The sequence below is a fragment of the Nicotiana tabacum genome, chromosome 13 (genome assembly GCF_000715075.1).
Source record: "Nicotiana tabacum cultivar K326 chromosome 13, ASM71507v2, whole genome shotgun sequence".
Lineage (NCBI taxonomy): Eukaryota > Viridiplantae > Streptophyta > Magnoliopsida > Solanales > Solanaceae > Nicotiana > Nicotiana tabacum.
Genome location: NC_134092.1, coordinates 19972825 through 20117003, shown reverse-complemented (window position 1 = coordinate 20117003; position 144179 = coordinate 19972825). Strand labels below are relative to the sequence as shown.

General features: G+C 39.4%; 6 protein-coding genes and 1 non-coding gene across 9 annotated transcripts; 4 read left to right on the top strand and 3 right to left on the bottom strand.

Moving 5' to 3' along the window:
- Window positions 1–46808: 46808 nt before the first annotated feature.
- On the bottom strand, window positions 46809–49045 carry LOC107797759 (uncharacterized). Of its 2 annotated transcripts, none has more exons than XM_016620683.2 (2): window positions 48907–49045; window positions 46809–47982 (listed from the first exon to the last, which is right to left on the bottom strand). In XM_016620683.2, the coding sequence occupies exon 2, from the start codon at window positions 47945–47947 to the stop codon at window positions 47135–47137; it is 813 nt and encodes a 270-aa protein (XP_016476169.2). In that variant the 5' UTR covers window positions 47948–47982; window positions 48907–49045; the 3' UTR covers window positions 46809–47134. The 2 variants fall into 2 exon arrangements, with proteins under 2 accessions (XP_016476169.2, XP_016476170.2); XM_016620684.2 differs by lacking the exon at window positions 48907–49045 and adding an exon at window positions 48093–48880.
- Window positions 49046–61836: 12791 nt separating this feature from the next.
- Window positions 61837–64171, top strand: LOC107797760 (KIN17-like protein). Its single transcript, XM_075227785.1, has 2 exons — window positions 61837–61973; window positions 62775–64171. The coding sequence occupies exon 2, from the start codon at window positions 62831–62833 to the stop codon at window positions 64031–64033; it is 1203 nt and encodes a 400-aa protein (XP_075083886.1). The 5' UTR covers window positions 61837–61973; window positions 62775–62830; the 3' UTR covers window positions 64034–64171.
- Window positions 64172–69300: 5129 nt separating this feature from the next.
- Window positions 69301–79718, top strand: LOC142161594 (very-long-chain enoyl-CoA reductase-like). The gene is made up of 4 exons (XM_075227784.1): window positions 69301–69570; window positions 69753–69792; window positions 77957–78711; window positions 79369–79718. The coding sequence occupies exons 1-4, from the start codon at window positions 69502–69504 to the stop codon at window positions 79435–79437; spliced, it is 933 nt and encodes a 310-aa protein (XP_075083885.1). The 5' UTR covers window positions 69301–69501; the 3' UTR covers window positions 79438–79718.
- A 5429-nt stretch (window positions 79719–85147) lies between these two features.
- LOC107796649 (actin-97) lies at window positions 85148–87966 on the top strand. The gene is made up of 5 exons (XM_016619439.2): window positions 85148–85273; window positions 85810–85882; window positions 86140–86533; window positions 86966–87579; window positions 87683–87966. The coding sequence occupies exons 2-5, from the start codon at window positions 85823–85825 to the stop codon at window positions 87746–87748; spliced, it is 1134 nt and encodes a 377-aa protein (XP_016474925.1). The 5' UTR covers window positions 85148–85273; window positions 85810–85822; the 3' UTR covers window positions 87749–87966.
- A 1765-nt stretch (window positions 87967–89731) lies between these two features.
- On the bottom strand, window positions 89732–112448 carry LOC107762997 (uncharacterized). Its single transcript, XM_075227782.1, has 10 exons — window positions 112146–112448; window positions 111992–112040; window positions 103365–103471; window positions 102446–102491; window positions 101385–101519; window positions 101170–101259; window positions 100925–101056; window positions 100735–100818; window positions 100552–100616; window positions 89732–90449 (listed from the first exon to the last, which is right to left on the bottom strand). Exons 1-10 carry the CDS (start codon window positions 112256–112258, stop codon window positions 90263–90265), a joined length of 1008 nt encoding a protein of 335 aa, XP_075083883.1. The 5' UTR covers window positions 112259–112448; the 3' UTR covers window positions 89732–90262.
- On the bottom strand, window positions 95658–100541 carry LOC107762998 (uncharacterized). Of its 2 annotated transcripts, XM_075227781.1 has the most exons (4): window positions 97376–100541; window positions 96578–97272; window positions 96372–96490; window positions 95658–96285 (listed from the first exon to the last, which is right to left on the bottom strand). In XM_075227781.1, exons 2-4 carry the CDS (start codon window positions 96960–96962, stop codon window positions 95869–95871), a joined length of 921 nt encoding a protein of 306 aa, XP_075083882.1. In that variant the 5' UTR covers window positions 96963–97272; window positions 97376–100541; the 3' UTR covers window positions 95658–95868. The 2 variants fall into 2 exon arrangements, with proteins under 2 accessions (XP_075083882.1, XP_016436890.2); XM_016581404.2 differs by lacking the exons at window positions 95658–96285; window positions 96372–96490 and having other exon boundaries at window positions 96811–97272.
- A 21848-nt stretch (window positions 112449–134296) lies between the features above and the next one.
- TRNAK-CUU (transfer RNA lysine (anticodon CUU)) lies at window positions 134297–134369 on the top strand. Its single transcript has one exon. It is a non-coding gene; the product is annotated as a tRNA-Lys (tRNA).
- The last annotated feature ends 9810 nt before the right edge of the window (window positions 134370–144179 follow it).

Below are 144179 nucleotides of genomic sequence, written 5' to 3'. Positions count from 1 at the left end.
TATAAAGAATACAATTTACACAAGTAATTCATGCTTTGAGTCCTAAACTACCCGGACTTTAGCATTAATAGTAGCTACGCACGGACTCTCGTCACCTCGTGTGTACGTAGCCCCCGCAATTAGCAATAATTGTTTAATTTAATCACCTATGGGGTAAATTTCTCCCTCACAAGATTAGACAAGAGACTTACCTCAATTTGCTCCAATTTAATCCACTAAAAGGCCCTTTCCTCAATTATCCAACTTTGATTGGCTTGAATCTAACCATAAATAATTCTATACGATCACTAAAATTTATAGGAATCAATTCTATAAGAAATACTACATTTTCAATAAAAATCCCGAAATTAATTAAAATTCGCCAGTGGGGCCCACATCTCGGAATCTAGTGAAAGTTATGAAATCCGACAACCCATTCAATTACGAGTCCAACCATACCAGTTTCACTCAAATCCGACTCCGAATCGATATCGAAATCTCAAAAAATCGTTTCTATGAGATTTCTAAAATTTTCCAAATTTCAATCTCAAAACACTAAATAAATGGTGAAAACAATGATATATTTGTGTATATAGACCAAATCCGAGTTGGAATCACTTACCCCAAATGTCTTTCCTTGAAATTTTGTCAAAAGTCACCTCTGCTCAAGCTCAAGTTTGTCAAAAATGGCAAATGGGTCGAATGCCTCTGTTTTTATAACTTACAGATCTGTCCAATCCGATCAGGGAGCTCGATCTTGGGAGCTTGATCTTGGGAGCTCGATCTTGGGAGCTCGATCATGGGAGCGCGATCTTGGGAGCTCGATCATGGAAGCTCGATCCTGGGAGCTTGATTTTGGGCCTCGATTTTGGGCCTCGATCTTGGGCTCGATCACAGCCCAGAGTTTCCAGCAGAAGAGAAAAATTGCAGCTGCTGTTTAAGTCCAATTTGTTTCTGTTAACCATCCGAAACTCACCTGAGGCCCTCGGGACCTCAACCAAATATATCAAAAAGTCCTAAAACATCATACGAACTTAGTCGAACCTCTAAAACACATCAAACAACGCTAAAACCACGAATCATACCCCAATTCAAGCTTAATGAAAATAAGAATTTTTAACTTCTACATTCGATGCCAGAACCTATCAAATCAAGTCTGATTGGCCTCAAATTTTGCGCATAAGTCATAAATGACATAACGGAGCTGTGAAAATTTTCAAAACTAAATTTTGACCCCGATATCAAAAAGTCAACTCCCCGGTCAAACTTCCAAACTTTAAATTCCTATTTTAGCCATTTCAAGCCTAATTTCATTACGAACTTCCAAATAAAATTCCGATCACGCTCCTAAGTCTAAAATCAACATACGAAGCTGTTGGAATCATCAAAATTCTATTATGGGGTCGTTTGCATATAATTCGACATCCGGTCACTATTTGAACTTAAACTTTTAATTTTTCATCAAAATTCTATATCTCGGGCTAGGGACCGCGGAATTTGATTCCGGGCATACGCCCAAGTCCCAAATCACGATACGGACCTACCGGAACTGTTGAAATACTAATCCGAGTCTATTTGCTCAAAATGTTGACCAAAGTTAACTCCGTTGAGTTTTAAAGCTCTAATACACATTTTAATCCGTTTTTCACATAAAAAATTTCCATAAAATTTTACGGACTGCACACGCAAGTCGAGGAATGATAAATAGTGCTTTTTGAGGTCTTAGAACATATAATTAATTATTAAATTTAAGAAAAATATTTTGGGTCATCACATTCTCCACCTCTAAAACAAACGTTCGTCTTCGAACGGGTTTAGAATTATATCTAAAGTGATGAATAAGTGTGGATATCTGCTTCGCATGTTTTCCTCGGCCTCCCAAGTTGCTTCCTCGACTGGTTGGCCCCTCCACTGGACTTTAACTGCAGAAATCCTCTTGGACCTCAACTGGCGAACCTGTTTATCAATAATGGCAACTGGCTCCTCTTCATAACCCAAGCTATTATCTAGCTGAACTGTGCTGAAGTCTAACACATGTGATAGGTCGGCATGATACTTCCGGAGCATAGATACATGGAAAATCGGATGAACTCCCGATAGGCTGGGAGGCAATGCAAACTCATAAGCAACCTCCCCAACTCGTTTTAACACCTCAGATGGGCCTATAAACCTTGGGCTCGATTTTCCCTTTTTCCCAAATCTCATGACTCCCTTCATCGGCGAAACTTTCAAGAGAACTTTTTCACCCATCATAAAGGATAAATCGCGCGCTTTCTGATTTACATAACCCTTCTGTTTGGATTGTGCTGTACGAAGTCGCTCCTAAATCAACTTTACCTTTTCCAAGGTATCTTTCACCAAATCAGTACCATATAACTTAGACTCACCGGGCTCAAACCACCCGATGGGCGAACGACATCGTCGACCATACAAAGCCTCAAATGGAACCATCTCGATGCTGGATTGGTAACTGTTGTTATAAGCAAACTCGTCCAAAGGCAAGAAATGATCCCACTGACCTCCAAAGTCAATCACACATGCCCTGAGCATATCCTCTAATATATGAATTGTCCGCTCTGACTTCTGACTGCCCGTCGGTATGCGGATGAAAAGTCGTGCTGAGCTCTACACGGTTCCCCAACTCACTTTGTACTGCTCTCCAGAAATGTGAAGTAAACTGAGGACCTCTATCTGATATGATGAAAATTGGCACACCGTGCAACCGAACTATCTCCTGAATATAAATTTGGGCCAACATCTCTGAAGTATACGTAGTCATAACCGGAATGAAATGTGCTGACTTGGTCAACCTGTCGACAATGACCCAAACTGCATCAAACTTCCGCAAGGTCCGCGGCAACCCAACTACAAAGTCCATAGTGATGCATTCCCATTTCCACTCCGGTATTTGTCATCTGCTGAAGTAGGCCACTAGCCTCTGGTGCTCATATTTAACTTGCTGACAATTTAGACACCTAGCTACATGCTCAACAATGTCCTTTTTCATTCGTCGCCACCAATAATGTTGCCTCAGGTCACGATACATCTTCGTAGCACCTGGATGAATAGAATACCGAGAACTGTGTGCCTCCTCTATGATCTTTTTCCTCAGTCCATCCACATTAGGAACACATAGACGACCCTAGAGGCGCAGAACACCATTCGCACCAATAGTAACTTCCTTGGCACCACCTCGTAGTACCTTTTCACGAAGAACCATCAAGTGTGGATCATCATACTGGCGAGCCTTGATCTGCTCAAATAGTGAAGATTGGGCCATAACACATGCAAGAACTCGACTGGGCTCTGCAATATCCAGCCTCACAAGTCTGTTAGCCAAGGACTGAATATCCGAGGCTAATGGCCTTTCCTTTGCTGAAATGACAGCCAAACTACTCATACTCTCCGCCTTTCTGCTCAAGGTATCTGCAACCACATTTGATTTGCCTGGATGATACAAGATAGTAATATCATAATCTTTTAGTAACTCCAGGCATCTGCGCTGCCCCAAATTTAGGTCCCTCTGCTTGAATAAATGCTGCAAACTATGATGATCAGTGTAAACTTCACAAGACACCCCATAAAGATAATGCCTCCAAATCTTAAGAGCCTGAACAATCGCAGCTAACTCCAAATCATGTATCGGATAATTCTTTTCGTGGGGCTTCAACTAACGTGAGGAATATGCAATAACTTGCCTTTCTTGCATCAATACACAACTCAAGCCGACGCATGAAGCATCATAATACACTGTATACATCCTCGAACCGGAAGGCAACACTAACACTGGTGCTGTAGTCAATGCTGTCTTGAGCTTCTGAAAGCTCACCTCACAATCATCGGACCATCGGAACGGATCACCCTTCTGGGTTAATTTGGTCAAAGGTGCTGCAATAGATGAAAAACCTTCCACGAACCGACGATAATAACCTGCCAAACCCAAAAAACTCCTGATCTCAGTCGCCGAAGTGGGACGATGCCAATTCTGAACTGCCTCAATCTTTTTGGGATCAACTTTAATACCCTCGCCTGATACAATATGTCCCAAAAATGCTACAGACTCAAGCCAGAACTCACATTTAGATAAATTAACATATAGCTTTTGTTCCCGCAATGTCTGAAGCACTACTCTCATATGCTGCTCATGCTCCTCTTTACTGCGCGAGTAGATCAAGATGTCATCAATGAAGACGATGACAAACGAATCAATATATGGCCTGAATACCCTATTCATAAAAATCCATAAACGCTGCCGGGGCGTTAGTTAAACTGAAGGACATCACCAGAAACTCATAATGACCATATCTAGTCCGAAAAGCAGTCTTTGGAACATCTGAATCCCGAATCTTCAACTGATGGTACCCCGACCTCAAGTCGATCTTAGAGAACTCCCTAGCACCCTGCAACTGGTCAAATAGATCATCAATACGCGGCAACGGGTACTTGTTCTTAATAGTGACTTTGTTCAATTGGCGATAATCAATACACATCCGCATTGTTCCATCCTTCTTTTTCAAAAATAATACCGGTGCACCCCAAGGCGATACACTCGGTCTGACGAACCCTTTGGCTAGTAACTTTTCAAGTTGTTCTTTCAATTCTTTCGGAGCCATGCGATATGGTGGGATAGATATAGGCTGGGTATCTAGAGCCAAGTCAATACAGAAATCAATATCACGATCATGTGGCATACCTGGAAGATCTTAAGGAAATACATCGGAGAACTCCCGAACTACAGGCACTAAATCAATAGCCGGAGTCTCTGTAGTAGTATCCCGAACATAGGCTAGATAAGCCAAACAACCCTTCTCAATCATGTGTTGAGCCTTTATAAAAGAAATAACTCGATTAAATGAACTAACAGACGAACCCTTCCACTCCAGCTTAGGCAATGCTGGAATAGCCAAGGTAACAATCTTGGCATGGCAATCTAGAATAGCATGATATAGAGATAACAGTCCATGCCACAGGATATGGAGATATCAGTCATCTCAAGAAATAGGAGATCTGCTCTAGTTTCATAACCACAGAATGTAATAATACAGGACCGGGAGATCCGGTTCACAATAACATAATCGCCCACAGGAGTGGACACATAAATAGGAGTACTCAAGGACTCACAAGAAACACCCAGGAATGGAGCAAATAGATATGACACATATGAATACGTAGATCCTGGATCGAATAATACCGTGGCATCTTTGCCGAAAACATAAATAATACCTGTAACCACGGCATCTGAGGCCTCTACATCTGGTCTGGACGAAAAAGCATAGAATCGAGCTGGAGCGCCAACTGGCTAACCTCTACCTCTAGGACGATCCCTACCCACCTGTCCTCCACCTCTAGGTGGTCGGATGACTGGTGGAGCAACCGGTCCGGTAATCATAGGTTGCTGACCCTGTTGTACTAGTTTACCCTGAAGCCTAGGGAAAAATCTTCGTATGTGACTGGGATCCCCGCACTTGTAATAACTCTGTGGTGCAATAATCCGCTGACCAAAGATCTGGCCCTGGGGACCTGAATACCCACTGGAAGAGCCCTGAATAGCTGGTGGGCAATAAGAACTCTCTGGTAGAGCACGGAAATAAGGTCGTACTGTAGCACCCCAAGGAGGCGGTGGTGCTGGATATGAGGGCCTACTAGACTGCCCTCTCACGAACTAACCTCTGCCCCCATACGGAGCACCTCTGAACTCTCCAAAACACCTGAACCGCTTATCTCTCATACCCTACTCTCGGCTCCGCTGACGTACACCCTTAATCCTGCGGGCTATCTCCACGACTAGCTCATAAAAAGTACCCATCTCAACCTCTCGAGCCATAGTGGCCTGAATGCCAGTATGTAAACCAGCAACAAACCTCTGCACTCTCTTCGCCTCAGTAGGGAGTATCATAAGTGCATGGCAAGATAACTCAGAAAACCTCGCCTCATAATCGGTCACTGACATCTGACCCATTTGGAGCTGCTCAAAATGAAACCTCAACTCTTCCCTCTGGTAGGGTGGAATATACCTGTCCAGGAAGATACAGGTGATCAGTCCCAAGTTATGGGAGGAGAATCTGTTGGTCTGCCAAGAACATAAGACTGCCACCATCTACGGGCTCTGCCCTCTAGCTGAAAAGTAGCAAAGTCTACCCCATGAGACTCCAATATCCTCATGTTGTACAGTCTATCCTTGCACCGATCAATGAAATCCTGGGGATCCTCATGTCGCTCACCCCCAAAGACAGGAGGATATAGTCTAGTCTATCTGTCCAATAGTTTTTAAGGATCAGCGGCTACAGCTGGCCTGGGCTCAGGTGTAGCTGCTGCCACTGGCTGGGCTCCACCCACCAGTAGTGCACCCTGGGTCTGATATACAGTAGTTGCCTATCCATGGGCCTGTGCGGTAGTGGTCTGTGCTCCCCCGCCCGCCTGAGATGTGGCTGGGTCTGCCAGAAATAAATTGGCCTAAGTCATATTGTTCATGAACTGCAACATACGACCCATGACTTCCTGAAATGCTGGTGCAGATGTGAAATCCACCAGAGCTGGATCTGCTACAGGCACCTCACCATGTTCCTCAATAATGGGATTCTCTGCTGGACCCACTGGTGACATAACTGGAACAGTCCAGGGACGTCCTCTCCCTCTACCATGGGCTGGAGCCCTCCCTCGGCCTCTGTCTCGGCCTCTAGCAACTGGGGGAGTAGCTCTTCCCTGGTTTGGAACCTCATTAGAGTGCATTCTCACCATCTGTGAGAGAATAAAAGAAGGGTATTTAGTATTACATTAATTGCACGATGGAATATAAAGAAGGTAGTTTCCTAACACCCTATAGCCTCTCGAAGATAAGTATAGACGTCTCCGTACCGATCCACAAGACTCTATTAGGTCTGCTCATAACTTGTGAGACCTACGTGAACCTAGTGCTCTGATACCATGTTGTCACGACCCAATTTCACCTATAGGTCGTGATGGCGCCCAACACTACAGCTAGGCAAGCTAACTAATAAATTAAACGTATATTGATTAAACTTTTAATCCAAGAAAATAATAAAATACCAAAGTCTACCAATGTGTGTGTCAAGACCTGGTGTCACAAGTGTATGAGCATCTAGTAGATTATACAAAACGTCAAATACTGTCTGAAATAAAAATAGACAGAATGAAAAAAATCAAATACAAGGAGAGACACGGGTAGCTACAAAATGGCTCAGAAAGGTAGCTCACCACTATGCCCCTGGATAACGTGGGTGTAAGATGGTAGGTCCCCCATTAGTACTTGCCTCAAGTCCTACACAAAAAGTGCAGCAAGTATAGTATGAGTACGTAAACAACGTGTACCCAGTAAGTATCAAGCCTAATCTCGAAGTGGTAGAGACGAGATGGCCGACTTTGACACTCACTACGGGTCAATATTAAATATTGAAATAAAACTAGAATATATAATTCAGCATAATTCACAGAATATAACAATAATTTATTTAACCAGCAGAAATAATTAAATTCCTTCAAATGCAACAATTCTCAGTATATTAACTAAATTCCTTCAATTCCAATAAATTTCCAGTTTATCAGTTAATCTCATTTACAGGAATAACAATAATTCCTTAGCTAACAGGGATAATAATCCTTAAATTCCAAAGATTTCCAAATTTATCGATTAGCTTCACAAACTACAATTAACTATCAAAGTATCGTGTAATTATTATTATTAAGTATGATTTCTGCCGAGGTCGTTCGGCCCGATCTAGAATATTGTGTACACTGCCGAGGAACGTGTGGCACGATCCATAGATGCATCTATCCTGCCGAGGCGTTCGGCTCGATCCATAAGAAAGGAGGACATTTTCTTATTCGAGAGGATAACAATTTATTTCAAAAATTAATTAATCTAAACAAAAGTTAAGCATATGAAAATTTCATATTTTTCTACCTTTAATAAAAATTCACAATATATACATCAAATATTTTAATTTATAAAGAATATAATTTACACAAGTAATTCATGGTTTGAGTCCTAAACTACCCGGACTTTAGCATTAATAGTAGCTTCGCACGGACTCTCGTCACCTCGTGCGTACGTAGCCCCCGCATTTAGCAATAATTATTTAATTTAATCACCTGTGGGGTAAATTCCCCCCTCACAAGATTAGATAAGAGACTTACCTCAATTTGCTCCAATTTAATCCACTAAAATGCCCTTTCCTCGATTATCCAACTTTGATTGGCTTGAATCTAATCATAAATAATTCGATACAATCACTAAAAGTTATAGGAATCAATTCTATAAGAAATACTACATTTTCAATAAAAAAATCCCGAAATTAATTTAAATTCATCTATGGGGCCCACATCTTGGAATCCAGTGAATGTTATGAAATCTGACAACTCATTCAATTACGAGTCCAACCATACCAGTTTCACTCAAATCCAACTTCGAATCAATATCGAAATCTCAAAAATTTGTTTCTATGAGATTTCTAAAATTTTCCAAATTTCAATCTCAAAACACTAATTAAATGGTGAAAACAATGATATATTTGTGTATATAGACCAAATCCGAGTTGGAATCACTTACCCCAAATGTCTTTCCTTGAATATCTGTCAAAAGTCGCCTCTGCTCAAGCTCAAGTTTTTCAAAAATGGCAAATGGGTTGAATGCCTCTGTTTTTATAACTTACAGATCTGTCCAGTCCGATCAGGGAGCTCGATCAGGGGAGCTCGATCAGGGGAGCTCGATCAGGGGAGCTCGATCTTGGGAGCTCGATCTCGGGAGCTCGATCATGGGAGCTCGATCATGGGAGCTCGATCTTGGGAGCTCGATCTTGGGAGCTCAATTTTGGGCCTCGATTTTGGGCCTCAATCTTGGGCTCGATCACAGCCCAGAGTTTCCAGCAGAAGAGAAAAATTACAGCAGTTGTTTAAGTCTAATTTTTGATCCATTATACATCTGAAACTCACCTGAGGCCCTCGGGACCTCAACCAAATATACCAACAAGTCCTTAATCATCATACGAACTTAGTTGAACCTCTAAATCACATCAAACAACGCTAAAACCACGAATCATACCCCAATTCAAGCTTAATGAAACTAAGAATTTTCAACTTCTACATTCGATGCCGGAACCTATCAAATCAAGTCCGATTGACCTCAAACTTTGCACACAAGTCATAAATGACATAATGGAGCTATGAAAAATTTCAGAACTGGATTCCTACCCCGATATAAAAAAGTCAACTCCCCGGTCAAACTTTCAAACTTTAAATTCCTATTTTAGCCATTTCAAGCCTAATTTTACTACGAACTTTCAAATAAAATTCCGATCACGTTCCTAAGTCCAAAATCAACATACGAAGCTGTTGGAATCATCAAAATTCTATTCTGGGGTCGTTTACACATAATTCGATATTCGGTCACTATTTGAACTTAAACGTTTAATTTTTTATCAAAATTCTATATCTCGGGCTAGGGACCTCGGAATTTGATTCCGGACATACGCCCAAGTTCCAAATCATGATACGGACCTACTGGAACTATCAAAATACTAATCCGAGTCTGTTTTCTCAAAATATTGACCAAAGTCAACTCCGTTGAGTTTTAAAGCTCTAATTCACATTTTAATCCATTTTTCACATAAAAACTTTCCAGAAAATTTTACGAACTGTGCATGCAAGTCGAGGAATGATAAATAGTGCTTTTCGAGGTCTTAAAACACAGAATTAATTATTAAATTTAAAAATAATATTTTGGGTCATCACAACGGTATTGCCAAGAGCTCGTCGTGAGTGGATGCACTTACGGCTACGAGATTATAAGATTATAAGTGAATATAATTCTGCTGTATATAGGATAATTTCCCAACTAAAATTATGTGGGGAACCTATGAATGATGAGGAGATGCTGGAAAAGACTCTTTCCACTTTTCATACCTCAAATATGGAGCAGCAATACCGTGAAAAGGGCTTTAAGAAATATTCTGAGTTAATTTCATGCCTTTTGGTGGCTGAACAGCATTATTCTATTTTAATGAAAAATCATGAAGCCTGCCGCACTGGATCAGCTCCATTTCCAGAAGCGAATTTGGGAACGATAGATCCAAAGTCTGAAAAAAGACAAAATAATTATCATGGCCGTATAAATATACGTGGGCGTGGCAAGGGGCGAAATAATAATCTCCATGGTGGTGGTCGTTATAAACAAGAGAACAATAAGGGTTCTCAGAATAATCCTTCAAAAGGCAAAGGTAATGTTTGCCACCGATGTGGTATGAAAAATCATTGGGCACGAATTTGTTGTTGTAACGACCCGGCCGGTCATTTTGAGGGTTAGAGCCCCGAACCCCTGTTAACTGCTTTCCTCATATCTATTTCTGCTATTGTGACTTGCCGGGATAATTGGTTTTGAGTTTCTGAGTGTTTTGGAAGCCTTAGGATTTGGACCATCGTCGGAACTGTGCGAAGATGACTCTGGAATCGAATTTTGTCGGTTTCGTCAGCTCCGTTAGATGAATTTGGGTTTAGGGGCATGTCCAGATTGTGTTTTGGAGGTCCGTAGCTCATTTGGGCTTGAAATGGCGAAAGTCAAATTTTTGGAGTTTTGGGTCGATAGTGGAAATTTTTGATATCAGGGTCGTTTTCTGATTCTGTAAGTTGGAGTAGGTCCATAATATTGATTATGACTTGTGCACAAAATTTGAGGTCAATCGGACGTGATTTGATAGGTTTCGTCATCGATTGTAGAATTTTGAAGTTTCAAGTTCTTTAAGTTTGAATTAGAGGGCGATTTGTGATTTTAGCATTGTTTGATGTGATTTGAGAGCTCGACTCAGTTCGTATGGTGTTTTAGGATTGGTTGGTATGTTTGGTCGAGGTCCCGAGGGCCTCGGGTGTATTTCGGATGCTCAACGGGTCATTTTTGGACTTAGAGAAGTAGCAAATTTCTGGTGTTTTATTGCAGAGAAATCCTTTATCGCGTTCACGAGAGGTGCCTCGCGATCACGTCGAGCATCTGGGAAAGGCAGCTAAGTTGTTCTTCGCATTCGCGATGTTGTTCCCGTGTTCGCGAAGGTGTGGGACCTTAAGCCTATGCGTTTGCGATATGGTCCTCGCGTTCGCGTAGAGGAACGGGGCAGAGGAAGCTTCGGGAATTAAGCCTACGCGTTCGCTAAGAGGTCCTCGCGTTCGTGAAGGGGCCCGTCAGTGGAAGGTACGCGTTCGCGAGAGTACCCTGGCATTCGTGAAGGAGGAATTTTGTGCCAGTGGAAGATTGTTCATCGCGTTCACGACCGTGGTGTTGCGTTCGCAAAGAAGAACGCACCTGGGCAAAATTTAAGGTTCAAAAATGATGGTTGAGTTCATAACACAAAAATTTGATTGAGAGCTCGGTAGAAGGCAAAATTTGGAGAGATTTTCGGAGGAAGTTTTTGGGTAATGATTCCTAACTCCTTTATGGTTATATTCCACTAATCTATGGTTGATTTCATCATTTAATTTCGGATTTTGGGGTTGAAATTGGGAAAAATTTGGAAGAACTTCTTCAACAAAGATTTCGAGTTTTGAAAGGGGATTTGTGGTAGGATTTGAGAAATTTTTATATGGTTAGACTCGTGAGTGAATGGGTGTTCGTATTTTATGACTGTTACCCAATTCCGAGATGTGGGCCCCACGAACGTTATTTTGAGTTAAATTTCGGAATTTTCATTAATTGTTGATTTCGTTAATTAGATGAGTCTATTATTGTTGTATTTATGATACGTAATTCCTTTTGGCTAGATTTGTGCCATTCAGAGCCGGATATTCGTGGGAAAGGCATTGTGACCGATTAGTTGAGCTTGACTCGAGGTAAGTGGCTTGCCTAACCTTGTGTTGGGGACTTTTCCCTTAAGGTGTTTGATATTAATTTATGTGTGGGCGCCGTGTACGTGAGGTGATGAGTACGTACACGGGCTATTATTGCAAAAATCCCGTTTTTCCTTTCTAAATCATAAACTGTTTTTCCTTATTAAATTGCACTAATATGTTTAATTGTTAAACTTAGACTAGAGAAGCATGCTTATGTGTTTTAACTGCCTAATTGATATTCTGTGCGCCATGCTTAGTTAAGTCCCTATTTTCCTTATCTGTGTCCGGTATAAACTGTATAACTCGATGCCATACCTGCCATTTTATCTTGCGCTGCATATTTACTTTGGGACTACGGACGTATTTCGGGAGATCCCCTTGTACTGCATATTTACTTTGGGACTACGGACGTATTCCGGGAGATCCCTCTTGTACTGCATATTTACTTTGGGACTACGGACGTATTCCTTGAGATCCCCCAGCACTACATATTTACTTTGGGACTAGGGACATATTCCGGGAGATCCCCCTGTACTGCATATTCATTTGGAACTACGGGACGGTATACCGGGAGGTTCCCCACTATGTTTACCTTGTTCTGAGCCAAGGGCTCCCTTAACTGTTAAATTTTCGAGAATTTCTTTAACTGTGTTACCGTAAATTTTACTTATATCTTTTACTGTTTAATTTATTATATTTACTCCAGTAGGGCCTTGACCTGACCTCGTCACTACTCGACCGAGGTTAGGCTTGGCACTTACTGGGTACCATTGTGGTGTACTCATGCCCTTTCCTGCACATGTTTTCGTGTGCAGATCTAGTGCGAGCTATCGGCCTCGGGGTTAGTGCATGCTGCTGATTTTAGGAGACTTCAAGGTACTACTGCTTGCGTCCGCAGATCTTTGGAGTCCCCTTCTACTCCCTCGCCTAGAGACTTTCTTTATTATCTTCAGACTTTTGTATAGAACTACATAGATTATAGCAGCTTGTGACTTAGTCATATTCTGGGTCTTGGGAAATTATTTTGTATATGCCGAGTGCTACTACTCTTGGCTATTCACAATATGCTGTTGATCTTTAAGAATGTTGCGTTTTCTTTATATTTTTCGTAATATTAGGCTTACCTAGTCGTAAAGACTAGGTGCCATCACGACACCTTACGGAGGGTTAATTTGGGTCGTGACAGTCGTACACTTGAACATTTTGTCAAACTTTATCAAGCATCTATAAAAGGGAAACAAAATAAAGTTGAGACTCACTTGACTTTTCAAAATGATGTTGAGGCGGGCCCTATGAATAATCATGATAAAGTTGAAGCAAACCTTGCCTATAAAGATGATATTTTTGAAGGCCTTGCAGATATTACTCATTTAGAAGCTGGAGACTTCTTTGAGCATCATAACTGAAGACTTATAAACTGTTTTTCCTTTCTAAATCATAAACTGTTTTTCCTTATTAAATTGCACTAATATGTTTATTTGTTAAACTTAGACCAGAGAAGCATGCTTATGTGTTTTAACTGCCTAATTGACATTCTGTGCGCCATGCTTAGTTAAGTCCCTATTTTTCTTATCTGTGTCCGGTATAAACTGTATAACTCGATGCCATACCTGCCATTTTATCTTGCACTGCATATTTACTTTGGGACTACGGACGTATTCCGGGAGATCCCCTTGTACTGCATATTTACTTTGGGAATACGGACGTATTTCGGGAGATCCCCCAGCACTGCATATTTACTTTGGGACTACAGACGTATTCCGGGAGATCCCCCTGTACTGCATATTCATTTGGAACTACGGGACGGTATCCCGGGAGGTTCCCCACTTTGTTTACCTTATTCTGAGCCGAGGGCTCCCTTAACTGTTAAATTTTCGAGAATTTCTTTAACTGTGTTACCGTAAATTTTACTTATATCTTTTACTGTTTAATTTATTATATTTACTCCGGTAAGGCCTTGACCTGACCTCGTCACTACTCGACCGAGGTTAGGCTTGGCACTTACTGGGTACCATTGTGGTGTACTCTTGCCCTTCTCTGCACATGTTTTCGTGTGCAGATCCAGGTGCGAGCTATCAGCCTCGGGGTTAGTGCGTGCTGCTGATTTTAGGAGACTTCAAGGTACTACTACTTGCGTCCGTAGATCTTCGGAGTCCCCTTCTACTCCCTCGCCTAGAGACTTTCTTTATTATCTTCAGACTTTTGTATAGAACTACATAGATTATAGCAGCTTGTGACTTAGTCATATTCTGGGTCTTGGGAAATTATTTTGTATATGCCGAGTGGTACTACTCTTGGTTATTCACAATATGCTGTTGATCTATAAGAATGTTGTGTTTTCTTGATATTTTTTGTAATATTAGGCTTACCTAGTCATAAAGACTAGGTGCCATCACGACACCTTACGGAGGGTTAATTTGGGTCGTGACAAGTTGGTATTAGGGCACTAGGTTCATAGGAGTCGCGAGTCACAAGCCGGTTTATTAGAGTCTCGCAGATCGGTGCGGTGACGTCCGTACTTATCTTCGGGAGGCTATGTAACTGTTAAAAACAATCATACTTCTTTGATTTCCTTGTCGTGCGAGTTATTGACATCAAAAATTCTAAGATTCTATTCTATTCTTTCTCACAGATGGTAAGGAGTCGTACAGGGAGGACCGACGATCAGGCACCCGAACCCCCTATCAGAGCCGCCAGAGGCCGGGGTCGGGGTAGAGGATGACCACGCGGTGCATCCCTAGCACTTACGAGAGCTGCGTCAGAGGAGCCCCCAGCAGCTCCAACTGGAGGGCCAGCACCAGAGATCCCTATTGCTACTCCAGCCCTCCAAGAGACTTTAGCTTAGTTCATGAGAATGTTCAGCACTCTGGCTTAGGCTGGACTATTTCCGATAGATCCCGCTACATCTCAGGCTGGGGGAGGGGCACAGACTCCCACAGCCCGCACTCCTGAGCAGAGGATCTAGGTTGATTAGGCCCCAGAGTATATTCCTATGCCCCCAGTGGCTCTGGTTCAGCATGAGATCAGGGTAGCTGCTTCTGAGGCAGAGCAGCTCAGACTTGAGAGGTACAAGAAGTACCACCCACCTACTTTCAGCGGACTAGCTTCATATGATGCTCTGGGTTTTCTTGAGGAGTGTCATCATATTCTCCGCACTATGGGCATTGTGGAGACGAGTGGGGTTTCTTTCACCGCTTTCCAGCTGAGGGGAGCGGCATATCAGTAGTGGCGTGCCTATGAGCTAAGTAGTCCGGATGAGGCAGCCTCACTCACTTGGACTCAGTTTTCAGAGATGTTCTTGTGTGAGTATGTTCCCCAGATCCTCAGGGATGCTTGGCGCGCAGAGTTTGAGCAGTTGTGTCAGGGTGCTATGACTATGTCGGAGTATGCATTCAGTTTCAGTGAGTTCGCTCGCCATGCACCGGCTCTGGTTGCTACAGTCAGAGAGAGGGTTCGTTGATTCATTGAGGGACTCCACCCCAGTATTCGGACCAGTATGGCCAGGGAGTTAGAGATGGACATCACTTATCAGTAGGCAGTGAGCATTGCCAGGAGAGCGGAGGGCATGTTCGCCCGGGACAGAGAAGAGAGAGAGGCCAAGAGGTCTCGAGAGACTGGTCATTATTCAGGAGCTCGTGCGCCAGCAGCACGCTATGGTAGGGGTTTTGTGAGTCTCCCTATTCATTCAGCTCTTCCAGCAGCCAGCGGTGTTCCAGCTCCTCCTAGACCTCAGGAGCCCTATTATGCACCGCCAGTATCCAGTATGCCTCCTACTCGAGGTGTTATTACCGACCAGTCCAACAGGCCAGGTCCAAGTCAATCTCAGTCGTCACGTCCTCCGAGGGGTCTTTTTGAGTGTGGTGACACCCGTCACATGGTTAGAGATTTCCCCAGAGCCGGGAGGGTTGCACCTCCACAGACTTATCAGCCTCCAGTGCTCCATCAGGCCCTCCCGCCATTCTTCCCGCCCCAGCTGCCACCCCACCTTCTCAGGCAGCTCGAGGCAGAGGTCGGGGAGGTAGAGGTCGCCCTAGAAGGGGAGGCCAGGCCAGGTACTATGCCCTTCCAGTCCGTTCAGAGGCTGTTGCTTCAGATTTAGTCATCACAGGTATCGTCCATGTCTGTCATAGGGGGGCATCGGTATTATTTGACCCAGGCTCTACGTATTCATATGTGTCATCTTATTTTGCTCCACATTTGGGGATATCTCAGGATTCTTTGAGTTCCCCTGTTTATGTATCTACTCCCGTGGGAGATTCTCTCATTGTGGACCGCGTATATCAGTCATGTTTGATTGCTCTTAGTGGTTTTGAGACCAGAGCTGATTTGTTATTACTCAGTATAGTAGATTTTGATGTTATCTTGGGGATGGATTGGTTGTCTCCCCATTATGCTATTCTTGATTGTCACACTAAGACCGTGACGCTTGCTATGCCATGCTTGCCGAGATTAGAGTAGAGAGGTACCTTAGAGTATACTCCCCGCAGGGTCATTTCATTCCTTTAGGCTCAGCGAATGGTTGAGAAGGGGTGTGATGCGTATTTAGCCTATGTGAGAGATGTCAGTATTGATACCCCTACAGTTGAGTCAGTCACAGTAGTGAGGGAATTTCCTGATGTGTTTCCAGCAGATCTTCCAGGTATGCCGCCCGATAGAGATATTGATTTCGGCATTGATTTATTGCCGGGCACTCAGCCTATTTCTATTCCTCCCTACCGTATGGCTCCTCCTGAGTTAAAGGAGTAGAAGGATCAGTTGCAAGAGTTGCTTGATAAGGGTTTCATCAGGCCAAGTGTATCACCTTGGGGTGCTCCGGTCTTATTTATGAAGAAGAAGGATGGTTCTATGCGTATGTGTATTGATTATCGGCAGTTGAACAAGGTTACAGTGAAGAACAGGCATCTTTTGCCTCACATCGATGATTTATTTGATCACTTACAGGGTGCCAGGGTATTTTCCAAGATTGACTTGCATTCTGGATATCATCAGTTGAAGATTCGGGAGCCAGACATCCCGAAGACTGCTTTCAGGACCAGATATGGTCACTATGAGTTTCTTGTCATGTCATTTGGGCTGACCGATGCCCCAGCAGCCTTTATGCATTTGATGCACAGTGTGTTCCGGCCTTATCTTGATTCATTCGTCATTGTGTTTATTCACAACATCCTGGTATATTCCCGGTCTCGGGAAGATCATGAGCAGCACCTGAGGACCGTGCTTCAGACTTTAAGGGAGAAGAAATTATATGCAAAATTTTCTAAGTATGAATTTTGGCTTGATTCAGTGGCATTCTTGGGCCACGTAGTGTCTTGTGATGGGATCAAGGTGGATCCGAAGAAGGTGGAGGTAGTGTAGAGTTGGCCCAGACCGTCCTCAGCTACGGAGATCCGTAGTTTCCTTGGTTTGGCTGGGTATTACCGTCACTTTGTTGGGGGATTTTCATCCATTGCATCACCTATGACCAGGCTGACCCAGAAGGGTGCTCCGTTCAGGTGGATCGAGGAGTACGAGGAGAGCTTTCAGAAGCTCAAGACAGCTTTGACTACTGCCCTAGTATTAGTATTTCCTACAGGTTCGGGGTCCTACACTGTCTATTGTGATGCCTCGAGGATTGGCCTTGGAGCGGTATTGATGCAGGACAATAGGGTGATTGCCTACACGTCTAGATAGTTGAAGGTACATGAGAATAATTATCCGGTTCATGATCTCGAGTTAGCAGCTATTGTTCACGCCCTGAAGATCTGGCGTCATTATTTGTACGGTGTTCCCTGTGAGATTTACACTGATCACCGAAGTTTGCAGCACTTGTTCAGGCAGAAGGACCTTAATTTGCGTCAGCGGAGGTGGTTGGAGCTACTTAAAGACTATGATATCACTATATTGTACCACCCGGGGAAGGCCAATGTAGTGGCCAACGCCTTGAGTCGCTGGGCAGAGAGTTTGGGGAGTTTGGCATATCTTGGTAGCTGAGAGGCCCTTAGCCTTGGATGTTCAGGCCTTAGCTAGTCAGTTCGTGAGATTGGATATTTCAGAGCCTAGCCGGGTATTAGCTTGTGTGATTGCTTGGTCTTCTCTTTATGACTGTATCAGGGAGCGCCAGTATGATGATCATCATCTTCTAGTTCTTCGGGACAGGGTTCGGCGAGGTGATGCCAGAGATGTGACTATTGGTGATGATGGTATGATGAGGATGCAGGGCCGGATCTGTGTGCCCAATGTAGATAGGCATCGGGAGTTAATTCTCGAGGAGGCCCACAGTTCGCGGTACTCCATTCATCCCGGTGCTGCAAAGATGTACCAGGATTTGAGACAACACTACTGGTAGAGGAGGATGAAGAAGGATATAGTTGGGTTTGTGGCCAAGTGTCTCAACTGTCAGCAGGTCAAATATGAGCACCAGAGGCCGGGTGGATTACTTCAGAGGTTAGAGATCCCAGAGTGGAAGTGGGAGCGGATCACCATGGACTTTGTAGTTGGACTTCCACGGACTTTGAGAAGGTTCGATGCTATTTGGGTGATCGTGGATCGGTTGACCAAGTCAGCTCATTGTATTCCAGTGTTGACCACTTATTCTTCTGAGAGGTTGGCTGAGATTTATATCAGAGAGATTGTCCGCCTTCATGGTATTCCAGTATCCATCATTTCAGACAGAGGTACACAGTTCACATCACGGTTTTGGAGAGCCCTACAGCAGGAGTTGGGTACTAGGGTGGAATTGAGCACAACCTTTCACCCTCAGACGGACGGGCAGTCCGAGCGCACGATTCATATTCTTGAGGATATGCTCTGTGCCTGTGTGATGGAGTTTGGAGGGTCATGGGACCAATAATTGCCATTTGTAGAGTTCATTTACAACAATAGTTACCAGTCCAGTATTCAGATGGCACCGTACGAGGCTTTGTATGGTAGGCGGTATCGGTCCCCAGTGGGATGGTTTGAACCGGGCGAGGCCCGATTGTTGGGTACAGATTTAGTCGAGGATGACCTGGACAAGGTGAAGGTGATTCAGGAGAGACTTCGCACAGCCCAGTCCAGGAAGAAGAGTTATGCGGACGGGAAGGTTCATGACTTGGCATTTATGGTTGGTGAGCGGGTCTTGCTTCGGGTATCGCCTATGAAGGGCATCATGAGGTTTAGGAAGAAGGGTAAGCTGAGCCCGAGGTTCATTGGTCCTTTTGAGATATTGCGGCGAGTTGGGGAGGTTGCTTATGAGCTTGACTTGCCTAGCAGGAGTCCACCCAGTATTCCACGTGTCTATGCTCCAGAAGTATCACGGTGATCCGACTTATGTATTGGATTTCAGCTCAGTCCAGTTGGACAAGGATCTATCTTATGTTGAAGAGCCAGTAGACATTTTGGACAGGCAGGTCAGAAAGCTAAGGTCAAAGTAAATTGCTTCAGTAAAGGTCCAGTGGAGGGGTCAGCCGGTCGAGGAGGCAACTTGGGAGACCGAGCAGGATATGCGCAGCCAGTACCCTCATCTTTTCACGGTTTCAGATATGAATTTATACTCATTCGAGGACGAACGATTATTTTAAGAGGGGGAGGATGTAACGACCTGGCCGGTCATTTTGAGAGTTAGAGCCCCGAACCCCTGTTAACTTATTTTCTCATATCTATTTCTGCTATTGTGACTTGTCGGGATGATTGGTTTTGAGTTTCTGAGTGTTTTGGGACACTTAATCCCTAAATGAGAGCTTAAGCCTTAGGATTTGGACTGTAGTCGGAACTGTGTGAAGATGACTCTGGAATGGAATTTTGTCGGTTTCGTTAGCTCCGTTAGGTGAATTTTGGTTTAGGGGCGTGTCCAGATTGTGTTTTGGAGGTCCGTAGCTCATTTAGGCTTGAAATGGCGAAAGTCGAATTTTTGGAGTTTTGGGTCGGTAGTGGAATTTTTTGATATCGGGGTTGTTATCCGATTCTGGAAGTTGGAGTAGGTTCGTAATGTTTATTATGACTTGTGCGCAAAATTTGAGGTCAATCGGACGTGATTTGATAAGTTTCAGCATCGGTTGTAGAATTTTGAAGTTTCAAGTTCATTAAGTTTGAATTGGAGGGCGATTTGTGATTTTAGCATTGTTTGATGTGATTTGAGAGTTCAACTAAGTTTGTATGGTGTTTTAGGATTGGTTGGTATGTTTGGTCGAGGTCCCGGGGGCCTCGGGTGTGTTTCGGATGCTCAACGGGTCATTTTTGGACTTAGAGAAGTAGAGAATTTCTGGTGTTTTATGGCAGAGAAATCCTTCATCGCGTTCGCGAGAGGTGCCTCGCGATCGCGTAGAGCATCTGGGAAAGGCAGCTAAGTTGTTCTTCGCGTTCGCGATGTTGTTCCTGCATTCTCGAAGGTGTGGGATCGTAAGCCTACGCGTTCGTGATATAGTCCTCACGTTCGCATAGAGGAACGGGGAAGAGGAAGCTTCGGGAATTAAGCCTACGCGTTCGCTAAGAGGTTCCCGCGTTCGCGAAGGGGCCCGTCAGTGGAAGGTACGCATTTGCAAGAGTACTCTCGCATTTGCGAAGGAGGAATTTTGGGCTAGTGGAAGATTGTTCATCGCGTTCGCGACCGTGGTGTCGCGTTCGCGAAGAAGAACGCACCTGGGCAAAATTTAAGGTTCAAAAACGAGGGTTGAGTTCATAACACAAAAATTTGATTGAGAGCTCGATAGAAGGCGAAATTTGGAGAGATTTGCGGAGGAAGTTTTTGGGTAATGATTCCTAACTCCTTTATGGTTATATTCCACTAATCTATGGTTGATTTCATCATTTTATTTCGGATTTTGGGGATGAAATTGGGAAAACTTTGGAAGAACTTCTTCAACAAAGATTTCGAGTTTTGAAAGGGGATTTGTGGTCGGATTTGAGAAATTTTTATATGGTTAGACTCATGAGTGAATGGGTGTTCGTATTTTGTGACTGTTACCCGATTTCGAGAGGTGGGTCCCACGGGCGTTATTTTGCGTTAAATTTTGGAATTTTCGTTAAATGTTGATTTCGTTAATTAGATGAGTCTATTATTGATGTATTTATGATACGTAATTCCTTTAGGCTAGATTTGGGCCATTCAGAGTTGGATATTCATGTCACGACCCAAAATTTCCCACCGACGGGACCGTGATGGCGCCTAACATTTCACTTGCCAGGCAAGCCAACGTTAAAGAATCATTAAACCAATTCCTTATTTCCGTTCAGTAAATAACAATAATTAACTAAAATAAAATATAATAAGTGCGGAATATCATAAAACTGTAATAATTACTACCACCCGGATCTGGAGTCACAATTTATGAGCATTCTAGAATTTACTACAAGTAATAGTCTGAAAGAAATACAACTGTCTGGATAAAAGAAAACAGTAGGACATAAAAGATAGACGGGGACTTCAAGGTCTGTGAATGCCGACAGATCTACCTTGACTCTCCGGACAGCGGACCAGTAGCAAATCTCGATCAACCTGAGCCGGTATCAAAATCTGCACAAAAAGTGCAGAGTGCAGCATCAGTACAACCGACCCCATGTACTGGTAAGTGTCGAGCCTAACCTCGACGAAGTAGTGACGAGGCTAGGACAAGACTCCCACATATTGTTTGAACAGTATAATCATGCTAGTGGCAACAACAGTAAGTAAAGCAATACCATAGAAATAATGGGAAGGGGACATACAGTGGGGGAATACAATATAAAGAGTGAGAATAATGAAAATACAGAATTAAACAGAAAATCCGTAAACGAATTGAGCAATTAAAACAGCAAAGGAAAACTAAACGGTATCACCCTTCGTGCTTTTACTCTCAATCTCACCAAATAAATAAATAAAACGGCAGGGCATCACCCTTCGTGCTTTTACTCTCTTCCTCACAATATAAATAATTCATGCACGGCATCACCCTTCGTGCTTTACACTCTTCCTCACAATATAATTAAATTATGTACGGCATCACCCTTCGTGCCTTACACTCTTCCTCACAATATAATTAAATTATGCACGACATCACCCTTCGTGCTTTACACTCTTCCTCACAATTCACAGAATCAATAACAACGGATAGAGAGAAGTTTCACAAGAAATCAATATTTCATCAATGATTACCTTCACAATTTAACATCTCAACCTCGAATCAATATTCACAATCTTATCGACCTTGGTGGAACCGGATACAAGTCTCCCAACATTTCAACAACAACAATAAGCATGGATAACAAGATTTAAGACTACAATTTGCAAGAAATGGAATTTCACTCGCATGATATGACTCGACCATAACGTATAGATACTCGTCACCTCAACTATACGTCGTATTCAACAACAAAACACGTAGCAAATACTCACACAATACCTATTCCCTCAAGCCAAAGTTAGACACAACACTTACCTCTCTCCGAAGGCCACTTAATTCTCAATCACACCTTTTCCTTTAGAATTCACCTCTAAACCACTCGTATCTATTCAAAAATGACTCATTAATATCAAATATGGCCAAAGGAATCAATTATATTTCATAAATTAAATTTCCAAAATTTTCCTCCAAAAAGTCAAAAAAATCGACCCCGCGACCGCTTAGTCAAAACCCGAGGTTCGGACCAAAATCCTTTTACCCATTCATCCTCAAGCCCGAATATGTAATTAGTTTTGGAATCCGACCTCAAATCGAGGTCTAAATCCCCAAATTCCCAAAATTCCTAGTTTCTACCCTAACTCCTAATTCTACCATGAAAACTCTAGATTTTAGGTTGAATTCTAGTAAAATGAAGTAAAAGATTGAAAGAAACGAGTTAAGGAACACTTACCTATGATTTGGGGAAGAAACTGTCTTTGAAAAATCGCCATAGGCCTCCTATCCTTTTGAAAACGAGAAGAAAATGGCTGGAGTCCGAATTAAATGAACTCTCTGCCCAGCGACCTTCACACATGCGCATCCGCATGTGCGGACAGGATGTGCGCTTCTGCGGAAAAGGACTGGGCCAACTGGGGCCGCACCTGCGGACAGGGTTCCGCTTCTGCGATCCCGCTCCTGCGGAGAAAAGTCCGCATCTGCGAAAAGAAGAAGTCCAGGCCTGGGTCGCATCTGTAGGGCTATCGCTCGCACCTGCGAGCTCGCACCTGAGACCAAAGGCTCGCAGGTGTGGGTACACCAGATTTGGTGCACCAGCAGCTTTGTTGAGGTTTGAACTCAACTCGCGCATCGCCCGAATGGCACCCGAGTCCTCGGGGCTCCAAACCAAACATGCACGCAAGTCTTAAAATATCATACGGACCTGCTCGCATGATCAAATCGCCAAAATAACACCTAGAACTCTAAATCTAGCACCAAATCAAATGAAATTCTCAAGAACACTTTAAAATTTCTATTTTTTCAACTGGACGTCCGAATCACGTCAAATCAACTCCGTTTCTCACCAAATTTCACAGATATGTCTTAAATATCATAATGAACCTGTACCGGGCTCCGGAACCAAAATACGGACCCGATACTAACAATGCCAAATATCAATCAATTCTTAAAATCAAATAATTTCCAAACTTTTAATTTTCATCAAAAATTCATAACTCAAGCTAGGGACCTCCGAATTCGATTCCGGGGATACGCCTAGGTCCCATAATTCGATACGGACCTACCGGGACCGTCAAAGCACGGATCTGGGCCCGTTTACCAAAAATATTGACCAAAGTCAATTAAAATCAACTTTTAAGGTAAAAATTCTTCTTTTCATTAGTTTTCAACATAAAAGCTTTCCGGAAACCTGTCCGGACTGTGCACGCAAATCGAAGAGGGTAAAAATGAGATTTTTAAGGCTTAAGAGCGCATATTCGAGTTCTAAAACATAAGATGACCTTTTGGGTCATCACATTCTCCACCTCTAAAACAACAGTTCGTCCTCGAACAGACATAGAAAAGTACCTGGGCTGGTGAAAAGGTGGGGATATCTACTCCGTATATCGGACTCAGACTCCCAAGTAGCTTCCTCAATAGGCTAACCGCTCCACTGCACTCGAACTGAAGGGTAACTCTTTGATCTCAATTGGCGAACTTGCCGGGCTAGAATTGCCACCGACTCCTCCTCGTAAGTCAAATCCTTGTCCAATTGGACAGAGTTGAAATCTAATACATGGGACGGATCACCGTGATACTTTCGAAGCATGGACACATAGAATACCGGATGAACAGCTGCTAAACTAGGTGGCAACGCAAGCCTGTAAGCCACCTCTCCCACTCTCTCCAGAATCTCAAAAGGTCCGATATACCTAGGGCTCAACTTGCCCTTCTTTCCAAACCTCATTACACCCTTCATGGGTGATACCCGAAGCAACACTCTCTCTCCAACCATGAGTGCAACATCACGAACTCTACGACCGGCATAACTCTTCTGCCTGGACTGAGCTGTGCGAAGTCGATCCTAAATAATCTTGACCTTATCCAATGCATCCTGTACTAAATCTGTACCTAATAACCGAGCCTCCCCCAGCTCAAACCACCCAACTGGCGACCTACACCGTCTACCATATAATGCCTCATAGGGAGCCATCTGAATGCTCGACTGGTAGCTGTTATTGTAGGCAAACTCCGCTAACGGCAAAAACTGATCCCAAGAACCTCCAAAGTCAATAACACAGGTGCGGAGCATATCCTCCAAGATCTGAATAGTATGCTCGGACTGTCCGTCCGTCTGAGGATGAAATGTTGTGCTCCACTCAACCCGCGTACCCAACTCATGCTAAACTGCCCTCCAAAAGTGCGAGGTAAATTGCGTACCTCGATCAGAAATGATAGACACGGGTACACCGTGAAGACGGACGATCTCACGAATATAAATCTATGCTAACCGCTCCGAAGAATAGGTAACTGCCACAGGAATGAAATGCGCTGACTTAGTCAGCCTGTCCACAATGACCCAAACTACATCAAACTTCCTTTGAGTCTCTGGGAGTCCAACAACAAAGTCCATAGTGATATGCTCCCACTTCCACTCAGTAATATCTAACCTCTGAAGTAAACCACCAGGTCTCTGATGCTCACACTTTACCTGCTGGAAAATTAGGCACCAAGCTACATAGGCAACTATGTCCTTCTTCATTCGCCTCCACCAATAATGCTGCCTTAAGTCCTGATACATCTTGGTGGCGCCCAGATGAATAGAATACCGGGAACTGTGGGACTCCTCAAGGATCAACTCATGAAGTCCATCCACATTAGGCACACAAATACGACTCTGCATCCTCAAAACTCCATCATCTCCAACATTAACCTGCTTGGCACCATTGTGCCGCACTGTGTCTCTAAGGACAAGTAAATAAGGATCGTCATCCTATCAATCTCTGATGCGCTCAAATAAAGAAAACCGAGCAACTGTACAAGCTAGAACACGGCTAGGCTCAGAAACATCTAACCTCACGAACTGGTTGGCCAAGGCCTGAACATCTAATACAGGCGGTCTCTCACCGACAGGAATATATGCAAGGCTACCCATACTAACTGACTTTCTATTCAAAGCATCGGCCACCACATTGGCCTTCCCGGGATGATATAATATGGTGATATCATAGTCTTTCAATAGCTCCAAACACCTCTTCTGCCTCAAATTGAGTTACTTCTGCTTGAACAAATACTGCAAACTCCGATGATCAGTGAATACCTCACATGGCACGTCGTAAAGATAGTGCCTCCAAATCTTCAGCGCGTGAACAATGGCTGCCAGCTCTAGGTCATGAACAGGGTAATTCTTCTCGTGAACCTTCAGCTAACGCGAAGTATATGCAATAACCTTGCCACTCTGCATCAATACAGCACCTAGACCAATACGAGATGCGTCACAATAAACTGTATAAGATCCTGAACCTTTGGGTAACACCAACACCGGTGTCATAGTCAAAGCAGTCTTGAGCTTCTGAAAGCTCGCTTCACACTCGTCTGACCACCTGAACGGGGCACCCTTCTGGGTCAATCTGGTCAACGGGGCTGCTATGGATGAAAACCCCTCCACAAATCGACGATAATAGCCCGCCAAACCCAGGAAACTACGGATCTCTGTAGCTGATGTGGGTCTAGGCCAGTCCTGAACTGCCTCAATCTTCTTAGGATCCACCTGAATACCCTCTGCTGATACAACGTGACCTAAGAAAGCAACTGAACTCAACCAAAACTCACATTTTGAGAACTTAGCATATAACTGGCTGTCTTTCAGAGTCTGAAGAACGATCCAAAGGTGCTGCTCATGCTCCTCTCGACTGTGGGAGTAGATCAAGATATCATCAATAAACATAACCACAAAGGAATCCAGGTAGGGTTTGAACACCCGGTTCATCAAATCCATGAATGTTGCTGGGGTATTTGTCATCCCAAACGACATCACTAGAAACTCATAATGCCCAAACCAAGTCCAAAAATCTGTCTTAGGAACATCGGATGTCCTAATCCTCAATTGATGGTATCCAGATCTCAAATCAATCTTTGAAAACACCTTGGCACCCTGAAGCTGATCAAATAAATCAACAATCATCGGCAATGGATACTTGTTCTTGACGGTGACTTTGTTCAACTGCCGATAATCTATACACATCCTCATCGATCCATATTTCTTCTTCACAAACAACACAGGTGCACCCCAGGGCGAGACACTAGGTCTAATGAAGCCTTTATCAATCAAATCTTGCAACTGCTCCTTCAATTCTTTCAACTCTGGCGGGGCCATGCGATATGGCGAAATGGAAATGGGCTGAGTGCCCGGAGCCAAATCAATGTAGAAATCAATATCCTGTCGGGTGGCATCCCCGGCAGGTCTGCATGAAACACCTCAGGAAACTCACGAACAACCGGCACCGAATCTATGGAAGGAACCTCCGCACTAGAATCGCGGACATAAGCTAAATAAGCTAGACACCCCTTCTCGACCATATGTCGAGCCTTCACATAAGAGATAACCCTGCTGGCAGAATGGCCAAGATTCCCTCTCCACTCTATTCGAGGCAACCCCTGCAAGGCTAAGGTCACCGTCTTGGCGTGACAATCTAATATAGCATGATAAGGTGACAGCCAATCCATACCCAGTATGACATCAAAATCAACCATGTCGAGAAGTAGAAGATCTACACGAGTCTCAAGACTCCCAATGGTGACCACACACGAACGATAAACACGATCTATAACAATAGCATCTCCCACTGGTGTGGACACATACACAGGAGCACTCAAAGAATCACGGGGCACAACCAAATAGGAAGAAAAATAGGAAGACACATAGGAGTAAGGAGATCCCGGATCAAATATAACTGAAACATCTCTACTGGAAACTGAAATAGTACCTATGATAACAGCGTCAAATGGCTCAGCCTCAGGCCTGGTTGGGAAAGCATAACACCGGGGCTGGACCCCACCACCCTGAACTACGTCCCTGGGACGGCCTCTAGCTGGCTGGTCTCCACCTCTAACGGCTGACCTCCACCTCTAACTGTCTGGCCTCTACTTCTGGCTTGCTGAGCAGGTGGTGCAGCAACTGGTGCCGGAACCATGGCACGAGAACTCTGATGTTGTGAGTTGCCCGTTGCCTGAGGAAAAAATCTAGCAATGTGCCTCGGATCACTACAAGTATAACAAAACTTCGACTGTTGTGACTGCTGACCCTGAAACTTACCCTGTCGACCTGAATAACCACCCTGATAACTCTGGAGTGGAGGTTCACTAATAGGAGCCGGTGGTGCACTGTAGGCTAGCTGGTCGGAATAATGCATCTGAGGCCCACGACCACCTGAGGCACCGTGGGATTCCTGGAGAGCTGAATGAAATGGCCTGAGAGGATGGCATCTACGAAAAGTACTCCTGCCTCTAGATGAGGCACCGCTGAACTCACCGGAATGACGAGGTCTCTTATCAGACCCCTGACCTCCCTGAGTAAGAACCAGTTCGACTCGTCTGGCGACATTAGTAGCCGCCTGAAAAGAAATTTCACTCCCAGTCTCCTTAGCCATCTGCAATCTGATAGTCTGAGCAAGTCCATCAATAAAACTCCTCACCCTCTCTCTCTCTCTCTCGGTGGGAAGAAGAAGAATAGCATGACGGGCCAAATCCATAAAACGAGTCTCATACTGAGTAACAATCATACTGCCCTACTGGAGTCGCTCAAACTGACGGCGACACTCCTCTCTCAATATGATAGGCAGAAATTTCTTTATGAAGAGCTGAGAGAACTGGTCCCAAGTAAGAGCAGGCGACCCAGCTGGTCTGGTCAACAAGTAATCTCTCCACCATTTCTTGGCGGTACCAGTCATCTGAAATGCAGCAAAATCGACCCCATTGGTCTCCACTATACCCATGTTCCGTAAAACCTCATGACAGCTGTCAAGATACTCCAGGGGATCCTTTTAAGGAGCACCGCTGAAGTGAACATGAAAGAGCTTGATAAAACTATCCAATCTCCATAAAGCCTCAGAAGATATAGCTGGCCCATCTCCGATTTGTGCCGCAATAACCGGCTGAACTAATCCGACTGGCTGAGCTGCTGGAGCCTGATACTGGGGAGCTATCTGCTCCAGAGCGGGAGTGGTAGGAGTCTGGGCTCCTCCTCCAGCATGAGAGACTGCTGGTGCCATGGGAAATGCTCCAGTCTGGGCCACACTCTCCATAAGGCCCACCAAACAGACCAAAGCGTCCTAAAGTACTGGGGTAGCAATGAACCCTTCCAGAACCTGAGCTGGTCCGGTAGGAACAGTCTGGGCTGGAACCTCCTCGTCAAGCTCTATCTGAGGCTCCACTGCTGGGGTTGCTGCTCGGGCCCTAGGCTGAGCCCTGCCCCTACCTCGGCCTCGATCTTTGCCCCGCATAAGAGCTGTCACTGGAGGCTCTGGCTGCTTCTCAGCTGAGGAAGCGGTACGTGTTCTCGCCATCTACGAGAGAATAAGAGTAGAAGAGTTCAATCAGTATTGAGAAAGCAAAATCGCACGACAGAAAAATAATAGAAGTGAAAATTGTTCCTAAACTTCATAGCCACTAGAAGATAAGCACAGACGTCTCTGTACCGATCCACCATACTCTACTAAGCTTGCTCGTGAATAGTGAGGCCTAGGCAACCTAGTGCTCTGATACCAATTGTCACGACCCAAAATTTCCCACTGACGGGACCGTGATGGTGCCTAACATTTCACTTTCCAATGTTAGAGAATCATTAAACCAATTCCTTATTTCCGTTCAGTAAATAACAATAATTAACTAAAATAAAATATAATAAGTACGGAATATCATAAAATTGTAATAATTACTACCACCCGGATCTGGAGTCACAATTCACGAGCATTCTAGAATTTACTACAAGTAATAGTCTTAAAGAAATACAATTGTCTGAATGAAAGAAAATAGTAGGACATAAAAGATAGACGGGGACTTCAAGGTCTGTGAACGCCGACAGATCTACCTAGAGTCTCCGGACAGCGGACCAGTAGCAAATCTCAATCAACTTGAGCCGGTATCAAAATCTGCACAAAAAGTACAGAGTGCAGCATCAGTACAACCGACCCTATGTACTGGTAAGTGTCGAGCCTAACCTCGGCGAAGTAGTGACGAGGCTAGGACAAAACTCCCACATATAACCTGAACAGTATAATCATGCTAGTGGCAACAACAGTAAGTAAAGCAATATCGCAGAAATAATGGGAAGGGGACATACAGTGGGGGAATACAACATAAAAAGTTAGAATAATGAAAAGACAGAATTAAACAGAAAATTCGTAAACAAATTGAGCAATTAAAACAGCAAAGGAAAACTGCACGGCATCACCCTTCGTGTTTTTACTCTCAATCTCACCAAATAAATAAATAGAATGGCACGGCATCACCATTCGTGCTTTTAAACTCTTCCTCACAATATAAATAATTCATGTACGACATCACCCTTCGGGCTTTACACTCTTCCTTACAATATAATTAATTTATGCACGGCATCACCCTTCGTGCTTTACACTCCTCCTCACAATATAATTAAATTATGCACGGCATCACCCTTCGTGCCTTACACTCTTCCTCACAATATAATTAAATTATGCATGGCATCACCCTTCGTGCTTTACACTCTTTCTCACAATTCACAGAATCAATAACAACGGATAGAGAGAAGTTTCACAAGAAATCAATATTTCATCAATGATTACCTTCACAATTTAACATCTCAAACTCGAATCAATATTCACATTCTTATCGACCTTGGTGGAACCGGATACAAGTCTCTCAACATTTCAACAACAACAATAAGCATGGATAACCAGATTTAAGACTACAATTTTCAAGAAATGGAATTTCACTCGCATGTTATGACTAGACCACAACGTATAGATACTCGTCACCTCAACTATATGTCGTATTCAACAACAAAACACGTAGCAAATACTCACACAATACCTATTCCCTCAAGCCAAAGTTAGACACAACATTTACCTCGCTCCGAAAGCCACTTAATTCTCAATCACAACTTTTCCTTTGGAATTCACCTCTAAACCACTCGTGTCTATTCAAAAATGACTCATTAATATCAAATATTGCTAAAGGAATCAATTATATTTCATAAATTAAATTTTCAAAATTTTCCTCCAAAAAGTCAAAAAAATCGACCCCGGACCCGCTTGGTCAAAACCCGAGGTTCGGACCAAAATCCTTTTACCCATTCACCCCTGAGCCCGAATATGTAATTAGTTTTGGAATCCGACCTCAAATCGAGGTCTAAATCCCCAAATTCTCGAAATTCCTAGTTTCTACCCTAACCCCTAATTCTACAATGAAAACTCTAGATTTTAGGTTGAATTCTAGTAAAATGAAGTAAAAGATTGAAAGAAACGAGTTAAGGAACACTTACTTATGATTTGGGGAAGAAAATGTCTTTGAAAAATTGCCCTAGCCCTCCTATTCTTTTGAAAATGAGAAGAAAATGGCTGAAGACCGAATTAAATGAACTCTCTGCCCAGCGACCTTCGCACCTGCGGTGCTTTGGTCGCACTTGCGCATCCGCATGTGCGGACAGGATGTGCGCTTCTGCGGAAAAGGACAGGGCCAACTGGGGCAGCACCTGCGGACAGGGTTCCACTTCTACGGTCCCGCTCTTGCGAAGAAAAGTCCGCATCTGCGGAAAAATGAAGTCCAGGCCTGGGTCGCATCTACAGGGCTATCGCTTGCACCTTCGACCAAAGGCTCGCAGGTGTGGGTACACCAGATTTGGTGCACCAGCAGCCTTGTTGAGGTTTGAACTCAACTCGCGCATCGCCCGAATGGCACCCGAGCCCCCGGGGCTCCAAACCAAACATGCACGCAAGTCTAAAAATATCATACGGACCTGCTCGCGCGATCAAATCGCCAAAATAAAATCTAGAACTCTAAATTTAGTATCAAATCAAATGAAATTCTCAAGAACACTTTAAAATATCTATTTTTTGAACTGGACGTCTGAATCACGTCAAATCAACTCTGTTTCTCACCAAATTTCACAAACATGTCTTAAATATCATAATGAACCTGTACCGGGCTCCGGAACCAAAATACGGACCCGATACTAACAATGCCAAATATCAATCAATTCTTAAAATAAAATAATTTCCAAAATTTTAATTTTCATCAAAAATTCATAACTCAAGCTAGGGACCTCCGAATTTGATTCCGGGCATACGCCCAGGTCCCATAATTCGATACGGACCTACTGGGACCGTCAAAGCACAGATCCGGGCCTGTTTACTAAAAATGTTGACCGAAGTCAACTAAAATCAACTCTTAAGGCAATAATTCTTATTTTCATTAGTTTTCAACATAAAAGCTTTTCAGAAACTTGCCTGGACTGTGCATGCATATCGAGGAGGGTAAAAATAAGATTTTTAAGGCTTAAGAGCGCAGATTCGAGTTTAAAAACATAAGATGACCTCTTGGGTCATCATAATTCGTGGGAAAGGCATTGTGACCGATTAGTTGAGCTTGACTCGAGGTAAGTGGCTTGCCTAACCTTGTGTTGGGGACTTTTACCTTAAGGTGTTTGATATTAATTGATGTGTGGGCTCCGTGTACGTGAGGTGACGAGTACGTACACGGGCTATTATTGCAAAAATCCTGTTTTTCCTTTCTAAATCATAAACTATTTTTCCTTATTAAATTGCACTAATATGTTTAATTGTTAAACTTAATCTAGACAAGCATGCTTATGTGTTTTTACTGCCTAATTGACATTCTGTGTGCCATGCTTAGTTAAGTCCCTATTTTTCTTATCTGTGTCCGGTATAAACTATATAACTCGATGCCACACCTGTCATTTTATCTTGCGCTGCATATTTACTTTGGGACTACGGACGTATTCCGGGAGATCCCCCTTGTACTGCATATTTACTTTGGAACTACGGACGTATTCCTGGAGATCCCCCAGCACTGCATATTTACTTTAGGACTACGGACGTATTTCGGGAGATCCCCATGTACTGCATATTCATTTGGAACTACGGGACGGTATCCCGGGAGGTTCCCCACTATGTTTACCTTGTTCTGAGCTGAGGGCTCCCTTAACTGTTAAACTTTCGAGAATTTCTTTAACTGTGTTACCGTAAATTTTACTTATATCTTTTACTGTTTAATTTATTATATTTACTCCGGTAGGGCCTTGACCTGACCTCGTCACTACTCGACCGAGGTTAGGCTTGGCACTTACTGGGTACCATTGTGGTGTACTCATGCCCTTCCCTACAGATGTTTTCGTGTGCAGATCCAGGTGCGAGCTATCGGCCTCGGGGTTAGTGCGTGCTGCTGATTTTAGAAGACTTCAAGGTACTACTGCTTGCGTCCGCAGATCTTCGGAATCCCCTTCTACTCCCTTGCCTAGAGACTTTCTTTATTATCTTCAGACTTTTGTATAGAACTACATAGATTATAGCAGCTTATAACTTAGTCATATTTCGGGTCTTGGGAAATTATTTTGTATATGCCGAGTGGTACTACTCATGGCTGTTCACAATATGTTGTTGATCTTTAAGAATGTTGTGTTTTCTTTATATTTTTCATAATATTAGGCTTACCTAGTCGTAAAGATTAGGTGTTATCACGACACCTTACGGAGGGTTAATTTGGGTCGTGACAGTCGTACACTTGAACATTTTGTCAAACTTTATCAAGCATCTATAAAAGGGAAACAAAATAAAGTTGAGACTCACTTGACTTTTCAAAATGATGTTGAGGCGGGCCCTATGAATAATCATGATAAAGTTGAAGCAAACCTTGCCTATAAAGATGATATTTTTGTAGGCCTTGCAGATATTACTCATTTAGAAGCTGGAGACTTCTTTGAGCATCATAACTGAAGACTTATTATTGGGAAAAATTATAAGAATGAATTTATTTCTTTTTATGAAGTTCATATTTTGAATAAAACTTTTTATGTTGTCAGTATTTAATTTCATAAATGTAGTTTCTTTTGTTCTTAAATTTTTCAATATTACTTATGATGTATTTCTTTTTCTTCTTGAGGATTATGAAAACTTCCCAATCTTCAGTTGTCCATATGAATAATAAAGAAGAAATATGTCTTATGGATAGTGCTACAACGCACACCATATTAAAAGATAAGAGATATTTTTCTTATTTAATTATGAAAGAAGCCAATATCATAACAATATCTGGTAGTACAAAATTAATTGAGGGCTCTGGAAGAGCGACTGTATTACTACCAGGAGGAACTATATTGGCTGTTAATGATGCATTATATTGTAGTAGGTCTCAAAGAAACTTCTTGAATTTTAAAGATATTCGCCAAAATAGCTATCATATTGAGACCACCAATGAAGGAAAGGTTGAATACCTTTATATTATTAAAATAAAAGCGAAAAAGAAGTATGTGCTTGAAAAGCTTTCCGTATTTTTCTCCGGATTATACTACACTAATATTAGTGTAGTTGAATCACATGCCATAGTAAACAAGGAGTTTACTAATGATTTTATTATTTGGCATGACCGGTTAGGCCATCCCGATTATAATATGATGCGCAAAATAATTGATAATTCACATGGTCATTCATTGAAGAACCAGAAGATTCTTCAAACTAAAGAATTCTCTTGTGCTGCATGTTCTCAAGGAAAACTGATTATTAGACCATCAGTAATTAAAGTTGGAGTTGAATCTCCTGCATTTTTGGAACGTATATAGGGTGATATATGTAGGCACATACACCCTCCATGTGGACCATTCAAATATTATATGGTTTTGATAGATGCATCTATAAGATGGTCACATGTGTGCTTGTTATCAACTCGCAATTTGGCCTTTGCGAGGTTACTAGCTCAATTAATAAGATTAAGAGCACAGTTTCCAGATTATGCAATTAAGACACTTCGTCTTGATAATTCTGGTGAATTTACGTCACAGGCCTTTAATGATTATTGTATATCAACTCGGATAACAATTGAGCATCCAGTTGCTCATGTTCATACTCAAAATGGTCTAGCGGAATCATTGATCAAACGCCTCCAATTAATTGCTAGACCAATGCTTATGAGAACAAAACTTCCCATTTCAGCATGGGGCCATGCTATTTTGCATGCAGCAGCTCTTGTGCAGAGCAGACCCACAAGTTATCATAAAGTCTCCCCAATACAATTGGCTTTTGTTTAGGAGCCAAATATTTTCCATCTTAGAATATTTGGATGTGCAATATATGTTCCAATTGCTCCACCACAACGCACAAAGATGGGACCCCAAAGAAGATTGGGGATATATGTTGGGTATGAATCTCCTTCTATTATAAAATATTTGGAACCTATAACTGGAGATTTATTTACGGCAAGATTTGCTGATTGTCATTTTGATGAATCAGTATACCCAATATTAGGAGGAGAAAATAAGCAACTACAAAAGGAGATAGATTGGAATGCATTATCACTATGTCATTTAGATCCTCGAACAAATCAATGTGAACACGAGGTTCAAAAGATAATTTATTTGCAAAATATTACAAATCAACTACCTGATGAATTTACTAACCTACCAAGGGTGACTATGTCACATATTCCAGCTGCTAATGCTCCTATTCGAATTGATGTCCCGGTTGGACAATCTATAAATGCATATGAGTCTAAGCCACGCTTGAAACGTGGTAGACCAATAGGTTACAAAGATAAAAATCCTCGAAAGCGAAAAGGAGCAAATAATCTAGGAGATCATAATATGGAAGTAATTGCTCAAAAAGAGCCCTGTGACATAACAAATGATAAGACCTCAGGTCTAGGTACCTGAAAATAATAAGAATGAAGAGATCTCAATAAGTTATGTCTCTACGGCAAAAAGGTGGAACTGAAACAATATTATTATCGACAATATTTTTGCATATAATATTGTTGTTGAAATAATACAACAAGATGAGGATCTTGAACCAAGATCTGTCGATGAATGTAGACAGAGAAATAATTGGCAAAAATGAAAAGACGCTATCCAGGCAGAATTAGCGTCACTTGAAAAACGTGAAGTATTCGGATGTATAGTCCGAATACCTGAAGGAATAAAGCCAGTGGGATGCAAATGGGTTTTTGTGCGAAAATGAAATGATAAAAATGAAGTCGTTAGATATAAAGCACGACTTATGGCACAAGGATTTTCGCAAAGACCTGGCATTGATTATATGGAGACATATTCTCCTGTGGTGGATGCAATCATTTTCAGGTATCTTATAAATTTGGCAGTCCATGAAAAACTTGATATGCGTCTAATGGATGTTGTCACAGCCTATTTGTATCGCACATTAGACAACGAAATTTATATGAAAACCCCTGAAGGGCTCAAAGTTCCTGAAACTAATAAAAGTTTTCAGAAAGCTTGTTCAATAAAGCTTCAAAAATCCTTATAGAGATTGAAACAATCAGGGCGAATGTGGTATAATCGCCTGAGTGAGTATCTGCTGAAAGAAGGGTATAAGAATGATCCAATTTGTCCTTGTGTATTTATAAAAAGGTATGGATCTGAATTTATTATAATCGATGTGTATGTTGATGATCTAAATATCATTGGAACTACAGGGGAACTTCCAAAAGTAGTAGACTGATTGAAGAAAGAGTTTGAAATAAAAGATTTTGGAAAGACAATTTTGTCTTGGTCTACAAACTGAGCATATGAAAGATAGAATTTTTGTCCATCAATCAACTTATACCGAAAAGATCCTAAAGCATTTTTATATGGATAAAGCACATCCATTGAGTACCCTGATGGTTGTGAGATCATTGATATAAATAAAAATCCATTTCGACCTCATGAAAATGATGGAGAGCTTCTTGGTGATGAAACTCTATATCTTAGTGCAATTGAGGCACTAATGTATCTTGCAAATAATACTTGACCATATATAACTTTTGCAGTAAGTTTATTAGCAAGATTTAGTTCCTTTCCAACAACAAAACACTGGAATGGGTGTTAAGCTTATTTTTAGATACCTCTGAGGGACTATTGATATGGGATTATTTTATTCTTATGAATCTGATTCACTGTTGATTGGTTATGCAGATGCAGGTTATTTGTCTGACCCACATAAAGCCTAATCTCAAAAGGCTATCTATTTACTTGTGGGGGTACATCTATTTCATGGCGTTCAACAAAACAAACTTTAGCTGCTACATCTTCCAATCATGCAGAGATAATAGCTATTCATGAAGCTAGTCGAGAATGTGTATGGTTGAGATCAGTGACTCAACATATTCAACAATTGTGTGGTCTTTCTTTAAAAATGAAGATTCCAACGATATTATATGAAGACAATGCTTCTTGCATATCTCAACTTAAAGGAGGATATATCAAAGGAGACAAAACAAAGCATATTTCACCAAAGTTCTTTTTCACACACGATCTTCAGCAAAATGGTGAGATAGATGTTCAACAAATCCGTTCAAGTGACAATCTAGCAGATTTATTCACTAAGGCATTGCCAACATCAACATTTGAGCAGCTGAGACATAAGATTGGAATACGTCGTCTCCGAGATATCAAATAAAGCTTTCATCAGGGGGAGTATAATACGCACTGTAATCTTTTTTCCTTAACCAAGGTTTTGTCCCAATTGGATTTTCCTAGTAAGGTTTTGTCACGACCCGAAATTTCCACCTTCGGACCGTGATGGCGCCTAACATTTCACTTGCTAGGCAAGCCAACGTTAGAATAATATTATCAATTTTAAAAAATAATTTTTAAATTTATTAATAACAAAGAACAATTGCGGAAGTAAATTCTGAAATATAGTGAATAATCCAAAAAACAACGGTGTTTAAATACCATCCCAGAATTGGTGCCACAAGTGCACGAGCTTCTAGAATAAATACAAATAAAGATCTGAATAAATTAAAGCTGTTTGGAAACAAACACACAGCTAAAGTAAAATAGACAGGGACTTCAGAACTGCGGACGCTGTGCAGTTATACCTCAAGTCTCCTCCGAGTAGCTAAAATCCGAGCAAGTCTATGGCACGCAGCTGGGACCAACTCCTAAATCTGCACAAGAAGTGCAGAGTGTAGTATAAGTACAACCGACCCCATGTACTAGTAAGTGCTGAGCCTAACCTCGACGAAGTAGTGACGAGGCTAAGGCAGGTCACTTACATTAACTTGTATGCAATATTAGTAACAACAACAGATAATAGAATTAAATCAGGTAACTCATTTATAATAATTGAAGCCAACTCAGCAGTCATAACCAATTATCATTTCCATCAATTCCCGTTGCAGCGTGCAACCCGCTCTCACAATATATTCACATTCAATTCTGTTGCAACGTGCAATCCGCTTCCACAATATATTCATTTTCAATTCTCTCATATAATTATTTTTAATCAAGTATATATATTGACTTTTAAATAAGTCTATTGTGGCGTGCAATCCGATCCCCCAAATATTGACTTTTAATAAGTCTATTGCGGCGTGCAATCTGATCCCACAAATATTGACTTTTAATAAGTCTATTGCGGCGTGCAATCCGATCCTCCAAATATTGACTTTTAATAAGTCTGTTGCGGCGTGCAACCCGATCCTCCAATATGGACTTTTTAAAAAGTCTGTTGCGGCGTGCAGCTCGATCCTCCAATATATCCATTTCAATCAATTCTGTTGCGGCGTGCAACCCAATCCTCCAATATATCCATTTACCAATTCTTATAGAAAATATTTTCCCAATAAATGCAATAATTAATATAAAATTATAAGACAACAAGCATACAATAATTATGATTTAATTATGAAACAAACAATGACAAATAGTAAATTATTATGAAAATCAGGGAGAAAATAGGAAGTTTAATATTTAATATGCTAAATGTCAAATAATAATTAAGACACATAATTCAAATAGCATGTGACAATTAATGAAGGAATTCAAGAATTAATATTTGACAAAGAATAGAAGAGAAATAATTATTATAATGATTAATTCATGATTTAAAACGATTTATGATTTTTCAAGTAATTATGCAAATAATTAGTTTTGACGACGTATAGACACTCGTCACCTCGCCTATACATCGTTCACATGCATTTCACATAACAAATAGTTTAAGGGTTCTATTCCCTCAAGTCAGGGTTAACCACGACACTTACCTCGCTTTACAAATTCCAATCAATTACTCGACCACAGCTTTTCCTTTTAAATTTGTCTCCAAAAGCTTCAAATCTATTCACAAACAATTCGATATACTCAATACGAATCATAGGAATTAATTCCATATGAATTTACTAATTTTCCGGATAAAAATCCAAAATTAATTTATGGGACCCACGTATCAAATCTCAAAAAAACAAACTTACGAAATTCGAATACCCATTCCGAGACGAGTCCAACCATACAAAAATTATCCAATTCTGATGTCAAATGGACCTTCAAATCTTAAATTTTAGTTTTTGAAAGATTTTGTAAAAATCTGATTTTTCTCCCAAAATTTTACGGATTCATGATATAAAAGAGTATGGAATCATGAAATATAATCAATATAGGATAAGGAACACTTACCCCAATGTTTTCCCGTGAAAATCACTCAAGAATCGCCTTACCCGAGCTCAAAAATGGAAAAGGGTTGAAAATGGGACGAATCTCATTTTCCAGAACTTAAGTTCTGTTTCTAGGATTTTTACCCTTCACAAACGCGGTCAGTGCCTCGCGTTCGTGAAGCACATTTTTGTGCTGCCAAAACTTTGCTCTTCGCGAACGTGAAGGCAATGTCGCGAACGCGAAGCCTTGCCAAATTTGGCCTTCACGAACGAGAAGCTTTATCGCTTGGTGCCGGGCCAGTCCTCGCCTTCTATGCGAACGCGAACACTTCCACGCGTTCGCGATGAACACTGCCCTCTTCCCTTCGCAAATGCGGCCCCCTCTTGGTGAATGCGAAGAGTAATTTTCATCTGCCTCCAGTTTCTTCTTCACGAACGCGAGCCCCCTCTCGCGAACGCGAAGAAGGATACCAGAAGCAGATTTCTGCAGTTTTTCCCATGTCCAAAAATGGTCCGTTAATTACTCGAAACCAACCCGAGCCCTCGGGGCTCCAAGCCAAACATGCACCCAAGTCCTAAAACATCATACGAACTTGCTCGCGTGATCAAATCACCAAAATAATACCAAGAACTACGAATCGGACACCAAATCAAAGGAAAATTTCAAGAAAACTTTAAAACTTATATTTTTACAACCGGACGTCCGAATCACGTTAAATCAACTCTAATTCTCACCAAATTTGGCAGACAAGTCATAAATATTATAGTGGACTTATACCGGGCTCCGAAACCAAAATATGGACCCGGTGTCAATAAATCCAACATTAGTAATTTCTTAAAAAATATTAAGCTTTCAAACGTTTAAATTTTCATCAAAATTCCATATCTCGGGCTAGGGACCTCAGAATTCGATTCTGGGCAAACGCCCAAATCCCAAATTACGATACGGACCTACTGAAATTGTCAAAACACTGATCCGAGTCCGTTTGCTCAAAATGTTGACCAAAGTTAACTCAATTGAGTTTTAAAGCTCTATTTCACATTTTAATCCATTCTTCTCATAAAAACTTTCCAAAAAATTATACGGACTGCGCACGCAAGTCGAGGAATGATAAATGGTTCTTTTTGAGGTCTTAGAACACAGAATTAATTATTAAATTTAAAGATGATATTTTGGGTCATCACAGGTTTTTAATGAGGCAGCACTCAATGCGTATTACAAGATATGTGTACTCTTTTTTCTTCACTAGACTTTTTCAGTAACGACCCGGTCGGTCGTTTCGAGAGTTATAGCCCCGTTTTCCCCATTTCTACTTCTTTTTGTATTATTCAGCTATATTATGTTATATCATGTTAGTTGGTTCAGGACCGGAGTGGTTTCAGAGTGAATTGAGACACTTAGTCTCTTGAGTAGAAACTTAAGTTGGAAAAGTTAACCAGATGTTGACCTATGTATAAACGATCTCGGATTTGAATTCTGATGATTCCGTTAGCTCCGTTAGGTGATTTTGGACTTAGGAGTGCGTCCGGAATGTGATTCGGAGGTCTGTGGTAGAATTAGGCTTGAAGTCGCAAAATTGGAAATTTGGCGATTTCGGTCGGCAGTGAAAAATTTGATATCAGGGTCGGAATGGAATTCCGGAAGTTGGAGTAGGTTCGTAGTGCCATTTGTGATGTGTGTGCAAAATTTGAGGTCATTCAAACGTGGTTTGGTTGGTTTCGACATCGGTTGCCGAATTTAGAAGTTCTTAGGCTTGAATTCGAGGGTAATTTGGTGTTTGGATGTTGTTTTGAGTGATTCAAAGGTTCGACTAAGTTTGTATGCTGATATATGACTTGTTGGAATTTTTGGTTGAGGTCCCGAGGGCCTCGGGGTGATTCCGGGTGGTTAACAGATTTGTCGAAGTTGGAATTTGCAGCTGGAGCTGCTGCTACTGCTATTTTCGCACCTGCGGAAGAAAGCCTCGCAAGCGCAAGGCTGCTAGTACAAGTGGGTAGTGCGAAGGTGCGGGCGACGCTGGGCCAAGGCTGGGAACGCAGGTGCAAAGAATTGGCCGCATCTGCGAGCCCGCAGGTGCGAGGCCTTGAGCGCAGATGCGGAGATGAGAATTTTGGGCTGGTTTCGCAAATGTGCACCAGGGACCGTAGATGCCAGTTCGCAGGTGCGAGAAAGGTGTCCACAGGTGCAGAATATGGGGGATGAAGTGAGTTTCACAGGTGCGGTCGCACAGGTGCGAGAAAATGGCCGCAGGTGCGAAAAACCTGGGCAAAAACCATAAAAAAGAACCCTTCGCGATTTTTGGTGCATTCTTCACCATTTCTATTCGGTTTTTGGAGCTTTTGGGAGAGATTTGAAGAGGGAATCAAGGGGGTTTCGTTGAGGTAAGTTACTTTAGCCCTAATACTTGTATATATGATGATTTTTCGTTGTTTAATCATCGTAATTAGTGAAAATGAGGGGTTAGGACTTGGAATTTTTGGAAAGTAATTTAAGTATTTGAAGGAACAAACGATGTCAGATTTTGATGAATTTGGTATGGTTAGACTCGTGAGTGAATGAGCTTTCTAGTTTTGCAAATTTTGTCGGATTTCGAGACGTGGGCCCGGGGACCGGGTTTGAGCCAATTTCAGGTTTTGGTCTAATTTTGTAGCTTTTCTTATGGAATTCATTCCATTAGCACGTATTAATGATATTGTACTGATTGTGAATAGATTCGGAGCATTTGGAGGTCGAGTACATAGGTAAGAGCATTGCGGGTTAGAGATTTGATCGGTTTGAGGTAAGTAACGATTGTAAATCTAGTCCTGAAGGTATGAAACCCCGGATTTTGTATCATTCTACTATTTTTAGTGACGGGCATGTGGGCATGTACTGTTGGGGATTTGTGACTTGGTCCATCCCATAGCAACTGTAAAGTTGCATACTTTGTTGAAACCATATGATACTTATATGTTTTAGAAAGAATTTCTGTAAATTGGGTTGAATGCCATGTATGGGCTTTGCGCCAAGGTTGTTTGGACCCTTAGGGGTTGTTTCTTACCATCCTCATTGTTTTCAATTGAAAATCTATACTCAGTCATGTTTATATTTGTTTACCGCATAACTCAGTTTTATGACTCTATTTTGATGCATATAAATGTTTTGGGCTGAATGCCTTGTTTTACTGAAATGCCCGAGTGGCTTGAGAGGTTTATGACCAAGTGAGGACGAGGGCCTGATTTATGAGGATGAGTGTGGATCGGGGCTACCCGCCAGAACTCCTGCCATGTAAGTAGTGCTGCACCAATTGGCATGCGCCTCTCATAAGCCTCCCACCATCTGAAGGAGCCCCAGAAAACTAAAAAGTAGTGAACGAGACCCCACTGGTCTCCAGAATACCTGTTGTACGAAGCATCCACTGGCACTTGTCCAAGAAACACTGGGCATCCTCCGACTCAACACCGTTAAATGATGGAGGCTGAAGCCTCCCAAATCTCTCAAGTCTCTTATACTCATCATAAACCATAACTTAAACCACTGAGGCCTGAGCAGCTGCAACCGGCTGGGCGGGTAGTACCTCCGGTGTCTGAGGTCCCTGCACCGCCTACTCTGGAGTACGGCCAATGCGGGTATGAGTACCTCCCCTGGCCTGAGAAGTGGCTGGCACGGCCTGAGCCGATACCACCTGAGCAAGACCAGTGCAAACTATCAATATCTGGGCCAATGCCTCCTGAAAGCCTAGAATCACAATGGGCATAGTTGGTGCCTGAGCTGGCCCCACTGGCTCAGCTACATCTGGAACCTGCTCCTGAGCTGGGGCAACTGGTGGATCTGTAGGTGCCACTCTAGCTGCTGTACGAACTACCGCGGCCCCTACCACGACCTCGGTCTCTCGTGGCCCTAGCTGGTGATACTGGTGGTTGTCCATCATGTCTGCGCTAGCTGTTGTACGAGTTACGATGTCATACACTTGTCATTTTTACACATTGTAAATCGCGCCACGTGAAACGCATTCGTCAACTTAACATGCTTATTATTATTATTACTTTAATTTAAAGTTATAAGGCCAAGTCACGCGAACGTGCACTCGAATTTGGGATTACGTATTATAACTGCAGAGTAGCTATGATTTTAAATAGCAAACTTTGCTCGTGAAGAGTTAATGGAAGAAAACAGTAGAAATCTATTGGTTTTCGGTTGATGTTTGTGAACAGAAATGTTCCTTTTAAGGTCGTAAACCTGCCATTCACATCTTTCACCATCAAACTTTTGCAATTAGTAAGTGAACGAGCTCTCCAAAGGGTTAGTGAAACTCAAGGAATAAATCTTCTAAGGTTAGTATTTTGACATTACTAGAGATGACATTTAAATAGCTTTAATGGAAATTAAACATGCATCAATGGAACTGATCAAGGACTTGTATCTGAATACATGTTAACTTTAAACAATAATGAGTAAACTTTACAAAGTAGTTACTAGAGCAGTTGACCAATAGATCTATCACATCATAGATTTTATATGAACTACTAGAAGTACTACTTTCTGTATTTCCTCTACCTTTTACTTTTTCTTTTTTTTGGGGGGGTTTTTTTCTTGTAACAATTGTACCTTAACCATAAATTGATATGAAAAACACATACACACGCGCGCACACACATATTACGCATATGGCAGCAAATCATTGGATTATGCAGCCATTGGCATTCTCGTCGCTTAGAACACTGTAATAGGTGTAAGGCTTTGGCGAGGATGATGATGGTGGAGATTTCGGTGCCTAAAAATACTCGGATGGAAAAGTAGGGGCTGATGGAATAGTATCAGTAGTCGACCACGGTGGTGTTGTCATAGGCAGAGGTTGAAAATTGAGGGGCCGCACCCCACCCTAAGGGGTAAAAATTCTGGTTCTGTCACTGCTTATAGCAGCATGACCACCACAACATGATGAAGAAGCAGCGCAAAATCCACCACCATCGGAATAATGATCATGTGAAAGCACTTGCTGATGAGGTTTATTCATATTGTTTGTAGTACTAATCTCCAAGATTTTATCAGCAGAGTCATTTCTTGATTCTCCGTGGAATGTTAACTTAATAGTTTTTGTAACCTCAACAGTTTGCAATCCTGGAATTCCAGACAATTGCTCTAGTTGTGTCATAATGTCCGTATCATTCAGCGGATTAATCACTTTTGATTGTGTGATAATCTAAACATTTTTTGCGCTGTTGTTTACAAGAGTTCCTTGCTCCCATAGGATCTTTAGGTGCTTTACGTATTCTAGGTGCTTTAGGTGCTTTAGGATCTTTAGCTGCTTTGGATTTTCCAGATGTCTTTTGTTCAAAAAAATTACAGGTGGGAAAAATAACTTCAGAACATTTTCAAACAAATCATTAAAAATTTCAACACAATTTGGCTTAAGTTATATTTTTAATCCCTCTAACTTCAGAGAAATACAGAATAAAACTTCAGCTCTAAGAATCCTGAAGTTTAGAAAATACAGAACAAAACTTCAGGTCTAAGAATACTGAAGTTCAACAATTACAGAATAAAAACTTCAGCCAAAATATGCTGTAGTTTTTACAAATAACTTCAGAACATTTTCAAAAAATTATTAAAAATTTCAGCACAATTTGACTTAAGTTATATTTTAAAGCCCTATAACTTCAGAGAAATAGAGAACAAAACTTCAGCTCTAAGAATACTGAAGTTCAGAAAATACAGAACAAAACTTCAGCTTTAAGAATACTGAAGTTCAACAATTACAGAACAAAAATTTCAGCCAAAACATGTAGTAATTTTTACAAATAACTTCAGAACATTATCAAAAAAATCATTAAAACTTTCAGCACAATTTGGCTTAAGTTATATTTTAAAAGCCCTCTAACTTCACAGAAATACAAAACAAAACTTCAGCTCTAAGAATGCTGAAGTTCAGAAAATACATAATAAAATTTCAGCTCTAAGAATACTGAAGTTCAACAATTACAGAATAAAAACTTCAGCCAAAATATGTTGTAGTTTTTACAAATACAGAACACAAATTCAAGTCCAATAATACTGAAGTTCATCAAAAATAAAATAAAAATTGCAGACAAAACATACTTTACTTATACAAAACACAAAACAAAACTATTTTCCAAAAATTAAGTTATCCTTTAAGTATTATAAACTTCATACTTTAATAGCATCATCTATTTAAGTCTCAAATTTTTTAAAAATTTCAACATCTCCAAAAATCACTGAAGAATATATAGAATTTTTATCAAAAACACAAATACAGTTTCAAAAAACCTAAAAACACTAATCGTAAAAGTAAAGCTTACAAAACTAATGCACTAAACAAAGTAAACCCTAGGAAACTATTTTAGCACAAATAAAAAAAGAAAAACGATTCAACTAAGATTACTATCAACAAAAAATCCAGAAATTAAATCATAAAACTAATCTTAAATTGAAACCACATACAAAGTTAATGCAATGTACAATATCAACCATTAAAATCATACCTGTGATTATACTTAATGTTGTTGGGGAAGAAACAGTTGCAAAACCAAGAAGAATGCAATGCCAAAAACCGTTTGATTTCAGAGAAGAACAAATCAAAACCGTGAAGAAGGAGAGAGAGAGAGACAGAGACAAGAGACAATATGCCGTATACTTGGAGAGAAAGTAGTCTTTTAATAAAGAAGGCCAAAATCGTCTTTCTAAAACGTTTTTAACAAAAAAAATGATACGAATGCAAACAGAAAAATAAAGCGGGTACAAGTTAAAAAGGGGCGACCAAATAGGGCGCCCCATGCAATTTTTACAAGCTGGACTGGGTCGATGTTGGGCTTGGGCAGATCTGAAACGCAACTGGGCCAATGCAAATGCCCTCGCTCAGTTGTAATAAAGAACAAACAGCCCCTTTCCTTCTTTCTTTGTATTTCAGAATTAAACCATTGATTCCCAATTTCAAATTGATTTTGAAAAAATGACCTATTTAACTAATTGAATCTAAAAATGCAAAAACAAAGTAAGAGTGATTAATGTGTATTTTTTTATTTCATGTATTAATTATGCACTTAATGTGTAACTAAATCCTAAAAATATAATTTAAAATCTAAAATACTATGAAATTAAGATTTGAACATTTTTTAATAATTTTTTATGATTTATGATGCTCCTAACATGCATAAACAATGCGAATAAATACAAAATAAATAAAGAGAAAAACTCCTAAAATTCTAAACAACGATTAAAATTATTTTGGACTATTCTATATATATATATATATATATATATATATATATATATTAGACTTCATATACCTTAAGGCTTAACTAAAATTAATCATAACTTCACATAAAATAGTAAATAATAGTGCATTCTTTAATTTATTTTACAACTTTAATCACATAACTTTGTGATTCCAGAATGTTTAGTTTTAATTTTTCTTCCTATATAATGTCAAAACATTATACATGACCTGGCTTGTATGATATATTGTATTTTTTATTTATTTTAAGTGACTAATTTCGTACTTTGTACATATTCAATAGTATATGCAATTGAATGTTTATTACTATCAGCGTGCATTTCTCGTGCAACGCACAAACTGTCATGATCACAATTTTCCACCTTAGGATGTCGTGATGGCACCTAGTCTCTAAAACTAGGTAAGCCTAACACATGCTAATTTAATAACAGAATTGAACTATTTAATCATTTATCATAAATCATTAAATGACATACATAGCCGCAAGCAGCCAATATTTATATATTTTCCAAAACCAGTAGTACGGAGTCATAAGCACTACTAAAACACACTAGAATTTCTAAACACAATACTGATTTGAATTACAATTTAAACAATAGCATAATGAAGTAAGATGGTGACTCCGAGGCCTGCGGACATCAAACATGTATACCTTGAAGTCTCCCGCCGTGCAAACACAACTCTCAACAACACAATCAGAATACCTGGATCTGCATAAAAATATACATAAGTGTAGCATGAGCACACTACAATGGTACCCAATAAATATCAAGTCTAAACCTCGGTAGAATAGTGACGAGGCCAAGATTGTACATAAGAATAAAACCTCAAATTACTAGAGTTGATAAATTGCTTTAATAGAAACATGCATTAATGGAACTGATCAAGGATTTATATCTGAATACATGTTAACTTCACACAATGATGAGCAAACTTTACAAAGTAGTTACAACAGCAGTTGAACAATAGATCTATCACAATCACAGATTTTATATGAACTACTAGAAGTACTACTTTCTGTATTTCCTCTACCTTTTACTTTTTCTTTTTTTTGGGGGGGTTTTTTTCTTGTAACAATTGTACCTTAACCATAAATTGATATGAAAAACACATACACACGCGCGCACACACATATTACGCAGCAAATCATTGGATTATGCAGCCATTGGCATTCTCGTCGCTTAGGACACTGTAATAGGTGTAAGGCTTTGGCGAGGATGATGATGGTGGAGATGTCGGTGCCTGAAAATACTCGGATGGCAAAGTAGGGGCTGATGGAATAGTATCAGTAGTCGACCACGGTGGTGCTGTCATAGGCAGAGGTTGAGAATTGAGGGGCCGCACCCCACCCCAAGGGGTGAAAATTCTGACTCCGTCACTGCTTATAGCAGCATGACCACCACAACATGATGAAGAAGCAGCGCAAAATCCACCACCATCGGAATAATGATCATGTGAAAGCACTTGCTGATGAGGTTTATTCATATTGTTTGTAGTACTAATCTCCAAGATTTTATCAGCAGAGTCATTTCTTGATTCTCCGTGGAATGTTAACTTAATAGTTTTTGTAACCTCAACAGTTTGCAATCCTGGAATTCCAGACAATTGCTCTAGTTGTGTCATAATGTCCGGATCATTCAACGGATTAATCACTTTTGATTGTGTGATAATCTGAACATTTTTCGCGCTGTTGTTTACAGGAGTTCCTTGCTCCCATAGGAGTTCTGCTTTTCTTCCAAGTTTTTCTAATATGGTTAGAATTGTTGCAGAATCAACTGTGCCTGAAATAATTACATTTCCAAGTTTTTCATCAATTTTCACTGAATGGACACCTTGGATTTTCAGCAGCATGTTTCTCACTTTCCTTTCACAAACCTTGCAGTGTATTTTTAGCTTGAGAGCAAAGGTGTTTGGAGAAACCAAAGAATATGCCATCGATTTATTTCTAGCAGCAAACATGTACCTTCTTGGTTTGGTGTTTTTTCCAAATAATCCTGGTGGCAAGAAAAGGAAAATAATAACTAAAAATAAAAGAACAATAAAGATGTTATATCCAATAGTCGAATTAAAACTACTACTATTTGCTTGTCCTGCTTTGACAAACCTCTATATATTCTTGAAATTCTCTCATAAACATTTAATTTTCGTACACAGCCTTTTTTTCCTCTGCAATATTAACAAGTCAAAGTCCATATTTTCTTTTTCCCAAGAAAAATGATAAAGACAGCCTAAAAGAAAGACAGGACAAAAGAAAGACTTTCCGCTTTTATGCGTGAAATAATGAGATCGTTTGATTTAGTTGATGATAAATAGTTAGATAGGTTTGAAATATTAAAAAATATTTTTAAGTGCTGAAATTAATTTTATAAATAAGAAATTATGTGTTTGGATAAAAGTGTTGATATTAATACTAAGCAGTTGATTTTTTGAGGTAAACCTAATGATAAGATTCTTTTATTAAATTGACAAAAATACCCGTAAAGTTTTACAAAATATTATAAATTAAAAACAAATCGTAAAGAAAAGGAGGAACAATGAATATGGAATGAAGAGAAAATTAAAAAATTTATTTTGGGAAAGATATTTTGTGAATTAAACAATATTATTAATGATAACATAGTAAAATTCTAGTCAAACTGAAAGTGTTTATAAGCTGAAAAGTCATAAGTTGGATGACCAGTTTATAACTTATAGGTGAACTTGACTTATAAGCACTTTGAATATTTATAAGTTAATTTGACCAGCTTTTAACTTTAATCAAACACCCATCTACTAGGAAAAAAAATATCTGGTGAGAAAATTGTTGGTGGGAAATTGTGAAGAAATAGAAGATGGAAAGATGAAAGGATTATCAGCCAAAAGATTTATTAAATTGTGAAAAGCAACAAGAAGTAAAACAAAAAAGGGAAGAAACTTACCCTTTTAATTGCTTGAGATTCTTGATATAGTACTATAGCTTTAGTTAGGATCAAGGAGAGGTAGGAAAGAGTTGGATTTGAAATATTTATAGATGGACAAGGGCAAAGGATCTAATGACAAAATTGTTTATTGACTAATTCCAACACCACCTTATAATTAATTATACCAAAACGTATAGTCTAGTTCTTTAAGTTTTCTGATATAGATCACTTGCAATATCACAGAAATTTTCATATAATCTTACGTCTTTCATATTACGTAATGTTCATTGCTCAGCTTTAATTATAAAAATATAGGAAAGTGCTTTCATCGAGCTTTCCTCCAAGTCAAATATGACAATAAATAAATAAATAAATAAATAAGAAGTAGGTGAGTACTATTAGTCTTTCCGTGTCATTTGGCCTTTGTTATACTTTAAAACAAACAATAAATGTTATGCTTGATATGATGGAAGTTATTGCTCAACGAATGACGTTTTTTAGGTACATATTTTTAATAGAAAAATATTTTCTGGTGTTTGATGAATAAAAATTATATTTGAAAAGAATAAATTTTAAAGATAAAAAATAATATTATTAGTAAATGAGATGGTGTTTTGATGAAATTTTCAACTATTAAAAATTAATAATAATTTCATATTATTGAGCAAGTGTTATGGAATTAATGTTGGTATAATCGTAAAGAAAATAACTTTCGTCTGATCATGCACATTTATTTTCGTTCCTTTCTTTAATGATCCTTGGAAATTACTAGCGAGTTCTCCTTTAAATTTTTTCTTTCGTTTAATTATATAGCGGATATAATTATACATATCTTTTGCTCAGGGCGGTGTTTAACAAATCGTGATTTACGTCATAGTATTATATGCATTTAATACGTTTTTGACTATGTTTCTTGCTGCCAAAGTAACCGAATTATTATTTTATTTTTTTTGCCTAATGTGGATATCGAAACGACTGTTTTAACTAAAGTATTCATAAAAATTATATTATCAGTTTAACTTAATGGAATAACAAAGATAAGTTGATGTCCGATCGACTGAGGGACACTCGGTCTAATTTTAATTGATTGTATATTTGAGACGAGCTTGCTGAGAAAACAAAACGAAAAGTTTCTCCTAAAGAATTTCATTTCTTTTCTTCAAAATAACTAGCCATTTATTGGATAATTAATATTAGAATATTCAATAACTGGGGAAAAAAAGTAGGATATAAGATTAAAAAATTAGCTTTGCAATTGACCAGTTTTAATTTTCTGTTTTTCAACTAGATTTGTTCATTACACGTTTAATGAGCCAAAGTTTGACCAAGTTACGCTAAAAGGGTGTTGACAGAAAAATAGAGCATTTCAACTTTATTTCTTGTTTCATTCTAATAAAAGTATTACTTCTTATTTCCTTTCTCAGGTTGTTTTAGTATTTCTTTTCAAAAAGTAACAATTTATTTTCCTTTTTTGGTAGGAATTTCTTTCCTGCAAACGGATTAGTCCAAGATCGAGGAGTAAGAGTTTGTTATTGAAGCCGGGGGACTGAATAGATAAATTTACTTCCCATGTAGCACTAAGAAACAAGTTCAAAACAACCTATGAAGAAATAGCAAAAAAAGAAAAGGCTATTATATTTTTAATTATTTTCCTTGTAGAATAGGAATTTTTCCCTTATTTTTTAAATTATTTTTCCTTGTAGACTCATTCTTGATGGAAGCGAATTTGCTGTGAATTGTGATTACTAATAATTTTGGGAGATTGGAAATCCTACTCCTTTTCGTATTGAACTTGGGAATTAGCTTTTGTCACGACCCGAAATTCTCACCTTCGGGATCATGATGGCGCCTAACATTTCACTTGCTAGGTAAGCCAACGTTAAAATAATCTTAACTATTTTTAAGCAAATTTAATTAAATAGAAGTCAATTACTGAAATAAAGTGCGAAAGACCATAAATACCAAATTATTAAAATACATCCCTGAATCTGGTGTCACAAGTGAACGAGCTATTAGAATAATACAAATAAAGGTCTGAATAAAATTCAAGCTGTTTGAAAGATAATACACAACTGAGATGAGATAGTAGGGGACTTTAGAACTGCTAACGTTGTGTAGTTATACCTCAAGTCTCCTCTGAGTAGCTGAGTCTGAGCACGTCTATGGTACGCTACTGGGACCAACTCCAAAATCTGCACAAGAAGTGCAGAGTGTAGTATGAGTACAACCGACCCCATGTACTCCGTAAGTGTCGAGCCTAAACTCGACGAAGTAGTGACGAGGCTATGACAGGACACGTACGTAAATAACCTGTACACAAATACGAAGCAACAATAAAATAATAAATAACACTTTATCACTTAGTAGCCAAATAATTCCTCAACAATAAAATGAGCAACTGATGATATGAAAATGGCACGGCACCACCCTTCATGCTTTTACTCTCATTCCTCCTATAAACTGATAAATAAATAAATAAATAATAATAATAATAATAATAATAATAATAATAATAATAATAATAATTGGCACGGCATCACCCTTCGTACTTTAACTCTCTTTTGGCACAGTATCACCCTTCGTGCTTTTACACTCTCTCAAAGTGACACGGCATCACCCATTCGTACTTTTACACTCACAAATGGCACGACAACACCTTTCGTGCTTTTACACTCTTCCTTACCATGACAATGATATTATAAATAATAAAAATAGCACGGCATCATCCTTCGTGCTTTTACACTCTTCTTCACCATGAAAATAATAATATAAATTCGGAAGAGCATTTAAATGCGGGGATATACACTTATCAATTAATTCAATACCACAATACCGATTTCACCTTCCAAAATATTCAACAATAATTAAATAAATAATAATTTCACGAATAATGATCAAATAATCAATAATAAACTTAAGCAGGAATATCTTAATTAAATATGTAATTATTCACAATAAACAAATTCCACTCGCATGCTTTGACTCAACCACAATGCATAAGTACTCATCATCTCACATATACGTTGTACACACACATTAAATCACGTAGCAAATAGACAAATAAGACCTACTCCCTCAAGTCAAGGTTAACCACGACACTTACCTCGCTTTGCAACCAAATTCAAGATTTCAATAAACCTTTGCCTCGCGAATTCGTGTCTGAAGTCCTCAAATCTAGTCATAATCATAAACAATTCAATATACTCAATACAAAGCGTAGGAATTAATTCCATATGAATTTACTAATTTTTCAGATTAAAATTCGAAATACATCTCAAAAATCATCAATGGGGACCACGTCTCGAATCTCGAAAAAATTTACGAAATCCGAACACCCGTTCCGATACGAGTTCAACCATATAAAAATTATCGAATTCCGACATTGGATTGACCTTCAAATCTTCATTTTATATTTTTAGAATATTTTATAAAAATCTGATTTTTCTTCCATAAATTTACGGATTCATGATGTAAATGAGTATGAAATCATGAATATAATCAATATAGGATAAGGAACACTTACCCCAATATTTTTCGTAAAAATCACCCAAAAATCGTCTTACCCGAGCTCAAAATCGTGAGAAGTGAAAAATGGGACAAAATCCCATTTTCAGACTTAAAGTTCTTTTGCCCAGTCATTTACCCTATACGATCGTGGCCAAACTCCCGCGATCGCGAAGCACAAAAATATTTCCAGCATTGTTTACTCATTGCGATCGCGGCCATTCTCCCGCGATCGCGAAGAACAATTTTTCCAACAACTTTCTCTAACTCTTCCGGACAACTTCTAGTATAATGGTCATAACCTTTCGTAATAAACTCCAAATAATAAATGGTTTATTTTTATGAAAACTAGACATCAAGATCTACAACTTTCATGTTTTAGTCATTTTCCAATTCCTTATAGATTTCGATATATAAGCTTTCAAAGTCAGTCATGTGCAATACAAATTTCTTCTTCGCGATTTCCAAATATCTTCTCGGACATCCTATAGTATACTAACCATAACCTTTTGTACATAACTCCAAATTCTAAATGGTTTACTTTTATGAAAACTAGACACAAAGAGCTACAACTTTCATTTTTGGATCATTTTTAAATTCCTTATAGATTGCGAGATATAAGGTTTCAAAGTCGGGTCAGTGCAGCAGAAGTTTCCTCTGCGCGATCGCGAAAGGTCATCCGCGATCGCGAAGCACTGGTCAATTTCTCCCATTTTACTCATCGCGATCGCGGACAATTTCCCGCTATCGCATAGCACACTATTGTAGCCAAAAACCAGCAGCTAAAAATGACCTAGAAATGGTCCGAACCCACCCCGAAACTTAACCGAGCCCCTCGGGACCTCGTCTGAATATTCCAACAAGTCCCGAAACATAATATGGACTTACTCAAGATTTCAAATCACGTCAAACAACATTAAAATTATAATTCACACCTCGATTCGGACTTATGAGTTTCAAACTTTTCAATTTACAAAACTTGTGCCGAAACATATTAAATGAATCCGGAATAACTTCAAATTTGGCACACAAGTCATAAATGACATAACGGAGCTATTCGAATTTTCGGAATCTCAATTCGAGTCCAATATCAATAAAGTCAACTTCGCAGTCAAACTCTGGAAATCTTTAGCCTTTATATTTCTAGTTTCCGTTAAATAGCGATAATTTGAGATAGGGACCTCCGAATTCGATTCCGGGCATACGCCCAAATCTCAAATCATGATACGGACTTACTAAAACTGTCAAAACACTGATCCGAGTCCATTTTCTTAAAATGTTGACCGAAGTCAACTCAGTTGAGTTTTAAAGCTCTATTTCATATTTTAATTAATTTTTCATATAAAAACTTTTTGAAATATTATTCGGACTGCGCACGCAAGTCGAGAAATGATGAATAGTGCTTTTCGAGGTCATAGAACACAGAAATGAATGTTTAAATTAAAGATGACATTTTGGGTCATCACATTCTCCACCTCTAAAACAAACATTCGTCCTCGAAGGAAATTAGAAAAGTACCTGAGCTGGTGAAAAGGTGTGAATATTTACTCCGCATGTCCGACTCGGACTCCTAGGTAGATGCTTCTACCGGCTGACCTTTCCATTGCTCTCGAACTGATGGATAACTCTTAGACCTCAACCGTCAGACCTGCTGGGCTAGAATAGCTACCGGCTCCTCCTCATAAGTCAAATCCTTATCCAATTGGACTGAGCTGAAATCTAACACATGAGACGGATCACTATGATATTTTCGGAGCATAGACACATGGAACACCGGATGAACCGCTGATAAACTAGATGGTAATGCAAGCCTGTAGGCTACTTCGCCTACCCTTTCAAGAATTTTGAAGGGTCCTATATACCTAGGGCTCAACTTGCCCTTCTTTCCGAACCTTATTACACCTTTCATAGGTAAAACTCGGAGCAATACACTTTCTCCCATCATGAATGCAATATCACGAACTTTACGGTCGGCATAACTCTTTTGCCTAGATTGAGCTGTGCGAAGTCGATCCTGAATAATCTTGACCTTATCCAAGGCATCTTGCACCAAATCGGTACCCAACAACCGAGCCTCTCCCGGTTCAAAGCAGCCAACGGACGAACAACACCATATCCTGTATAATGCTTTATATGGAGCCATCTGAATGCTCAACTGATAGCTGTTATTATATGCAAACTCCGCAAGTGGCAAGAATTGATCCCAAGAACCTATAAAGTATATAATACAAGCGTGAAGCATATCTTCCAATATTTGAATAGTGCGCTCTGAATGTACGTCTGTCTTAGGATAAAATGTTGTACTCAACTCAACCCGCGTGCCTAGATCACATTGTACAGCCCTCCAGAAGTGCGAAGTGAACTACGTACCTCGATCTGAAATAATAGACACGGGCACACTGTGAAGGCGTACAATCTCACGAATGTAAATCTCCATTAATCGCTCTGAAGAATAGGTAACAGCTACTGGAATGAAATATGCTGACTTGGTCAACCTGTCCACAATGACCCAAACTGTGTCAAACTTTCTCTGAGTCCGTGGAAGCCCAACAACAAAATCCATAGTGATACGCTTCTACTTCCACTCAGGAATTTCTAACTTCTGAAGCAAACCATCAGGTCTCTGATGCTCGTACTTAACTTGTTGACAATTCAGACACCGAGCTATATATGCAACTATATCCTTCTTCATTCTTCTCCACCAATAATGTTGTCACAAATCTTGATACATTTTGGCGGCACCTGGATGAATAGAATACCTGGAACTGTGGGCCTCTTCCAGAATTAATTCACAAAGCCTATCCACATTAGGCACACAAATACGACCCTGCATTCGTAGAACTCCATCTTCCCCCACAGCAACCTGTTTGGCATCACCGTGTTGCACCGTGTCCTTAAGGACAAGTAAATTAGGATCACCATATTGTCGCTCTCTAGTGCGCTCATATAAAGAAGACCGAGCGACTGTGCAAGCTAGAACCTGACTGGGTTCAGAAACATCTAACCAAACGAACTGATTAGCCAAAGTCTGAACATCTGTAGCTAATGGTCTCTCACCAACCGGAATATATGCAAGACTGCACATACTCACAGCCTTTCTACTCAAAGCATCGGCCACCATATTGGCCTTTCCGGGGTGATACAAAGTAGTGATATCATAGTCCTTCAACAGCTCCAACTATCTTCTCTGCCTCAAATTGAGATCCTTTTGTTTGAACAGATATTGTAAGCTACGATGATCAGTAAATACCTCACACGAGACACCGTACAGGTAATGCCTCCAAATCTTCAACGCATGAACAATGGCTGCCAATTCTAAGTCATGAACATGATAATTCTTATCGTGAACTTTCAACTACCGCGATGCATATACAATCACCCTGCCATCTTGTATCAATACTGCACCAAGCCCAAGATGCATCGCAATACATCGTGTAAGACCCCGAACATGTAAGTAATACCAATACTAGGGTTGTAGTCAAAGTTGTCTTGAGCTTTTGAAAGCTCTCCTCACACTCTTCGATCCACCTGAACGGAGCACCCTTCTAGGTCAATCTGGTCTTAATAGTTGTTCATAATCAATTACAGAATCGTCAATTAACTTCATGTTAACAAAAATCTCGTTTCAAACTTTCACAATACTGATAACGAGATGCGAGGCATAAAGATCTCATAATTATTTACTCGAATTAACGAGTCACATTTAACGACACCTAGACGGGCACCTACCTCGTATGTTAAAACTCAATAATTACAACACGAATTTGGCAAGTATTCACAGAGAATTTCATACAAGAATTTTCAAATAAACCTAACAGGCATGACTCCCTATTAGTACTATAGTACAAATTTAATTTCGCACGGAAGAACTTAAACACAAGAATTTTCATCACAAGGATCTCGTCCTTATATGACTTCCACCGCATCTCGTAGCCCGGTTTAAACATATCAATTTATATTTAAATACGAGGATCTCGTCCTCAGTTTTGAATCACAAGTAATATGCACATCGTGCCAATTAAAACATTCCATTTTCTCCTTTTAAATAATTTTCGTTAAACAAAATCACAACACATAATGAACCTCATACTGGTAGGGCATATAATTCATAATTTATAATTAATTATCTAGAAATTACATCTAAACTTACCGAAATGAGTATCAGAAAACCACCTTTAGCCTCACAACTCTTATTAGTGACCAACACGGAATGATAGGCGCAGTTATCTCCATAGAATCTCCGAATTGGAGTAAACACATAAGTAGATTATAGAATTATGAAGCTCACTCATAAGTGGAGCACAATAGGAGGACTCGTCTCGATACTCAGAACCGAATCAAGTTAAGAAAATTATTCCTTTATATGAAATCGAGGTCGTACCTATAACAACACCATTTGATGTAGCGACCTCAGCCATACCATAAAAAATATATATATATATATCAACAACTGGGCCTCCACCTCCAGGACACCCTCTACCCGCCTGTCCTCCACCCCTAACTGGTCGTGTGCGTGGTGTAGTAACTGCAATGGGGCACGTAGCCCGAGTGTTTTGATGAAATATGTCTCTCCCAAGTTTGGGACAATTTTCTCATGATGTGCCTAGTATCACCGCATTCATAACAACCCCTTTGCGGGTTTGGCTGCTCAAACTGATTCTGTGCCAGATAACTAGAATAACCATTGTAGGAAACTCATGTCGGTGGTGCATTAAAAGAACTTACTGGAGCACCACGAGTAATCCGATGTGCAGACTAGGCTGGCCGACTGCCCGATCCCCCGCCATAATGATTTATACTTGCATAGTATAATCCACTGAATCCTCCAGTACCTCGAGACCTCTTGGTCTCCTCAGTTTCCTTTTTCCTCACCTTGAACACGTTCTAATATCTTGTCAATTTCTACCACTAGCGGAAATGAAGTATCAGCCTGTAGCTCCCGAGTCGTACAAAATTTTACGATCATAATTGAGTCCTTTAATGAGTTTGTAGACTCGCTCTCTGGCTGTAGAAACCAAAGTAGGAGTATGACAGGCTAACTTATTGAACCTGATGGCATATTCTGACACTGTCATGGTGACCTGACGCAACCGTTCAAACCCTATGCGCTACGTATTACGGAGAGCTCGGGAACAAACTCTTTCAAATATATTTATGATAACTGAGCCAAGTGGGTGGTGTTGCATTGGATGGTCTGCCCTCTTCATAGGCCTGCCACGAACACTGGTGGAGAATTATCTCTCTCAAGGCCAATCTCTTCTTTTGTTATGCTGACTCAACACTGCTGAGTTGACCCATTTCTTAACATACTCTTTGATTCTTCTTTGGGGTAACCCTTACCCCTATTTATTCACAACGATCACAAAAGTAGAGCTCCATATAGACAAATCTTGGCACGAACCACATAGTCCAGAATCTCATCAACCACTGTACTTCCTCCGAAGCACCCCAAAATCCGCAAACGTGACGTACACGCTGAGTAGACCTTATGTAAATTTAAAGTTGTTTCTCTAACTCTTTTGGCACTGAAGTATAGGATTATTAAGGAGGCGAACATACCGCAAGTCCCAACCTTATCCTCTATAAAATCTCAGGCCTTAAATATGTGTACATTTTTTAGGAACCTTTCAGTACCACATATATACATTTCAGGCCAAAACTGATATAACACATGACCCCGCAATCCAACCATTGATAGTGGACTCCCCCACTCGACGCGAAGTCATAGGTCACAATGTCTGATGATCCACAATATTAACCTTCACAACTCGTATAAATCAACCAGATGCCAAGGTCTGTTGCACCCCTATATGATTCACTGGGTGATCTCTCAATACGTCCGCATCTTCAGTCGGAACCACACGTTGAGGCAATGTTTGAGCATCTCAGGCTCCCTCATAGTCCATCTACGGCATCACGAACCGTCGATGCATAACTGATATCGAGTGTGCAATGTCATACACGAGTGGATACAAAAGAATATGAGATATATGTTTCAAGCTAAATCAATGCTGCACGATAAAAAATGAAAGAAGTGGAATTATTCCTAAACTTTGTAGCCTCTGGAAGATAAGTACAGACGTCTCCGTACCGATCCTTCAGACTCTACTAAGCTTGCTCGTGACTCGTGAGACCTAGGTAACCTAGTTCTCTGATACAAACTGTCACGACCCGAAATTCCTACCTTCAAGATCGTGATGGCGCCTAACATTTCATTTGCTAGGCAAGCCAACGTTAAAATAATCTTAACTAGTTTTAAGAAAATTTAATTAAATAAAATTCAATTACTGAAATAAAGTGCGAAAGATCATAAATACCGAATTATCAAAATACATCCCCGAATCTGGTGTCACAAGTGAACGAGCTACTAGAATAATACAAATAAAGGTCTGAATAAAATTCAAGCTATTTGAAAGATAATACACTGTTGAGATGAGATAGTAGGGGACTTTAGAACTGCGAACGATGTGCAGTTATACCTCAAGTCTCCTCTGAGTAGCTGAGTCCGAGCACGTCTATGGTACGCTACTGGGACCAACTCCAAAATCTGCACAAGAAGTGCAGAGTGTAGTATGAGTACAACTGACCCCATGTACTCCGTAAGTGTCGAGTCTAACCTCGATGAAGTAGTGACGAGGCTATGAAAGGACACGTACGTAAACAACCTGTACAAGTATATACAAATACGAAGCAACAATAAAACAACAAATAACACTTTATAAATTTGGGAGGGAACATGCGAAGGGGGTTGATATAATAATCTCAGCAGGAGAATTATCACTTAGTAGCCAAATAATTCCTCAACAATAAAATGAGCAACTGATGATATGAAAATGGCACGGCATCACCCTTCGTGCTTTAACTCTCTTTTGGCACGACATCATCCTTCGTGCTTTTATCCTCTCTGAAAATGACACGGCATCACCCTTCGTGCTTTTACACTCACAAATATCATGGCAACACCCTTCGTGCTTTTACACTCTTCCTTACCATGACAATGATATTATAAATAATAAAAATGGTACGGCATCACCCTTCATGCTTTTACACTCTTTCTCACCATGAAAATAATAATATAAATTCGGAAAAGTATTTAAATGCGGGGATATACACTTATCAATCAATTCAATACCAAAATACCGATTTCACCTTCCAAAATATTCAACAATAATTAAATGAATAATAATTTCACGAATAATGATTAAATAATCAATAATAAACTTAAGCAGGAATATCTTAATTAAATAGGCAATTATTCACAATAAACAAATTCCACCAAATTTTTTCTTCGCGATTTCCCAACATCTTCCCGGACAACCTGTAGTGTACCAATCATAACCTTTTGTACATAACTCAAAATTCAAAATGGTTTACTTTTATGAAAACTAGACACAAAGAGCTACAACTTTTATTTTTGGATCTTTAAATTCCTTATAGATTGCGAGATATAACCTTCCAAAGTCGGGTCAGTGCAATAGAAGTTTCCTCTACGCGATCGCGAAGCACTGGTCAATTTCTCACATTTTACTCATCGCGATCGCGGACAATTACCCGCTATCGCATAGCACACTGTTGTAGCAAAAAATCAACAGCTAAAAATGGCCTAGAAATGGTCCGAAACCACCCCGAAACTCGAGCCCCTCGGGACCCCGTTCGAATATTCCAACAAGTCCCGAAACATAATACAGACTTACTCGGGGTTTCAAATCACGTCAAACACTATTGAAATTACAATTCACACCTCGATTCGGACTTATGAGTTTCAAACTTTTCAATTTACAAAACTTGTACCGAAACATGCTAAATGAATCCGGAATGACTTTAAATTTGGCACACAAGTCATAAATGACATAACGGAGCTATTAAAATTTTCGGAATCTCAATTTGTGTCCAATATCAATAAAGTCAACTCTGCGGTCAAACTTTGAAAATCTTTAGCCTTTATATTTCTAGTTTCCGTTAAATAGCGATAATTTGAGATAGGGACCTCCGAATTCGATTTCGGGCATACGCCCAAATCTCAAATCACGATACGGACCTACTGAAATTGTCAAAATACTGATCCGAATTCGTTTTCACAAAATATTGACCGAAGTCAACTTAGTTGAGTTTTAAAGCTCTATTTTACATTTTAATCAATTTTTCATATAAAAACTTTTCGGAAAATTATTCGGTGCACGCAAGTCGAGGAATAGTGCATAGTGCTTTTCGAGGTCATAGAACACATAAATGAATGTTTAAATTAAAGATGACATTTTTGGTCATCACAGTTTTTGATGAAATTCTTTTTTTCTTTAAATCTTTATATATTGCTTATTGTTATTCGAAGTTGATTTATTTCATCTATCAATTATTACCAAGTTAGAATCTAAGCTTTTTCGTCTTCAATTCATTCAGGAATTTCTATATTCTACAACGATTAACATACCCAATATATTTTTACACGTGAAGTTTGGAAGGATACGCAAACCTTACCCTACCTTGTAGAGATAAAGAAGTTTTTTTCCAATAAACCCTCGGCTAAAGAAAAATATTAAGAAAGGAATTTTCATATTCTATTTTACTAATTAGTTTTGGTAAACATATAAAAAAAAAGAAGGAAAAATTGCTTATTGTTATTCGAAGTTGATTTATTTCATCTATCAATTATTACCAAGTTAGAATCTAAGCTTTTTCATCTTCAATTCATTCAGGAATTTCTATATTCTATAGCGATTAACATACCCAATGTATTTTTACACGTGAAGTATGGAAGGGTACGCAAACCTTATCCTACCTTGTAGAGATAAAGAAGTTTTTTTTCAATAAACCCTCGGCTAAAGAAAAACATTAAGAAAGAAATTTTCATATTCTATTTTACTAATTAGTTTTGGTAAACATATAAAAAAAAAAAATTGCTTATTGTTATTCGAAGTTGATTTATTTCATCTATCAATTATTACCAAGTTAGAATCTAAACTTTTTCATCTTCAATTCATTCAGGAATTTCTATATTCTACATCGATTAACATACCCAATGTATTTTTACACGTGAAGTCTGGAAGGGTACGCAAACCTTACCCTACCTTGTAGAGATAGAAATTTTTTTTTTCAATAAACCCTCGGCTAAAGAAAAACATTAACAAAGGAATTTTCATATTCTATTTTATTAATTAGTTTTGGTAAACATATAAAAAAAAAGAAGGAAAAATGATACTATATAGCCGCTCTAAAAATAATAGCCGAAATATATATATATATATATATATATATATATATATATATATATATTTTCTTGTAGTATATATTGTATGTTATGTATATATATTACCTTTTATATATTTTTTCGGTTACCAGATGTAAATTATTTCTGGCACGGGCTAAACGTGATAATATCCCAAAAAGAAGTGTTTGGGGGCCAGTGAATTGAAGGATTTGAGCCCAAATACCCAATAGTCAGTTTGGGCCGACAATTTCCAAAATTCTAATTGATGCTCAGACGTTCTTCGTCACCAGATTTGATTGACCGACCACCACTCTCTTTGCGCTGCGAAATTGCTATTTTCTCCGGCGCCGATCTATTTCTCCGGCGAAATCCAGTAGTAAGTTCCTTTCTTTGTTTCTACAGCATCCTATTTTCTGTTTCTTATAATTTCTAATGGTAGAATAATATTTGTGGGTTGATTGCAATGGTAAAAGAAGCCTGAAACTTCAATTGTTTTAGTTATTTCTGATTTCTAGAAGTTAATTTGTGTTTGCCGTAATTTCTCCAGAATAATTTGGTGTACATTAATTTGCCCTTAATTTTACTAAATTTCTGATAATTTCTCTCTCGAAAAAAAGAAGGAAAAGTTGGAATTTTGGTCATAGCTAGTGGAACAGGAAAGACATGTATCTTTATTCAATGTTTCTCCCCAGAAAAAGAGAAGAATTCCCCTTACTTTCTTTGGTCTGCACTTGTTGCTCGCCCAGCAGCATAAATGAATTTGGAATTTTGTTTTTTGGGGTAAAATCTTAGGCTCAATAAGTTTATCAGAGCGTGCATAAGTTCCAAAGATCAAACCGTTTGATTAGACACATGTTTCAAATCATTTACCAAATCCACCTAATGGTCTATTCAACAAATTCAATTTCTACCTATTTTAAATCTCAGCATCTGGAGTCAATTGAGTTAGAGTTGCCTTTGAATTTAAATCACTCTGCGCTAACAATCCTTTGAGCTGTCATTGATGCTTTACACTTTCTGCCATAAGTTACTATGTTAGGAAACTATTAATCTATTATATTTGAACCAAAAACTCAACTGACTCTTTCCTCAAACTAGCAGCATATATTTTATAGATACATGCTTTTATATCTGCAAATGTATTTATAAATTGATGTTGGCCTTTTTGTTTCTCCAGGTAGTTGTTAAGACGCCCATCGATTTGAACTTCGTCCATCTCAATCCCAAATTCAAATGGGGAAAAACGATTTCTTGACCCCGAAGGCAATTGCCAACCGCATAAAAGCTAAGGGCCTTCAGAAGCTGCGATGGTACTGCCAGATGTGCCAGAAACAATGTCGAGACGAAAATGGATTCAAGTGCCACTGCATGAGCGAGTCCCATCAGCGTCAAATGGAAATCTTCGGTCAAAACCCTAATCGCATTGTCGGCGGCTATTCGGAGGAATTTGAGAGCTTATTCCTTGAACACATGAAACGCAGTCACCGCTTCAGTCGTGTGGCCGCAACTGTTGTGTACAATGAGTATATCGCTGATCGCCACCATGTCCATATGAATTCCACTCAATGGGCAACATTAACTGAGTTTGTTAAGTACTTGGGAAAAACCGGAAAGTGTAAAGTTGAGGAAACGCCGAAAGGGTGGTTTATTACATACATTGATAACGATTCAGAGACTCTCTTCAAGGAAAAAATGAAAAATAAGAGAATTAGGGCTGATTTAGCGGATGAAGAAAAGCAGGAAAGGGAGATTAAGAAGCAAATAGAGCGTGCCGAGCAGTTGATGGGTGGAGGCCATGTGGATGGTAGTGAGCAGCAATTAGAGTTGCAACCAAAACCCTTGGATAAATCTGAGACTGATCAGAAGATCAAGTTAACGCTAGGGTCATCGTCGAAATCATTTGTTAAAGAGAGAGCAGAAAGCTCAAGGCTCGTTTTTGATGAGATACATAATGAGAAGAGCGTAAAGGGTAGCAAGGATGGGGGAAAAGGTGGTAAGAATGGTATAGGTGGAGGTAAATCGGTGTTGGATGAGTTAATGAGAGAGGAAGAGCAAGCGAAAGAGCGGAGTAATAGGAAAGATTACTGGTTATGCGAGGGGATAATTGTGAAGGTAATGAGCAAGGCTTTGGCTGACAAGGGTTACTATAAGCAAAAGGGTGTGATTCGTAAGGTTATTGATAAGTATGTTGGGGAGATTGAGATGCTTGAAAATAAGCATGTTCTAAGGGTTGATCAGGAAGAGCTTGAGACTGTAATTCCTCAAATTGGAGGTCTTGTGAGAATAGTTAATGGTGCATATCGTGGATCAAATGCTAGACTATTAGCAATTGATACAAATAACTTTTGTGCTAAAGTACAAATTGAGAGAGGAATATATGACGGGAAGATTCTCAAGGCTACTGATTATGAAGATATATCCAAATTGGCTCAATAACAGGGACAAAGGATGCCGAAGGACTAATATTAGTCAAAAAATTCTTGTACTTCTTATTGTACTTTGCAAGACCGCTTGGTTCGATGTCAATTATACATTATTGCTAATACTGGTTTCTTCATAAGTGATGGTTGTCTCTAGTTTTCATTTCTTCTGTCTTTGTTTTTGGTATTTTTCTTTTTGATAAGTTGTCAATCGTTTGTGATGCCAGCATGCTCTTATATGGTTGTTGATGTTGTATTTTTGGGAACAATAGTGTTGTTTCACATCTCCAGGGTTCAGCTATATTTTATGTTTAGAAGAAGCTGCCCATCCTTTCTTCAATCTGTTGGTCTTGCAGATATGCATGTCAATTTGAAATTCGCGAGTGTGTTAGGCAATCACTGAATGTTGAAGAACTAAAAAGAAAGGTTCTCCTCCGGGATGGTGGATGGTTTTGTATTTTCGCTTGTTAAATTATTCATTGATATGCTGCTTGTCTATTCATACTATTTATTCACTGAAAGTTAATTCAACTCCTCAAAGTTGAGATTGGAAGAGAAGCGACTGCTTCTTGTTAGGATTACTTTCGCGTTGCTGTTTGAAACACACACTTTTCTAAGGTGCACGGCTTCACTTTAACTTAGCTTTCAGATTGAATCTGAAGCCTTATGCAGGTTTCATCTGCACATAATCTTTTGCTCTATCAGAAATGCTACCACTATTAAGATATCTCTCTCATGTAGCTCAATTTTCATAATTTCCATGTATGGACAAAAGGGTTCAGCTGTAGAAATAGAAGGATCCTAGTCCTGGACATATAAGATTATTGATTCCTAACAGTTAGTAGTCTTTTCAAATACTGCTTTGAATTCATCTGTAACATGCATAAGGAGCGATGGATTTGGAAGCCAGCAAGTATAGTATGATGATGACCTGATAGGCTCGTGGTGTACTGTATCCACTTGGCCTGGGAGATTGCTATCACTTTTCAAGTGTTCTTTTTTTCCTGCTTAATAAGGCAGTCACAATAAAAGGGATTTTTCAAAGATAACTTTGGGCAGCAAGGAGTTTTTGTTATATTCCTTCATTCTTGGAACATGTCGTCCCCTCCCCCCTCTTCTCCTTCTTGTGACTACTGGATGCATGATATAAGAGGAAATCCGTGATACTTTCTTCCCTTTGCTTTTGGGAATAGATGCCTCTTCTTTCTTGAAGATAACTCGTGGGTTCCTCATTTAGATGACAGAACTACTATAGTTGAAATCGATGACTTCTTACGAATATTGAGAATTTCATCTTCTGTGTTATGAGCGAACTTTCTTTGACATGAATCGTGATATGAATTTCCAACTATGAAGTATCAATGCATGTATTTCTCCTGATCTGCTGCCTTATGTTTGTGGCACTGATGGAACCTGATCTTTTCTTTAAAATATTCAACTTATAGTGTCTTTTGTTAGATATTAATTTTATCGTGTTCTGCTGGTATTCATAACTGTGCTTAGTTGTTAGCTAGACCATATGGTTCTTTATCTATTGGCAACAATGCTAATTCTACCTCTGTATATAGCAACTCTTAGTGCTCTCCTATTTAAGCTGACCAACCTTACTGTAGTATGTTCGAGCTCTTTACTCCTATTACTTGATGTCATTGGAGATATCAACAAGCTTAAACATTCAACAATTCGAGGAATGATATAGAAAACTTGGCACCCGATATCCTAGTATTTTGTGACTCCCTTACACAGGTACTTATTTGCTTATTTGTTGTGTTTTATTGCAGCATCAGAGAACTTGTTTTGAAGTCGTTTGGATGATGTTGAGATGTTCTATTATGCAATCTAAAATTTCTTTCAATTTTGTTATTTGATGGAAAGTGGACCATTCTGGATTCCAAATTCACTTTTTAGAGTCAGTTGATCCTATGGCTTTTGTCATCAGCAAGGTGACAGTCCATATGGGACTTCATATTCTTATATTATACAAGTCTTTATTGGTCAGTATTCATTGTGAGCTTACAGTTTCAAACATCAACGGCACTATACATCTAAAGAACAGTTGTGTTGTGGTCAATATGGAACTTTGTGTTTTCTTGGAGGTAGAAGATGGTGCAATTAGAGTCATAACTGCCAGTCTGCCACTTATGGTGGTGCTGGAACTTTTTCTGGGAGTTCTGATGCTGGGAAAATGAGCAAACTAGAAGTGTAGTTTCCCAAAGTAGAAGGCTAAAACCGAGGTGTTATCACAAACTATCTTTAGCCAGCCTTAGAGAAACAAACGTATTCTGGCCTATGATTTAAGGATTAGGTAATTATTTTATGCAATTGCTAACAGATCCTGCGTACTAGAAGAACCAGAGAAGGGGACTTAAAATTTGCGATTTTTCTCCATAGAGCACAATTTGTTTAATGAAATTCAGAGATTACACAAATCAACCTCTTTGTTTTTTTTGTCTATCTTAAGAAAAATGCCTTGGGTGTATACGCCTGCTGACAGTCGCCAAAAGTTGGTGTTTTTGTTTTGATAAGTCTTCAGCATTTGTGATGCCACTGCTCTTATATGGTGGTTGATCTTGTATTTTGGGAACAATAGTGATGTTTCACATCTAGAGGTTCAGCAATATTTTAAGTTTAGAAGAATCTGCATCCTTTCTTGAATCTGTTCTCCTTGCAGATATGCATGTTGCTCTGGAATTCGCAAGTCCCGTGTTAGGCATAAGGTATGTTTATTTATAATTGACATGCGGCTTGTCTGTTCATACTATTCACTGAAAATTTAATTCAACTCCTCAGTGTTGAGGTTGGAAGAACCAATCGCTTCTTGTTGAGATTACCTTCACGCACACTTATTTTCAGCGCTTAGCTTCACCCAAACTTGGCTTTCAGATCAAATCTGAAGCCTTCTGCAGGTTGCATCTGCGTGTGATCTCTTCTCCAACACTCTCTCATGTAGATCAGTTTCATAATTACGACGTATGGACAAAAGGGGCCAGCTCTAGAAGTATAGGGATCCTAGTCCTCAACAGACAATCAACAAGGTGATAGTGAAGAGGGGACTTATGGTTTCCTTATATTGTACTAGTCTTTGTAGTCTGGCATTCATCCTAAGCTTACAAGTTCGAAATTCAAAGGAACTATGCATTTAAAGAACAATTGTGTTGTGATCGATATGGAATTTCGTCGTTTTCTGGAGGTCGAGAGTGATCCAATTAGAATTGTAGCTGCCACTTGTGGTGGTGCTGGAACATTTTGTGGGAGCTCTGAAGCCTGGCATCTTCACTCTTCAATGATCTTTTATGTTGTTGAACATGCTTCGATCTCTGCATTAAATATCAAGTTGAGTAACTCTCAAGGTATGGCCTAGCGTCAATAAAGTGGGTGAAAATCATGAGAGATTGTCCTGATAAAAAAAAATCATGAGAGATCAAGGTTCAAATTTCAGCAGAGATAAAATGGTACGTGATTTCTTCTCATCTATCTACTCGGTGACGGTTAGTGAGAAGTAATAAGAACAGTACATGATTTCTTCATTTGTCTACTCGGTAACTTTGTTAGTGGAAAGTAGCAGTGGAATAGTCGAGGTGGGGCGAGTTGGTCTATGTACTACCATTGTTTAGAAAAGGAAGTATCAAGTTGAGTTAACTTCTTGATATTGAGAAGCTATTGATTCATGACAGCCAAATAATGGGGATGGCTTTCCATATTTGGCGTTTGAAGTTTTCTTCTTTAACTTCATTGTTGATGCTATTATTACATGATTGTAAAATATGAAGTATTGATTTCGACAATGTCCTAATGCAAGTAACAAGGGCTTGTGTTATTAAAAGAACAAAGAAAGCTATTAATGGAGTAAAACGTTGATTTTGTCTGGGCTGTTAAATTTGGCCCAAGCCCAAATGGCCCGTCCAAGGTTGGGTTGTGCTGGTTATTGACCCGATCATTTATTAAATTCAGTCCATATTGATCTGACCCATCTTAACCCGTTTAAAATTGGGCTGATTTTTAACTAAATTGATCCATGAGTAATATGCAAAATATCTTAGAATCTTGTTGTTGTTGTTTGATATGTTATATATAACCATAACAAAAGAAAAAAAGGGTCTTATTTAGTAATTATATAACTCATAAGAAAGCAATACATATTAAGTAAAGTTTGGTAAGAGTTGAACGAGTTGGGTTATGACTCAAATTTTAGCCCTCTTGACCCAATCCATTTCAGCCCAAGTGACTTTTGACCCGCTCAAATATTGACTCAACCCTTTTAACATGTTCGAAATCAATCCAACCCACCCATTTGACATTCCTAATTTTGTCTTAGCTTTCACGTAGACGTTAACATCGAGCATAGTCTATTGAAGTATCCAGTTGGTAAACAGTAAAGTTATTAGGCCTGACACTATAAAATCCAGCAAGTAGGTATCAGATTTTGTACAAAGCTTTTCAATGTTTTCAACCATAAGTACCTAATTACTAAACTCTGCAATTATTATAGATAAATAAAGTCATAATAGTATAAGATGAATCCATTGAACAAAGGGCAATGGCATGGGTGGATTTACTTTTTCAATAGTATGTATTAGACGCATTTTTTTGCTTTCGGTTCGACTATTAATTCTATATAAGTATATTATCAAAAATTTATAGACATGTACGTGTCTTAATTATTTTGAACCCGTTGGCTGAACAACTAGTTGTTACATGATTGGATTTCTATTTGAGTGAGATCAGAGATGCCTTTGCTCCTATAAAGGCCGGCGCAAAGAATGCTTTGCTCATCTTTCTTATGCCTCATTATCACAGCGTTTCAAGCAACCATTTAACATTATTCGAGTATTTTAATTTTCAAAAATAATTTTTTTACATTTTGTAAATCAACATTAATTTTAATAAGTCTCTGGATCATGTCATGAATTTGAGCAAGGGGCTTTTTGATATATACTGCTAGAATTTTTTTTCCTCTGTTTTTTTTATATACGAGAAATGCTAAAATTCACGATCTGCCTCGAGATATAAGAGAATAAAATAGGGAATAATGACCCTGTATAGGCGCTCTCAAAATAATAGCCTAAAAAAAATATTTTTTGTACATGCATATATATTATGTATGTTACATGCAAAAATTATATAAATTTTCGGCTACTAAGTGTAAATAGTTTCTGTCGTGGGCTAAAAGTGAAAAAAAAAAACCCAATAAAACAAGTGGGTTTTTCGGGTCATGGGCCTAGTGAAGTGGTCCAAGCCCGGCTGTAGCCCATTAAGCAGCTGTAGATTGATTTTGAAGAGGGAACATTGATTGGAAGTAGTTAATTTAATTTACGCAAATGGTTCGTTCAGCTAACTTCTACCCAACTATACACAACCATTAATTACCTGTCCCAACTCCTTCAAAGATCTCACACCCCACTACACTTCAATCCCCAATTATTCATTTCTCAGAAAATTTTGCTCTTTCGTAGATCCCAAAGTATTGTGTGTGGGCAAAGAAAAATGAAGGTTGTAGTAGTTACACGTAGCGGCAAAGAACTAATCAAGGGTGGCCTTGAGCTCACCGATTCCGTATGTTTCTCCATCTTTCCTCATCTGGGTTTGTTTTTGTTTTTGCAAAATTGCTCAATTATCCCACATGGGCGCCTACTTTAAGTAGAATAATGGTTAATTCTTTAAGAAAATTGTGCATATACATATGTCTTTTATATTTTATTGGTTTGCTGATGTAAATTTGGTGGTTGTTATTTCAGGCCACGGTTACTGATCTGCAGGAGGCAATTCATAAACGAAGTGAGTGGCTACTGTTTATTTCTTCAAAGATAAGATCTTTTTATGGATATTTAATTGACTACTTAATTGTTTTCAAAGATGGTAGCTTAGTTTTTTTCAAACAACGGTGCACTTCGACTATTCTACCGGGCAGCTGCTATCTCTTACCAACATAGGTACAAGATATGGGTTCATTCGAACCCAGTAGCTTTGGGTCAAACACTGTGCATGTGTTAGAAAATCAACTATTAAGTGCAAATAATAGATCACAGACTCAGCAAATCAAATAGAATGTGATAGAATTTTGAACTAAACCATAAAGCTTAAATCTTGGATCAGCCTATGGAGGTACTGGATAATGCTCCTCGCCAAGGCATAGGTATATGTGATAAAACATATAGGAGATTAGGGGTGGCAAACGGGCGGGTTGAAAACGGGTAATGCAAGAACGGATAAATTATTCGATCATAAAAAAAAATGGGTTAACCAGCGGTCCATATTATCCATGGCTTCTTGAATATGATAACTTTTGGGAGAATTCCTAGTCTCCCAAACTTGAGAAACCCCAATTTGAGGCTTTACAATTGTAAAAGTTAAACTCATTAGTTATCCATTGGTTATCCGTTTTCTAAGTGGATAATATGGTTCTTATCTATATTTGACCCGTTTTTAAAAGTTTATTATCTAACCCATTTTTTAATGGATAATATGGATAGATACCTGTTTTCTTTTATCCATTTTGCCACCACTATAGGAGATAAAACGTAACTTACTTTTGCTAGTTCATAGTTCATGCATCTTTCACAGAAAACAGAAAATCCGTCCCTTGGAAAGTTCCCTGATAGTTAAATCAGTTAGTTTGCTCTGATGTACTAGTTAAATGCTTGACATTTACATGAGGAAAATATCTGTCGAATCTGCCTTGAGGCACTTGACTAATGAAAAGGCAGAGTAGTTTGAAGGGAAGGTGTAATAGCTTTTACCATGCATATTACTTAAGTTGATTTGCGCATTGCCAGGAACTTTTAATGTTCTACTGGTTGATCATGACAGAAATTAATAAATTTATGGTTTCAATTTTTAAGTTGTGATTCAACTCCCTGAGTGATTTTTTACAATTTAATTGCTTCTTCAGAAATAAGAAAATTTTGTGTAAGTGTCTGTGTGTTGTGTCTTTGTACTGTGTACATATATAGAGTAGTTTTGGAGATTTAAACAACTTGATGTGATGTCCATCTTTTTATGTTCTTTTCCAATTCTCTCTACCTCTTGACCTCGATTGATTTGTTTGTTCTATCTTTTGTTAGGCTGAAAATGCATGAAATATACTAATATAGTGTATGAAGACACATGTGTATGTGTGTTTCTATGTGTTTGTCTGTTTTCTCCCATTTAGAGTTTTTCGAGAAGGAAGCCATCACGGAATGGAACTACTATGCATGTAATGGCTAATTTTTAAGTGACAAATAGGTTTTTCGTGCTTCCGTTTATCTCCTGCAACTGAGCAGGAGCTTCACTGCCCTGGGAATGAGACAAATAACATACATTTTTTTTATTAGTAGGACTAATACTAACACAAATTAGAAGGATGTACTCCCTTTGCCCAATTCAAGTGACACATATTGACTTTTTGTTGCAAACTTTTTTGTTTTATCATGATTTTTGATATGCAGTAAAAAAATTGAAAATACAATTATCAATTTAGATAGAGTTCATTGTTTGATTTTGTGAGAAGGCACGGGAGAAAATATATTATTGATATTGAATGAACAATACAATACGAGAGGTCCTTATTTATAGCTATACTATACAAGGACATACTACTCTTCTATCAATGTGGGACAATACTACACTATATACATGTTGTAAACTAACACTCCCCCTCAAGCAGGTGCATACAAATCATATGTACCGAGCTTGTTACATATATAACCAATACGAGGATCAATGAGAGACTTGGTGAAAATATCTGCAAGTTGATCATTCGACCTCACAAACTTTGTAGCAATCTCTCCTGAAAGTATCTTTTCTCTGACGAAGTGACAATCAATCTCAATGTGTTTAGTTCTCTCATGGAACACCGGATTTGATGCAATATGAAGGGTAGCTTGATTATCGCACACAAGTTCCATCCGACTGATTTCACCAAATTTCAACTCCTTGAGCAATTGTTTGGTCCAGACTAGCTCACATGTTGCCATAGCCATTGCTCGATATTCTGCTTCTGCACTAGACCGAGCAACTACATTCTGTTTCTTGCTCTTCCAGGACACCAAATTTCCTCCTACTAAAACACAATATTCAGACGTAGAACGTCTATCAGAAGGTGATCCTGCCCGATCAGCATCTGAGTATCCAATGATCTGCTCATGACCTCGATCCTCAATGGGTAACCCTTTGCCTGAAGCCGATTTTATATATCGAATAATGCGGACAACTGCATCCCAATGACTATCACAGGGAGAATTCATAAACTGACTTACAACACTCACATGATAAGAAATGTCGGGTCTAGTCACTGTGAGATAATTTAATTTTCCAACCAGCCGCCTATAGCTTGCAGGATCGCTAAGCGGCTCCCCCTGTCCTGACATAAGTTTAGAATTCGGATCCATCGGAGTGTCAACAGGTATGCAACCTATCATCCCCGTCTCCTCAAGAATGTCTAAAGCATATTTTCTTTGAGAAATAACAATACCTGAGCTAGACTGGGCAACCTCAATACCTAGAAAGTACTTCAATCTGCCTAGATCCTTAGTTTGGAAGTGCTGGAAGAGATGCTGCTTCAGATTGGTAATACCATCCTGATCATTGCCAGTAATAACAATATCATCAACATAGACTACCAGATAAATACAGAGACTTGAAGCAGAGTGCCGATAAAACACAGAGTGATCAGCTTCACTACGAATCATGCCAAACTCCTGGATAACCGTGCTGAACTTACCAAACCAGGCTCGAGGAGACTGCTTTAGACCATAAAGTGACCGACGCAAGTGACATACAAGGCCACGAGACTCCCCCTGAGCAACAAAACCAGGTGGTTGCTCCATATAAACCTCATCCTCAAGATCACCGTGAAGAAAGGCATTTTTAATGTCCAGCTGATAGAGGGGCCAATGACGAATCGCAGCCATGGATAGAAAAAGGCGGACTGAAGCCACTTTAGCCACGGGAGAGAAGGTATCACTGTAATCGAGCCCAAATATCTGAGTATATCCTTTGGCAACAAGACGGGCCTTAAGTCAATCAATCTGTCCATCGGGACCAACTTTGACCGCATAAACCCAACGACAACCAACAGTAGATTTACCTGAGGGAAGAGGAACAAGCTCCCAAGTACCACTTGTATGTAAAACAGACATTTCGTCACTCATAGCTTGTTGCCATCCTGGAAGACAACGATTCACCTGTAGACTTAGGGATGGAAACCAAGGACAAAGAAGATATAAAAGCATAATGGGGAGATGACAGACGATGATAGCTCAAACCGACATAATGAGGATTAGAGTTAAGTGTGGTCCGTATACCTTTCCGAAGTGCAATCGGTGTACTAGGAGCAGGGTCCGCAGCAGGAGCAGGGTCAGGTGCAGGACGAGAACCAGTTGGGCCTGATGGAAGACGCAAACGACGATGATAAGTCAAGAGTGGTGTTCCTGTGGCTGGGGAACTAGGGGGAACAACACTAGACTCCTCAACGGTTGGTATGGATGAAACCTCTGTGGTCGAAGGTGGAGGAGGAGCTATAGTAAACTCCTCAAAGGTCGGTATAGGTAAGACCTCAGATATATCATGGTGGTCAGCAGAGGTAAAGAAAGGTTTAGACTCAAAAAATGTGACGTCAGCTGACATAAGGTACCTACGAAGATCTGGAGAATAACAACGATATCCCTTCTGAACACGAGAATAACCAAGGAAGACACACTTGAGAGCACGAGGAGCTAACTTATCTTTCCCAGGGGCTAAGTTATGAACAAAACACGTGCTCCCAAAAACACGAGGTGGAAGAGAGTATAAGGGTGACTGGGGAAACAATACTGAATGCGGAATCTGATTCTTGATGGGAGATGAAGGCATCCGATTAATCAAATAACAAGCTGTGAGAACTGCATCGCCCCAAAAACGCAACGGAACACGAGATTCAATTAGAAGTGTGCGAGCAGTCTCAATAAGGTGCCTATTCTTTCTCTCAGCAACCCCATTTTGCTGAGGGGTATAAGGATAAGATGTCTGATGAATAATTCCCTGAGAAGTCATAAACTGCTGAAATTGAGAAGATAAATATTCTAAGGCGTTATCACTGCGAAAATGCGAATAGAAACACCAAATTGGTTTTTGATTTCAGCACAGAAACTCTGGAATATAGAAAATAACTCAGAACGATCTTTTATTAAGAAAAGCCAAGTACATCTTGAATAATCATCAATGAAACTGACAAAATAACGAAATCCCAAGGATGAACTGACTCTACTAGGACCCCATATATCAGAATGAACTAAGGAGAAGACAGACTCTGCATGACTCTCAACACTACGCGAAAAGGAGGCTCGGGTATGTTTCCCAAGTTGACACGACTCACAATCTAATGTAGACAAACTAGATAAACTAGGCACCATCTTCTGAAGTTTGGATAAACTCGGATGTCCTAAACGTCTGTGGATTAGATCTGGAGGATCTGTAACTAGACATGTTGTGGAAGGACTGAGTGAGTTAAGGTAGTAAAGGCCTTCTGATTCACGTCCTGTACCAATTGTCTGTCCCGTACTGCGGTCCTGCATAATAAAAGAATCGTCAATAAAATATATACCACAATGAAGGGCACGAGTCAAACGACTAACAGATGCAAGACTAAAAGGACAGCCAGGGACATAAAGAACGGAATCTAGGGTGATAGAAGACAAGGGATTAGCTTGTCCAACTCCTTTTGCCTTAGTTTGACATCCATTGGTTAAAGTAACAGTGGGAAGAGACTGTGAATATACAATATTTGACAAAAGTGATATATTACCAGAGATGTGATCAGAAGCGCCGGAGTCCATGACCCATGGGCCAAGAGTGCTAGACTGGGAAACACAAGCAAAAGAATTACCAGAAACAGAAGTATCAGTCTGAGCAACTGAGGCTACTTGTGGAGATGTCTGCTTACTTGCTCGATACTGAAGGAGCTCATTATATTCTTCTTTAGATAAAGAAAATCCTTGGTTACCTGGAGTCTCGGTCTGAGCAATGTAAGCATTTTTGGGTGGACGACCATGTAAGGAATAACACATTTCACGAGTGTGTCCAAGTTTGTGACAATAAGAACACTTGGGTCTAGATCTTCCAAAACGACCTCCTCCTCGTCTATGCTCCATAGTTTGAGATGCCCGAACATCCATTGTCTGGGATGCAAGAACAGAGGAATCAAGTATCTGTGATGAGATCACTGGTGGACTTGGTGCTGCAGCAAGGCGGAGTAATCGAGAGAATAATTCATCAACTGTCGGGACAGACGGACTAGCCAAAATCTGGTCGCGTACTGAATCAAGATCATTAGGAAGTCCAGCAAGGGTAAGAACGAGAAACATCTTCTGTCGCTGCTCTTGTTGTTTTTCCACACTAGCAGAAACTGGCATCAACTTTTCAAATTCCTCCATGACTGCCTGTACTTGACCCAAGTAAGTAGACATATCCAATTCCTGCTTCTTTAAGTTTGTCATCCGTGATATCACATCATAGAAGCGAGATATGTCATTAGTGTATAAGGTGCGTGCCTTTGCCCAAACCAAATAACATGTCTGGAATGGACGAAACAAGGGCATCAACTTGGAATCAATAGATCGCCACAAGATGCTACATAACTGAGCATCGATTTTTGCCCAAAGTGCTATTGCCTTTTCATCTCCATCGCTAGACTGTTTGATTAGATGATCTTGAACACCTTGACCTCTACACCATAACTCAACAGATGAAGCCCAAACTAAGTAGTTTGAACCTCCCATTAAAGGTTCCGAGGTAATAATAGCACTAGAGCTTCCAGAACTCATGTTTCTAGACCCAAAAGCATCAAATCCCAAAGACATTGTTGCAAATTATTACCAAATAGGAGAAAGAATCAAATGTAATCCACTGAAACAGTGTACGGAAACACAGAAACAGAATACTGAAAAAATGTAGCTGTCGGAATCTACTGTAGCTGCCGGAAAAAAACTCAAAGTTGTCGGAATGAAATGAAAACAGTAGGGGTAGGATCGGAATTACCAGGCGACCCAACTGTTCTGAAGGAAGATTTTCAAAAAATGGCCGGAAGTGGTCGTACGCGCCGGCGCGTGAGCTCACGCACGTGAGCTTCTTGTGGCGCGTGGAGGCGCGTGAGGAGGCTGCTGCCGGAGTTTTTCATTGGGGTTTGGTCGTCGGACAGTGACGACTCTTGTGGTAGTGTTGGATTTTGCACAACACTGACAGAAATGAAGCAGATAGAAAACAGCCTTAAAAAATACTGATTTCTCTTTCCCGGAATCGCTGGAATTTATGCACAGCGATTTCTCTTTCCCGGAATCGCTGGAATTTATGCACAGCGATAAGTCTCTCACAATTGCTCTGATACCATGTGAGAAGGCACGGGAGAAAATATGTTATTGATAGTGAATGAACAATACAATACGAGAGGTCCTTACTTATAGCTATACTATACAAGGACATACTACTCTTCTACCAATGTGGGACAATACTATACTATATACATGTTGTAAACTAACAGATTTTAATAAGAGGAAAACATCTTGAAATGGAACAACTATGCGTCTTAAAAAGTTTTTATTACTTCCATTTTTCACCTAGCTTCATAACCTTGGAATGGGACTAATATCATATAAGAAATATGCATATCCTTTATCCCAATTTGATGGCACAGATTAACTTTTCTTTGGGAAACTTTTTTATTTTCAATGTGCATTCTTTGTATGTTATAATAACAATTAGAAAATATAATCATCAATTTGACTGGAACTTATAAAATGAATTTTAATTGGTCAAGTATCATTATTGAAATCTTGAACTACTTGATATTGATTTCAATTCAGTTTTGATTTTTTTTACCAACAAATATTAAGTTGTGTGACTTAAAATTTGATGGAGGGGTTAAGTTTCAGGTTCCCTTGAAATCTTATGCGGTAAAGTTTTAGAACTAACATGTGGAATAAAAGAGTGAAAGATAGAAGTATTGTGTGACTTCATTTTTAGTGGTTGATACTTGTTCAATTAGGTTGTATTGATTAGCGATGGCCGGTCTAGTAACAACTGGAATGATTCTGAACAATTTTTTCATCAGCTCAACTGAAAGAAGATTCTTCTAGAATTACCTCTGGGGCTTTGATCTAGTGGTAAGAGCGCAATGCATAGTGTGGGTTAGGCGCATGTAACGAGTGCCACAGACAAAATCCTAGTATTTAAGTGGAGAAGAGTAGAAGGGTGGGCTCATTAGCCAGTGAGTTTTTGAATCGTGCATCAACTAGCCCTCCGAAATTTCTCGATTATCAAAAAAAAAAGAAGGAAGATTCTTCTTTTAGTGTGATTGATAGGAGGATCATAATTTTGTATGAGAAGTGAGGATGCGTTTCCTGCTTATTCACTTCAAAGTAGTTGGTACTTGTCACTAGATACACTTCACCCATGGTTAAAGAGTTTGTCTTAATCTAGCATCTGCAAAGGTTTGTATCAAACTGGATCTTCTTTATCTGCCAAATCTTTCTATGTAATGGTACGGTACATTTCTTGCTATGAAGTGATCTTATATGGGTTTTCTTTGTTAGTGAATGTTAAGGTGATGAATCATGTACATGCAAATATTAAGCTCCATGTTATTCCCAGCTGTGCAGCGTACAAGCGAGCATTTTCTTTATTGAGCCTTTAGCGTTTATGATGTATGTGCTTGATATTTTTATGGGATTGCGGTGCGTTGTAATATTTAAAACATTAAAGATGACTATCTAGCACTTCATGTGGTTTGAACAATTAAACGAAAAGTGTGCAAGGCCCAAAACTTGCAGATTAGTCACCATAATTATGAAGTTGGTGAATTTACAATTCGTGAGTAAAGTTGTGGAATGGTGTACTCTGATGTTTGCCGTTTCTTGAGACAACTTTCTTATTTGCATTATTATGAGTTTGACATCATTATAATATTGTTTGCTTCTGATCTCAACAGCCAGAAAATACTATCCTTCTAGACAGCGACTCACCCTGCCTGTCCAACCTGGGTCAAAAGAGAGGCCAACTGTTCTTCACTACAAGAAGAGTCTCAATGAATATACTAATGGGAGCACGAGTGAGTTAACCGTAGTTTTCAAGGATCTTGGTCCGCAGGTTAAGTATAGTACACTTTTCTTCTGGGAGTATCTAGGTCCTCTGGTACTCTATCCTATCATTTACTACTTTCCAGTCTACAAGTTTTTCGGCTACAAAGAAGAACGTGTTATCTACCCTGTCCAGACATATGCCATGTATTACTGGTGTTTCCACTACTTCAAACGGATCATGGAGACCTTTTTTGTGCACCGGTTCAGCCATGCCACTTCTCCACTTTCCAATGTTTTCCGGAACTGTGCCTATTATTGGTCTTTTGGAGCTTTCATTGCTTACTATGTGAATCACCCTCTTTACACTCCTGTAAGCGATCTCCAGATGAAGATTGGATTTGGTTTTGGGTTAGTTTGCCAAGTTGCAAACTTCTATTGCCATTTATTGTTGAGAAATCTCCGAAGTCCCAGTGGTAATGGAGGTTACCAAATACCATACGGCTTCTTGTTCAATATTGTTACCTGTGCCAATTACACAACGGAGATCTACCAGTGGTTGGGCTTCAACATTGCTACTCAGACAGTTGCAGGCTATGTCTTCATGGTTGTTGCTGCTAGCATTATGACAAACTGGGCCCTTGGAAAGCATCGTCGTTTGAGGAAGGTAATCATTTGACCACATTCTTCTAAAACATAAGGAACAAAAAGAACATTTTTACCAATTGAAAACAACAGTATGCATTCCTTTAGGCTATACATGCAATTGCATCTACATTGAGGCTTGTTGACTGCCCAAGTCTTCTTATATCAATGGGCTTCAATTCGAAAGTATACGGTGCTACTTTGAATGGAAGATTATCTATTCCATCAGCTTCTTGTCGCTGATGCACTGCACTTCCCCCTGCGCGCAAGGGGGTGGGGTGGGGGTTATAAACCTAAGGAAAGAAAATAGAAACTTATTCCTCTATGAGTTATTTGCTTATTTTCATAGTTGACAGTTCAAACTTAACACGGTTTGCTTTAGAGAGAATCTAAACTGTATGCACGAGTACTACACTACAAATAAGATGGAAAACTTCCTGCCAAATTTAGTTTGCCTTTTATTCGGATAGGACGGCCAATGTGTTACTTTGCTCATTGAATTTTATTTATATGCTACTACGCTGGACAGTGAATATTTTAGACCAATTAACAGAACTGCTAACAAGCAAGATGTGTGCTTTACTGCTTTATGCAAATATTCATTTGTGCTTATCAGGAAGCTTCTATTTTTATAGTGTCATTTGTTCTGGTTCTTAGCTTTGGCACCTTTTCTTTGCAGCTCTTTGATGGAAAGGAAGGAAGACCAAAGTATCCTCGGCGATGGGTGATATTGCCTCCTTTCCTTTAGAAATGTGGGGAAGCCGGAGAATTGTTCATTTAGTTGCCCATTTTCTGTGAACCTGCAGCTTTTGAAGGTTTATGTTTCTCATTTAAGGATTTAATACTTCATCAGATTTTTCCCTTGGTTCTCTTGTATTTCTGTTCCATGTCTTAGCTTCTTTTTAGACCAGACGATGTTTGAGTGAGTTCATTTTTGTAGTTCTCACTTCTTTGTGATGTTTTCAAAAACCATCTTTGTTACCCTCAGTTGTTGGATTAATCTATTGTTTATGACAGTGATCTTATAATAGTTTGCAAGGAATTTACATGTATATAACAAGTTCTGAAACTTACATGCGTCGTACGGGCAGAGGTGGATGCAGCCTTTCTATAGTAGGTTCAACTGAACCTAGCATTATCGACACAGAACATAGCTATATATGTAGAAACCACCAACTTTTCAATAAATATTAAATCTTGAGCCCATAATTATAGGTACAATGAGTTTATTCTAAGAACTTTGTAGGTTGAACCCATTAAGTTTAAACCAATCCGATCTAGTTTTCTAGTGTTATCAGGAGAGCATCTGATTTTATACTGGTAGGACAAAGCTATTTCTCTTTGATAAGGCTGTTCCTCAGTCATAACTCATTACTGAGCAGTGTCTGGTTTACAAACTAAATATGATGGGAATTCAAAAACACGATTTTTTTTTCATGGAATTAGAAGTGTAAATTGCCGGTAAAATAGGTATTTAACAATCAAAAGTTCTGAGAAATCTAGTTGAGTGACCTTCTAAGTGGTATAAGCATAGTTAAGCGAGTTTTCTGTTACATACAAATGAAAAATGACTTTACTAATTACTAGATAATTCAGATAGATTGAAACACATATACCATCTATACCATCTGAATAGATATAGATAATAATTCAGATAAGTGCTCAAAGAAAATGTTTGATCCTTTGGTTGAACATTCCCAGCTCAAAGGGTAAGAGATGACAACTGTAGGTTGAGGAAAAGTGAAGTTTCTAAGTTGGATTGACATGTGCTTGGGTAGTGCAATTGCTGTATTAACTGCTTTAATCATCAGAAGAGAAAAAAGGCAAATGTCTTTAAGACAATCACACATGGGTTTTGCATCTTTGGAAGGCTTTAGAAAAAGCTAGAATGGGCATAGAGTATGACCCCCACACCCTCTTTTTAATTTATATAAAGTTCAATCTTGCGCTTACTTAAACTATTTTATAGATGGCATCTTACCTCCTACATAACTATCAAATAATTCTAATTTATCAAGAGAAATCGCCTACGTCTTTTTGCTTTTGCCGGAATTTAATTACGAATTTTCTATGATTTTCACTCATTTCATTCGCAATAAATCTAGATTGTTAGGTGCTGACCCCATACTTTCTTTGTTAACTGACTTTCCAACTATGAATTCTGTACTTCTACTCAAAAAAGGGGGAATGAGATTTTACAGACACTCCTCATGCTCATTGGGTTTAAGATTTTCAAGATCCATGATTCCATATTTTATTAATTGAGATTTGGTATCATTAACAAACAGGTCTTTTCAGCTTTAAGAGAAAGTAGTAATCTGTCATTTCATGCTATTAAATTGCCATTTTAATATCTCCTAGCTCTTTATTGGCTTTGACATTTCAGGTCCTATTTGTTAATCAAGCATGGTAGATAGGGGGGACGGGTTGGGACCAACCTTCTATTTCGGTGAACAATGTTCCACTGATTAACCCAGACCCGCTCGTGAGAGACTATTGAGTTTGTTGTTGTAGTGTTCCACTGATTAGGCGGCGATAGAATTTGAACCTCGAGGCGCATTTTAGATTTTTGTATTTAACACAATAATGTAACATTTTTTCGTCACTTATTCCTAGTTTATAAGTATATCTATCAAAGTTTTTGGAACACTATCTGTTTTCAATCATATTCTCTTAAAGAAGATATTTAATAGCAATCACAAAAATATTGGTTTAACTATCCTCTATCTCTCGTATTAATACTTAATTAACACTCTATTGTTTGGAACAATGAGGATAGATTTAGAAAAATAAAGTAATAATAGTTTCTTGTTTTTTCTAAAAATCCAAATATCTTAGAATAAAACGGCAAAAATTTGAGACCGGAAGAAGTAATAACTAATAAAAGGAGTCATATTAGGTTTGAATCTTAACAAAACCATCATTATGAAGCTAACTCTCATATTGAGTAACTTTGGCTGGTTGTTGCCTTGAAGGTAAGTTGAATTTGTTGTGGATGCGCGCGCGCACATATATATATATATATATATATATAAAAGTAACATCTACTTTGCAAGAATAAGTTAATGTCTTTTTCTTTTTTGAAAGGGATTGAAAACTGGAATTTTTTAAAAAATTCTTCAACTTTTTTAAAAAAACTAATGATGCGGAATTATCAGGAAAAAACAACAAAATGGATAAAATGCACAAACACGAACTGGAAAATCTTACTTAGAGACTGTTTCCAATAGATACTCGGCTCAAGAAAAGCATAAGCATAACAGTAACGGGGAAGAAAAACAACAGAGTAGAAGCCATGAGAACGAATTAGTAACCGCAGGATAATAAGCTGACCGAAATGAAAAACAACACGTAGTAATAAGAACCTAAGAATATGAAAATACGAAAATATATACTAATACTATTCATATAGAAAGAAGAATGCGCGATTACCTAGTAATCTCCTGACCTAATGTTATATTGAAATGTTATGGACTTTTATATTTGAGCAAAGGTGTCTGTATCTTAATATTCCATAGAACATGCACCCCCTTTTTCCTTTTCCGAACATGCACCCCTTTAATTATAAAAACTATTCGAACTTATTGGTCCAAGAGATACGTTTTAATTTGTTTTTAATTATTTGTGAGAGATAATATAGATTTTCTTCCACCTAATTTGACAAAGTTTCAAATCTTTGTGAGAGATAATATAAGAACAATTTATGAATAATTGATTGGAGTATAAGTAATATACAGTGTAAGAAATTTTTACAGTATTATGTTATATTTATTTGTTGTAGCAGGTAATTTATAACAAATTTTACATTTTAAGAAAATTATCTATAGATATATTTAGGTGACCTGATATTGTATATTTAATCTATTTAAATATTCGGCAAAGGGCCAAATATACCCCTCTATTTTTGAAAATGGTCTAAGAATATACCTCGTTATACTATTGGGTTATCTATACCCCTGCAGTCATACTTTGGGCTCAAATATACCCCTTTGGGTTCAAATATACCCCTAATTTAAACGGAGGGACACGTGTCATCGTCCTGTTGGTCAATTCTAAATATCTCCTAATTAATTAAAAAGACCCATTACTCATACCCGAAAAAATAATTTTTTTTTGTTGTAAAAACTGGAAAAAACTAAATTTTGTTTTTTTACTAAAAACTGAAAAAAACGAAAATATTTTTTTTTCAGTTTTTACAAAAAAACTGCTTTAAAAAACTGAAAAATATTTTCTAAAACAATATTTTTGTAAAAACTGGGAAAAAAAACTGAAAAGCAATTTTCTAAAGCAATTAAAAACTGAAAAAAACTAAAATATTTTTAACTAAAAACAGGAAAAAAAAAAGAAAAAGAAAGAAAATATTTGTTTTTTCAGTTTTTACAAAAACATTGCTTAAGAAAATTATTTTTTAGTTTTTATTTTCAGTTTTTACAAAAATATTGCTTTAGAAAATATTTTTCAGCTTTTTTAAAAGCAGTTTTTTTGTAAAAACTGGAAGAAAAAAAATATTTTTATTTTTTTCAGTTTTTAGAAAAAGAAATTCAGTTTTTTCCAGTTTTCACAAAAATATTGCTTTAGAAAATTAATTTTCAGCTTTTTGTTTTCAGTTTTTACAAAAACATTGTTTTAGAAAATATTTTTCAGTTTTTTCTAAAGCAGTTTTTTTGTAAAAACTGGAAATTTTTTTTTTTTTTTTTCAGTTTTTAGTAAAAATAATTTCAGTTTTTACAACAAAAAATTACTTTAAAAAATTATTTTTCGGGTATGGGTAATGGGTCTTTTTAATTGATATTTAGAATTGACCAACAGGACGATGACGCGTGTCCCTCCGTTTAAATGAGTGGTATATTTGAACCCAAAGTATGAGTGCAGGGGTATAGATAACTCAATAATATAACGAGGGGTATTCTTAGACTATTTTCAAAAGTAGAGGGGTATATTTGCCCTTTACCGTTAAATATTCATATAGATTGAAAGGATATGATATAAATAGTATGAGAAACCATCAATCTGTCAAGCATCTTCTTGGAACTTTATAAAGAAAACAAAAAGTTACATTGAAACGTTCACATTTTCAGCTAATTCACATAATTAAGTGTTGGTTGATTCGGGAATATAATTAACCTAATTAAGACGTTTTACAATGTATTTCCATAATATCTGAAAGCTGTTTTCAAAAGTGTTACAAAAATCTGAAAACAAATGAAATAGTAGGTGCTAAGAAATTTTAACCAGGGAAAAATGAGAAATGCCCACATCGATGTATAAAGTATAACAAGCACATAACTCAACCGCAACAACATATGCAGTGTATTTCCACCAGAGACGAATACACAGTATAGAAAAAAGGGTCACCGGTGCGGCACCCGGTAATTTCGACAAAATCTCCATGTATACTAACAAATATCTTTAAGAAATAGTCAGATATTAGCATAGGCTCACGTACCAATTTTTATGACTAGTGATAAATTTATATTGACTGTCATGGTGCCCCGTGACCGGCGACCACCAAATTCTAGGTCCGCCTTTGATTCCCATAAGTGGAGTCTAAGAAGTATAATGTGTACGCAGACCTTACCAAAATCCTGTATAGGTAAAGAAATTATTTCCGATAGATATTCGGCTCATAATCACAGCAGTAAAGAAAATGAAATAGTAGGTAATAAGAAATTTTAATAAGGGAAAAATGAGAAATGCCCACATCGATGTATAAAGTATAACAAGCACATAACTCAACTGCAACAACATATCCAGTGTATTTCTACCGGAGATTAATACACAGTATAGAAAAAAGGGTCACCGGCACCAGGTAACTTTGGCAAAAGCTCCATGTATACTAGAAAATATCTTTAAGAAATAGCCAGATATTAGCATAGGCTCACGTACCAATTTTTATGACTAGTGATAAATTTATATTGACTGCCATGGTGCCTCGTGACAGGCGACCACCGAATTCTAGGTCCACCTTTGATTCTCACAAGTAAAGTCTAAGAAGAATAATGTGCACGCAGATCTTATCCAAATCTTGTATAGATAAAGAGGTCATTTCCGATAGATCGTTGGCTCATACAAGAATAATATAGCAGTACAGAAAATGAACAAGCACATATATGACTCTATTGTCGTGAAATTGTATTCTTTCTTTGAGGAGTCAAAAATATTTCATAATGCATACGTTCGGTTAGGCATAAACTTTAATTTTTCGTATTGCTTTGTTAACTAAGGTCTAAGTACAAAGAAAAGATAAATAAAACAATTTTTACAAATCTAATTTTGAGAGAATATATGAAAGAAAAAAAATCTACGTCTTTATTTGCAGGAAGAGAAAATGAGAGAAAAAGCGAAATGGGAGGGACTCGGTGGGGACCACTAAATGATAGCCCCCACGATGTTTCAATGATGTCCGTTTATCCAGACTGTTAATAGATCCAACGGCTGAGATTTATTCTCCATTTTCAATATAACCCCTCCATTTTTTCTCCTATCTCCGCCAAATAATAGGGGAGGAATACAATTAAGCACTTCCCATTTTCATTCCTTTGTCTCTCTCTCAACTCCCGCTCTTCAATTCTAAGCTCCAAAAGGTACAATTCAATCTGCATTTCCCTTTAAATCTTTATTTTCCTTTGTGTTTTTAATTTGTTGTTATATTCTTTTGGTTCCTGCCTTGATTTGAATTTGATTTATGTGAATTCTGATTTAAGGAACTATAACTGCTTTGAGATTACTTCTGATAAAGTTATCTGACTTGGGTAAAGATGCTAGATTTTAAAGGATTTTCTGTGTTTGATAATATCTTTTAAAATAATATTCTTATAGAATCAATATTTAGAAACGTTGAGTGCTAGAATAGAGAGGCAATATATAGATTATAGACACAGGCAGAGCAAGGATTTGAAATTATGGGTTCAATATTCTAATTCGTTTTAAGTTGCTGGGTTCTAAATTAATAAAATGTGCATAATTCAATAATTTTTTAAGACAACTACAGGGTTTGGACAAAAGTTACTGGATTCAGCCGAATCTGTATTCGAAGGGCTAGCTCCGCCCCGGATTATAGAAACCTAATTATAATATTTCAAGTTGTATATTTTTACTAAAGATTCAATTTTTAATGCAGGAAGTAGCATAAGATGGCAGAAGGTGAGGATATTCAGCCCCTCGTCTGCGACAATGGGACAGGAATGGTTAAGGTAAGCTCAAGATTTGTGGTACCCCAACCTATGTTGCTCGGATCCTTCAAAAATGTCACCAGGTTGTGTGTCGGGTCCTTCAAAATTTATTCATTTTTGGAGGATGCGACATAGGTGTGGTGGCATTTTTGGAGATCCTAGCAACATTGACCACAACAGAGTTAATGTTCCATTATGTCATTTGATGATACTTATTAACATTTGAGCTGTTATCCTTAAGAAAGTTAAAGAGATTCTGATGTAAGTTTAATATCTAGGCTGGGTTTGCGGGAGATGATGCCCCGCGAGCTGTATTCCCTAGTATTGTTGGCCGTCCCCGTCATACTGGTGTGATGGTTGGCATGGGTCAAAAGGATGCCTATGTAGGAGATGAAGCTCAATCGAAGCGTGGTATCTTAACCTTGAAATACCCAATTGAGCATGGTATTGTCAGCAATTGGGATGATATGGAGAAGATATGGCATCATACATTCTATAACGAGCTTCGTGTTGCCCCGGAGGAGCATCCGGTCCTCCTAACCGAAGCACCTCTTAACCCTAAAGCTAATCGTGAAAAAATGACCCAGATTATGTTCGAGACTTTTAATACACCAGCTATGTATGTTGCTATACAAGCTGTTCTCTCGCTCTATGCCAGTGGTCGTACCACCGGTAAGCAAATTGTCATTTGTCAGCATATCTATTTTTTGACTCTCAAATTTCTCATGTTTCTACTATTAAAAGGACCTTTTTATTATGTCTGAAGCATGGTAAACACAATTATTGATCTGGTGAAAAAAAAGAATAAAATGAAAGAAAAGCCTACATCTCATGCATTGAACCGATGCACATAGCACAGTTTTCATTTATATCTACCGGACTACTATGTTTTGGCCACAGATTGCAAGAACCAATTTTTTTCTGGTTATATGTTTCCTTGCTTTTTGTCTATAAAGCAAAATAGGATTAGTCCATTCATTATCTCGGATAGGCAAGATTCAATTCACCTTGTTTGGAGATATTTGAGACGCAAACCTAGTACTATTTCGCTGCCTTGTTGTGAAGAATTCTGGTAATTGCTGCTAATTCATTATTTTTCTACAGGTATTGTGTTGGACTCTGGTGATGGTGTTAGCCACACAGTCCCAATTTATGAGGGGTATGCCCTCCCACATGCCATTCTTCGTCTTGACTTGGCAGGTCGTGACCTCACTGATAGTTTGATGAAGATCCTCACAGAGCGTGGTTACTCATTCACCACCACAGCTGAGCGAGAAATTGTTAGGGACGTGAAAGAAAAGCTTGCTTACATAGCCCTAGACTATGAGCAGGAACTAGAGACTTCAAAGACCAGCTCTTCTGTGGAGAAGAGCTATGAGCTTCCCGATGGGCAAGTTATTACCATTGGTGCTGAACGTTTCCGGTGCCCTGAGGTCCTTTTCCAACCCTCAATGATCGGAATGGAAGCAGCTGGAATCCACGAGACCACATACAACTCTATCATGAAGTGTGATGTCGATATTAGAAAGGACCTCTATGGAAACATAGTGCTCAGCGGTGGTTCTACCATGTTCCCAGGTATTGCTGATAGAATGAGCAAAGAAATTACTGCATTGGCTCCCAGTAGCATGAAGATTAAGGTAGTCGCACCACCAGAGAGGAAATATAGTGTCTGGATAGGAGGCTCTATCTTGGCTTCCCTCAGCACCTTCCAACAGGTTTGCATCTAACTCCTCCTTGCTCTCGTAAAGAAAACGAGCCTCGCCTTTTTTGCTTGGACAGTTTCTGACTTTGGGTTTTCTGTTTGTCTTTTGTCTGCAGATGTGGATTGCAAAGGCAGAGTATGACGAATCAGGTCCTTCAATTGTCCACAGAAAGTGCTTTTGATTATCCGAGGACAATGTTGATAACGGGAGATTACTTTCTTCTACTGGAACAGAATGCAGCTTGTGGTGTTATATTTTGTCTTTGTTTTCTGTATTTGTTGTTCTCATTTTGGATTGAGGAACTTGAGAGGGCAAAGAGTTGATTGTTGGATGATCTTATTCTTTTATTTTTGTTCATTTAGAAGTTTCAAACTGTTCCATAATATACTTCCCTTGCTGTGTGTCTTCCTTCTCGCCCCCCGTACCCACGCCACGGTCCTCTTGAGATGATTGGGGAAAGATTACCAGAAAACTGTATCTAAACTCGTTTATCAAATATTTTTAAAACCCCCTTATTTATATCTCGATTTCTGGACATGTTTGTTATAGCTTCATGTTAGTTTGACTTATACCAGAATTCTGCTAAAAGAAGTCTGTCATAGCTTTTGCAACTGAGAATTTGTCTTCAGATAACAGTTCCCAATCAAGGCTAGAGCACTACCCTTTGAACTCCCTAAGATTCAACGTTGCATTACGATGTGATAAGGACAATATAGCCCGTTTGGCCAAGTTTCTTCTAGACCAAAAGCACTTCTTTTTTTCAAAAAAAATGTTTTTTTTTTCAAATTTGAAGTGTTTGGCCAAACTTTTTGAAAAAAAAAAGTGCTTTTGAGTAGAAGCGTTTTTTAAAAAACAGAAAAAAGTAATTTTTTCCCAAAATCACTTTTCTGAAAAATACTGAGAAAAACTTATTGCTGCTCAGAAGTGCTTTTCAAATTAATTAGTCAAACACAAAGTGCTTTGATATGAATATGTAGTTTCACAAAAATGAATACGGATGATGATCCCATACCATGGCATATGATACATCACTATTTGTATCACTTTTAGCTGCCAAATTATGTGAAGAGCACTTCCAAACCTTAGCTTGCAAAGAAATACATTGCCTGAAGCCATGATGCCTTCTCTTGCTTTGCCAATCATTGATATCAGGTTGCTTCTCTTATAGTGGCTTCTTTCATATCGCTCAAGGGTGTGGTGGAATACAATGTTGGAATCTCATATGTAAAAAATTTAAATTCGGATGTTTTTGTTTAGATTTTATCTTTACATGAAAAGTGGCTAAATTTCAATTACTTTTGAATCTATGACTATTTTTCAATTGCCAGTTGTAAATCTAGCTATTTCTGATTTTTCCCCATAATTTCCGGATACAGAATGCTTGGAGCCAAAAAAACAAAAACAAAATAACTACTACTAAAAGTAGTCTTCCAGTGAGTTGTCTAAACCCACTGCTTTTGGCTCCAACATTGTATATATACATTTGAAAATCTATTAAAATCATATATTTTAAGAGAACAGAACCTACTACTCAACTCTCGTTAGAACTCCAAATCCATTGACTACATCTTAGATTAGCAACCTGCTACCTGAATCTTGCCTTTTGAGTAACATGCAATAAAAGAAAACCATATCTGCTTGGATTTCTGTGGGGAAGGATTGTTCTAATCTTGGTATTAATCAACAAAAATGTAAATGGAAAAGAGTTCTCGAGTTTGACTGCCTTTATTAAATCCGCGTAAGATGGAAATGTAACTATTTTTATTGATGTAAACATGTAACAAACATCAAATAACATGGATTTGCATATATAATGAGTAGTAAATGAAGTAACTTTGAGATTAATAGAATGATTAGAAAGTTAGACATTTGATAAGAAATTCTATAGATAAAATGCAACTTCACAGATTAAGTTCCATCTTTCAATTTCATTAGCTCCTTTTTGTGTGTGTGCGTGTATATTTCCATTTATCAAGACCTTTAACGTATACACGCCCTCCAATCTCAAATATTAGCCGTTAAGCTAAGTGTACAGATAGTCCAATATTTATATATGCATTCTAAGTTAAGTGTACAGATAGTCCACATAAATCCTATTTTCACTTGGGGAGTCATTTAAATGTGAGTAAAAATTACCAATACAAAACAAAGCGCCTTGCGAAGTCAAATAATATGTCGAGTAGTACTTAATAGGTGTATTACTCACCATTATAGCTTACATACTAACACAAGCGGATTATCCCAACATCAACAACAACTACGACTCAGTCCCAAGCAAGTTGGAGTTCCAACAGGATACTCAAAACAATACCAAGGAACAGAGACGGGGAAAGAAAAAGAGAGGACAATCGGGTCCCTTGCAAACCAAGAAAAGAAATACTGCACTAAAGCTCTGTATATAGATTCATATAAGAGACTCAGAAACATGAAACACTGCCAGTGCAGAAGTACAAGTTGCCTATGTTAAGGTGATCCTCATAATAGGTTATGTCCAGCAAAAGGAAAAGGTTAGCCTTCAATAGTCATGCTCATTCAAAGAAACTCAGCTACTACCAGTCGACTGATAATATGATGTAGTGCAAGAAAAGGTTAGATGTCCTAAAACAAGTACTTCTAAATTATGAAGCAATAGATGTGTTACGAGGCTCCAAGTCGAGTATTATTCCAAATAGAGTTGCCTGAAAATAAAGTGGACTCAGCTGTAGATTTTCCAGATGCCAGTTCTATAACCCAAAGACATGATTGCCAACTCCCACAACATGTTTGGGATGCTTAAGAGATTGACTTTTGATCCAGGTATTTCTGTCCAATTAACAGATATCTCAATCATTGGAATCCGAAACCATTTGCATAAGTAGACTAGCTCAACATCAAAGCACCACCTGGGAAAAGAACACTAGTAAGTCCCTGATAACCAAAGTTAGAGATTGCGAGGAAAATAAAAAATAGTAGATGATAGCGAAAGAAACATAAACAAAAGCACAAATATACTTGGATTAGCAGACAGCATCACATGATAAATATTAGGTGTACAAAAATTTCAAGAATTTCAAGAGAGATGAAGAGAGATATGCCCTTTGCAACTAATGTTCAAGAATGTGATTTCCCAATGGCATTGCATATAGGGAAACTATTGAAATGTAAAATCAGGACATTAAAGCATTCTCTTCATTAAGATGTCCAGGAAGACATCAAGCGCAGCCCAGTGTACAAAGCATCCCGTATTCATGCAAGATCCGGGGAAGGGCTGCGCCTCAAGAGGTGTAATGTAGACAACCTACCATAACACAAGGATTAGTGGTTGCTTCCACACCTCGAACCCGTGACCTATACGTCACACAGGAATAACTTTACCGTTGCTTCAAGGCTCCCATTCATGTCCATGAAGACATCAAGTAGGAGAATTTCTCAAAAGATCCCAATACAAATCTAATTATCACATCCATTACTAAGTAGTTCTATTTGTGATGATTCTGAACAACCCAACAACAACAACAACCCATTAAAATCCCAGACCCGTCTGGGGAGGGTAGTGTGTACACAGACCTTACCCCTATCCCCATTGAGTAGAGAGGTTGTTTCCGATAGACCCTCGGCTCAAGAAAACGAAAAAGACGAAAGAAACAATAGACGAAAGAGACAATATATCAGTACCATCAACAGAAATCATAGAAATAATAAAGCATTATAAGAAACCAAAAAATAGTTGAAAAGCAATATAATAACCAGTAAAGAAAAACGGGAGAATAGTGAGAACACAACATAAACCACTAGAAATCTAAGACTAACCCTATCAGTCTATCCTCACACCCGGAACGAAGTAGAAAAATGCTCAACTATCTCCTAACCTACAACCCTAATGCTCGATCTACACACCTTCCTATCAAGGACCACGTCCTCGGAAATCTGAAGCTACACCATGTTCTGCCTGATCACCTCTCCCCAATACTTCTTAGGTCGCCCTCTACCTCTTCTCGTTCCCGTCAAAGCCAACCAACCGCTCACACCTTCTTACCGGGGTATCAGGGTTTCTCCTCCGCACATGCCAAACCATCTGAGTCTCGCTTGCCGCATCTTGTCAACTATAGGAGCCACGCCCACATTCTCCCGAATATCTTCATTCTTAATCTTATCCATTCTAGTGTGCCCACACATCCACCTCAACATCCTCATCTCTGCTACTTTCATCTTCTGTATATGTGAGTTCTTAACTGGCCAACACTTTATCCCATACAACATGGCCGGTCTAACCATCGCTCTATAAAACTTACCTGAGTATCTATGGCACTTTCTTGTCACACAGGACTCCAGCTGCTAAACTCAATTTCATCCAACCCACCCCTATATGGTGTGTGACGTCCTCATCGATCTCCCCGTCCTCCTGGATAACCGACCCCAGGTACTTGAAATTGCCTCTCTTGGGGATAACCTGTGATCCAAGCCTGACGTCCATGCCCGTCTCGCGTCTCATCAATCAGAACTATGTCATCAGCGAATAACATACACCATGGAACCTCCGCTTGAATATGTCGTGTCAGTGCGTCCATCACTAGGGCAAATAAGAACGGGTTGCGCGCAGATCCTTGATGTAACCCAATAACAACCGGAAAATGCTCTGAGTCGCCTCCCACTGTCCTAACCCGAGTCTAAGCTCTGTCATACATGTCTTTGATCGCTCTAATGTAAGCTACTGGCACACCTTTTACCTCCAGGCATCTCCAGAGAACCTCCCTAGGGACCTTATCATACGCTTTCTCCAGGTCAATAAACACTATGTGCAGATCCTTCTTCCTATCCCTGTATTGTTCCACCAACCTTCTAATAAGGTGGATAGCTTCTGTGGTCGAACGACCCAGTATGAACCCGAATTGATTGTCGGATATAGATATCGTCCTCCTCACCCTCACTTCCATCACCATTTTCCTAATTTTCATGGTGTGACTTAATAACTTGATACCCCTATAGTTGTTACAACTCTGTATATCACCTTTGTTCCTGTACAACGGTACCACCGTACTCCACCTCCACTCATCCAGGATCCTCTTCGTTCAGAAAATGACATTAAATAGCCCAGTCAGCCACTCCAAGCCTGCTCTACCCACACACTTCCAGAATTCTACCGAAATTTCGTCTGGCCCTGTTGCTCTACCCCTACTCATCTTATGCATAGCCTCCACGACCTGCTCAACCTTAATGCGCCTGCAATACCTAAAGTCTCGGTGGCTCTCCGAATGCCCCAAGTCACCTAGCACAATATCTCGGCCCCCCTCTTCATTTAGAAGTCTATGAAAGTAAGTCTGCCATCTCCGCTTAATCTGAGCCTCCCCCATCAATACTCTACCGTCCTCGTCTTTGATGCACCTTACTTGATCCAGATCCCGAGCCTTCCTCTGTCTCGCCTTAGTCAACCGAAATAACTTCTTATCCCCGCCTTTGTCCCCCAGTTCCTCGTACAGCCGACCAAACGCTGCAGTCTTTGCCTCCGTGACCGCCAACTTCGCCTCCTTCCTCGCTACCTTATACCTCTCCATATTCGCTCTCCTCTCCTCCTCGCGTGCTCCCTACTAACTTCAAGTACGCCGCCTTCTTCGCTTCCACTTTGCCTTGGACCACATCATTCTACCACCAATCGCCTTTATGCCCGCCAGAGAAACCCTTCGAAACCCCTAACACCTATCTCGCCTCCTCCCTTACACAGTTCGCCGTCGTCGTCCACATAGCGCTCGTATCCCCACTACTACTCCAGGCTCTCATAGCTGATAGCCTCCCCTCCAACTCCTTAGCTTTATCCTTAGTCAAGGCTCCCCACTTGATCCTCGGTCGTCCTCGAATAGACCTCTTTTTCTTCCTTATCATGATTCCGACGTACATCACCAAGAGCCTATGTTGCGTCGTGAGGGTCTCGCCCGGGATAACCTTGCAATCCTTGCACAACCCTCTATCGCAGCTCCTGAGGAGGAGATAATCAATCTGAGTCTTTGCCACCGTACTTTGGAAAGTAACCAAATGCTTCTCCCTCTTCGGGAAACTAGAGTTCGCAATCACTAGTTCAAATGCCTTAGGGAAATCCAATAGCGAGTTCCTCCTCCGTTCCTATCCCCAAAACCGAAGCCGCCATGCACCTCGCCATAGCCACCAGCAGTCGGCCCGATATGTCCATTGAAATCCCCTCTTATAAATAACCTATCAGCAGGCGGAATACTACGCACAATCTCATCTAACCCCTCCCAGAAGCGCCTTTTAACCTCCTCATCCAAGCCCGTTTGCAATGCGTAAGCGCTAACGACATTTAGGTTACACTCTCCAACCACTAACTTGATAGCCATTAATCTATCATTCACCTGCCTAACCTCTACCACCGACTCTCTAAGTTCCCTATCTACCAAAATACCCACTCCATTCTTACCCTTCCTGATTCCAGAGCACCACAGCTTATACCCGTCCGCATCTTTCGCCTTCGATCCTACCCACCTAGTCTCCTGAACACAAGTTATATTGACCTTCTTCTTCTGGAGAATCTTCGCCAACTCTATAGACTTTTCTTCTTCTGGAGAATCTTCGCCAACTCTATAGACTTACTCGTCAATGTACCAATGTTCAAGATTCTGAACAGCCCATAAACAAGAATACTGTTGAGAATAGGGAAGCAGATTATTTTCCAAAGAATTAGAGAGAACTGGAGCTCTCTTTTTCCAAAAAATCAAGGACGAAGATGGTAGAGTCTTGATGGAAGATGCCCAGATTAAGAGGAGATGGCACTTACTTTCATAAACTTCTTAATGAAGAAGGGGATCGAGATATTGTGCTAGGTGAACTGGAGCATCCCGAGAGTCACCGTGACTTTGGGTACTGCAGGCGCATCAAGGTTGAGGAGGTCGTGGGAGCTATGCGTAAGATGAGCAGGGGCAGAGTGAGCGGGCCGGACGAAATTCCGATTGAATTTTGGAAGTGTGTGGGTAGAGCAAACTTGGAGTGGCTGACGGGGATGTTTAATGTTATTTTTAGGACGAAGAGGATGCCAGATGAGTGGAGCTGGAGTACGGTGGTTCTGTTGTATAAGAACAAAGGTGATATCCAGAGTTGTAACAATTATAGGGGTATCAAATTACTGAGCCATACCATGAAAGTTTGGGAGAGGGTGGTTGAAGCAAGGGTGAGGAGGTCGGTGTCTATATCCGACAACCAGTTTGGTTTCATGCCGGGTCGTTCTACTACGGAAGCTATACACCTTATTAGGAGACTGGTGTAACAGTATAGGGAGAGGAAGAAGGATCTGCACATGGTGTTTATTGATCTGGAGAAAGCGTATGACAAGGTTCCTAGAGAAGATCTCTAGAGATGCCTGGAGGCTAAAGGTGTGCTGGTTGCCTACATTAGGGCGATTAAGGACATGTACGATGGGGCTAAGACTCGGGTTAGGACAGTAGGAGGCGACTCTGAGCATTTTCCGGTTGTTATGGGATTGCACCAAGGTTCTGCGCTCAGCCCGTTCTTATTTGCCCTGGTGATGGACGCGTTAACACATCATATTCAAGGGGAGGTGCCATGGTGTATGTTATTCGCTGATGACATAGTTCTGATTGATGAGTCGCGAGCCGGTGTTAACGAGAGGCTGGAGGTCTGGAGACAGGCTCTTGAGTCTAAGGGTTTCAAGTTGAGCAGGACAAAGACGGAATACCTGGAGTGCAAGTTCAGCGCTGAGTCGAGGGAAGTGGAGGTGGATGTGAGGCTTGAATCACAGGTCATCCCGAATAGAGGCAGTTTCAAGTACCTTGGGTCGGTTATCCAAGGGGGAGGGGAGATCGACGAGAATGTCACACACCGTATTGGAGTGGGGTGGATGAAGTGGAGGTTAGCATCTGGAGTCTTGTGTGACACGAGAGTGCCACTGATACTCAAAGGTAAGTTTTATAGAGCGGTGATTAGACCGGTCATGATGTATGGGGCTGAGTGTTGGCCTGTTAAGAACTCACATATCCAGAAGATGAAAGTAGCAGAGATGAAGATGTTGAGGTGGATGTGCGGGCACACTAGGATGGATCTGCTTTAACAGTTTGGTTACTGGGAATCAAGCTAGAGCAGTATTTTGGATAGCGTGCGGCGGCAAATAGCGACGAGGGTCCGCTTCACTGAGGCGAGAGGCGTGCAGCGAAGCGCTCGCCTTTTTGATGTGAAGCGACAATTTATACAAAAACATAAAATATTATATATATTAATAAATATATCAATTCAAAAGTTAAACTCAACAGATAGTCATAGTAAATTCATAAACTAAAGTCTAAAGTGTAAAACACGCAACATCTATTCTTCTTCAAGATTTTCAAATTCTAGAACTTCATGAATGTTAGCATTATATTGGCTATCATCTTCTTCATCCTCGGAGTCTTCATCATTTAAGGACCGGCTTGAACTTGCTACTCTTTTTCCCCTGTAATTTGAACTTGAAGAACTTCCTCTAAGACCATAGATATTCTCCTCAACTCCAGCCGCCATAGAAACAGTACCCCAATCAAGATCATCTCCTACATATACCTGTTCTTCTTCATGATTTTGTGGGGCTCCAGTTAACCATTCATTTGCCTCGTCAATGTTATCCAACAAAATTGGATCAATGGTATCGCGAGCTTCGTAACGTCGCCTCAATGTTCTATTGTATTTAATATACACTAGATCATTGAGACGCGATAACTCAAGCCTATTCCTTTTCTTGGAGTGAATCTGCGCATAAATTGTTTAGATTAATTAATAGATACTTATTATTATTACAATATAGAATATTTTAATATAATAAGTCTGTTTCTTACATGCTCAAATACGCTCCAATTTCTCTCGCATCCGGATGCACTACAAGTTAGGCTTAGTATTTTGATGGCAAACTTTTGCAAGTTTGGAGTTTGATGTCCAAATTGCATCCACCATTCAACTATAGAAAAATATTTTAAAAGTTAATAAGTATAAATCAAATAAATTAAATTAAAGCTATAAGGATATCTATATTAAAGTTAGTTACCTGGCGACCTTATGTCTCTGGCTCTAATGGCCGCCTGTAAACCAAAAAGGCCATCTGCTTGTGAGTACCTACCAAACTCCTCCCCTATTTGATCTACCATCGCTGAATCAGGGACCAACTTCTCAAGACATTGATGGTATCCAACCCAAACCTCTGAATCCAAAGTGTCATTTCTAGTGTTCTTGTAAAATAATCCTGGGTTCAGAAGATGGCCTGCTGCATGCAAAGGTCGATGGAATTGATTCGACCACCTGCTATCAATAATCTCAAAAACTTTCTCATACTTCCTAACATCTCCCTCAAATGACGCTTCAATAGTCTCTTTGGCTCTATCCATAGCTTCATAAAGATAGCCCATTGGTGGTTTTCTCTCCCCATCCACCATACGAAGCACCCTAATCAAAGGACCACCAACTTTAAGAGTCCGAACAACGTCATTCCAGAATGATGGAGAAATAAGAACTTTGGCAACTTCTTTCCCCGCAGCTTCCTTTGCATATCTATTATCTTTCCATTCATTAGCTTTCTCAAGTTTTTCTTTTGCAAGTAAAAACTATGCAAAGTTAAGAAAGCCGTTGCAAATCTAGTCTTGGCCGGTCTCACCAAATTTCTTTCATTTGTGAATTTCCTCATCAAATTCAACAACAACGGCCTCTGACTGATGTAAGAATATATCTTGACGGCCTTAGTGAAAACTATAAAAGTAACAATAACAATTTTATAGTTAATACTTAATAGGACATAAATATAAAACTATAAATAAAGTTATAGCTTTAAAGATAACTATATTAAAGTTACCTGAAGCATATGGGTTTTCCTTGAATATGTCACCAAACATCAAGTTGATACAATGGGCAGCACATGGAGTCCAATAAATGTTTGGATACATAGCTTCCATCATCTTACCCGCACTAACATTCTCACTAGCATTATCGGTAACAACTTGTACAACATTTTCCTTTCCAATTTTATCAATAGTCTTTCTAAACAAGCTGTACATTTTGCTTCCATCCGTAGAAGAGTTGCTAGCATCGTAAGATTCAAGAAAAACGCTCCCTTTTGGAGAGTTCACCAACACATTTATGATCATTTTCCCATTCCGCACTGTCCATTTATCCATCATAATGGAACATCCAAACTTGTTCCATTCCACTTTATGCTCCTCAATAATTTTGTCTATCTTTTTCACCTCTTTTTTAAGATGAGTTACTCTAACTTCATGATAGCTAGGAAGCTTCATTCCTGGGCCATATTGTCCTACGGCCTCAATGAATTTATCAAAAGTTTTGTAGTTAACACAGTTGAAAGGAAGCCCTGCATCGTACATCCATGCTGCAAAGGCACTTACGGGCCGATCCCTCAAAATCTTCTTGGCTTCTAAACCTGAACTAGAATCATCTTTTCCCTTTTCTTGTTGTTTTGCCGAGAAATAAAGATTGAGAGGACCTTTTGTCACAGTACGTGCCGTGGATGACCCACTAGAACTATTAGAAGATATCTTTTGAGTTTTTTGGGGGAGAGGTCCCATTTGATCATCTTCATCCATTTCATCATCTTCATCAATTAGATTCACCGATGCTTCATAATTCATTTGAGTTTTTGTCACATTTTTCTTATCAACAAATGCTTTTACTTCCTCCCTAACCTCGGGCGGACAAAGAGGACATTGTACTACATTTTTAAATCCACCTATCAAATGTTGCTTGTGACGAGTTATTCCACCATGATATGTTTTTTCACAAAATACACATTTAATTGCGGATCTTGATGAGCCTTTTATAGCATAATTCCAAGCTATATCATTTCGTTTATTACTATCGGATGACGCCATTTCAATGCTGTTTTATAGAAAAAAATTATCACGTCAGTATGCAATTAATTCTACTCTATAAGAAGTTTATAATTGAAAAAACATAGCAAAAAAAAAACAGAGCCTAAAAAGAGACTACTGCTACTGCCTCTCCTGTCGAAAAACAAACCAAAAAAAAAAATAAGAGAAGAAGAAAGAGGAAGGGAAGAAAGAAAGAAAGAGCCCCTGCTATGCTCTGCCTCTGCTCGAAAAACAGAGCACCAAGAAGAAGAAGAAGAAGGAAGGAAGAAAGAAGGAGTTGATCGCTGAACTGAAGAAAGAAGAAAGAAGAAAGAAGAAGAAAAAGAAAAAGAAAAATCGAAGTGTCGATTGTCGAAGTCGAAGAAGAAGAAGAAGAAGAAGAAGAAGAAGAAAGGAGAAGAAGGAGATCGCTGAACTGAAGAAAGAAGAAGAAAAAGAAAAAGAAAAAGAAAAAGAAGATGACAGCAATGGTCGAATCCAAATGTCGACTGTCGAAGTCGAAGAAGAAGAAGAAGAAGAAGAAGAAGAAAGGAGAAGAAAGTAACATACCTGGTTTACTGTGCTGATGTTTGATTATGGAGAAGATGAATCCCAAGGCCTAATTTTTGAAGTTGCTTAGTTGTATTCGCTGAAGGAGAAGAAGTTAAAACCCAAGCCCTAATATTTGTATTTTACAAGGTCGCTGCCTTTTTCTTCTTTTTCTCCAAATAGCGTCGCTACGCTACGCCTCTCGCCTCGCAGCGCCTCTCGCTACACAGGCAGAGGCGTACGCTTTTTCAGAATCGCACCGCAACAGACCAAAATAGCGCTGCTGCCTCGCGCCGCTTCGCCACACGCTATTAGCGACGTAGCGCTCGCTATTTACAACACTGGGCGTGGCTCCCATTGATAACAAGATGCGGGAAGTGGGGCTTAGATGGTTCGGGCACGTTCAGAGGAGAAGCCCAAACGCTCCGGTAAGGAGGTGGGAGCGGCTGGCCTTGGAAGGTTCGAGAAGAGGTAGAGGGCGGCCTAAGAAGTATTGGGGAGAGGTAATCAGGCAGGACATGACGAGGCTTCAGATTTTCGAGGACATGGCCCTTGATAGGGAGTTGTGGAGGTCGAGTATTAGGGTTGTAGGTTAGGAAGTAGTTGGGTCTTTCCTTAGTTCGTACATTTGTTACGCTAGTTTGGTAGGGTTTTTGTCTGAGACAGCTAGTGGCAATGTTGTGTCTTACTACTTTTTCGTTTTTCATAGAGTCGACTCTATTTAATGGTTACCGCTTTTGCTCTGCACCTATTTTCTGGCTTTCATAATGTTGTTAATTTTTTCTTATGGTATCTGTTGGTGGTACTGATATTGTCTTTTTTCTTTTTTTTTCTTTCCGTCTTCTTGAGCCGAGAGTCTTTTGGAAACAGCCTCTCTACTCCTCGGGGTAGGGGTAAGGTCTGCGTACACACTACCCTCCCCAGACCCCACTAGTGGGATTTTACTGGGTCATTGTTGTTGTTGTTGTGGAGCTCTCTCTTTATGAATGAGGTCCAAGGTTTCAAGCTCCGTTGACGAGCTTGAGAGATTAATCTAAACATAGGGCGTTCAAGAAACAAAGGGAAGGGACGATAATTGACTTGGATTTCCCAGTCAATCTACCTCTTACGCGATTTTCCATATTCTCAACAACTACACTCTAACTACCATATGGTCCTTCCAGATTCTTCTCAGAAAGGATGGTAAATCAATTAAGAGAAAAGACCAAAAATTGAGAGACTAAATAAAATCTGTGGACAAAAAAACTTTTTGAAAAAGACGGACAAGCCCCATAAACGCATAGGAGATCAAATGCATGGGTCCACATTCAATGGTTTTGTAGAGGGGCCAATAAATGACCAAACAGACTTCTGTCTAAGTTCATTGGAACAGCCTTGAAATAAAATGTACGATTAGGTTGAACTTGATTCTACCAGTAAAAGTTACACTTCAAGATTACAGACTCCAAGGAAAAGGCTACAAGAAGTAACATGGCAAATTATACACCAGCTTCTGAAATGCTCAGAATGCTCCTAAAAAATCCTATGTAGACATAGGACAAATGAATTAATCTGCCTAAATATAGCTCCTGTTAAACATTGTGATTGGGAAGAGGAGGCACTTGAAGAAATATACCTTTTCAAACGGATATTTAGAAAAAGTTTTCTGGCAGCAGCTCTGGTAAACATCTTGAATCCACACTGCAATAAATCCAGCATTTTCAATCAAGATGATGTTAAAAGATCTTAGTTGGAGGCTTTTAAACAAGAACTCAATCTAGATGAGAGGTTTGACCTACTCTGTAGAGTACAAGATTACCTGAGTATCACGAACTCCACCACCAGCAGCCAAGAGAACCACAATATGAAAACCTTTCATTAAGAAATTACGGTACCATTTTCTCTGTAACATGGCACAGAATTCAAACCATGAGAAGGTGCGAATATACATAGAACTATGAGGGACAATTCAAAATATACACAACAAATTAGAGCAGTCAAAACTAAACTGTAGCTAGAGCCTTCTCCTCGAGGTGAGCACGTGAACCAAATGCAGCTGCGGGAACATCTGATATTCTTATAGTTGAATCTTTACCAGCAGAATCTTCATACTGGTTTCCCTTTTTAGCAACTGCATGAATCTGGCAGGAAAACAATTAGACACTACAAAGAAATCTAGCTACTCTTTCCACTAAACTTCTTTTTGAATAATGCACTTATAGATGCAAGGAATCAGCAATGGCAGGCCAAAAACCTGGTTTTCAAGCTTTTCCAAGTCATCTACTTTGGTTGCGCCATCAGCATCAAGCATTAAAAGCAGTTCACCACGTGAGTGAAGCATCCCCTGTTTTTACAATGCTTTCGCAGAAGCAAATGATTTAATCAATTGCCACCGAGTAAAAATGCATAAAAACAGAAAACACAGAGAACTTGTTGAATTAGTTTATCAGTTGATAAGATTAGACTCACTTTTCTTATAGCTTCCCCTTTTCCATGGTTCTTCCCCAAAAGGATGACTCGCACATTGTCTACAGAGTGTCTCTTCACAAAGTCAAAAGCCACTCCTTTTGTTCCATCGGAACTCCCATCATCAATAATAATTACCTATTCAAGCATCAATCATTAAAAATGTAGAATGGCGTAAATATCTCACGACATTACCCCAAGTAAACAACAGAAATAGTGGGGGATTCTCAAAGGAAAACCAAAAGTTTTCAATGTTCTGATTTCCAAAATTTGTGCATTTGGCAGTGTCTTTATACATTTAATGTTGCGCACTTGCGCTTATGGTGGAATATTTATCTGTATTTCAACTTTTATAGTCTTGTCTCTAAGAGCATTCCTACTCGCAAATAGGACCAATAAAACTTGAATTGCTTGATACCAACAGAACTGGGTTTCAGCACTGACACATATCACTTCTCAGTATGAACAAACATTTGTTTCCAGTAGCAGGAAACTTATAATTATTAAATCATTTATTATAATCATTGTGTTCTCTGCCTGTGCATTTTTAAACCATTATGTCTCCAGCTGTGTATTTTTTCGCCGCTTCACCCAAATTAAAAAGGGCATCAGAAACACACTGTCAGTTTGTTTAGAAAATCTAAATCTAAAGAACTGCAACAATAGAATCTTATATACTCCAGGGAAAATAAGAAAATTGGAAAAATGTAGCAAACCCAAGTAATAGCAACATAACTATTCTAGATTGAAAATATCAATACCACCAGGATAGTTTCACACAATAAATATCAGCACCCCAAAATTCATCAGAATCATCAGATATTATACGTGGAAGATCAGCCTTGAAAAATAAAAATAAAAATCATAAAGTCTATGTGAACCAGGCTGTATTCTTGCATATTCTTAGCTGACACATTTATCTTTCTCTAGTCAGCTTCCTCAAGAGATTTTAGGACTTTAAGAGATTCTCTTTTTTTCTTAGAAATGCGGGAGCAGTAGTAGGGGTATTAGTTTTTGATGAATCAAACTAAAGAAATGAAAACTTATTACATCTTGACTCATACCTCATATGTAAATATGTTGTCCTTGGCCGCACGTTGTTGAAGATAACTGCAAATTTCAAACACACAATTTTTTATGCTCCTCAATGCCTTGATTTAAGTGAAGTTCTCAATTAATGTAACACATGGGTGTGCAAAAATACTATCAGAATTCACAAAAGAATACTTTGCTTGTTCAGCCCCTTTAATTTTCTGACAGATGTTATACATGGACTTCAATAGATAATCTTTTACATTTGAAACATGCAACCACATAGTATATGAAATGACAGGTTCAATATATTAGTCTTTAAACGTAAATCCTGTCCTTTACCACCTCCAAATAATCCACGCCCACCAAACAAAAATCAACAAATGAAGTGACCACGTCCAGTTATTCCATAACCAGAGCTTCTAACAAAAATAAATGGTCAAATATGATTTTGACAATGCAGCTTTGTGCCCCAGTAACCACAGAAAATTAAGACCAGACTCCAGAGGATGGCTTTCTATTCAACAAGATAACAAAGACCAAGTAGCTTGTTCACATGCTTGACCAAAGCTGTAAAAGTCTTAGCCGCAGCGGTCACAATGAGCTATAAACACAAATATTTGCAGCATTAACATATGCAGTGTGCAGAAAGCACAGCACCATCCCGTCATCCCGTCAAGACTGATCATATCATTAGACTTCAATTGATACATCAATAGACTTCTTAGAACAGAACCTAGAAGAGCGATAAATGCATGGTAGGAGCAATTAAAATTATAAACCACACGGTCAGCTTATTAACTTGAGCCTCCAAGAGTTATAAATTAGTCCAGAACTCAGAAGACAGCAGGAGAATTATACTCGTCGTAACTATCAGCAGAAAAGCATCAAAGCTGCATCACGGGGAGAAAAGTAACAGAAGAGATACAAGAGAAGCTCGGGTTCACTTACTTCAGAGTTTCATCAAGGGCTCCAGGAAGCCTGTGCTCCTCATTGTATGCAGGTATGATCAAGGATATGTATTTCTCAGCAGGGTCGAATATATGAGGACAAGGAACCTGAATTATATGCTTACAAGGTTAACAACGGAAAATAAAAACAACAACTTCTGAAGCCTAAACAGCACTTCACACCATGCAGTTTCAAGCTAGTAAATAGCTCTGAGATTAAGAAGGAGAAAATATGAACAACGGCTAAAGATGGTTTCAGTTCGCCATCTAATGAAAAGCTCTAAAGAATCAAATTCAAATATTGAAGCATTTGTGGAACCAATCCAAATATACCGGATAGCGAATGGGTATGGCCAACAATATAGGGAAGTCAACATTCCTTATAAAAGAGAAAATTCACATACCTAATTAACACATTGCTTATGAACACTAGTCAATCAACTTTGTCATATCTACTTCATCTACTTCGGAACATAAGCTTGATCTTCCAAACCATTCCCCTTCACTTCTATTTCATATCTACTTAAATCACCCTTGTCATTCTTAGTTAATCGCCTATGTCATATCTCTATCCATGCAATATCTAATTACAATTATATAATCATTACAACTCTGATACTCAAAGTTAAGCAGTTAATCAGATCAGACTGCAGATCAACAAACTTTACACCTGAAAGATGCTTCGAATTTGACAGATCAATTCATTGCCGCGGACACGAGATTCCACTAGCTCAGGAACAAAAAAGATAGCTTCTAAATCCCACAATTTCAAGAGAAAAAAAAAGAAGATATCCACTAGAACGTTCTCCTTTATATTTCACAGCTCAAATGTTACACATCCACCTTCCAACTAATACCATTCCTTTAATTCCAACAACCTTAACACTCAATCATTAATGCACCAATTTCTCCAATGACTGCCCCCACCCCTAATAATGTCACATCAAATTATCCTAACGAACCACCAGATATAGGCACCATGCAAATTGATGACCCTTCACCACTGGACCCACACAAGATTTTCCTCCAAACACTGATTTCAAACACATCTGCTGCAAACATCACTGATACTCAAGTTCCTCTACAAAACGCACTTGATCTAACTGACGAAAGTACTACTCCTGATACAGATGAAGAGATTTTCATACCCTTAACTACGGGCGATAAATCAAGACTCTACACTCCGTGGAAATTTTCGGTAATTGTTAAAGTCTTTGGGAAGAAAATGGGACATCAACTACTAAAAAATAAGCTCATCTCCTTATGGCAGCCTACTGAGCAGATTCCTCTAATTGATCTAGGCTCTGAATTTTTCCAAATCAAATTCCAAAAAGAAGAAAACATGCATAAAGCCCTTCACGGAGGCCCCTGGTTTGTCTTAAATCATTTTCTTTCAGTACGAAAATGGGAGCCCAAGTTCATCGCCCCCAACACACAACTTACATACTCAGCTATATGGGTGCGTCTACCTGAACTTACTATCGAGTTCTATGATTTAGAAATCTTACAAAGAGTAGGATCTAAATTGGGACAACTGTTAAAGGTTGATACTTGTACAACCACTACTACAAGGGGACGGAACGCATGCATTTGTATAGAGGTACCACTAGAAAAACCACTCAAAACACACATACATATTGGCCACCACAAGCAAACACTACTGTATGAAGGCCTGAATCTTCTTTGTACCAAATGCGGCCGTTTTGGTCATGCTCCTAGGAATTGCACCTTTCTCACAACACCCACACCTTCTACTATGCCTACGAACATACTGCCTTCTTCATCTTTGTCCAACATTCCTTCCATAACTCCGGAAATGGAATGGAAAACTGTAACCTTTCCCAAAAGATCTAATTCACGCCCATTCAATCATGCACGAGATAACACAAAATTAGCAATGGAGGCGGCGGCACAGACGCAACCAGCTACGCCAGGTAAGTTCTCTAAACCTAATGGGCAGGTACAGGCCCAATTACACTGCTCTAACTCTACTAACTCGGAAAAGCCCACTAATAACAATAACCTCGCTAATAAATTCCTAGCCCTATAGGATATGGATATTAACATGGACTCCAATGATCCAGTCCCTATAAGCCCAAAAACTACTTGCCCATCTCCCAAGCCTATCACACTGTCTGATAATTCTACTAAGCCAGACCCCACGGTAGAAATGCAAAATCGGACCTCTACATGGGCTATTCCACAAACCAAACCCACCAATAATAATCTTCTCTACACTAGCTCTGATAAAAGTGTTGTGGTTCCACAAAACCTAGTTCCCAACTGTAGCCTACACGCGCCAATGCACACCCCTAAACCACGTAATACTAACACCTCACACACTACTACAGTCATACACATAGCCCTATCACCCAATGACACCTAAATCACCGCCAACCACGCTCACTCACCTTCTCCATCACAACTCAGCATGAATCACAGTAGTTTGCATGCTACAGTAGCCTATGAACCTATTCAATCAAATACTTCTTCACTTCCGATGAAACATAATCATTCAACACCATGTGATAATCTTCATGATGATCATGCCACTACCAAATCTGCCTCTCCCACTATACAAAATACGAATCCTTCAATTATCTCAACACCCCTAACTAAGCCTCCTACTACCAGTCCTCAACCGAATAATACACAGTCTACTTCTATATCAGTTTCTGCTACAGTCCAGCCATCCCCACCCAAACATGCAACGTCCAACATTCCCAAGCATCCACAGCAACACATACTTCAGGGAATCAATTCAACGCAACAATCAATTCTTCCATCTACCCCGTCTGACCATGCAAGGTCCACAATTTCCTCATCCAACAACACCACTAATTTACACCTCCCAACCTCAATCAATGGACCAGCCACTCCAATCATGGCTGGAGATGGGCCTTCAGGGCTATGCACTGATCTTCACACTAGAGCTCAACAACCAGGAAGTGGTCCTTCTAGTCCAAAATCCAACACATCTCGCCGAGATTGTAACAGAGGGAATGAGGTTCGGCATGGAAGATTATGCCCAATCCCAATGGTACACGACCCAGACACCTCTACTACTCGATCACCAAGCATCCACTTTACACCAACCACACTGGTCCTACCCCATGCACCCTCCAACTCCTCATGTGAACCCCAACATGAACCTACTCCCTTTCTATCCTCCCCATCACTGGGGTCAAATCTATGCCCCATGGTTTCAACCAATCAATGCATTCAACCCACTCTCCCCTTATTCGACATCATCAAGTCTATACGACCCACTGAATCCACAGACCACCCCTCCATAGACTCTACCTCTATCTCCATCTCCCAACGCACTCGACACACAAACAAATCAGGAGCTAGTGGAGATCCTAACGGAGATGAGGGAAACACGCACAGAGTTTCTATGGTTAAAGGGTATCCATCTCTACAACCTCAAAGAGCAGTACGAAAAAAAGTTCATACTCAAATGCCTGCCAGAGTTAGTCACATGCAGTCTAAATTTCTGTATGACGACGAATCGCGAAGTAGGGAAATATGCCATGGTCATAATTCCAACACTTCGGGAGATTCCGCCAATACTGGATCAGGAGCAGATGGCTATGCAGGCTGTCAATCCACAAACTCCAGTTCCAACTAATCAGGTTACCACATCTCCTTCCAACATGAATTTTATAATCTGGAATTGTAGAGGTTCCCACAATGCTGAATTTAGGCGTCACTTCCGGTCCTTGCTAGACATTCATAGGTCAGTACTAGCTATACTTCTAGAAACCCACATGCAGGATCACTCAATACTTCGCAATGACTTCCACTTCACTAACATGTCGTAGGTGTCCGCTAATGGACTAATAGGAGGTCTAGTAGTACTATGGCAGGAGGCTCTAATTAATGTGGAAGATCTAAGGATGTTAGAACAGGAAATCCACTGCCTCGTTCAGGTATGTCCCTCCACACCTAAATGGTTATTATCTGCAATTTATGCTAGTAATACATATCAAGTTCGGAATACTCTTTGGGATAATTTAATGCATTTCCATGATACAAATGTTCAAGGTCCATGGTTATTAGGGGGAGATTTTAACGAAATACTACGATCGCATGAAAAATTTGGTGGTCGCCCTTTTAATAATAATAGGGCAGATAACTTTGCTAACTGTATTAACTATTGCAACTTGTTGGATTTAGGTTTTCGGGGTAGCCGTTATACATGGACTAATAAACGCCGTCATGGCCATACAATTTTAGAACGGCTAGATCGTATTCTAGCAAATTATGATTGGTTAAATCTCTACCCTGAGGCAACAGTGCAACATCTGCCTAGAACATATTCAGATCACTGCCCTCTTTTACTCACTTTGGAGTCTAGGCACCTTTTTAAAAAAAATATATTTCGTTTTGAGACGATATGGACATCACACCCAGAGTTTCAACACTTAGTTCATCAGGTCTGGGCAAACAATTCGGATCTCATTAGTACCACTAATTTATTCAAAGAGGTAGTTCTTCACTGGAATAAACACACTTTTGCTAATATCTTCAATCGTAAGCGCAAACTTTTGGCTAGACTCTCAGGCATACAATCCTCTATTCACTATCCTACCAGTACCTTCCTTCAAAATCTAGAGTCCCAATTAACCCAAGACTATGATAACATTCTTCGCTTAGAAGAAGACTTTTGGAAACTAAAATCTCGAGTAGCTTGGCTAAATGATGGCGACGCTAACACTAAATTTTTTCATATGTCGACCATTCAACGCCGAAGGAAAAATAGGATAACTGCTCTAAAAGACACAGTAGAAAACTGGTGCTTTAACCCAATTGAGATCCATAAACAAATTTTGGATTATTATCAAAATTTATTTGCAACGGAACATACACAATCTGCCAATGTTTTTCAACGGGCTCATTCCTCCATAATCAGTCATGACAACTTCCATTTACTGGATGAACCTCTTACTGACTTAGAAATCACTCGTGCTCTTCATGGTTTTCAACCTTATAAAGCTCCTGGCCCAGATGGCCTACACCGTTATTTCAACCAAAAATACTGGCACGAAGTTGGGCCCAAGGTCCGACGTTTCTGTCACCAAATATTCCTCGATAAGGTCATCCCTCTGGACCTTAATCGCACCTATCTTTGCCTGATTCCCAAAGTCAAGAATGCGCATACCATCCAGCAATTCAGGCCTATTAGCTTGTGTAACACTATCTATAAACTCATCACAAAAATTATTGTTAATAGACTTAAGCCTGTTATTTCAAAAATAATTGGGCCAACACAAACTAGCTTCCAACAAGGAAAGAGGGCTTCGGATAACACTATAATAGTTCAGGAAATACTATCTCATTATCAAAAATATGAAAGGCAAAACCAGCAACATGCTTTTAAAATTAGATCTTGAAAAGGCCTTTGATCGTCTCGAATGGTCTTTCATCAGGAAAACTCTTCTTTACTTTAACCTTCCTTCTTCAATAATTCAACTAATCATGTCCTGCATTACTACTACATCTACTTCCATACTCATTAATGGAACCCGTACTTCATATTTTCACCCATCTAGAGGCATTCGCCAAGGGGACCCATTATCACCTTACATCTTCATAATGTGTATGGAAATGTTCTCGCGTCTTATTCACACTTCAATAGATCTTCTCCAATGACAACCTATTTGCATTTCAAAAATTGGTCATGATCTTTCTCACCTATTTTTTACAGATGACATCATACTGCTTTCTAAAATCACTACAAAGAGTTGTCATGCAATCATTGATGTCATTAATCTTTTTAATAACCAATCAGGCCAAAAGATTAATTTCCACATCAAAGATATTTTTTTCGAAAAATTGCTCTGAAGCAAATAAAAACTTTGTTCTACAATCTTTCTCAATAAAAGAAGGGAACTCTTTTGGAAAATATTTGGGCTTTCCCATATTTCACTCTCGCCCCAAAATGAGTGACTTTCAATTCCTACTAGACAACTTTAAAAATCGGCTAGCTAGCTGGAAAACCAAATTCTTGACTATGGCGGGAAGAATTACACTCATAAAATCTACACTCAATACTCTCCCCAACCATGTCATGCAATACATCCATATTCCAACAAACATCATCAACAAAATGGAGCGTTACCAAAGAAACTTTCTGAGGCACCACTACTACTCGGAAAAAATTACATCTTATCAAATGGAAGCAAATTACCACTACTACAGAAAGGGGCGGATTGAATATCCAAAATCTTAGAACTAAGAATTACGCTTTGCTAACAAGCCTGGCATGGCGGATTTTTCACACGCCTCAATCTCTTTGGGCTAAGACTCTTTTAAATAAATACCTTCCACTAACATCAGTCACTAACCACTCATTAACTTGGCGCAATATTCTGAAAGGTTGGAACCACTGTCAACTTGGTCTCCAGTAGCGAATTGGAACAGGGCAACATATTAGGTTATGGACTGACCCATGGATCAAATCCGGGACGCCTTTGAGATCCCTCCTTGTAGGGCCCCTACCACAGTTTCATCAAACATTTAAGATCTCTCAGGTACTAACACCTCAGGGATGGAATTGGGCCAACTTCCCGTTTGATATTCCTCAGGATATTAAAAAGGATTGCAATAAACAATATTGTTCTGTCTATACACAACAACCAGACCAACACTTTTGGGCGCTTACAAACAGCGGACGGTTTACTGTCCAAACTATATATAAGGCACTAGCTAATAATGATCCATATCTTCCAAATGCGTCCAATCTTTTCAAATGGATTTGGACTCTGCCAATCCAACCAAAAATCAAAACTTTCATTTGGCTATTACAACACAATAAACTTCCAACAAGACACTACCTCAATTATATTGGCATCTCATCAGTTGCAACTTGCCCTATCTGTCTGGATGCACACGAAACTATAAATCACATATTCCTAACTTGCATTAATGCTAAACAATATTGGCTTACTCTAGGAATCTATGGTTACATTCGTAACCTCTCAACCATGGATTGCCCAAATCTTTGGCTACATAATCTCATTCACTTAGACTCCAACTCCCTCATAAATTGAACACACGCACATTTATGCCGTTGAGTCGATGGAATATCTGGATCACTCGTAATCAGAATATCTATGATCACAAAGCACTAAAACCTAGTCCTAAGTTAGTTTTACATCAATCAATTGAGTTTGCATATATGGCTGCATCGCAACCCACACAACCAAAAAGGGTTCGAATCAATCTTAGATGGATACCTCCAAAACCAAACTATTACAAATTAAATACGGATGGGGCAACATCTCCTAAAACTGATACAGATGGCATCGGGGGGGTGATTAGGAATCACTTAGGCGACTGGATGGTGGGCTTTGCTGGCCCTGTCCCACATGTTCATTGTATCACAGCAGAGCTGCAGGCCCTCATACGAGGGGTAAGTCTAGCCATACACATGCAATTACTATCACTGGAAGTGGAAACTGATGCACATGAGGTAATTACACTTTTGGATACGGATAACTCTAAATACACTAATCTAATTTCTGATTGCAGGCACCTCCTCAGGATGCTACATGATACAGTAATTTGACATGCGTACAAGGAACAAAATGGAGTAGCAGACCAACTTGCGAAATTAGGAAGTAGGATGCAAGATGATGCTACGCTGCAAGTTTTTGTTGAACCACCCCTTTTTGTGTCAAGTCAGCTGCAGGCAGACCAACTTGGAATCCCAACTCAACGTTTTGTACCCTTCCCAGATACACGGGAAGCAGTCTATCACAATAGCCAACAATGTTTTGTTATTAATCAAGTAGCTACAGATGCTGATGAAACATCCGTTTTGCCACTAGCTAGATCAACAGCTGCTAACGGTAACGAGGATCGTCAACAAGTTAGATTTAGGGACGAAACCTCGTGTCTATCTGATAATGTAACTAATGTCACAATATGTACTATGGTGCATGAGCACCAACCCACTGTACGCAACTTTTAATTAATGAAGTTATCTTTTACACCAAAAAATAAAATAAAATAGGCTATCAGCATTTTGGGGAAAATCACACTTTGTTTTTTGTCCTTCTTTCCAACTGTATACCAACTGACTCAATTCAAATTAGTAACACTGTAACAGCATCCACTTAATACACCTAGTCAATAAATCTTTTTTTTTATTAGGTGAAGATTACACCTAGTCAATAAATCTTTTTTTTTATTAGGTGAAGATTACACCTAGTCAATAAATCTATCAACTATGCCTCAATTTCAAACTAGTTCTCATTGACTATACGAAAGGGACCATTAGAGCTACCACTACACGTTCAGCCGAATTCAATAGCTTTGGCTCGGACCTCAACTAAATAAGTACAAATACTAAATTCCGACCCCATTAACTCAAATGATTAGTACATTCGGAGACATCGCAAAACCACAAACTTCAAATCTTGGATCCGCCTCTGCTATATGAACCTACTGCAACAATTACGCTCCATTCGGGCCTATTTCATTCCAGTGGTAATAACCAAACTAAAGATACAATCTTTTTTTCTTTATTTTTTAAAATAATTCAAACAATTGAATAAAGATATACTCTTTTTTATTTTTCTGGAAGAAAAAAAAAGGTTTTGGAGGTGGGTTTGTAAGTACCGGTTTCAATGAATTTGGATCTTCAAAGACGGGAGGAGCTTCGACGTGACTGCAAAGTGAAATCAAAATTGAATTCAATACAACAATAACTTAAAAGCAAAAAAAGGATTTTGATATTTTGGTTAAAAGGGGGTTATTATAAACATAAACATACGTGTGATTGAATCTTCTTCTGAGTGATTCAAATGCAATCGCAGCAGCTAATCCAAATGCAAGAAAGATAGCTGAGATCAGTAGTAACTCCAGAATTGTCCATATTACTCCCATTTTTCTTATCGACCAATTGAATGAATAACAAAGGTTAACAGATTGTGTAAAAGTGACCCAGGTCAACAAGGTTTACAGGGTTTTTTCCTTTTCTTTTTGAGGGGCTTTTATTTTGTGTGTGTGTGGGGGGGGGGGGGTGACTTATGAGCAAAGGGTTATGTTTGGGGCTTAATTTAGGTAAAAATTTGATGTGGCACCCACTTTTGTGTCACCCATTTAATATGTACATATTTTGTTTCTAAAAATAACTGATTCCCAATTTTTGGGTAACTTCATATACATGCATTTTTTTTCTTCTTCCTTATATTTAGGATTTTTTTTTCTTCTTATTGCAAAATAAATTTGTTAAATTTATTGTTTTGATAATTTAATAATTGAGGTTTTTTCTTCATGATCATAGAAAGTTATGTTTCAAATTTGAGCTCATTTGGAGTAGATTTGGGCATTGAATCGTGTATTGGATTGTTGAAATTCGAAGAACAAGTTTATGTTTTAGAACTTAAGATTCAAATTTGAAGTTGCATTTAATAGATTGAACTACTTAATCGAATTTTTGAAGTTGCATTTGAAAGATAGAAGAACTTCATATTTGATTTATGAAGATGCATTTAAAAGATTGAACTACTTCATATTCGAATTTCTAAAGTTGCATTTGAAAGATGAACTTCAGATTTGATTTCTTAAGTTGCATCGAAGAGAATGAACTATTTCGAATACGAGCGAGTACACTTTGCAAATTTTTGTGCAACGCATATATAACTTCAATGGTGCCCCAAAAATGGGTATATATATGAAAATGCCCCTTAATTTTGTGAGTATAACGCTTTAACCGTCCGATTCAGAAATAGCTTGATTTACAACTGGTAATTGAAAAACAACCGCAGTTTCAAAAGTAATCGAAATTTTGCCACTTTTCATGTAAAGATAAAAGCTGAACAAAAATACCCTTAAAAATTCGAAAAAAATTCAGCATAATATTATGGACTTCGAATATTTTTCATATGAGATTCCAGCATAATGTGCTAAAATTTCATAATGTGCCGGAGTTCCAGCATAATGTGCTGGAGTTCTAACATAATATGTTGGAAGTTTATACGCATGAGCTCCATAATCCAGCATATTATGCTGAAACTTTTCGTGTTCCAGCTAGGGTAATTTTTATCCAGATTTTATCTTCGCATAAAATAGTGGCTAATTGCAATGACTTGTAAATGCTAGCTATTTTTTAATTACCAATCCGAAAATTGGTTAGCTCATACTATTTTCACCCTAAATATGCCTAATGCTACTGTCGACCCACAATTTTTTTTAAAGTTCTATTTATCTATAGAAAATATGAGATTACAGTAACTCAAAGTAATGAATACTCCCTCCATCTCAATTTATCTGTCATACTTTCCTTTTTAATTTGTTTCAAAAAAGAATGTTTCTTTCGGTATTTATTAACTCTGCAACTCCAACATTCCACATGACATATTTATGACCACAAGATCTAAGGTTTTCTTGATACGTTACACACATCTTTAGTTAAGACCACAAGATTTAAAAGTCTTTATTTTTTTTAAACTTCCTGCCCAATCAAACTAAGACACATAAATAAAAAATGAAAAGAGTAATTGAGAACATCATAAGAGTAAAATAAATTTAAAAAATTCTTATGAAAGTAGATAGCCGAAATTATATTTCTTGAGTTCATATTGATCTTCATATTTTAGTTATATGTCTTTCAAAATTATCATATTTTGAAATAATAATTTTATATTTATTCATGAAAGAGTAACATTTTAAATTATAATACTGATAAAATTATTGAATATATATCTTTAAGAAGGCAAAATCATAGTTTGATATTTCTTTTAAAAAATTGTAATTTTTTAATTGTTTGAAAGTTAAGACATTATAATTGATTTGTATCTCATAATAGCATTAGCATTGTTGTGATATTTATACTTGTAAAGTTAATGCTAGATATTTTATTTTCTATAATTTTTTTAATCCTTTTTAATTTTCTTAAGCTTTTAATGTATATTTCTATACTATTTGTGTCTTTATATTATTTTATAAATGATAACTATATCAGGTTTAAATTATCAAAAATAAAAATCCTAAAAAAAAAAATTGGAAAAGACCCATAATTCGGTAAAAATTGCACGGGGCGCCCTATTTGGTCGCCCCCATTTAACATATACCCATATTTTAAAAATTATTTAACCTATACCCTAATTTTAACAACTTCACACGCCTCCTTTCTTCCTCCTCTTCTTGTCTATCAAATTAACTTTTCAACCACTACTTTGATATATTCACTAATAAAATGTGAAGTCAAATTAACAACTTAACCTACATTTGATCAAATATTGTCATAAAATAATAAAATAGAGTATTGTTATTGTTCTCTATTTGAATTCAGAAATCCTGTCAACAACAGAGGTAAAACGTGGGCTTCTGCAAATTCTACAATCCTTTATTTTGCAAGTTCGAGATACAAATCCAAATGCATCGAGAGCGCAATAGATACTCTCTATTTCATCTTGTTATGTGTTTATCTCATACTGAATATACAGAAGTTTCAAATCCAGTATGAAGAATATGGAGAATTCCCCATGAGGTAAAGTCCGGTGTGATGCCAAACCAGCTCTTAGTTACACTAAGAAGTTAATTTGTCCTGAAGTTTGCACGACAAATTGAAGAACTTCAAACTATTTGTCTGAAATTTGCACTATGAAGTGAGGGGAAACTGAAGTTTGCCCTTACACTATGAACTAAAGTTCCTGAAGTTTGCACTACAAATTGAAGAATTTCAAACTAATTTGTCTGAAGTTTGCACTATGAAGTGAGGGAAAACTGAAGTTTGCTCTTGCACCATGAACTGAAATTCCTGAAGTTTGCACTACAAATTGAAAAACTTCAGACTAATTTGTCTAAAGTTTGTACTATGAAGTGATGGAAAACTGAAGTTTGCCCTTGCACTATGAACTGAAGTTCCTGAAGTTTGCATTATAAATTAAAGAATTTCAGAATAATTTGTCTGAAGTTTACACTATGAAGTGAAGGGAAACTGAAGTTTTCCCTTGCACAGTTTACACTATGAAGTGAAGGGAAACTGAAGTTTTCCCTTGCACAGTTTACACTATGAAGTGAAGGGAAACTGAAGTTTTCCCTTGCACTATGAACTGAAATTTACGTGATTGCCTTTGCAAGCCAGGCCAAACTTCAGGCAAAAATATCTGAAGTTTTGCTTTGATAAGGCTACACTTCAGTTAAAAAATTATGAAGTTCAAACTTCAAACATAAATTTTTGCTACTTCAGGCTCGTATGCCTGAAGTTACCCGAAAAGTGCGTACGCTTGCAATTTTTTTTTGCAAAGCCGATATAGATTAAAATCTGACCCAAAAACTGGGTATAGATGCAAATCGGCCAACCTAAATGCCCTTCATAAGGCACGACATTTCTATGTACTAGGAGCAGTTTGAACAAATCAAGAAAACACATTGATGCATCACCCAACATATACATTAGATATTCATAGATAAAATTGCAGTGACTTCGATGTGAATTTTTCTTACTTATAAAACTCTTTATACAGTCAAACCTTTCTATAACAGCCTTGTTTGTTCCGAATATTTTTGGATGTTATAGCGAAGTGCTGTTATATAGAACATATATTATAACATAACATGAAAATTGGTTCCGAAAAACCTTGGCTTTTATAGTGAAGTGTTGTTATATATGTTGGGGACTGAACTTAATCTCATGGAGGTGAATACAAATACTAAGTATTAGAACCCTCACCACTGAAGTCACTCAATAAAATAGGGTTCTAGTGTTTGAGTGTGCCCTTATTCTTTACTATTTCTCTCAATATTTTCATATTTTAAATTCTCGTATTTCAATAATATTTAAATTTTAAGATAGTTTGTGGGCTTCAGCCTAAAGAGTGTAAATAAGTCTTCCACACCAAGTTGTTATTATATGCATAATGGGTTGACAAAAGGACTACCTAAGGGAGATAAAAAGGAGCCCAACAAAGGAGATTTTAATTCAAATGCTACACTTAAGCCTAAGATTTTGGACCCATTTCTAAACATGAAAAATACCTAATATAACAAACTTTTGAGATGATATAAGCAACATTAAAGAAATGTGTATGATGAGTGAAGCAAAAATTTAAAGGGAATAAATATAAGCTCAAAGTGTTCAATGCAAAATGATTAGATATCGATGAAGTATTTAGTTAGGTTGATATGATGTATAATGAGATTAATCTTAATGTTATTAAGGTATAAATATGTATATGATCACATCTCACCTAATACGATCAAAAGCTTAAATTTTATTTTGCACTTAAAGAAATGCTACGAATGTGTAACGTGTTAACATACTGATCCAATTTATATAGTTATAACAAAGACTCAAATGAAAGAAATTATCAAATATTTGCAGCCATAAAAAACCAATTTTTATTGTATTGCATTTCTATGAATGTAAAGTTATGACAATTCCTTCTATTTGAATCGTTGTTATCATACTTTTTGTCTAAGGTGAATTTATAAAGATGATTTCAAAATGAAAGAATGAAGGTGAAGTTCTTAATTAAAGAACAATAGAGCATAACAAATAAAAAAGATAAAAGGCAATTGCATTGTAATAGTGAGGAGATTTATTTTCTTGAAGCATAAACTTTAGCAAATAAGCATAACAAGGTAAAGTACCATTGATTAACTATAGAAATCACAAACTAAAACACTCATAAAATGTAACGAAAAAAGAAATTAAATTACTAGATTTGACTTTTCTAGATGGATTGTATATGCTGCAGATGGTGAATAGATATGCCAAATTGAATTAATATTTATAATATTTTTTCCCGGAAATCTACTCAAAATGCTAGAAATTTGAGATATTAGAGGTAATTAATTGAAAATCAATATTGAAAATTCAAACAATAAGAAAAATGAGACGAACCATGCAAGAAATAACCTTGAATGTAGATTTACATGCAAAAATTTGATCGCAGGAAACATCAATTTTACAGAGTAAATTTATGATGCCATAAAAAAGAATCAAATAAACATTTAGTATTTATTTTTAATGATCCACGAGATTCTAAAACATAAAACAAAAGAAAATAATGAGATACGAACCATAAAAAAATAACCCTAAAAAAGGACACAGAATCGTTGCCAACGAGATGAAGAGATGCCATAATTAGGCATTTGAACTCGGGCTTGACATCTCATAGCTACTTTTAACAGCAACCTGCAAGAGTAGCAAAAATCTGACACAGCAAAGGTAAAAGCCTCAAATTTCCGTCTTCAAGTTCAAATATAATCCACAAAACCTGTTTCAAAAGATATCATTACAATTCCAATCACAAAATTGCTTAAAAAGTTTGTATAAGTCGAAATGTGGCCTAGAATATTTAGGACAAGATAAAGTTAAAGGAAGATTCTTCAAACTGCCGTCAGTCGAAGTCGATCAGGAAACAGCGAGGTTCGTGGCCAAAATGTCAACAAGGGTCGAGATCGAGCACCGTTGACAAAGTTGTAACGGTAGATTTTCGAAATAGAATATTAAAGAGAATATTCTAGTGGATATTCTCTGTACTTATACTATTAGGTTTTGTTAATGAAATGTCTCATATAAATAGAAAAGGAAAACAATGGTATAAGACATGTGATATTCATTTTGTAAGAACACACTTTGACAAAAGATTCTTTTTCTCTCTTACTAAGACACAAATATAACCTTTTTACCCAGATTCTTGTCTATATTACTTTCAACCAGATCCGAGGATAATTCGAACATTCAAAGATTTGTTTGTTATCCATCACATGGTTCCCCCTTTATTGGGTGAATCGTTCCTTCTATTTACTTAAATGTCATTTATTATTGTTCGTTGCTATTTAATGCTTTTTTATTGCTCACATTACTTGGAATGATTGTTGCATACCATTATTATATTTCTACCAGATATGTCCAACGTTAGTCACGCTTTCGGAACTCGCATCTAGAAATATTATTATTAACTAAGTTTAACCCCTTAATACATAAATTTAATTATTTGAGCTAAGGGTTACACTTTTTGGTCAAACAATTTGGCGCCGTCTGTGGGGATTTCCTAGTTAAATGTTCAGTTTCTTCTAGGTCTATCACTAACACAAATCACAAACGTACAAAAAAAAAAAACAACGAGAGCTCATTTCTTTGTGTGCACAAATCCCAACATGACAGGTAGCAAGGAAGAAAGGGCGAGAATAATCAACGACCTCCTAACCAACCTCATGAACGTCATCAACGAAAGCTGCGAAACAACAGACGAAGGCGCAACGCCCGATACCTACCCTAGGCGAGATGGGTCACCGCCTCCCCTTTGCAGCATCACAAAGTCTCTTGGTAAGGGAGCCTCTGTATATATGGGAGAAGAGACGTCCCCATCTGTAAAAAAAAAAAGCTCCTCGAAGCATGGATAACTGACATGCTAACCAGCGTCCTTAACAAGCCTGCCTGGGATGCAGCCGTAGAAAATGCAAGGATTCACACTGTACAACCGGCGGACGAACAGTGCAACCAACTCCATCCACCTCCAACAACAAATATTACTCATAGCGTAAGTGATAATGCAGGTGATAACGCTCATGCATCCATTTTGAAAAGTATGGAGGAAATGGAGAACGAGAACAAGATACTCCGAGATCAAATGAAAGAACACCAGGAAAGGGTCGATAAAATATCGGGTTCCCCTAAACTGTTGCCAAAGAGAGACGTCGGTCGGTTCGTGGAACAGCCGTACAGTGATGACGCAACCCCATATTCCATGACAAAAACCTTTAAAATGCCGCCCTACCTAAGGATATATGATGGCACGACTAACCCTGAAGATCATACGACTCATTACGTCACCGCCATGAAATACCATGCTCTCGCCAAAGAACAAATATCTTCTATTCTGTTGAAAAAATTCGGTGAAACCCTCAAGAGAGGGGCGTTAACATGGTATTCGCAATTACATGCGCGTTCCATTAAAACTTTCGAACAGATGGCTGACAAGTTCGTAACGGCCCACACTGGGGCCAAGAAGGCCGAGGCGAGGGTAAATGACATATTTGCAATTAAGTAGTCTCCAGGAGAGGGATCGAGGGACTTTCTCACCCGGTTCAACCGAGTAAGGATGACCTTGCTGAACGTCTCAGAAGGGATGGTGGTTGCAGCCTTCTAGAACGGGCTGAGCAGGGATGGTTCGAGGGCAACTAGAAAGCTATTAAGTCGACTGATGAAGTACCCCCCCAACAACTTGGGATAAAATACACAACACATATTGTGCCGAGGTCAGAGCAGACGAGGACGACCTCAATGGACCAACTCATCGACTGACCTCAATACAGGATAAACCCAGAAAAAGATCGAAGAAATGATATCAGAAGATACCTTGCAGCTCCACGACCTAACATAGAACACCATTAATCGTACGTCAGAGCTACCGTCGTGCCCCCTCCCGCCAGGAAGAAGGCCCACCTAGATCAAGGATAAGGACTCACTAGAACGAAAGAGGTATGCCCCCTTTATTATCCGCTAACAACTTTTGTGTGTCTCCTACAGAGATAGTCTATGCCCTGGAGAAGCTCGGACCAAAGGTGAAATGGCCACAAAAGATGAGGTCAGATCCGAATATCAGGAAGTTGGATGCCCTCTACGAGTTCCACCAAGAACGAGGGCACAAAACCGAGGATTATATCGCCCTAAGCCAGGAGGTCGCAAACATGTTACGACAAGGACACCTCAAAGAGTTGCTGAGCAACTAGGGAAGGACCAATTTTGCCAGAGGACTTGATCAACATCAAGGACCGCCGAAACCGCACTCACCAACTCGTACCATTCACAATGCAGTCGAGCGAAGTTCACCACTACCACAAGCTCAAACGGTCAATCACTTGTGAACGGTATGACGAACTCAAAGAGAGTATCATCTTCGATAAGTTAGATACCAAGGGTTTGGCTTTCCCTCGCTATGATGACCTTGTTATTACTTTGCGAATTTTAGATACCGATGTAAGATGCATTATGATATACGATGGAAGCGGTGCGTGCACTATCAATTATCGAGTACTTACATAAATAAAACTCGAGGATAAGATAGTATCGCGTTGCATCACGCTAACTGGTTTTAACAATGTAGTCGAGCGAACATCTGGCAAAATCACACTCCCCGTTCTGGCTGGTGGCGTCACTCTGGAAACCACGTTCCACATCATGGACCAAGACACAATGTACAACGCCATAATAGGGCGACCATAGATACACAATGAGGGACATCCCTTCCAGCTTATATCAGGTTATCAAGTTCCCGACTCCATGGGGAATATTCAGCATACGAGGAGAATAATGCATATCCCGGGAATGCTACCACATCGCCCTAGATATCACTCAACAAATGAAGGACAAAGAAACAGAGGCATAATAATAAACAAGGTCGAGGTCGATATGTGACAATGGCGAGGACATCATTAGAGACCCTGATATGGTCGAAGCTGCGGGATCGACCATAGAGGACCTCGACCTCGTTCAATTAGATACCAACGATCACAACAAGAAAGTTTACATCGGTTACAAGCTTTAGGAACCAGGTAAGTTCTATCAATTCCTAACTACTACCGCATATTTGTTTGCTTTCAGCCATGCAGATATGTCGGGTATCCCAAAATAAATTGCCACGCACAAACTGAACGTCAACCCATTCCACCTCCAGTGAGGCAGGTCAAGCGTAAGTTCAACTCTGCGATTAATGACCTAGTACGTGAAGAGGTAGAAAAACTACTGGAAAATGGCTCCATGAAGGAGTCGAAGTACCCCTAGCGGGTCACCAACGCGGTCATGGTGAAAAAGACGAATATGCGTGGATTTCACAGATTTGAATAAAGCATGCCCCAAGGATTCATTTTCATTACCCCATATCGATCAACTCATCAACGTAACAGTCGAACATGAATTATTGAGCTTCTTGGACACCTATTCGAGCTATAATCAGATCTTCATGGAAGAAGAGGATCGGGAGAAAACCACATTCATCACCCACCAGGGGACGTACTGCTACAGGGTCATGCCCTTCGGGCTGAAAAATGCAGGATCCAAAAGGAAAGAAGATCACATCAACCACCTGAGAGAAACCTTCGACATACCCAGATGATACAGAATGAAACTGAACCCCAAAAAGTGTGCGTTCGGCGTGGCCTTGGGAAATTTTTTAGGTTTCCTGGTATCACAGCGAGGAATCGAGGTCAATACTGATAAAATCAAAGCAATTGAGGGGATACCAGAATACTTGACCACCAAAAATAGGTTCAGAGATTGACTGGCCGTATCGCCACCCTTTCAAGGTTCATTTCACGATCATCGGATAAGTGTCACAGATTTTTCGGCGTACTCAAGAAGGATAACGACCTCCAATGGACTTCTGAATGCGTCCAAGCTCTGAAGGAATTAAAAGCGTACTTGTCTCCACCACCATTTCTTTCAAAACCGGAGCCAGGGGAATGTCTCCTCGTTTACCTCGCTGTATCTGAAGTAGCTGTGAGTGCAATCCTAATTTGATAAAATAAAGGTACGTAGTCTCCCCATCTATTACATTAGCAAAACACTAGTCGACACCGATATGAGGTACCCTTACCTCAAAAAACTGGACATACCCTTGGTTATAGCTTCACGAAAGCTTAGACCGTATTTCCAATGCCACCCCATCTCGGTCATCACGACTTTCCCCCTGAGGATCATTTTGCATAAAACCGAGTTATCAAGAAGGTTGGCCAAATGGGCTATCGAACTAAGCGAGCACGATATCAGGTATCAGCCGCGAACAACGATAAAGTCACAAGTTCTCGCTGACTTCGTCGCCGACTTCAACGTAAAAGTAATGCCCGAAGTTGAAAGAGAAGCCGCCCACGCTTCCCCCAAACACAGGACCTCTGGGTCATGTACATTAATGGTGCGTCCAACATGTCAGGGTCTGGACTAGGACTCGTACTCGAAGTCCCAACTGGCGAAATAATTCGCCAGTCCATAAGGTGCCTGGACATGACTAACAACGAGACCGAGTATGAGGCCGTAATTGCATGTTTGAGGCTGGCACTCAAGTACGGGGCAAAACGGTTGAAACTACATTGCGATTCCCAACTCATGGTCGACCAAGTCACAAGGACTTTCCAAATCAAGGAACATAGGTTACAAAAATATCATACCGAAATTTGCATGCTGGTGCCCGAGTTTGACGAATGTCAACTCGACTAGATTTCACGAGCACAGAACACTGAGGCGGACGACCTCACAAAACTAGCCGCAGCCACCAAAAATAGTACAACCGGAGACAAAAATATGATCCACCTTCTCAACTCGTCACTAGACCAAGTCGAGGTAAGAACCGTAAGCTTAACTTGGGACTGGCTCATCCACAATGACCTGTATAAGGGAACTTGCGGCGGCCCTATAGAGAAATGTTTTGGGCCAAACCAGACGCGGACGTCCTTGAACAGGTTCACGAGGGCCATTATGGAGCTCACTCCAGCAATCGGGCTCTGGTCATATGCCTAATACGGGCAGGATATTACTGGCCCACCATTAAAAAAGTGGCTGCAGACTTAGTGAAAAAATGCGAGCAATGCCAAAAGTACGCTCCGATGATTCACCAAGCGGGCGAACACCTCCACTCGGTTACCTCACCTTAGTCGTTCATCAAATGGGGAATGGACATCATGGGCCCCCTCCCGGTAGGGCGAGGTAACGTATGATTCCTTTTGGTTTTAACTAACTATTTCTCTAAGTGGGTGGAAGCAGGAGCATTCGCCCAAATACGTGAACATGAAGTGATCGCCTTTATATGGAAAAACATCATATGCTGGTTCGGCCTCCACAAAGAGATCAGCTGCGATAACGAACCCCAGTTCACGGGAAAGAAGGTCACTGAGTTTTTTGAGAAGTGGCATATCAAAAGAATACACTCATCGCCATACCACCCCGTGGGAAACAGGTAAGCAGAGTCCTCCAACAAGTCGATACTGAACATCATGAAGAAAAAGCTTGAAGACGCCAAGGGGCTGTGGCCGGAAGTATTACCAGAAGTACTTTGGGCCTATCGAACAACGTCGAAGACGAGTACAAGAGTGACGTCTTGCTCTTTGGTATATGGGGTTGATGCAGTAATACCGGTCGAAGTCAGAGAGCCCAGCCTGAGGTACTCCCATGAGAGCGGACCAAGGAACGACGAAAGCAGAAGGCAGGAGCTCGACGAAGCCGAAGAATGAAGAGACATGGCCTACATTAGGATGATCGCCCGAAAATAACAGTGACGTCTTGCTCTTTGGTATATGGGATTGATGCAGTAATACCGGTCGAAGTCAGAGAGCCCAGCCTGAGGTACTCCCATGAGAGCGGACCAAGGAACGACGAAAGCAGAAGGCAAGAGTTCGACGAAGCCGAAGAATGAAGAGGCATGGCCTACATTAGGATGATCGCCCGAAAACAACAAGCAGAACGCTATAATAACAAGTAGGTAAAGGTCAGGCCACTCAAAGTCGGGGACTATGTACTCAAAGCTAAAACACAAGCAAGCAGAGACCCACGGGAGGGAAAACTAGGAACAAATTGGGACAACCCGTACAAAATCATGGCAAAAGCAAACAAAGGATCATTCCAACTAGAAACAATGAAAGGAAAGCTACTACTGAACAACTGGAATATTACCCACCTCAAGTACTTCAACTTTTAAGAGATAAAGCGTCCCCAAGTCGTACTATTTTCCCCTCACTTGAGTTTTGTCCCAATTGAGTTTTCTCGAGAAGGTTTTTGACGAGGCGACGAAGGGAACACTTCAAGTCAAAGTATGCAAAACCGGGATGGCTAGTTCATCGCCTGACCTCTCAACCACTCTCCAGGCCAACAGATGAATGGACTAGACAGAGTGGGACTGGGACTGGAACGCCAGCCAACGTCCAAAAATTTGTAAATTTCTCCAAGTATATGACCAAAGCAGCTAGGCTTGAAGTTTATTTTTATTTCTCCAAGTGTACGACCAAGGCAACAATGCTTAATGTTTACGGTGAACTTCGCACTTATAGGCTTATCTTTCTAAAATTAGGTTATGTTCGACCTTGATCGAACTAACACCTATCGGCCCTCGGCCATAATCAATTAGGTTATGTTCGACCTCGCTCGAGCTAACACCTACTGGCTTTCGACCATAATTAATTAGGTTATGTTCGACCTCGCTCGAATTAACACATATCGGCCCTCGGCCATAATCAATTAGGTTATGTTTGACCTTGCTCGAGCTAACACATACTGGCCTTCGGCGATAATTAATTAGGTTATGTTCGACCTCACTCGAACTAACACCTACTGGCCTTCGGCCATAATTAATTAGGTTATGTTCGACCTCGCTCGAACTAACATATATCAGACCTCAACCATAATCAATTAGGTTATGTTCGACCTCACTCGAGCTAACACCTACTGGCCTTCAGCCATAATTAATTAGGTTATGTCCGACCTCGGTCGAACTAACACCTACCGACACTCGGCCATAATCAATCAGGTTATGTTTGACCTTGTTCGAGCTAATACCTATTGACCCTCGGCCATAATTAGTTAGGTTATGTTTGACCTCGCTCGAGCTAACACCTACTGGCCTTCGACCATAATTAATTAGGTTATGTTCGACCTCGCTCGAACTAACAACTACTGGCCTTCAGCCATAATTAGTTAAGTTATGTTCAACTTCGCTCGAACTAACACCTAACGGCCTTCGGCCATAATTAATTAGGTTATGTTTGACCTCTCTCAAACTAACACCTACCAACCTTCAGCCATACAAAACATACAAGTATAGAAAAACTCGCTCGAGCTAACACTTACTGGCCGCCGGCCATAATTAATTAAGCTATGTTTGACCTCGCTCGAACTAACACCTACCGTCCCTCGGCCATAATCAATTAGGTTATGTTCTACCTCGTTTGAGCTAACACCTACTGGCCTTCGGCCATAATTAATTAGGTTATGTTTGACCTCGCTCGAACTAACACCTACTTGCCTTCGGCCATAATTAATTAGGTTATGTTCGACCTCGCTCGAACTAACACCTATCGGCCCTCGGCCATAATCAATTAGGCTATGTTCGACCTCGCTCGAGCTAACACCTACTAGCCTTCGGCCATAATTAATTAGGTTATGTTCGACCTCGCTCGAACTAACACCTACTAGCCTTCAACCATAACTAGTTAGGTTATATTCGACTTTGCTTGAACTAACACATAACGGTCTTCGGCCATAATTAATTAGGTTATGTTCGACCTCGCACAAACTAACACCTACCCGCCTTCGACCATACAAAACATACAAGTATAGAAAAACTAACCCAAGAAAAAGAAACGGAAGCAGAAAAACATTCCATATTTATACTTAAACATTCTTTACAAAGGCTCGTGAAGACGCCTACAAAAAACACACAGGTTTACAACAAAGTAAAAGAAAGAAGAAGAAAAACTATTGGTCGCCTCCATGCCCTTCAGTACCATCTCCTTGACAATTTGGGCCATCTCGATCTCCCCCCTCATCATCACCATTGCCCTCAGGGTACGCGGCCTCATACCAGGCATTCTCTTTAATCTGGTCCATACCCACGTCTCCCTCCTCGTCACCGACCTCGGGCATGGCGAGATCATACCCACAGGCGGACCGAGCTTCGCGGGCCTTAAATCGAACATCCTCAAGAGCTGCCTAGGAAACAGACCCCACCTTGCGCAAATCGCAGAACACATCCAACTGAGCCTCAACATGAATCCATTCCTCGTACAGGTGTGAGCACCTAATTTTTGACTATATTTAAAATTTTCATCACTTTTGTTTTTTAGTATTTAAATAGTTTAAAACTTAATTTTGATATTTTAAATTTTATATTATTTTTATAATAGACTTTATTAGAGAATATGTAATATTTTTAATAAAGTCTATTACGTAGAGGACAGAAGAATTTATTTGAACCACAAACCAAATCTAATAAAATTACTTCCTACCTTTCATATACTATATCTTTGTCCCATCACCCACCTACTACACTATTCACGTATCACATCTCACTCCCTTTCACTATTCCCTTGTCACATCACCCACCTACTATACTATTCACGTGTCACTATTCTTTGTCCCATCGTTCATTTTCAACACTCCTCCTCTCATCTTTTCTTAATATATGTACAAAAAAAAAAAAAGAACCAGATGACCTCCTTCTTCCCCAATCCAAAAACTCACCAAACCTCCATTAACACCCACCTCCAATTTCAGCCATTAAACACCCAAAAACCAGCAATCAAATGCCACCTTAACACCTCCGATTTCGACCATTAAACACTCAAAAACCAGCAATCAAATGCCACCTTAACACCTCCAATTTCAACCATTAAATACCCAAAAATACAGCTGCCGAGTTTCACCAAAAATCAGCAAAAAATGGGTTCCCTTAGCTGAAGCTAAAAGGGATTCAAGAGGCGAGTTCGAGTTCGCCGTCACTGGTTTTCGATCGTGGTCACTGGTGTTTGGTCCGTTTGTGGAGTTGCAAATCTTTAAAATTCGGACTCGACAATAAAGGTCCGTTTCTTTCACACATGTACCGTGTCTTCCTAGTTCGATTCATGGATTTTGTTTGAATGATTATTTCATCAAGTTTATATATCTATGCGAGTTTTGAATCCATAACTCAAACTGAGTTTACCTAAAAGTTCAATTATGTTTTGTTAGTATTTGAGGAAGTTTGGGAATTCGTTGTTGTTATTATATATTAGCATGTTGTTTGGTCGTCATCTTGATTAGTTAATCCATTATTTTGATGTTATTTGATTAGATGCTTTGAGTTAGATAAATAATGATGAAATTGGAGGCAAAGCTATTCTTTTTACCGCTGAATGTTTGAGGCCATAAGTAGTTGATAGTATTGTTGCATAGCTTCGCTATTTCCTCTTAATTGGAATTAGTATCTAGGATTAAATGGCTACAGTTAGCCGAATCTTGGTAAATACTTTTAGCTGGCCCATTTTCCTCATTTAGTCCACAATAAATAATTGCTAGATTACTCCAAATAGCTAAAAACTTCATGTACTCAAAACACCTCCATATTCATCATTCAATAGCCTCACAATAATCTCAAATTAGTTTAGAAAAATAATTCAAGTGCGCTAGTTGCTTTAGGCATGCTTTACATAATTAAATATCATAGATATAGGTACAATTCACGTGGCATAGTTGGGATACATAACCCCAAATACAAGTGCGCGACTTGACCAATCCAACTTCGAATAGTAATAAATATGTTATTGATTATGTATGTACGCGTGACATGATTCTTGACACGTCGAATAAAGTGAGTACACGTACGCGCGACTTATTTCAAGATAATTTTCATAAATCTAATCAAGCAATTTAAGCGGACATAGGTAAAATATGAAAACCAATACAACACAGTTTATCCAAAAATAATATAAGTCAAATATAGTCAATAAGGCGACCGTGCTAGAACCACGGGACTCAAAAAATGCCTTATACCTTCTCCCCGGTTAATAGAATTCCTTACCTGGACTTTATTTTCGCAGACCAATAATAATATTATTAAACCTTCCTTTGATTAGGGATTCAAATAAAAGGTGACTTGGAACACCGAAAAATCAATTTCAAGTGGCGACTCTGTAAATAAAATAATCCATATTTAAATTTGTCACTTCAATTGGAAAATTTTTTTAACCCATAGTCCACAATAATACATAACATATCTTTTGGGGTAGAAAATGGGTGTGACAACAGGTCCCGGGGAACGTTTGAAAAATTTGAAGTGCGAGAGGATGACGGCTACGCGAGCATTTGAGCCTTCTCAGCCTCTAAGGTGGCCATCTTTTCCTTAAGGAGGGAGTTGTCTCACTCCAACTCTCCAATCCTCTCATCTTGCCGCTCTTCTTTAAGCCTCATCGTTTCTAAGTTACTCTCTCGCTTAGAATGGAGAGTCCGGATCACTACCTCGAGAGCCTCCGCCTTTCTCGAAGCCTCCGACCGAGCAAACTCCGCCTTCTCCAGCTCGTTCTGCTTCTTGTGGATCCCGCCATGAAGAACCTTCGTCTGCTGGCAACACTCTTCCAACTGTCTGCGCAATTCGACCACCTGTGTCTGGAGGTCGCCACATTGAGCCTCCACGGCCCTGCTGACCTCGAGCTCTTCCTCTTTATTTCTCTACGTACCCTCGAGAACACTGCACTTATCACTGACCTTCACCAGCTCGTCATCCTTCTCCTTTAGTTCGTCTCGAAGGGCCTGCAAGTTGCTGCCCTCACCAAACCGCATGCGGATCTCCCAGTACTTGTCATGATACTCGAAGTATTTGCATTGCAACTTCTTGAATATAACTTTATGCCTCCCTTCCCTTCGGCGCCTTCAATTTCCAAGATCATGGTCTACAATCATAAAAAGAAAGAAAATCAAAAATAAGAATGCCCCCTCTAACAAGGGTGAATCATAAAAACAAAGCCTAGACGTTGAACATGACAGACAGAAAAAAGAAGCCTTGAAAAACTTACCTTGAGAGAAAGACCGGCTATGCTCCTCGATACGGTAACATCATCCAGCTCTTGGAGGGTTTCACCCTCCACGTCGAAGCAAAGGGGACCTAGGGCAGGAACCATGTTTTTCGTATTCTTTAATAAGACACGATCCATGGGGATCGCAATGGTCCATGTAGACCCCTCCAACCTCACCTCGAGCTGGGTAAATCCTTCCTCCATCATCCTCATCTCAGCAGCATCGAGGTCTGAACCCGTCTCGTAGCCGTCTTCGGTAATGCCTTTGGCTCTCCCATCAGTCGGCGAAGAAGCATCATCAGCTGGCTGAGCGGTCGATGGCCCCTCCTGCCGTAAAGTATCAGAGGCCACAACGACCGATCCTTCAGCTCCCATCGTCGCGAGAGAAAGAGATACGCCCTCAACGGCCTCCGCCGATCTCTGAACCTCAGACGCCAGCTCAACGTCATCCACAAGAACTATGGTCGCCATCTCACGAATGATAAAATCATCCATCATAGGGTTCATGGCCTGGGTAACCCTGTCGCCTACATCCACTGACCTCATCTTGCGAGGCAACAAATCCCCGTCACTCGACAATGATTTCTCTTCTTTGTCCACAAGACAGTACAAAGGGGAAGCCGAAGGCTCCGATACTGGAATATCCGCAGATAGAGAAGAAATTGATGCTGAAGCAGCAGTAGGTGGGACCGAGGAATGAGCGGGCCTAGCCACGGTAGTAAAAGGGGCAAAAGTTGAAGAGGTAGCAGCTTTCCTCTTACGGAATGCATGGGGGAGCTTTCGGTCTCCTCGAAGACCCTATGGATGAAATCGAAAGAAGCTCAAAAGAAAAGAAGTCAATCGGAGTGAACCATAAAAAGGCGAGTAGCCAATAAGCCAAAGAGGAGAAACTCACCGCTAAAGGAATGAGCAAGCCCAAATTTCTTGAGAAAGCCCGGCCACTCAGGAATCCCCGTGATGTAAGGGAGGAGCCGCCCGACCCAATTAGAAATGTCCCGGACCAAAGGAGGGGGTGAAGTCTTGGTTGCGTAAGAAAGGAGCAAGAGATCAGAACCTGCGACTAAGCAAAGTAAACCAAATGCATCAACACAAGAAGGCTAGACGCTTACGAGTATAGTTCCAAGCCTCAGGGAAGCCGACTGCGTTGGGCACCACGTCCTCAGCTCTTACGCAAAAGAAGTTGTGCCAGAACTGGCTGCTAGCCTTGTCATCCATCTTCACCACCAGGCACTTACCCCCTCGGTGGCGAAGGTTCAACATCGTCGCCCTATAGAAGCTAGGGGCGAATAAGTGCGTCAGATGCCGAAGAGTGATCTCGACCCCGGCCAACTCTGCAAACTTAGTAAGCATCCTAATGAGCTTGTAGATATACGGTGTGAGCTGAGCCGGGCAAACGCCATAGAAACGGCAAAACTTCTCTGCCAGTGGAAGAAGGGGAAAAGTGTAGCCGACATGAAAAGAGTAAGCATAGAACGCACAGTACCCAGGGCGGTGGACTTGTACCACATCCCGCCCGGCAGGGACCAACTCGATGCGAGCGGGAATGCCGAATTTAGCCCTAAGCTTTAATAAATCGGCCTCATTCATCGCCGACTCGGAGATTTCGGGTTCAGCTTCAGGCGCCTTTGAAAAATCATACCTGACTTTCTCATCACGAGGAACTATCTCCTCCTCCGTAGGGAAGTTCTTATCCTTGACGGCAGCGGAGACGCCCTCCGCATGAGGAGGGAAAACCATCGCTAAAAGTACCGGGTAACTTTCCTCTATGGGACTAGAAGATACGTTAGACATAGTTCTAACTAAATAGAGGGTATTCAAAGTAACGAGAAGTTAAAAACAACAGGGATCGCTAGGGCAGGGAAAGAAGATGCACAACAATGGAATAAGAAGAAAAAAGCACAAGGTTTCAATATGGAAATTCTGTAAAACTCGAGTGTGTGTCTTCACATCCCTATTTATAAGAGCTCAGGCATCGGAACCGAGAAATTAGGTCATTATTACTTAGCACAACTATCGAAGCGACATATCCAACCAACAGACGCACGCGAAACGACGCAACATATCGGGAAAATGCACCATAAATGACGTATGATGTCATGACGTCACTTTGATCCATGAACAACGTAACCCCAAAAGTTGCGGCTCATGAAAGGCCACGTTGCCCACTCATCCAATCATCTCGACCACGACGAACAAAATCCGCTCATCAAGCCCGCCTGAGGCCGGCCTCAATAAGCTGAGGGACTAATTGTATAGGTCAAATTTGCCCTAGAATATTTAGGACAAGATAACATTAAAGGAAGAGTCTTCAGGCCGTTATCAGTCGAGGTCGACCAGGAAGTAGAGAGGTTCGTGGCCGAGATATCAACAAGGGTTGAGGTCGAGCACCGTTGGTAAAGCTGTAATGGCTAGTTTTCGAAATAGGATATTAAAGAGAATATTCTAGTGGATATTCTCCGCACTTGTACTATTAGGGTTTATTAAGTAAATGTCTCATATAAATAGAAAAGTAAGACAATGGTGTAAGGCACGTGACATTCATTTTGCAAGAACACACTTTGACAAAAGATTCTTTCCCTCTCTCTCTTACTACGACACAACATTACCTTTTCACCAAGATTCTTGTCTATATTATTTCATACTTTCCACCAGATGCAAGGATAATTCGAACATTCAAGGATTTGTCTATCATCCATCATTATCAGGAGGAATAACCACTTAGTTCCCCATTTATTGGGTGAATCGTTCCTTCTATTTACTTAAATACCATTTATTATTGTTCGTTGGCATTTAATGCTCTATTATTGCTCACATTACTTGAAATGATTGTTGCACATTATTATTATATTTCTACCAGATCTGTCCAACGTTAGTCACGCTTTCGGAACTCGCATCTAAAAATATTATTATTAACTAGGCTTAACCCCTTAATACATAAATTTAATTATTGAGCCAAGGGTTACACTTTTGGTCAAACAAGTCTTGAAACTATACAAAGCAAGGTAAAAGACTGTAAAAGAGCGACCTCTTTTACAATTGACATTTGATCACTAAAAACAACTGCTTTCATGCTATTAATTTCTCTTCAAATAAGTTATTATTCTCTCGTTACCTATTTATCGAGGAATTCACAATACAAAGACCAACGACAATATATTTGCTAAAGTTAGATAGTGATCATAATGCTAAACAGTTAAAAAAAAATAATAGAATTTTCCAATTCACAGTAGTTTGACAAAATGCAGAAATGCTTAACTGACTTAATTCTCCACTTTATAATGTTTGAGCAAGATTTAACAAATAAGTAAATAAATAGCTTGTTTGGCCAAACTAGAAAAATCAGCTTATTTTGAAAAATATTTTTACTCAAAAGTGTTTTTTTTAAATTACTTTTGGTGAAAAGCAGTTTGTATTTGACTAATTTATTTGAAACACTTCTGAGAAGCAATTAGTGTTTGACCAAGTTTTTAAAAACTGCTTCTAAGTGTATTTTTCTCAAAAGTGCTTACGGAGATAAACTACTTTTTCTGCTTCTACTAAAAAATACTTTTTTTTCTTCAAAAAGCTTGGCCAAACACTTCAACTTTGGGAAAAAAAAATATATTTAAAAAAAATATTTTTAACTTGGAGAAGCTTGGCAAAACAGACTATAAATAATAAGAAAGGGTAGTTCAAAAATCTGTAGTAATTGATGGAAGTTGAAAAGCACTCCAAAATATTGAATAGGTATATAGGAAGATGAAACCAACTGCAAAGCACTAAACAGTCACGTAACTCCACCCAGATAAAATGACTTCCCACAATTACCCTGATTTAATGGAATAGAAAGTAATTATTATTATTTAAAGTGAACTTGTCATTCTCAATGAAAGTGAATTTGTTTTGTTTACCAGAGACTACTTATATGAACAAATCTCCTATCAGACTTTAAATAGTTACTAATGAATATTATTTATTACCGTAGAAAAATTAATTCCCCAAGTTTAGATGCTTCTTTGCTGAGAAAACCAAAGGACTTAGTAAAAACTGATCATTCATAGGTTATCTTTCTTTCAATATAATTGTTTCTTTTATTAGTCTTTATTAGGATGTGTAAGCTTAAAAACCTTGATAGTCGATAATAGAAGAGGCTTATTTGCATTATTTTTATGATTCTTAGAAATACACTGTTTATTATGAAGTGTATGTATTTACTATTTTGTACATTATTGTTATTGGAATAGTATTTCCTTGAAGGGTAAAAACATCGTTCAAATTTTAAGGGGCATTTTAGTAATTCAATCTTATAACTTAGGACCTTCCCACTTTTAATATATAATATATAATGTGTATATAATATAATATTCATGCACTTTTAAAGGGTGATGGGCAATTTTTCTCTTCGAGGTAACATAATGTTATTTCTCTAGTATTATCTTTAGAGGCGTGCTAAATGGTAAGCTAAAATCTAAATTAGTGGCTTGATAAAATTAATGATTTCGATTTAGAATTTATACATTCAGATTTATATATAATTTTATTTGAATTTATTTATAACAGTGGTGTTCAAGCCATCTTGTACGTTTTTTTGTCATTCACAAAAACTTATCTAATATTTTATGAAATATTTATGGTTAACATAATATCTTTTAAAATTATCATCATCTAGTAATCTTAATTTTTTACCACTAAATAAAATACCAATAATTTTATACATTTAAATAATTCATTTATGTTTTGAAGTGAAATAGGTTGGTCCACTTGGAACATTCAAATTTTTAGGCTTAAAGCAATTGCTTTAATGTTAGTAGGCTGAGTTAGTTATGTTTAAGACTTTCAACATCGACTGCTCCATGTCATGAACACACACATATTTCCACTCTCTCTAATAAGTTTAGTTTGGAGACTTTTCTGTTCTTGGGTATCTGTTAGTTATGATGAAACAATTGCTCTGACCATTAGTTATTGTGCGATTTTCTTAGTACTAAACATCGTCAAATTTTGTTATCCTGGATTTAATTTATTGAATTGTGCAAATATATTCATTTTAAATTTGGTTGTTCATGACATTTGGTATTAATCAAACCATATATAATTTATTTTAGTATGGTATTAATATACCTCTTTAGAAGTCGAAAATCGAAAATATTAAACCGAGGTCTTTCAAAATTATACCAAACCGACCACTGAACACCCTAATATTTGCCGTTTTGTCATTTTCCAAAATTATACTTAATAATTTTAAGCATATATTAGTAATTATAACAAAAAAGTACTTAATAGCATATTTCTAACAAATACACTCGCAACTTATTATAAATTTTAATATTGTTATCCAAACATGTAATTGTCTATTCATAAAATCCGTTTCTAACACCTAAGAATTATTTTGGCTTGTTTGAAGCCCATGTAGTGTAGATAAGTTAACAAATAAAACAAGAAGCTTAAACTCAGCGCAAAGCCCGTCTAGCTCAGTTGGTAGAGCGCAAGGCTCTTAACCTTGTGGTCGTGGGTTCGAGCCCCACGGTGGGCGTATTTTGCTTTTCTTTTTTAAATTCTTTCTTTTTCTGAACAACATCGAACTGCAGTTCAGGCCCATTTCTGTTTTTGGGCTCCTATTAGTCATGTCAACAACTTTTCTTTTTAGCCCAAACCTTGATTACCTTGGGCCTTTCTGTTCTTTTTATTTTAATGTTAGAAATTTTTACCTCCTATATAGCAAAGGTTTACACCCTATTTATTATAAATAAAATCCTTTTAAAATATTATTTTCTATAGCTATCTTTTATTTTTTATAGCAAAATATATATTCATGGTACATACTACCGTTAAGGCATTAAATACGATGTCTAATATTTTTCTCTCTCATTTCCCAAAATCACCGCACAATATATCTAATTTCTCTCTCCACGATCTCTCTCTCACAATAAGTTTGTCTTCCCCATTGTTGAACCACGATTCTCCACATTGTCTTTTCCAAGCTTTATAGTTCTCTCACAACGACATTGTCTCTCTCAATTTTAAACTTTTTTTCTCCAAAAAGTTGTGGTAAGTGTTAAAGTTTTTGAGTTTTTGGCCAGTTATAGCCTTTTATTTTTCTCTTCAACATTTTTTTTTAAACATTCACCATTGTTAGGTTTTCTGCAGAATACTTGAAATTATCTCTTCAATGGCTGAATCAACAATTCCGAAGAGGGTTACCCGGGGTATACCTACTAAAGCACTCAATTTCGAAAGGTCATCTTTCGATTTACAAATCAGTCAAGAGGAACATGTATTTGCAGATTCATCAGCAACCATTGAAGCCGAAAGGAGAACAAAAATATACAATGACCCTATGAAACAAGGTCAAGATGAGAAATCGTCGAAAAAATCAACACTTCCTGACGTGAAAAAGAGAAGAAAACTTATAGATGATACTTCTGAGAGTAAGGGAAAAGAGGTCGCTAAAGGAAATAGCTCGAAAACACAGAACGCCAAGGTACTTGTAGATGTATTTATATGTATTCGAGTCCGCTTATATTGATTTTTAGTTTGTACAATGATTTTCTCTTCTTGTATTTATATGTATTCGATAAGGCACACATTGATTTTTATTTTGTACAGTGATTTTTACTGTTGTATTTAGATGTATTTATATGTATTTGAGTTCGTACAATAATATTTTTAAATACATTGTTAGTTCTATCATTTTGATGTTATTAATCAATTAGTTATACATTCAATCTAACTGTATTCGTCTGTATTTTCAACCTAACTGTATTCATTTGTATTTAAAGCAACAGTTGTTGCCATAACTCACAGTTTATGTTGTAATTATTAGTGTACCATGTTGTATTCATGAATGAGTTATGTATTCAACCTAACTGTATTCATTTGTATTTTCAACCATATATTTTATCTTTTTAGTTGTTTTTTGTATGCAGGAAATAAAACTCTTTGTTAAACACCCGCCTATTTTATCGCCGCATATCAGTTGCTATACTAACATCGATATAATCTCCGACCTCAAAGAAAAGCTTACTCCAGATCAGTACAAACTATTTGGTACTACTTGTTTTTGGAGGATTCCTCGATATGAAGCACTGTGAGGTTCAACATCAGTTATTCAGGTGCTTCATGATTCTGCATCTGGAAGAAAGTCCTATTGATTCATTTTTAATACATGTGAATGGTACAACATTATGCTTTTCAAACAGGGAGTTTGTGGTAGTTACAGGTCTTAATTGTGTTAGTGACACTGCCAATTTTGAAATTAACACAAATATGCTTAACAGGATTGTGGATACATACTTTAGCGGTGCAAATAATGTCAAGAAGAAATATCTGTTGAAATGCTTTGATGACAAGAATTGGGGTTTTGACAACGATGAAGATGTCATTAAAATAGTTGTATTGTATTTCATACATACATTCATATTATCCATTGAGAAGAACCGCACAACCATCCCAAGACTACATTTTGATTTGGCCAAGAGCGGGAGATATTATGATTATCCATGGGGTAAGGAGGCATTCAATGCCCTTCTCAGATCTAGTAGCAAGAAGATGGATTCCCAGAAGAAGTATTACAGGATAGCTGGGATGCCTCTTGCTATGCAAGTATGGTTGTACGAGTGTTGTTCAAAGGTCGACCCCAAAATTGCACTTCGAGTTGATAACCGGATTCCCAGTATACTCAATAGGAAAACCATTGACAACCAGCCAACTTATGCTTACTTGATGAATGACATGTTCAACGACTAGGGAAACATGATAATTTATTATTATTTAATTGACTGATATTTTATTCGATGTATGTTTCTATTATTAAAATTAGTGTAAAAATTCAATGCTAAATACAGTTGAATACATCATACATCTTTGTCCATGTTTTCATAAATAACAGGAATACAACAGAATACATAATATAGTTTTACAGCTACACATTTAATTCAATGTTATAAATATTTTATACAATACAAGTGAATACATGTATATATATAATTTCCCATATACATAAAGAAGAGTATATTAGTAATCATACAACAAATATGATTTACATTGAGTGTATTTCTATTTTTAGATGAAATACAATAACATTCAACCAACCGCTAGTGAGCTTGCAGTTATTCAGGTGCCTCCGAGTGGAGTTGATGTAGATAAAAGTTTACTTTATATATAACGACCCGACCGATCATTTTGCTTTCTAGAACCCCATTCCCCTAAATAAGACTTTTTGTACATGTTTTTACTGTTTAATGACTTGCGGGGATGGTTAACCCGGGATTTGGAAGGGTTCGGATTAAAATCGGAACACTTGGTTCCGTAAGGTTGGCTTAAAAGGCTAAGTTTGACTTCGGTTAACATTTTAAGTAAACGACCTCGGAATCGGAATTTGACGGTTCCAATAGGTTAGTATGATGATTTTGGACTTGGGCGTATGCTCGGGTCGGGTTTTGGATGATCTGGGAGCGTTTCGGCGCCTAATAGTGAAAGTTGGCATTTTGGGTAAATTTCATGAGTTTGGGTTGAAGTGGATCTTTATATTATAGACGTCTATTTGGGATTACAGTCTGGAAATAGGTCTGTATGATGATTCTGGACTTAGAGGCTCATCCGGAAGTGGATTTGGAGGTCCGTAGGTAGCTTTAGGGTTATTTGGCGAAAAATAGAAATGTGAAGTTTTTGGAAAGTTTGACCGAGGGTGTACTTTTTGGTATCGGGTTCGAATTTCGATTTCGGAAGTTGGAGTAGGTCCGTAATGTCATTTAACACTTGCACTCAAAATTTGGCGTCATTCCGAGTTAATTTGATAGGAATCGGACACACGAGAGTGTTTTTAGAAGTTCTTGAGTTCATGAGTTAATCCATGCGTTTTAGCATCCGATTTGTGGTTTTTGATGTTATTTCAGTGTTTCGATCACTCGAGTGAGTTTGTATGATGTTGTTAGACTTGTGTGTGTATTTGGTGTGGAGCCTCGAGGGCTCGGGTGAGTTTCGGATGTTTAGGAGGATGAGAAAAACTTCAGTTTTTCGAGTGTTTCTTGGCAGCTGTTGTAGGTCTCGCAAATGCGAGAATTTGTTCGCATAACCTCGTATTTGCGAGTAAAGGTTCGCAATTGCGAAGAAGCCTGAGCTGGGCAGTGTTCGCATTTGCGACACTTTGGTCGCATCTGCGATCTCAACAGTTTCCGCATTTGCGACCTTGGCAGTAGAAGCCCAGGTTCGCATTTGCATTGGATTTGTCGCATTTGCGAACCAGGTGTCACAAATGCGACATCTGAGACCTGTGCACAGCTTATTAAATGCAGGACTTAGGCCATTTAGCTCATTTTCTTTCATCTCTTGGGCGATTTTGGAGCTCTTGGAAGGGGGGTTTTCACCTAGCACTTTGAGGTAAGTAACTTCTACATGACATGAGTTAAATACATAGATTATGGGTAGATTAACATGTAAAAATTTGGTAAGATCAAGGGTTTAGATGAAAACCTAGGTTTTGGATAAAAATGAGATTTGACCACGAAATTGATTATGGAATTAGATGAAAATCATATATTTGAGTTTATGAGGTTATGGGTAACAATTTTCTTCAAATATTTCCAGATTCCGGGCACGTGGGCCCTGGGGTAAATTTTGGGAATTCTTCAATTGGGGTTGTGTAATCGCTTTAATAGTTAGAATATGAACTTTTGAGCCTATATTGACTATTTTATATAACATTTGACTAGTTTCGAGTTATTTTGGTACTAAATTGAGGGTTTGAGCGCAAATCTTGGATCAGAAGCAGGCTTGAGACAAGGTAAGTCTCTTTTCTAACCCTGTAAGAGGGAATTAACCCCATAGGTGAACTTAATTCATATGTGCTTCTATTTGTGTGTGTGTGTGGGAGAGGGGGGGGGGGCTACGTACGCGCGAGTTGACGAGAGTCTGTACATAGCTACTACTCATGCTTATGTCCGGGTAGTTTTAGGTTTCACCATATTTTGTTGACACCGTTATTTGATTATGCTTATTAATTGTCTTGAATAGAGTTGAGGTTGAGGATATAAAGATTATAAAAGTTTCTAGTTGAATTTCTTATTTTGGAAAGAATTGAGGGATATTGTGATAACTTGATAAAATCTATGTTCAACCGCGTCGTAAATACATTTCGCGAGCGGGGTAAATTTCCACTACTCTCATGGGAGCGGGCCGTTCGCCTTGGCAGGTTAATAGATGCATCTATGATTCGTGCCGTTCGACCCTCGGCAGTGCACACAGTTTATGTTTATATATATTTGGATCGGGCCGTTCGTCCTCGGCATAATTCGTGCGTGATAATATTGAAGCCCTCTTATATTTGATATCGTTTCATTGACTTGAGAGGTTAAATAGTTAAATTGAGGGAAAAGATTTGGTTTTTACTGCAGTAAAAGTGTTGTTTAATTATTCTTGCTCCAAGTTCTATTGTCATCTATATATATCATGTTTAATTAGAATTTTACAGTATATTATATTGTTGGCTCATAGTAAGTGTGGAAGTCGACCCCTCGTCACTACTTCTTCGAGGTTAGACTAGATACTTACTGGGTACATGTTGTTTATATATTCACGCTACACTTCTGCACTGAATGTGCATAATCTGAGGCAGGTGCATCTGGATATCAGTCCGGCGTGCACACTTGATTACCACTTTGGGGCTTCACTGTGAGCTGCCTTCTGAGCCCGTTCTGCAGCAGCCGAAGTCTTTCCTTTGATTGTATTTTTCTGTCTATTTCACTTCGGACAGTAGACTAGTATTTTTTGTATATTTTACTAGATGCTCATATACTTATGACACTAGGTCTTGGCACAAACTAGTAGACTTGCGGTTTTGGTTTTATTCTACGATTATGATTGCACACAGTTGCTTTTATGTTATTTATTTTTGACCGGTTATTTCTCAAATCCTTTTAATTTAAGAAAAGTTTAATTACTTGGAAAAGAATTTGCTAAAAATAGGAAATCACGTGATTAGTTCACAATTGGCGTGCCTAGCGGCGGCGTTAGGTGCCATCACGACCTATTATGAAATTCGGTCGTGACAACATGGTATCAGAGCACTAAGTTCACGTAGGTCTCACAAGTTATGGGCAAGCCTAATAGAGTCTTGCGGATCGGTGCGGAGACGTCCGTACTTATCTTCGAGAGGCTATAGGGTGTTAGAAAACTACTCTTCATTCATCTCCTATCGTGCAGTTGATGGTGTACTAAGTTTCTTCTCTTATTCTCTCACAGATGGTGAGAACGCGCACGGCGGACGTTCCAAACCCGGGAGGGGCTGCTCCCCCTATTGCTAGAGACCGAAGCAGAGGTTGGGGAAGGGCACCTGCCGAGGTAGGGGACGAGGACATCCCAGAGTTTCCCCAGTTGCACCACCAGCAGATCTAGTGGAGGATCCCATTATTGAGGAGCAGGGCGAGGTGCCCGCAGCATAGCCAGCCCCGGTTTATTTCTTGTTAGCACCGGGCTTTCAGGAGGTCTTGGGCTGTATGCCACGGTTCATGGATTCTATGGCCTAGGCTGGTTTATTTCTAGCAGACCCATCTACATCTTAGCCGGGAGGGGGGGGGAGCACAGGCCCCTACTACTCAGGCTTCAGTACATGCAACAGCCGTATGTCAGACCCCGGGCATACTACCCGTGGGTGGAGCCCAGCTAGTTACAGCTGTTGTACCTGAGCCTAGACTAGTTGTGACCGACGAGCCGCAGAAGCTATTGGATAGATGGACCAGGCTTCATCCTCTGTCTTCGGAGGCGAGCGACATGAGGATCCCCAGGACTTCATTGATAGGTGCAAGGACAGACTGCACAACATGAGTATATTAGAATCCCATGGGGTGGATTTCACTACTTTCCAGTTGGAGGGCAGGGCCCATAGGTAGTGGAAGTTTTATCTTCTTGGCAGGACGGCAGGTTCTCCTCCCATGACTTGGGACCAGTTTACACGCCTATTCTTGGACACGTATATTCCACCCTCTTAGAGGGAAGAGTTGCGGTTTCAATTTTAGCAGCTCCAGCAGGGTCAGATGTTGGTGACCGATTATGAGACGAAATTCTTTGAGTTGTCTCGCCATGCATTTATGAAACTTCCTACTGAGGCAGAGCGAGTGCGGAGGTTTGTTACGGGGTTGCACTCAGGTATTCAGGCTACTCTGGCCCGGGAGGTTGAGATGTGGACTTCTTATCAGCTAGTAGTGGAGATAGCTCGGAGGATTGAGGGTTACCGTCAGAGAGGTAGAGAGCAGATGCATAGGGACAAGAGGGTCTGTTATTCTGGGGAGTTTAGAGATGCCCCGGCAGGGGGCCGAGGCTAGTTTGGGAGGGGTCAGCCTAGTAAGCCCACATATCCAGCACCACCTCCTACTCGGGGTGCTCAGGCGAGACCCTATTGCAGTGCCTTGCCGGAGAGTTCTTACCGCCCACCAGCTATTCAGGGTTCTTCCGGTGGGTATTCAGTCCATCAGGGTCAGACATCAGGGAAGCAGTCCACCACTCCGAGAAGTTGTTACGAGTGTGGAGATCGTGGTCACATGAAGAGATTTTGTCCAGACTCCGGGGCAAGGCGGTGTAGCAGAGTCAGCAGCCCATGATTTCAGCACTAGTAGCCGCACCAACCGCCCGGCCACCCAAAGGCGGAGGGCAGGTGGGTAGGGGCCGTCCTAGAGGTGGTGGCCAGGCAGGTGGAGGCCAGCCAGGTAGTGCTCCAGCTAGGTTCTATGCTTTCCCGGCCAAACCAGATGCAGTGGCCTCAGATGCCGTGATCATAAGTATTATTTCTGTCTGCGGTAGGGATGCTTCGGTATTATTTGATCGAGGGTCCACCTATTCATATATGTCATCTTCATTTGCTCGTTTCTTGGATATTCCTCGTGAGTCCTTGGGCACTCCTGTTTATGTGTCAACTCCTGTGGGCGATTCTGTTGTTGTGGATTTGATCTATCGGTCCTGTGTGGTCACATTCTGTGGATACGAGACTAGAGCGAATCTTCTGTTGCTTTATATGACCGACTTTGAGGTCATCCTGGGCATGGACTGACTATCCCCATATCACGCCATCCTTGATTGCCATGCCAAAACTATTATCTTGGCGTTGCTAGGGTTGCCTAGATTGGAGTGGAAGGGTTCGTCTGTCAGTGCATCTAGCCGGGTTATCTCTTTTCTGAAGGCTCGGCATATGGCCGAGAAGGGTTGTTTGGCTTATCTAGCTTATGTTCAGGATACTACCTCAGAGACTCTGATGATTGATTTGGTGCTAATAGTGGCTCCAGATACCCAACCTATATCTATCCCACCATACCGTATTGCTTCGAAAGAGTTGAAGGAGTTGAAGGAACGATTTGAGGAGTTGCTAGTAAAGGGGTTCATCATACCAAGTGTATCTCCTTGGGGTGCACCAGTTTTATTTGTGAAGAAGAAAGATGGGACTATGCGGATGTGCATTGATTACCGCCAGTTGAACAAGGTCACCATCAAGAACAAGTACCCGCTGCTGCGTATTGATGATTTGTTTGACCAGTTGCAGGGTGCTAGGGTGTTCTCTAAGATCGACTTGAGATCAGGGTACCATCAGTTGAAGATTTGGGACTCATATATTCCGAAGACTACTTTTCGTACTAGATATGGCCATTATGAGTTTCTAGTGATATCTTTCGGCTTGACAAACGCCCCAACAACGTTTAAGGATTTGATGAACAAGGTGTTCAGGCCATATATTGATTCGTTTGTCATTGTCTTCATTGATGACATTTTGATCTACTCGCGTAGTATAGAGGAGCACGAGCAGCATTTGAGAGTGGTGCTTCAGACCTTGCGGGAACAGAAGCTATATGCTAAGTTCTCCTAGTGTGAGTTTTGGCAAGATTCTATAGCATTCTTGGGGCACGTTGTATCAGGCGAAGGTATTAAGGTGGATCCCAAGAAGATTAAGGCAGTTCAGAGTTGGCCTCGTCCTACTTCGGTGAGTGAGATTAGGAGCTTCTTGGGGTTAGCAGGTTATTATCGCCGGGTTGTGGAGGTATTCTCATCTATTGCAACACCTTTGACTAGATTGACCCAGAAGGGTGCTCTGTTCCGTTGGTCCGATGATTGTGAGGCGAGCTTCCAGAAGCTCAAGACAGCTTTGACTACAACACCGGTCCTAGTGTTGCCTTCCGGTTCGGGGATGTATACTGTGTATTGCGACGCTTCACGCGTTGGTTTGGGTTGTGTATTGATGCAGGAGGGGCAAGTTATTGCATATGCTTCACGTCAGCTGAAGCCCTATGAGAAGAATTATCCTGTGTATGATTTGGAGTTGGACACGATTGTTTATGCTTTTAATATCCAGAGGCATTATCTTTATGGGGTGTCCCGTGAGGTTTAAACTGATCATCACAGTTTGCAATATTTGTTCAAACAAAGGGATCTCAATTTGAGGCAACGCAGATGGCTTGAGTTACTGAAGGACTATGATATCACTATTCTTTATCATCCGGGCAAGGAGAATGTAGTCGCGGATGCCTTGAGCAGAAAGGCGGATTGTATGGGTAGCTTGGCCTTCATTTCAGCAAAGGAGCGGCCACTGGCTTTGGACATTCAGTCCTTGGCTAACAGACTTGTGAGGTTGGTTATTTCAGAGCCCAACCGAGTTCTTGCATGCGTCGTTGCCCAGTTTTCACTATTGGAGCAGATCAAGGCTCGACAGCTTGATGATCCACACTTGTTGGTCCTCAGAGAGACGGTACTACAGGGTGGTGCCAAAGAGGTTACTATCGACGAGGATGGTGTTCTGTGACTCTAGGGTCATCTATGTGTTCCTAATGTCGATGGCTTGAGGGAGAGGATTTTAGAGAAGGCACACAGTTCTCGATATTCCATTCACCCAGGTGCTACGAAAATGTATCGCGACCTGAGGCATCATTATTGGTGGCGGGAGATGAAGAAAGACATAGTTGTGTATGCATCTAGGTGGCTAAATTGCCAGCAGGTTAAGTATGAGCACCAGAGGCCAGGTGGCCTACTCCAGCAGATGACTATACCTGAGTGGAAATGGGAGCGCATTACTATGGATTTCGTAGTTGGGTTGCCGCGGACCTTGCGGAAGTTCGATGCAGTGTGGGTTATTGTTGACAAATGGACCAAGTCTACACACTTCATTACCGTTGTGACTACATATACTTCAGAGAGGTTGGCCTAGATTTATATTCAGGAGATAGTTCGATTGCACGGTGTCCCAATTTCTATCATATAAGATAGAGGCCCTCAGTTTACTTCACATTTCTAGAGAGCAGTACAAAGTGAATTGGGGACCCGTGTAGAGCTCAGCACAGCCTTTCATTCGCAAACCGACGGGCAGTCGGAC

Excerpts from the sequence above, each read along its gene's own strand:
- LOC107762998 (XM_016581404.2), bottom strand. The coding sequence starts at position 98,408 with ATGGCGTCATCCGATAGTAATAAACGAAATGATATAGCTTGGAATTAT. Across the intron at positions 97,273-97,375 it reads GGAAAACCCATATGCTTCAG|TTTTCACTAAGGCCGTCAAG; the intron begins GTAACTTTAATA and ends TTACTTTTATAG.
- LOC107797760 (XM_075227785.1), top strand. The coding sequence starts at position 62,831 with ATGGGGAAAAACGATTTCTTGACCCCGAAGGCAATTGCCAACCGCATA.
- LOC142161594 (XM_075227784.1), top strand. The coding sequence starts at position 69,502 with ATGAAGGTTGTAGTAGTTACACGTAGCGGCAAAGAACTAATCAAGGGT. Across the intron at positions 69,571-69,752 it reads GCCTTGAGCTCACCGATTCC|GCCACGGTTACTGATCTGCA; the intron begins GTATGTTTCTCC and ends TTGTTATTTCAG. Across the intron at positions 78,712-79,368 it reads AGCATCGTCGTTTGAGGAAG|CTCTTTGATGGAAAGGAAGG; the intron begins GTAATCATTTGA and ends TTTTCTTTGCAG.
- LOC107796649 (XM_016619439.2), top strand. The coding sequence starts at position 85,823 with ATGGCAGAAGGTGAGGATATTCAGCCCCTCGTCTGCGACAATGGGACA. Across the intron at positions 85,883-86,139 it reads ATGGGACAGGAATGGTTAAG|GCTGGGTTTGCGGGAGATGA; the intron begins GTAAGCTCAAGA and ends TTTAATATCTAG. Across the intron at positions 87,580-87,682 it reads CCCTCAGCACCTTCCAACAG|ATGTGGATTGCAAAGGCAGA; the intron begins GTTTGCATCTAA and ends TTTTGTCTGCAG.
- LOC107797759 (XM_016620683.2), bottom strand. The coding sequence starts at position 47,947 with ATGTTTGCTGCTAGAAATAAATCGATGGCATATTCTTTGGTTTCTCCA.
- LOC107762997 (XM_075227782.1), bottom strand. The coding sequence starts at position 112,258 with ATGGGAGTAATATGGACAATTCTGGAGTTACTACTGATCTCAGCTATC. Across the intron at positions 112,041-112,145 it reads AGAAGAAGATTCAATCACAC|TCACGTCGAAGCTCCTCCCG; the intron begins GTATGTTTATGT and ends TTCACTTTGCAG. Across the intron at positions 101,057-101,169 it reads TGGAAAAGCTTGAAAACCAG|ATTCATGCAGTTGCTAAAAA; the intron begins GTTTTTGGCCTG and ends TTTTCCTGCCAG.